Genomic DNA, 144,179 nt, shown 5'->3' with positions numbered 1-144,179 from the left:
CAGTTTTCATTCATCAATTTGCATGAAGTTCGGCACATTGAGAAGAAGAAATTGAACGATAAGAGAGCCCGAATGCACAGAAAGCACTGGGCAAATTTCCGTTCTGAGCCGCTGGCTATAAGCTCGGGTCTCTGCGAGGCAGGCAAATAGGAAACTAGTGGCATGTTTTCTCTCTTAAATCCTTTGCATGCTCTGTCACCTTTGGCTAAATGGCCTTTGATTCTTTAGCCGTGAGTGCAAAGCTGAAAATGAATGGATGGGACAATGGGTCGAGGCTTAACTCATCAATAAATAAGGTTACTTGGTTCTTACAGCAGAGGTGAAGAATGCTCATTTGTGATGTCACGGCATTGTCCATGATTGATGATCCTTAACGCTTTGGCCGCTGAGAGCGTGTTTGTTATGGGAGCGAGCCCATCTGAATTTCTTGGGAGAGTTTGTTGGAAAAGCAAAGAAAAGTGAAATTGCCAGAGCCTCTCGCAGCTTTCCACCAAATTGACTTCAAAGTTTGGCCCACAGGGATGTGTCTGTGGCAGCCCGAGCATGTAACCGCTCTGAATCGTGTCATGGCGGGGACAAATCCAGATGCTAGTCTATAGTCGTGGACCCTGGATGTGGGGCCATGTGTGTGCGTGGGGGTGACTTTCTCATCATTTCTCCTAATGCAGAGACCCACAGGGTCGGTGGCAGGCCCACAATGTGGCCGTTGTATGGTTCCTGTCACTGAACTCAAGTAAAGCTTCCTGTTCATTAGGCATCTTTTCACCTCGCCACAATACGTCGGCTCAGCTGCTATGCTGCGTTGACGCCCAGCCCCTCAATGCCTCCTGAAAGCCTCTAAATGGTGTTTATGCACGCCATTGTTATTCTTTGTGTGGCCGCTCTTAATGCACAGCGATTCGTCCGCTTTTGTGGCACCAAACGCTACATTATCTGAGTCTGTGTGGCTTCGGATACAGGCCCCTGGCTTTTCAGGGCCACAAAGAGCAGAAATACAAAATGCACAAAGCTTCAGAAATAGATTTGTTGTTTTAGAAATCATATTCTCGCTTTCTTTTGCCTGCTGTGTTACATTAGACATCATCAGACCCCGTGAAATGAAAATGAAATGTCTGTTGGCTTTCAGGTCATTTGTACTCTGTCTTATACTGCACTAAATTCACACGCATCATACATTATAAAAGTCTGAGCTCTTCTTTTATTGGTCTTTAAATCAGCTGCTCTTTATAATTTAAAACGCTTTTTAAAGGCAGTACAGTGATATCTGTCACAATGTATATTTTATACTTTCTGTCACAGAGAACTGGACTGGATTTCTTTTAAATCTCAAAAGCATTTTATTTTCTACAACAGTGAAAATGTCAGAGTTTATACACATGAATCAAACTAATAAAATGAGAGATATGCACACACATTAGGTTATCTACTGTATGTCATGTTAATGCAGATTAAAGTTGACAGACTGACACCTTGCAAACCTACTTCTGGTGAGCTGAGTTTACAGGACTGTAACGGATTCCTCACAACCTTTTCATCTCAAATCTTACCACAATCCTGACTGATCTGATCCGAGTGATTAAATGTGGGTCAAATAAACTCCAGCAGACCGTTTTATTACGCAACGCTCTTTAAAGCTCACATGACAATTGTTGACATCAGTGTTGGGTAAGTTTTTAAATTACTATAGTTAATTACATCTTCAATAATGTAACTTGATTACTCTCTCCAAAATGTATTTAATTACATATTAATAATTACTTTCTAAATCCTATTTAGTAAATGATACAAACGGCTGGAATAAGTAAGAAATAATTGACGACCAGCCATTGAATTATAAGAAAATAATGCACACCCAAGATGGTAATGCGGCACGAGTTACACCCAGGGTGAGCATTATTTTCAATTAATTCAAAGAAACGCAGTGAATTATTCCTCTTACCACGGTTACCACAAACATTGCTCTGGTGGCTTTTTTTAAGACATTTAAAAAGGTGTGCGGTTATGAAAAATAATGCATACAGCATTCAACAGACTTGTGGAATAAATCATATAAAAGTACATCAATTATTCTGCTTACACTTTTTAAGGTCCAATTCTCACTATTAACTAACTATTAACTACTTTTGACTTAATATACTCCTAATATCTGCTTATTAATACTTAGTAAAGTAGCTGTTAAGTTTAAGTATTGGTTGGAATTGGATAGGATTAGGGATGTAGAATGAGGTTTTGCAGAATCAGGCATTAATATGTGCTTTTTAAGTATTAATAAACAGACAATATCTCAGTAATATTAATGCTAATAACCAACAGGAGTAAGAGTGTTATCATTATTCGTATTAACTCACCAAAGTATTTAAAGTGAGAAGGATGCATAAAAAACATGCATTTTAACATTAGACTTTAAATGTTGATGTTAAATCCACTATTGTATTTTATATCATTGATCTTCAGTTCATACAGTATTTAGTTCAAATATATCAGAAGTTATATCATTAAATTATTTAATAATTCCCTACTTTTTCAAGGGAAAGTAATTAAATTACAGTAATAATTGCTTAGTAACTAGTTACACCCAACACTGGTTGACATACTGTAATAATATGATAAACAAATCATGTGATTTTAAAGATTATACTCTGTGAAGTGTCATAAACAATCATTTTGGATGTATGTGCTGCATTTTAAATAAAATTTAATTTGTGCTTCTCTGTGTAAAAAAAATAAGGATAAGTTATAAATTATTTTTAATAATATTATTTTTTAATTATTATTATTATTATTATTATTATTATTATTTAATAATTATTATTTAATATAATTATTATTATTATTATTATTATTATATTAAATAATATGTATTAAATAATAAGTATTAAATAATAATAATAATAATAATAATAATAATAATAATAATAATAATAATAATAATAATAATGATAATAATAATAATAATAATAATAATAATAATAATAATAATAATAATAATAATAATAATAATAATTATAATAATAATAATAATAATAATTATTATTATTATTATTATTATTATTATTTAATAATTATTATTTAATATAATAATTATTATTTAATAATAATTGTTTAATATAGTAATAATAATTATGATCAATAATGAATGTTGTTTATAATGAATGTCTTTATGTTCTGTGTTTATTCTGACACAGATTTTCATTCTTACAGTTCAGAGCTGAAGAGATTTTACTTCTGGTGTCTCCACTTGAAATGATGTCCATTAAGAGATTTATTTAATGAACATACTATAGTGCTATGATTCTCTCTCTCTCTCTCTCTCTCTCTCTCTCTCTCTCTCTCTCTCTCTCGCCTGTAAGGATTTTGAAATCAAGTGTTGGCATGTTTAGCTTCTGGCTGATATTTTCATTAAGTGCAATCGAATAACTTCTTATCAAATAATGAAACCAGGAATCCCAAATGCCATTTACCTCACCAATGAAAAGGTTTCCAAAGTAATATCTTGTTTTTTACACCGGCTAATTTGAGGCCGATTGCTATGCCAGTCTCACCAGATTTTAGTGTATTCATGCACTCTGTTATTTCATTTCTGTTACTTGAATGTCTTTTCACAAAATGATTTAGTGCAGCCTGATTTCACAGAAATTCATATGGATTTCTAATATGAATTCTTACTAAATTTGTACTAAAACACTCATAGAATCGCACAGGTAACCTGAACGTCACAGGGACAAAAGCAAAAAAGCATGAATGTGGTTCATATAAATTAGCATGAAAAACAGCATAAGAGAAAACAAAGGACAGATTTCTAGATATTTAGACTATATTGAAATATTATAGTTAATATTGGCATACAGTCAAACTTAAAGATGGAAAAATGTGTGATAGCTGCGTCATGTCATATTTAGATGTTTATAGAGATGAGATGAAAAAAGGAAATCATCCCTAATTAATCTTTAATGAATTCATATTAAATGGCTTGTTAAAAACAACAAAAGTGATTCATGTACTAAACTGCAACAATCAAGCTAGCAAAGAAAACAAAGAAAAACAAACCTGTGCATCACCTTTGTGAATAAGATAAATCCTTTGTATATCTCCAGATAATACATGCAGGTCATTGATAGAGTTATAGTGAGATATTAATATTCAGTGTTGTGCAGATGATCACTGCATGTGATTTGTGTTCATTGATTAAATGACAGGCGCTGTCTCCACCCTAACGCATCATTATTAATTATTTTTCTATTGATATCATAACTGAATCAACAATGACTTCAGCAAGTAAAGAGGATTTCTCATCAGGAACAACACAAAGCTTGAGATTTTAATCAGCGTGACAGCGTGTAAAATCTTTAAGAGTTTAATCATTCTTTAATCTTTACAGACAGCCCACTTTAAATCTTTTATTTATAAGTCTAATTGATTAGAGCAGTTTGTTTCTTTGCACAAACACTAAACACTTTGCTTTACTTGTATTCAAGAGTATATAGTATATGGTTGAGTGACAGAATCTTGATTTAACAAATAAAAGTTTCAAACATGGTCTTTATCAGACTCAAAAGATAAAAAAGTGTTATTTTTTTAAAAACATTTGACATAAAGAGCACATATTTTCCGATTCATGATTTTACATTTCTTTTGGTGTGTAAGTGTGTATTAGTTCATGTTAACGATATGCAAAAGATACAAACCCCAAAGTAAACGATGACACGAGTTATCGTCTCCAACGTAAATCTCTTTTCTTGAACTACAACAAACACACGGATTGTATGCAACAGTTTACTTCCTGGGATTGTGATGTAGACAAGACCGACATTATCATAATTCCTCACGCTTCAGACTCACAGCCTGTAAGTTAACTTCTATCAGCATTGCATTGTTAGCGAATCTTTCAAACATGGTAAAGAGCGTAACATTTTCGCTGACGTCAGAGGTATTCAGGCCAATCACAACATACAGATTAGCTGGCCAATCAGGGACACAGAGCTTTTCAAATCAGTGCGTTTCAGGAAGAGGGTGAAAGCTGAAGCTACAAAAATGTACGGTATGTGGAAAATAATGTGTTTTTTAAACCATAAACCACGCAAACACATTGTATTATACTAAATACACAAAAAACATTGTTTTTAACAATGAAATAGGTGCTTTTTGGTAAACCAAATCTGGTTGTTTTATGTCTATGGCATTACTGCAAAAAACCCCATCTAGAAATGTATAGATGCTTTCAGCAGCAACAACATAAACAAACGGCCATTGTGGACCAAACTTAACTTCCGATAGAGTCAATAACAACATTTTAGAGTAGATTTTTTCTGATAACAACCTAAATAAATGACAAGTGAATTACTTAAGGATTACTCCACTTACTTTAAAAAATCCTGATAATTTACTCACCCCCATGTGTCATCCAACATGTCCATGTCCTTCCCCGTTCAGTCGAGAAGAAATTAAGTTTTTTGAGGAAAACATATAGAGGACTTCAGTGGACCTCAAAAGTTTACAGTTTCAATGCAAAGGACTCTAAATAATCCCAACTGAGGCACAAAGGTCTTATTTAACAAAACCGTCCTCATTTTCACCAAAAAATGCACTTTTAAACCACAACCTCTTGTCTTGTACTAGCTGTGTGACGCGCCAGAGCGACCTTACGTATTACGTAATCACATCAAAAGGTCATGTGCTACATATGTGAAATGCACACTTGCTGACCATTTTTAAACAATAAACTGACACAAAGACATTAATTAGTATCATTGCACACACAACAACGTCTGGACGCTCCTCTTTCTACACACTTGTAAACACTGGAGCGATAGTTTCACATACGTCACAACCCATTCTCACTTCCCAAGGCGTCAAAATCTGAAGCATGTCCAAACGCCATCAGCGTCAGTATGAAGACGCGAAGGGTGCCCCTATGCGTCACTATATCGACAAAATGGGAATTCCGTTGCTTTCATGCTAATCCCTCAGCGTCGGATATAGACAAAAGGGAATCCCGGAAGGTGATGCCGTCACGTTATGCGACGATCGGCAGGATCATGCCGCTTCTGGACGGTAACTACTCAATTTTTTTTAATTTTTAAACCATTGTCGCTTGGGGTTGGGGTTAGACTTGAGGTTTGGATGTCAGTTTGTTTATACTTTTTGTCTTCTGATTTTTAAGCCACTGTTGCTTGGGGTTAGAGTTAGAGTTCGGGTTTGGGTTAGGATGTCTGTATTGGTTTATACTTTTTGTCTTCAGATTTTTAAACCATTGTCGCTTGGGGTTAGGGTTAGAGTTGGGTTTGGGTTAGGATGTAATTTTATGTAACAAAACCCCAACCCCAAGCGACAATGGTAAAAAATTTGGAACAAAAATTGAGTAGTAGTTACCGTCCAGAAGCGGCATGATCCTGGTGATCGTTGCATAACGTGACGGCATCACCTTCCGGGATTCCCTTTCGTCTATATCCGACGCTGAGGGATTAGCATGAAAGCAACGGAGTTCCCATTTCGTCGATATAGTGACGCATAGGGGCACCCTTCGCATCTTCATACTGACGCTGAAGGCGTTTGGACATGCTTCAGATTTTGACGCCTTGGGAAGTGAGAATGGGTTGCACGTCATGTGTGACCTTTCCACGTGATTACGTAATATGTAAGGTCGCACTGGAGCATCAGATGGCTTATATAGCCGTGTGACAATTGAAAGTACATATTTTTTAGAGTCCTTTGAAGCTCTGTTGAAACTGTAAACTGTTGAGGTCCACTTAAGTCTATTAAATTGAGAAAAATCCTAGAATGTTTTCCTCAGAAATCTTGGATGACACGGGGGTGAGTGAATTATCAGTTTTTATATATCTATAAGAGTTTAATGAAGCTTGTTAGATTATTTGCTTTCATACTTCATCTGACTCCTGCATTTATCAATGACATTTAACATGTGAACTCATACTGGGTTATTCTAGGTCAGGTCAGGAATTTCTTGGTTCTTTTAAAGTAGAAAAGATGTCATCAATAAAGCATAAGGTGAACATATACTAAACATTCTCAAAATCTAAGATAAGCATTTTATTATTAATGAGAAATAATAACACAGTTCACAAATAAATGCACTAGTTCAGTGTTGGTCTTCTAACACACAAAAAAGCACAAAGCTGTCACTGGGGCCATACCCTTTGGAAAAAGTACACCTCTACTTAAAGAGATAATATCAGTATAACTCAAAGGTACCATATACTTAAATGGTAAGTCTTAGGACCTTTAAAACAATTACTGCCTCACTGACGGTTTTCTCTAGGTGCAGACACTGCTTTTATCATTTTGTAAACTTGTTTCTTATATTTCTTCCTGGCTGCTTTTATCTCATTTACTTGCACTGAAACATTTAAAGCCCAGTGTTTCTCTGTTGTCTCGCATACAAGGACTGATGGTCCTGTGTGGCTGTCTGTGATAACTCAGACCCTTGGTTGTGTCTTAAGAGGATTTGTAGTGTTACCTGTGTCACAAGGTTATCGTCCCAGATAGCTTCTGCCGTGTACAGCCGAGAGGTTCAGGTAATCACACTGACCTCCAAACCACAGGAGCTTCTTATCACCGGTCAGTGTGCATAGAGATAACCACACAACTTCTGCCAATGACTACTGCATACAAACACTTTCAATAACCGCATACATTTTATATTCTTACGCTGTTACAAGAGCACAAAGAGTTAATTCTCAACAAGACATATTCATATGTTTCTCATCATACACCACAGATTATAAACTCACTTTACACATCATCATGATGATATTCATGATGCAGACAGGGATGTTTCCATGGAAATTATTTAGATATCGTTTATCGTGGTAATATTAGCAGCCCAGTGACTAATATAAGAAAATCCGGACCCACCTGTAATCCAATAATATAGAGATTTTATACTCTTAATTATAATCTCAGATATAGGATACTGGCTATATGTAGTTTATGTTTTTTTTTTAAATCACTTACAAGTGTAAACATCTAAAAGTTTATTGGGTCCAGCCTTTTATTAAAAGTGCTACACACAAACAACAACAAAACAGTGTAATATTTCTATTGATAATAAGATCTGTTACAGATGTTGTGTCAGATCTGTGTGTTTGGTATATCCGTGTTTATTTGTAGGGGTTTGTGACGTTACGGTCGGCTGCGAGGATGAGCTTAGCAATCTTTCAATCTTCCACCTAAAGTTTTTCCTATTTTTTAGCATTGATCATCAGGGCATAACCAATATGGAGGATTATCCAATTCTGCGCTGCTTACAGAAGCATTTTTACTAAAAGCAGCCATGCAAATTATTACTTATTGCCCTGTAAGCTGATAACACAAATTAGATGCCTATTAAATCTGAACAATGTATAGAGAATTAAACAGGGAGAAAGATTAGAAACGATACCTGGATGCTTACGTGATCTCATGAGAATATGTATGTACTACACATTTACTTACGTTTTCATAAACACTGTATTAATATTGAGGTGTTGACAATGGGTTAATTATTACTTACATATTAACATCTTAACAGATGTACAGAATTGTCCGTATTCTAATTCATAAATATTAAAATCACTGGCATTGGCATTTCTTACTCATATTAATCTTTTGTGGTCGTATTTTGTGACTTATTTTTGTAAGACAGTTTACTTATTTACCTGCATGAAATGTTCATGATTTTAAGAGAATTACACAATATTACACAAGCATACACTTTAAAACCTCAACATTTCTGTAATCCGGTAACCTTTTGTAATATTTAGTTTGTTTGCCATGACACACAAAAAGGTGTTTTCTCCTATGCAACAATAATTACATCAAAACACAACATAAATTCACAAAAGATGTTCATTTAGATGTTTTCATTGGATTTGAATTCAAATATTGCGCCTTAAGAAATTTAACGACACATTGCTTTACGGCAGTGATATCAAACGCTCATTGGCTCACAGATTTTTGACATTGCGATCTTTCAGTTGACGTACTTTTGAAATTTGAAATGCGTGCCTTGACAGAGAGAAACTGGATTAACGTTATCGTGGATTAATAACTTTAATATTTCTTTGTACTTCATAAACTCCAGAGAGGAGGACATCAGCATTTTAACTACATTTTCTTTTGAAATTTCACAATAAATAAATTATTGTGATTACACTTCTGTCTGTTATGCTTTTTATTTCTAACTCTACACACTGAAAAAATTATTCATTCAATTTACTCAATTTTTTAAGGTAAGTGGTCGCAATTAACTTATTTAAGCTACCATATTTTTCGGACTATAAGTCGCACTGGAGTATAAGCCGCATCATTCAAAAATGCGTCATTAAGACTAAATAACATATATTAGTCGCAGTGGACTATACGTATTTATTTAGAAAACTATTTCACAAAATCCAAGTCGAAGAACAGACATTTAATCTGGAATGGCAAGTTATTCAACTAAACAATAGCAGACAGAACAGCAGGCTGAATAGATGTCTGTACTTTAAAGTAATATTATCAGTTATTTAAATGATAAACCATAGCATACAGAACTTAACTGGAAGGTTGAATAGTCTAAATTAACTGAACAAGCCAACTAGCGTGAAGTTCGCAGACTCGTCATTCCACATTACTGAATCCATTGAATAACATAAATACATGACTCTGGTGGCTGTAGACGGTAATGATGTCTCTTGCCTCATAAATGTCAAAATTAATTCATGCTGACTTACAAGGCGCACCTGACTGTAAGATGCAGCACCAGCCAAATTATGAAAAAAAGCACGGCTTATAGTCCGAAAAATACAGTACATTTAAACAATAAAACAAAAAACTTTTGTTTAAATGTAGCTTAAATAAATTGATTGCAACCACTTACCTTAAAACAATTGAGTAAATTGAATTTATCTTTTTTTTCAGTGCATGATTTTAATAAATTGTTTTGGGTATGAGTCTATTAGTGGCTTATTGTTTACTATTGTTCCTAAAATGTTCCTACATATTTTTATTAGTTATGTTGCATAATATAAAAAGAATACATTAAGAATTTTTTAAATTTTTGTATTAAAGGGTTTGGGTTTAGGGTAAGGTTTGGGGGGTAACATTATGGATAAAATGGTTAAAGAGAAATTATACATCAATCTTTATGGCATGAAAGATTTGTAAATGTTTTACGTTTGTAGTTGTAAATACATAATGATGCTACGATAAATGTTGCAAATATGTCTACATTGTACGCTTCAGCATCTATTTAAACAGACATAAAAGTAAGTTTTGTGTTTTTGAAAGTTACGTATAATATTACATATTAACACTGAATAATGACACACCAGTAATGTGGTAGTTTGGAACATATCGTTTTCATGAAAAAGTGACAGAAGAGTACTACAGTATATAAAATGTTATGGGTGATTCTCACGAAACCATTGAAACATCACGGCACTAATGATTTTAGCTTTAAAATGTGTAATATAGTAACATTAAAAAGCATCAGAATTAACACAATACTGTGTTCTACCTTGGACAATGTGTGATTTCAACATAAGAATTTATAATTGTAAATTTTATCTCATTTTCTGCTGAAATTCTCATTACCGCAATGTGTCCGGCTGTGTTTGAACATGCGTTATGTTGTAATTTAATCAAATTAACACAAAAATATTAAGAAAAAAAATAAATGGATGTTTTGCTAGACTACTTTAGATATTTACTGAATATTCATGTATAATAATAATGAAGAAAGTTAGGAAAATGATGTGTCCATGCCTGATGTTCTCATCCTCCGCAACACTTTTTGAGAACAGTTTAAGCACACATACAGAATTTTAATAAAGTTTGATTTTGAGTGACCAAGCACATGGACCAGTTACTTCAAGATGGCTACCAGGTAAGATCATTTTTTAACAGTTAATTTGAAATATTGTCTTGTCAGAATGCTCACACGACATTTTGATTATCATTACCGCAACAGATGCTTATTAAATGTTAATTTAATTAATAGAAGCATAATACTTTGATTTTAAATGCATGTGCAGAATCTCCAAATTATGTTCTTTCAGGTTTGTCATGTCATTTTGAAAATATGTAAGTGTTGATGTTTTCTAACTGTTGCGGTAATGAGATTTTTTAGGACTAATTTTTTAAATTATGTTACAAAAAGTGTTAAATGATAAGTAAAAGTTTTTAAATTAATGTTCCCATTTACTCCAGACTTTGTTTTTCAATGTCTGGTGGGAAAAAAAAGTAAATTTAAACAATTTTTACATTTTCATGCTTGACATTTTTAAACCAAGTTTTCGTGATAATCACCCTTATACTTTTCAAACTTTCTTATCTCTTCTTTAAGAAATGAATCTATTTCTTCTATGATAAATTTGGATGCTGAAGTTTTAAAGTGATATTATTGAAACCAGTTTTCTTCTCTTTCTGTCTGGGTGACTGTGATTCATCTTAAAGTACAGTCGGTGTAGTCAGCACTTTCTGTCTGATTGAAGCTTACATAAAGTTAAATTAGGAGACAAAACCTCCCAGTGATTGTCTTGTTGTTGTTGGTCACAAACACACTGCAAAAAGCCACACAGTCAGGACAAAATGAATTAATTTCTGTGTTGCCATCACCAAACCCTCTCCACCTTCCCGTCGTCTCTTTTTATATTCATTAGATTCATTATGAGAAGAGGCGGCTAAACAGCTTGTGGTTTTTAGTTGATTTCATCCTTCCCTTGTAAGGCCAGTGGGGAAATTAAAGGAGACGTCTTCTGCCAGAAGAGAAGCTCTGTGACATTGGCCAAAGTGTTTCCAGAATACACAAGAGTTCACCCAAACCAGATTGTTGTGTTTTGGTGTAATGATTAGTTTGCTAATGAAGCGAGGAGTAGATTGGGTGGGCACTCCTTTGGGAACTTCTCTTATTTGGGCTGAATCTCTGAGATGTGATCCTGTGATGTTGCAGTACATGAACTGTCTGGTCATAGTCGGCTATGGATATTATATTGTGTGGTATCAGCTCTGAATTTAACTAACAGGCCTTATTCAAATGACAGTTCATTTGTTTGTGATTTAATGGAAATGTGACAAAGACAAAGAAAACATATTTAGTGTTTAATATGCTGCTAAGTGTAAATTTTTTGACATTGCTCACACAACCTTACAGCTGAACTGATAAGAACATAATATATTAATCTTTAAAATATAGCTCTGATTTAATATAGTGATTTAAAATATGGCATATCATAATAAAGGTTAAAAATGGTGTATTACCTTCTGGAGGAGTCAGCTACATATTACTGATAAGTTCTAGTGTAGTTTACTGGGCCATTGCACCGAATCGGTGCCATTTTCAGGGTGTATCTCATCAAATTTGAAATTGATTTTTTATCTTTTTTAACAGTAAATCTAATAACACACATTTTACTTTTCAAAATGAGTAATCTGAGGTAACTTGTTTATTTTTAACAGGTTTTCTTAATGAGGATAGAGACATTTTGGTAGCAGGACTGAAAGTAACAGTACTGAGTTTTTAGCATTTAGCAAATGCATGAAATATAGCTGCATGAAATATGTGCTAAAAGCATGAAGACACAGAGTAAATTCTATTGCTTTACCTATTTATTAATTTTAAAATAATCTGATAACATCAAAGAAATAAAATAGGTAACAGGACTGAACATTAAAATTGTCAAAGAGCATCAATATACAGAAAACAAAATGAGAAAAGTGACTTTTGATCTTCACATGGCCTTCAGAAGATACAGATTATGTCACTTCCTTTTGAAAATGTGACTTGTGGGATATTTCTAGATTTTCAGGGAGGGGGCTGTTTGGGTAACAGGACTGAATGAAATTCCACAGACCTGACTAAAATATGCGTTTATCTAAAATATTATTACTTTCAATGGTTAAAATATTTAAAGGTGACATGGAATGGTCACCAGTGCTTCCATCAACCTAGAAAATGTGAAAAAGATCAACCCAGTAACTTAGTTTTGGTAAACCATTCACTTAGAGCACTTGGTAATTGAAATTTGTCTCCCCTTGTGATGTCAGAAGGGGATCTTGTTATAATAATATTGCCCTTTAATCTGCACCAGTGTTGGGGGAATGCATTACAAGTAATGTGCATAATGTTACTTTTCTGAAGTAACAAGTAAAGCTTTACTTTATAAATGTACATATTAATATTTGAGTTACTTTTTTAAAAAAGTAATGCGAGTTACTTTTCAGTTGAATTAATTTGATGTAAAAAAAACAATGTACTGCATTAAACTAAACGTATTAACGTAGATTTACGTAGTCTATGCGTGCACGCCTGAGCGGTAACCCAATCAGTCAGAAAGGAAGATGGCAGGCCAGCGCTTGACAATTTTGTGATTGTAATATGCAATTTCTGAATGCAGAACTTCTCAGACATAAAAGCCACCTGCAAGACCTGAAAGAGATCAAACCCTAGCCAAGTAAGAAAAAGTAACGCAAAAGTAACTTAAATGTAACGTAAGCATTACTTTCCATGAAAAGTAACTAAGTAACGCAATTAGTTACTTTTTTGGGGGAGTAACTTAATATTGTATTACTTTTAAAAGTAACTTTCCGAACACTGATCTGCACTATCCAACCATAGTGCAGAGATCAGCTCATTTGCATTTTAAAGGACACACACAAAAAGAGCTAATTTTTGCTCACACCTAAAAAAATTGTTATTTTAACATGTTATAATAAATTATCTATGGGGTATTTTGAGCTACAACTTCACATTTGTACTCTGTGGACACCAAAGATTTAGTTAACATCTTTAAAAAGTGTTGGGGAATTTCCCTCACTATAAAAAAAAGTCTGTAGAAATTACAGTATTACTGGCCACTAGCTGTCAGTAAGTTACTGTAGATTTTACATTTATGTTATTTACTGGCAACAGTTTGTTCAAAGTTAAATGAACATGAAACATTTTCAGTCTTTATCTTCTACAGTAAGTTAAGCAACAAGCTGCATAATTACAGCACATTTTAAAGCAAAGATGAGATATGGACCCAGACAAAAATGAAAAAAAAAAAGATATGAATTTTCTGCTTTATATTTAAAGGTAATGTATAGAGATAAAGATTAGGGATGGGTAAAAAAAGCTGTTTTTAATGTAGTTTTTATTAATTTTTTAAATTATATAGTTTATATTTGGTGTTAGATTAACATGCAAGACACCTTGCTTAATAATAAAATGTCTTTTAGAGTTAGTTTTCCTGCATTTTTAATGTCCTGGGGACAGAAATGGCACCAATTCAGTGGAATGGCCAAACTACATTTCTACAAGAAAACCTTAATGGCAGTTGAAGTTGTTAACAGATGCTCTTTAGTGAAGTTAAAGCTCAATAAAATGAGTTGTAACAGGAATGTTTTCCCTTCTGGCGATGGCGCAAAGAAAAAGGAAAAGAATCTGGCACACCTGTTAAACAAATGTACTGAAGGCAGAAGAGTAATGCAGCGGGCAAATTGAGATTGGCTGTAAAATCTTCATTTAGACAACACCTCCAGGGATCCGTTCATTACGTGAGATTTATATAGCATTAGTTCTGCTCTGCAAATACACAACGATCACCCGCTTCCCTGAAATATGAAGTGCTTTGATAAAGAGTTACGGCAGATGTTTTCTTTCTCGTTTCAAAAGTTTAAGCAATTTTATGAATTCATTAATTGAACTTGTGAAGTGCGGAGGTGACTGCAGAACTGATGGAGGCTTTATTATAGAGGATTATATGCGGTTCAAGCTCAAATCAGCCATTGTGTTACAGTGTCTTGTGAATGATATTCTTTAAAATCTTTGTTATATTTACTCTTATTTACTCTCCAACAGTTGTTGAAACATCAGATATCTCATGTGTTTTCAACCTGATTCCCCCAAGAATTTGTAAATGTTTTTGAGTTGGCTTATTCTAGACCATTGATTTTTACTTATCATTTTAGTCTGATTTTAGGGTTCAGTTATGGTTATGGTTGGGATTTGGGTTGAGTTTAGGTTTTATTTACAAAAATGTGTCAAAACAATATGTTGCCCTGAGGACATCTCTCAATTGGCAAAATTTGGTCAAGCTAACATCACAGGGATGAAAACAAATCATAAAAAACATACAAATGTGGTCATATACCAATTTGCCACCTTATAAAATATGTACAAATTGCCATGAGATTGTGTGGTTTGTGACTAAGGGACAGATTTACTAACAGCTTGCGCCAGCACAAACCATCATTTTGGGCGTTAAGTAACGACTGTCGGGATTTACTAAAGCCGTGCAGTAAATAATTAGCGCTGAAAAGGCGTGGTTTAGTTATCTTTGCGACTGACCTTATTGCATATGCATTTCTAGGTGTTTCCCTTTCAGACGCAAAATTTATGGGAGAATATTTTAATAATTCACGCAATGCGATTAACTAATGTTTGTGAGTGTGTTATGATTGGTATCTGCACAATTATTTAACTCCAGAAAAAATGCATGTCTTAAATCATATTGTGCTTAAAATGGCAGCAATTGTTGCTGATAGGAGAGGCATTACATAGATCAGAGAGTGAGTGATAAAATGCAGAGGATTGTTTTAACACGTAACAGTTTATTTGGAATTTGGCCAGAGGAACATATTGTTCAAAAATATTGTTTTTCCAAGCTACCGGTATGTTATTTTTTATTTGCTGAAGTAAATAAAAGAAGAGTCACTAGGATAGCAGTCACACAAGTCATTAAATCACACAATAGCAGGTGTTTCAAAACTTCTTGTATATCTTCATTTTTTGTTTTCTGGTTCTTTTCAGTGTACTATGGATTTGTTAGCTGGGATTTCACACTGCAAATTTTCATCTGTGATGTCCGTGGTGCTGAACTCAAGCACATCAGGTGTTAGTAAATCACCCGCACCTCATCAGCTCTGCTTATTTGTGACCCTGAACTAATTTGCGCTGCTCTTAGTAGATTGTGTTGGTCATTATGGAAATCAGCTGTTGCGCCTGTGTAATTTTTTTTTTGCACATTTTTAGTAAATAACCCGCAGATATTACAACTCCCATCTGTGCTTTCTAGGAATTGCGCTCTTGCATTAATTTGCCCCATTTAGTAAATAAAAAAGTTTCTTACAATGAGATGAAATGGAGAGCAAATGGAGACTTTTGCTTCCTGCATCTCATATGTTTCTCAGAGGAACGATAATGTGTTAACTTAAGTTAGAAAAAATAAAAAAAAAACATTTTCTATAAATTTTTCAATTAAAGACTTTTAAAAGAGTCTCAATATGCTCCTACAAAAAAAATTGTCAAAAATTGTCTCATTTGTGTTGTTTTCTCAGGTTTCCTGAGCTATGGCAGCCCAATTTCACGAAATTTCGTTATATAGTCACATATTTTTTATTCTTTTTTCATGATATTATCACGAATTTCCGTGTTTTTCGTGATCGTATAATGAGTTCCTGTTTTCGTGTGATTATCACATATTGTTACTCAACTGCTTTTTCCTACTTTCTTACCATTGTCGCTTCGGTTTAGGGTTAGATTTACATAAAATGACATCCCTACCCAAACCCAACTCTAATCCCAACACCAGGCAACATATTAAAAATTAATCAGAAAAAATAGTATAAACCAATATTTAAAGTAACATTCTAATGCAAGCACCAAATCTAACCCTAAACCGAAGCGACAATGGTTTAAAAATAGGAAAAACCAGTTGAGTAACCAATACGTGATAATCACACGAAAACAGGAATTTGTTATACGGTCACGAAAAAACATGGAAATTTGTGATAATATCATGAAAACAAATCCAAAAAATATGTGACTATATCACGAAACCTTGTGAGACTGGGTACGCTATGGATGAGCAAGTTTTACTCTGAATACTCTTTTAATGAGTTGTGGCACAATATCGTCCACATATATCTTTTTTTAAACCAGTTACACACCTATTAAATATACTGTATGAGAAAAAATTTACTGGTAACACATAGCACAAATTTGATCTCATATGTGCAGTGGTTAAAAATAAGAGTTTATTGATTCAAATCCTTTGAATGGCTTTGAATTAAACATACATATGCTAAAGACAGAGTCATCAGTGTCATCAGTGTCGACAGGAGAACAGAATTAGTATTAAATTTGACTCTTAGATAGTATTGGATCTGCACAAGTTTTTGGATTCTTTTCACTTCTTAATGTATTCCATATTTGTGTCCGCCGTCTGCCTGAGATGATAAATAGTTTCACAGAAATGCCCTGAAATCAAATTTTAAATGAAGGTGGGTGGGTGAAGTCATAGAAGAGCCATTTAGGATGAATATGAAATGCCATTGTGAAAATACTCCTTAATGTATTTACTTTATTTCAGCATGAAGATAAATAGTTTTGCCACAAATATATCGAGGCCCTCGGTCTGAACCGAAACGGTAACGTGTCCGATACCACACCTATTGTGATCTATTGAAAGAAATCCCTCCCCGTAGCGACTATTTTGCTGCTTTCAAGTAGATAAATGTTTTCGGCAAGGCATAAGAATGCAGGGCTACGAAACGGCTGCATTAAACTGTAACGTTTGTCAAGAAGTGCGATAAAAACTTCACAGTGCCGGTTCTCTTTAGTGTCGGATATAATGCATGGCTAAAGTCAGAAAGCTGATTGGTCCTGGGAGGCTTCTTACAAGTTAGCAGGTCTCATTTCCAATCTCTGACAGCAATATGTGTCACCCTGACGCCACATCCCAATCGCTCGTGTTCGACACAAACCCCGCTCACTCTATATATGGAAATCACTGTCTTCGGGGCGAGAAAAAAATGTAAAAAGGTAAGATTGGCACTTTAACCTCGCTGGCCCCCTGAAAATATGTTTTAGTCTGATACATTATACTGCAAGGAATTATTTATCAAGATGATACAAGCCTGATATTTCCAAAAATAATGAGATGTTGGGTGGCAGCTGGAAGGTTTCGGTCCAGTGAGCAGCGTCTATGAATCAGGGGAAATAGAGTAAATACTGAAGCAACACGACTGGCCAATCACAGTCAAGAGATGCTATTCTCACCCCCCCTCCCAAAAAAACCTTTTAATGTCTTTAACAGTGAACTTTTTGCTTTTTATTCAGTAAAAGAGAAAACAAATGACAGCTATTCAACCAGCTGACTGCTGTTCCTAGATGGTGAAATGTAATAAAAACACTGCACTGTCCTGTTCAGTAATACTAACACAATCTGTCATCATTTCATGACAATCATACGTATTTTACAAGTAAGTTATTTTATATGGCCTTATTTGTAGGTTTTTGTATGATTTGCATTCATCCCTTTTTTACATTCATCCGATTCATGATTTTACATTTCTTTTGTGTTTTAGTCTACCTATCTCACGGCAAGTCGTGTTATAGTCGTGCCCCTGGAGCAAAAATGTCTTTTTTTGTGCACATAGCACGAATTTCTAGTAACAGTTTTTCATGCCTCTGGCATGACTTTCTACAGAGCCCCTAAGGGGACATGGAGCAAAAATTAATTATAAATAAAGTTTAGTTTCACGTGAGCATGCGATAGTTTCGTAGTTTCGCGTGCGCTCGTGGTAGTTTCGCGTGCGCTCGTGGTAGTTTCGCGTGCGCCCGCGATAGTTTCGCGTCACCACGCGATAGTTTCGCGTCACCACGCGATAGTTTCGCGTCACCACATGAAACTAAACTTTAGATTTTTTACTCCAATGTCACCTCCAATGTCAATTGGGGTTAGGGTTAGATTCGGGGTTTGTGTTAGGATGTAATTTATGTATTGGTTTCTACATGTTTTTCATCCGCTTTTAAAACGAATCTTACCTAGAGTTGGGGTTATTTTTTTAACAAGCGACAATGGTAAAAAAATAGGACAAAACAATGAGACAACAAAAATAAAATGACACGATACAGAACAAAAGAAATTCGTGCTGTGTGCACGACAAAGACATTCGTGCTCCAGGGGCACGAAAAACAGCAGAAATTTGTGTCAATACATTATTCAAAAATTTTGTGACTATAACACAAATTTCCGTGAGATTGGGTTGGTATTAGTATGTTAACGATATGTAAAGGTACAAATTCCAAAGTAAATGATGACACGAGTTATCGTATCCAACTTAAATCTTTTTTCTTGGACACACAAGGCCTATGTTTTCATATTTAAAGACATTACTACTGACTAAACCATGATTTAAACGCAAGTATTAAACAGTGCAGTTTTTGTTGTTTGTCGTTTTTACGATCGCAGTTTTAGGTTTTAGTATCCTTACCTTACCAATCTGTTACGTTTTGCTCAAACCACGCTGGTAAAGTTGATCGATCAGCTTGGTCATCTGCATTTTCTGGATCAGATTCGGCTAAAAACTCTTGTCAGTATTCAGGCCAATCACAACGTACAAATTAGCTGGCCAATCAGATGACACTGTGCTTTTTAGAACGATGAGCTTTGTTTCAGGGAGGCAGGGCATAGAGGAGCAAAAATAATGAACAGTATGTGGAAAATAATGTGTTTTGGAACCATAAACCATGCAAATTCATTGCATTACACCAAATTACACAAAATTGAGCAAAATCATCTTTAATATTTTTTCTCAAAATTGTGCATTTTTGCTTAAATAGATTTCATACGAACTTGTGAAATATGTACGAATTGCAGCGAGATCAGGTTCAAACCCAGACAGTAGACGACTCTGAGCCAGATCTGTACCGGAGCTGATGACTTCTGCACGGATCCGGCCCAGAGTCGTCAGCTGTCTGGGAAACCACTCAAAGCCCCATTGGACACATTTTATCAATTATAAATCTATTAAACAGATGTTTCCCCAAAAATGCATCTGATCTACTGATGGGGAAGAAAGCACAGAGCAGGTGTAAGACACACAACAATAGCAGGACTTAAACCAAAAGCTCTTCTCAAGCATTTGTGCCTCTATTACTGTGTGTGCACTGAAAAAAAAACCTGATTCATTCAATTTACATTTTTTTAAGGTAAGTGGTTGCAATCAATTTATTTCAGCTATAATTAAACAAAAAAAGTAGAAAAATAAAATAAAAAACTTTTGTTTAAATGTAGCTTAAATAAATTGATTGCAACCACTTAAACCCTTAAAAATTTGATTAAATTTAATTATTTTTTTCACTGTGATCAATGGAGTTTTATGGTAAAGCAGCGCTACACAAGCTAAGAAGAAAGCTGAAGTACTGAAGGACACAATGGTAGCAATGCAGTTCTTCTTCGGTCCTAAACCTGCAACCTCGATCACCAGATGAGATCCATTGGGCTTCGGGCACCCCGAGAGCTCCGTAAACTTCAACCCACAGTCTGATTTATTTCAACATCTCCTCGAGTCGCGTCACATTCACAGGACTGCTATTGTTGTCTCTGAAAAGAGGCTTTTATTTTGCTTGAGAAATCTTCCATCCAGTCAGTCGCTGGTGATTCTGTAGATCGTCATTAATCTCCACGGCCAGCCCGAACCCGGCTCGCTCGCTTTTTTTGAATCCAGTTCTTTCTTTTTGATGGGAATTGAATTTGATACCGCATTGTTAGCTATATGGGTTCCTGACAAAGGCCTGAAATCCTTTCTGTGTGAGCACACAATCAGAGAGACCCAATTAAATAATTTGGTGCAATAAAGGAGAACAAAAGCTTACGAGAGTCTAAAGTGAGCGAGGCTTCGCTCTGCCATTTGCATTCTTACCTTTTTCTCTTTCTCTTGTTAATTAATTTGCTTGGAAACCGTCGGGAGGTTTTGGGGGGCGGAGGGGCGGCTCGGATACAATAGACTACCGGAGTCGCTCATTTCAAGTGTTGCTGGAGATGCTTTATATTCTGACGACGTGCTAAATCAACATTATACAATAGGAATATTCTTTGTAATATCTCGGTAGCGCTGATAATGACGCCCGTGGCAGGTTATGAGGGAATTCAAATAACGCTGCTGTTTATTGCGTCTCGAAAACAGTCAGTGACTTAGACCTTCACGCCAGTCAGTTTCTCATTGTGCGTGTAGAGCATTAAAAGACACAATAGGTTTTCATTACACATAACAATTGAGGTGAATGAGGGCTTTCTCGCCGGCATAATGCTCGATTCTTCTTGATAATCTGCTTGGGTTTGATTTCAAACAAACACTCGGGGATGTCAGGTTTCTAATGTGAAAAGGCAGAAAGGCTAAATGTTTTTTTGAGATGGTGTCACGATTAAATGCGATGACCTGTTTATGTACAGATGGTTGTGTGGTAAAGCTGTGCAGTTATAGCGGGTGTAATGTATGGTGGTGGGGAGGTGCATGAGCTCTTTACACATATGGCCCTAACACTGCTGGGCTTTTCCACGCTCAACCGTGGTAATTGAAAGAAATGAGCCATTCAGCCAAACAATTAGGCTAACACTTCCCCAAGAGATTGATAGACACACGCACACACACACACACACACACACACACACACGCACACACAAAGATGAATTTCTTTTGAATTTGACGTTTAATTCTCTTTTTATAAAGATTATAAATACATAGTGTACAAAAAGCGTGACGTTTTCACAAACCCCTGTTTTTGGCAGCTTGATTTCATGGGAATTTGTGCATATTTTACAAGTTGGCCAATTCGTATGAATTTGTGTGAAGTGAATCGTAAAAAAATGAATGATTATAAAAAACAATTATGAAAGCCCACCTCTAAACCTAACAAGCTAAATCGTACAACAATGTGGCTGTACGAATTATATGATTTAGCCACCTTGAAATACATATAAATTGTCATTGTGTTGTTTTGGCATGAAGTCTGCTTCAGTTTTCAACTTTCTCTGGTCAAGATAAATAAATGAAAGTTGAATAAATAAGCTTTTCATTGATGTATACGGATGCATCTATTTAAAAATCTGGAATCTGAGGGTGCAAACAAGTCAAACTATTGAGAAAATCAACTGCATCCACTCACAAAAATAAAGTTTTGAGATATTTATGGTAGGAAATTGACAAAATATCTTAATGAAACATGATCTTTACTTAATATCTTTATGATTTTTGGCATTAATAAAATCTATGACCCATACAATGTATTGTTGTTTATTGCTACAAATGCGACTTATGACTGATTTTGTGATTTTATACACATTGATTAGAACAATTACTAAAAATCATCAGCACAAATATACCCTGAATTTATTTCTGATTTACTCTTTTCTACAAAACTAGATACATAAAATCTACATAATGTAAAAGACATTCAGTGAAAATATTACCTTTTGAGTAAGATTTTATTACAGATTGAAATCATAGTGAAATCAAACTTTAATGCTCTTAATCTCAGGTTATGAGTCAGGTTATGAGTCTTTGTCTATCCAACAGTAACAGGTACACATATTATCATTTTTTCTTGTGTTTTCCCCAAGAAAATAAAAAATTTTATTGCAAATGTCATTTATTATTGACTATCAGTATATACTTTAATCATGTTGTGAGCGTATGTGTTGTATAAAGCAGTTTGTATCAAACCGTTCACAGTGCAAACAGATTCAAACATCTACAGGTTTGTGTCTCTTCTAGCAAGTCAATCAGTTCATTTCTCAATGCTTATTCATTGCAGGTTGATTTCTCATTTTGTGTCCCAGAGGGTCTCGGCTGTCAGCCTGAGTTCCCCCGGGGGTCTTCTGTCTCTCTGATTTAACTCCACTAAACACGACTTCAACGCTTGATTAAACCGGACACTGATCAAACCTTATTTGCACTCCAATTACACAAACAGATCATCTGCACTGACCCGACCGAACCTTCACCTCCTCCTACCATCGTACGAACACTGTTAAACATCATCGACTCTCCGTGCGTCCGGCCTGATCCGCAGAAAGAAACTGACAACCAGAGTGGATTTTCTCAAGGCTGAGCTGTGCATTGTAAGAGATTTTGATGTGAAAAAGATTCAATGTAGAGTCAGATTCAGGGTCTTAAAAACTGTTAGATGTATGATAGGAGTGCTGAATGATTCTTTCACTACATAAGAATCATATAACTTACATAACTTTATATATAACGTTATTTTTTTACTTTAAATGCTACAATTTAAAGGCACACCGTAGAACATTTTGGCCACTAGGGGCTGCTAGACATGTATTTTTCACGTCTAGCTCCCCTAGAGGCCACAAGCGCCGCAGCACTGTCGCTAAGGAAAAGAAGACAACTCTTTAGGTCACAAAGTGTGGCTTCCAGCATGTCATATGAATATCGTTTCATGGGTTTTATATTATTTAAAACGTCAAAAGATCGCGTAGCTCACGTTTTCAAGCCAGTTGTAACGGTGGTCGCTTGGTTAAAGTTTATATAAAAAAATAGCCTTAAAGGGTAATCGAACCCGGCTCGCCCGGATCGTAGGTCCATGATGCTACCACAGCGCCACAGTGTTACACAATTTAAGTCTCTCTCTACACTCCACAAGTAGCCTCCAGGAAAATTCATGTAAAAAACTGTTCAGGACAGGACTTAAGTTATGCAAGCAATATAACATACTTACAATATTTACTAGTCCAAAGGCATGATGGCCAAGTCAGCATCGGTCAGGAACCCCTCCTCCTCCTTTAGTTCATGCCAGCCAGCAAACGCTGGCCTAATATAATTGATCCTCATCCTTCTTTTTAATCTGTCACTCTCCCCTTTTCTCTTTCTGGTCTCCTCCGACAATACCTCGAGTTTCTTTTTCTTAGTTGTTGCTTCGGCCATGAAAAAAATATCAAGAAAATAAATAGTTGCGCTCTCACGTCCGAATTTGAGGAAGTGGAGGAAGTGATGAGTGCAGTAAAGCAGATTTTTGTAGTTTTCTTTTTGTGCTCGGGTTACTACCCGAAACCCCAAGTTTAAACGTACGAGTAAAAGCAATACAGACCCCATCAGGCTACAGTACACATGTCATTTAAACTATCACAATGGGCTTGAAAAATATATGATGAAGGTTGAAAAACTACAAAGTGTCACTTTAAATGGAGGGTGGGATCGTGATTTCAGTGCTAGTAGGCTAAAGTTAGCATGTTTCAAAATCAGATACCATGCCTTTAACATTACACGTTTTATAAAACTGTTAAAAGACGACGTGTGAAATAAAGTTTCTCATATTGTAAACTGACCATTTGTGAATCAAAAAAACGTTTCATTAATCTAAGGCCATGTTTACCGTCGCGTTCCCTTCTTCAGGGTAAAATCGCAAAAGTCTGCTCGCGGTGGCTCTTGTCACGTATGCGTTTGGACGAGACCTGGGAGAACAAGGAAGATGAATATCTAGTTTTTAGACCAAAAATATCAAATTTAAGTGATTTTGTGCATAAAACAAGCAAAAAAATCTGCCAGTGGGGTAAGCTAAAAATCTTGAAAATTTTTCTTAAACACCAAATTCAAGAAAAATTCATTAGCAGATTTTTTGGCTTGTTTTATGCACAAAATCACTTAATTTTGATATGTTTGGTCTAAAAACTAGACTTGGGTAGTTTTGTTCATTATGAAAAAGCATCTTAATTTAAGAATTTTTAGATATTTTTACTAAAAACAAAACAAAAATAGCCTACAAATAATTTTTTTTCCTTGAAATCATTTTTTGCAGTGTACATGGCATATTAATAATGCCCTATTCCCCTAAACATGATGTATGCTCATGAATAAGCCAACCAATGTGTATTTTGAACATTCAATGAATTGACAGATGAACTTCCACTTACGATTTACTTTAGCTATTTAATTTCATTACCATTTATTCACTTTAAATAAATTATAATATAAAATTATAGGATTAACACGAATTGTAGTTGCTCAATAACACTGGAACAGGTAAAAAAGTCTTAACTCACAACTCCAGAGGTTCACGGAACGAGAAGGGGGAGGAAGGATGGTGAACTTGCATGTTAGTAAAGGCAGGCGCAGGAAAAACATGTTCAGTGTTCTGGGGACATCTTATGGACTTTATTTTCCCAGTCTTTCTTGTACCTACACCTTCTCTTTATAATTGATTATGGCGGTGCAGAGTCAGACTCAGTCTCTTTTTTCAAATTGGAAAGTGCGCATCTAAAAGTTATGCACTTGCTTGGCTCCGTGCGCACTGCGCTGTCATGACAACAACGAAAAAGTTGACAACAACCTTACCTAGTCAGCAGTTCAACTGGCGTGCGAGTGGCGAGCGAGCCTGAACTGTCCAGTAATGTTCGTTTGGCTGCCTGGGGCTCGAGGATATAGAGCGACCAACTTTTTTTGAGCAAGCATTGATTATGCGTGACACGGTCTCAACTTGCGGGACGCATGAATTGTGCTTCAAACGCTGTGCGCGCACGCGCTACGCATGACGGGTGGTCACCCTATGTGTCAGTGCTTCAAATTGCACCCTATCCGCCTGGAGTGCATCCTACATCGAATATCACACACTTTTGCGTCACCATATGCATGCAGATTTCCCCCCCAAAACACTCGTAAAAATGCGGGAAAAAAGTGATACTGCAATGCCAGTTTTGCGGTTTCTCTTCAGAACGTTTCCGTGTAAACGTAGCCTAACAAGAATATATTGCTGGAATGAGACATTTTACGTTGCAAATTTTTATTTACAAATTTAAATAGTCTGTTCAGCAATCTTAAGTAGATTTAACTTAAAGTTACTTGTTTGACATTTTTAGGGTGTCATGTTTTTTAATTTGAATCAACTTGTCTGGGCTTACCAACGCTCCAACAGAAATCCTACATGTATATTGGTCTTCAGTACAACTGAGGTCAAATCAAATGTGAACGCAAGCTCTTCAGAATTCACATTGTCATCTCAGAGAAAGGCCGTCTCTCCTCTCGCCCGAGCATCAGGCCACCTTAAATATTTACACAATGGACGGCGGCCTGAATGGCTCTTTAGCGCACGGGCAAGGTCTCTTTGCACTCACCTGCATTTCAGTGCGATCGCATTTTTTTCCGCTCTCGCATTTTTTATCCATTCGCTTTACCTTGATCTTCTGGTGAATGCGGCAGAGGTTCTGTACAGCATCTTGTGTTTGCAATCTCTGCCCCCCTCGATACAAGGCCCATTTCAAACAAGAGGACAAGGAAGATACTACAGCGGGCTGCATTATTCTGCAGAACATGTATAAACAGTGGGAAAGAATAGGAGCGCTATGTTCATAATGGAATCTGAAAAGCTTTTGGGTTTTTTGTTCTCATTGTCTATCCTTCCTTTTCTAAACAACCTTCCCTTTTTGCCGGCTATCAATGCAAAGTTCTTTGAGAGAAAATGAAGGGCATTCATGTCGTCTGAAAGGGGCTTTTAAAGTTGAGTACAGCCCTGACAAAAGGGAAGGTACAGCTTGCAAAGGCCATGAGAATGACTCAGTGTTTATAACCTTGCCATGCACACCCCCAAAGAAGTTTGAGAAGCAGAGAAAAGAATCTAATGAAAAAAACCGAGCTGCGTCTCCATCCACAAATAACGCCATCGTCTCAGCGTTTCTTCATTATTCCACAACATCTATTAGTGTTCGGATCTCCGCTTCATCATTTGTTGTCGGTTATGGGGAGATCCTTTATGATGAAATGGCATTTATTATCATTGCCGCAAATGTGAATTATGATTACTGTGAGGAGGGCCGGAGCCCAGCAAGCAATAGCCGTCATTTAGACCCCTTGAGTAACCCACTTTTATCCAAAATAAACTTGAATTTGGTTATAACTTGGTGTCGTTTTTGCCAAAATAAGACATCTGATATCCCGTCATGTAAACAAAGTCAACAGTGATTGCAAGCTGTTTGCTTTCATTTATTTATTTAATTGTATGCATTTTTGGTCTATGGTTAGACATCCATCAGATTTTTACGTCTTTTACTACAGTAACATGGCTTTTTGATTTTAACTCTAGTAAAACCATGGTTACCGACTGCCCAAATTTTGGCCTCGCTTTGGCCTAGATGTCTGGGCTGTGTTTGTACGGCTTTTAGACGTCTTTTAAATGCAAAATTGCTTGCTAGGACGAAATCTGCAATGAAAATACTGAATAACAACAGCAGTGAGCACATCTGTCAAAAGAGACACATGTGCATCTCCTGTATCTTCTCTCTCTGTCTTCTTCCGAACGCCTCTGGCCTCGCTCTGGTTCATAAACGTCTTTGAATTGATGGCAGATGAAAGGAGATGATCACATAATGTGGACACAGTTTTAATTTCTTGTCACCCAATTAAACTGTAATTATATTAAGTGGATGACCAGAGAAAACAACAGAAGAAGAATGAGAGATGCTAGCGCTGTGGGACTCTTTCTCAGAGACACATTAGTCCAGATTTCAACTCAGCTTGATGAAAGAAAAACTCAGCGGTGCACAGCAAGATGTCAACCAGCTGTGACAGGGGGTTTAAGACTGAATGCCTGTCCAACTCTTCTCATTCATTTTCTCCATGCTGTAAAGATGAGTAAAGCAAAGTAAAAGTGGATAAGACACACAAGTGTATACAGGTTCTGTCAAAGCAATGTGCCGTTTGGAAATAAGGTCTCTTTGGTTTTGCTTGGAAGAGAACGTTGAGTTTAAAAAAAAGATATTTATGTACCCAAAATGTATCATCTTTTCGGTTTATAGTGACCACATCTTAAAGGCTCAATAAATACCACAGGAGTAGATGAAATTAATGTCAAAATAGTTCAGGGTGTTCTGCATTTCAAATTTACGGTTTAAGAAATTAATAATAAATTAAAGAGTGCATTTGTACAAAACATTTGACGACAAGCCGCTAAATTATTTGAAAATAATGCAAATCCAAAGTGATCATGCGGCACTGCGGTTGTGCATTATTTTCAAATAATTCAAGGACCGGAGCCAATTATTCCACTTATACTATGCACACAAACATTGCTCTGGTGGTTGTATTAAGACATAAGGACAGGTTAGGTGTGCATTTATCGAAAAATAATCAACACCCTTGGAATATTTCAACCAATCAGAATAAAGTATTTAACAGCCCATAAAAAATGATAATCCATTTAAAGAATATATGTTTATACCTTTAAAGCGGACTTTTTAAAGATGTCAAATAAATCTTTGGTGTCCTCAGCGTACACATGTGAAGTTTTAGCTCAAAATACCCCACAGATAATTTATTATAACGTTAAAATTGACACTTTGTAGGTGTGAGCAAAAATGTGCCGTTTTGGGTGTGTCATTTAAAATGAAAATGAGCTGATGAAATTCAAACATTGATCACAATGATGGTGGTTTGTTGCAATTGAAACTCAATTGTGCTGTGAATTATTTTCTTTCTCTCTGCAGTAAATGTCAGTGCTGTGGTTGGATAGTGCAGATTTAGGGGCGGTATTATTATAATAAGATCCCCTTCTGACATCACAAGGGGAGCCAAATTTCAATGACCTATATTTTCACTTGCTTGCAGAGAATAGTTTACCGAAACTAAGTTACTGGGTTAATCTTTTTTACATTTTCTAGGTTGATAGAAGCACTGGGGACACAATTAAAGCATTTAAACATAGAAAAAAGTATTTAAGAGTTTGATATTAGGTCACTATAAACTGAACTGAAAATCATTTTCTAGCCCAAGCTTTACTGGCATGATGCCTTATCCAGAAGATAAATATTTTATCTCAATTCAGTTTTATACACTGTAAACCCTGACAAGTAGAATTTACTTTTTTTTTTATGAAGTAATGTGAACTAAAACAAGAGTAGATTTAACTTAAAATTTCTAGTAATTCCAATATAATTCAGCAAGTTCAGTAAACTTAATTTTTTAAGTTGATTCAACTTTAAATAATTTGTAATATCAATCGCCACATAACTTAAAAGTTTTTCTGTTATAAATGTCATTATAACAGAATTCATGACTGTCAGTCATTGAAAACCCTTGATTCTCCATAGAAACACACAAAACATCAGTACTGTGGAGAGAAATACAATAAAATGTGCTGAACATGTACGTAAGCGCTGATCACCTGAATCGTTACTTCACAAAATTATAATTTAAAACAAAACAACATTAACAGCTTAAACCTCTATGTCATTTTATTAACAAATATTTAAGTTCTTATCAGTTTTTATTCTGTAAAAAAGCTTAAATAATCAAAATATTCAGGCACAAATGATTATGGGTATTCCTAACAACATGTACTGATAATTTTAAGTTCATTTCACTTGAATGATTTATTTTAATAAACTTTATACGCCTAAAAGTTAATTAAACTAAGATTTTTAAGTATATCTCCAAAACTCAAAATATTAAGTGATGTTAATGTCATTGTTCAAGTAAAGAAAATATCTGGGTTAACATTTCAATGAGCACTGCTGCAACACAACTGTACAGTAAACATTTTAAAATGTTTTTATAAATTGTGTGAAGACCTCAAAACACAGGCATCATGTTACTTACTGTTGTAGCGTTGGCTTAATGACTAAATAAAGATTTTTACCATCCAAAAATTATGAGTATAAAATTCACAAGTGGAAAACTGAGGATAGCGCGGATATTACGTCATTGATAGGCAACAATGACAAACGACAAACTATTTTTTTAAATTTGAAATTCTCTGGATTTACAAATCCTTGGGAACGTTTTGAATAATGTAAGTATACTGTATAACAGGTTTTGGAGATTTTATAAAAAAATCTTACATATTGTGCCTTTAATTATAGTGTTGTTATTGTAGTTTCTTAAAGCTGCAAGTTTGTTTAGACGAATAATGTATAAATTAAAATTAATAAAGGAAACGAATGCTTGTATAACACATTTAACTAGCTTTTATACGGAGTATGATGCTTTCCTCATCTTTTGTGGCTGACGTCATTGACCGTGTGTCAATCAAATAGAAATTCTGCAGTATTGTGGCCTGAATCCATCTGTAACCTGACAGAAGCTGGAGAAATCTGACAAACGTCAGCATGGACAGACTGTCTGATGGATGATTTACTATAGCATCACAACACAAACCAGACGGCTGTATTATGTTACTTTGTGTCATGATGTGATGTCAGGCTGCTTCACATTTGCTTCTAGAGACAGTGTATAAAGAACGACATGCATTGTGATGTGATAATAGCAGAAAAGAGTGAATGTGAGAAGTATTGTTGAGTTTAAACAGATTCCAGCTGAAAATGCTATCATTATATCTTGCTCTCTATCTCTCTCTTTTTCTGTTTGAAACGGAGAGGCAATGATGATGATGATGATGGTGCTGATAGAGGCGGCGGCTATCAGGTGGCAGTCTGGGTAATTACAACTCTCTGTTTGGACCGGGCTGCGATGCACCAGCGATAAGATGCACGGATGAAGAAAAAGGAACTGGGCGATAATGCACCAGCTAAATGCTTTAAAACAGTGTCATCACTAAGTCATCACAATACCTGAGGGGGGAAAAGAGTCCAATTTCTAAACCGCAGGGGTACACACATAAAAAGATGAATACTTTCCCTGGCCCCCTTTATTTTTACTTGAGTTGAACGTGTAGCTCTCGGGAGATGCCGGTGAGCTTTGAAAGGCAAATTTGATTGTGCAAACGGCTCAGAAGGTCACACGGTAAATGATTGAGATTGTTATGGCAAGCAGCATCATTTCTAAGATGCCTGGAGGAGCACAGATACTGTCAGGTGGATGCCAAACACTTTGAGATGTGTCGTATTGGACCTCCTCTCGCCTCTTTCTCAGATGTACTTTAAAGCACAGTGTGTGTCTGTTCAGTCTGAGAGGGATAAACATGAATTCATTCATTTCATTGTGATAAACAGAGAGTAACAATGAACAAATCATCTTGTCATATTTGCATTTTATTAATAAAGAATAAATGAAAAATAGTAAAAGGTTTATTTTTATATCGTTTTTCTTCTGGGGCACTCAAATGAGAATGTAAATCCATAAACACAACTTATAGTAAACACACCAGAAGAAAAAAAACAACATAAATTAAGTTTTGTGTTAACTTTATTTTACAATTTGTTTTCATACAAACACTTTATACTGTAAGTTAGAAGAATATGTGTGGATCTTTAATTTTTTTGCCTGAAAGTAATTAAAATGCATAAATGACTTTTTACCATAATTTTTACTTTTAGTTTATTTAGTTAATTTGATTTTTTTTGTTTAGTTTCTTGGTTGATATGAACTGGTTAGTCTGAACACACCACACAGCGGACCGCCTTTCATAGATTCATTTTGCTCATTCGGGTCATTTAGTTAAACATCTCAAACTTTTTCTTAGAGGAAGGAAGGGCAGCTATAGAGATACTGATAAAGGTCTGGTTATATTCTCCATGACAACACTTTCATCAGCTAGTGAATAGTCTACACACCCTGGTTTTAGTTTAAAGGTCTACTGCAATTCACCAAGCGATAACACGATAACCAAAAGTGCAAAACATCTACAAAGAAATGTCCAACTCCTTATGAGACCAGTTTCCTTCCTATAAATTACTTCCTCTATTGTGCACGCTAAAGTTTTACTCAAGATCACAAGAAGTTCATGCGGTCAGAATTTATTAATTCAGTACACCAGATGGACCTCGGTGACACCTGAAAAATCTTCTAATTATGATTGACTATCAGTATTTAATTATCCTGCAATTCCCCTAATAATGTATGTAAATGTTAGATTTTATTGGTGACACCATTTCATTTCATTATTTATTTACTAACAATAAACTATTTTTACCTCATTTGCTACAGTATGTCTTGAAACAGTGCAGTGGACAGTGGCTTTGCATAACAAATTGAAATCTGAGTTAAGACATTTCTAGGCTTTATATTAGTGGACCTCCCCTTTTTGTGGACCCCCTGTTAAAAACCCTGAAATTACTTTTTTCACCCTACAGGTTATTGTTGTCATTATCAGCCTAGTTTTTGAACAGCCATTATTTTCTCTTTCAATTTGATTGCTATACTACTGAAAATCAAACTGGGTCACAACACTGAAACAAATCCGACTCTGAACATCAACATCAAAGCAGAAACTGCAGGAGGACGTGTGTTTAAATGATTAAATAGTTGATTAAATGGGTTTTTAACACGGACTGTTTTTAGTCCTTTCAGGTTATATCTCTGACATATTCCGCCCGCAGGGTGTGACACTGAACAGCTGTCAATCATCTAAGCATCACCTCAGCATCAGCATCACTATAACCTCACCTTCAGCTCATCCCGCTGGACTTCAGTCTGAACAATACACATGCATATTAAGGCCGAGGGCAGTGACAGAACAGGCACATTAATCTCATTCGATAGGCGTAATTAAATTTCAGAAGGCACGTTTGGCCGAATAATGGAGAGGAAACGAGGCTTACTGCAAACAATAGATTTCAAGCGCTTGTGTCTCACATTCAGCGATGCTTCTGTCGTTCAAATACGCAGATGACTTGCTTCCCGATAGATGTTCATATGTTTTTTAATTATCTGCATCGTCATTGTTTCTTCACAACCCCCCCCCCCCCCTCTCTCTCTTTCTTTCAATGTATATGATTATTAATCATGTTGCCATCTTCACTGATAAGAGCTCTTGAAATGAATTACATGCTATGAGAGTCGATTTGGATATTATGAATAATAATAATGAATCATTGCAATCGAATTATTATGCCAGTATTATTGATTACACACTTAGCAATTGTTATATTGTAAATCTTGTATTTTTAAACAGAAACGCTACTAATAACAGGTTTAATAATAATAACACTTTGCAATTATTTTTTTTTAGGCTACTTCAGTTTTCTTTACACATTATTTTAATAATAAGAAAAGTGAAGGTGGAGGCAGGTCTGATAGCTGTAATTGCAGAATGAAGTTTCTCATTCTCATTTGCGCGGAAAATCCTTTGAAGTCGGAGAGAATTCTAAATAATGAAAAGTTTTCTTAGTGTGATAAATACCTTGTGCTTTATCCGGTTAAGCTCATTAATGTCTTCATGCTTTAGTAACATATTAAAATCAATTAAAGAAGACTAACGTTCAATTTTGTCCAGAGAGAAGCCCGTGGTTTTGTAATAGAATGTAAGTCACATGTTTGTGAGAGAGAGAGAGATGAGCTGTGAAGGTGTGTTTGTGCGCGCGCGCGTTTGCTTTAGACGCGGAAGAGCAAAGGGATTATAAGAGGGTTATTTGCATTAACATTTAGTAGCCTATCTTATAAATGTTATTAACTATTATTATTATTATTTAAAATAAGTATATTTTGAATCATACATTAATTATATCATTTTTACTTTAAAATGTTTAGGAAGGTGTTTTAAAAAAATTGTTGCAGTTAACAGGTTGTATTTTGACTCGTATCTTAACTTAAAAGTCCGTGAAAAGACATGTTCATCTGATGAAGTAACCATAGCAACGGTAAGAACTTTCATGATAGATCATTATTGCATGTAACATGTATACAAATATAAATCCTTTAATTAAAGTTTCAAATTAAACAGTCACACATTGTGTATAGGACACAGTCATTGTGATATAGCTCGATAAACACAGTCTGGTTTGCCTACGACGAACTTCAGGTTTCTATAGAAATTCCTTTGAATGGTCAAATGTGAGAAGTTATTGTATAAATCCCATGCGCATTGATAAGAAAAATAACAATTATTATAAGCCTATATTCATGTGATGTGTACTGAACCGTACCTTGACTTGTTTGGGTTTGAGCAAACAGACTTCATTATTTCACTCTTGTCTGCTCGCTGGGTAGGATTCTGGAGCGCACGGGGTTTGACAGGCGCAGCGCGCATGCGCCAAAGGCCCTTTCAGTACCTGCCAGTGCGCTCTTTACTTCACATGTTGCCGCTCTCGGTTGACAGTCACTCGCGCAGTTTAAACTATCAGCAGCTGTTAACTTCACCATGGTGAGGAGGAAAACAAGAAGCGACCACAGCTGAGGAGGAAAGTTTCTTGCTCTTGCCTTCGACCTCGTTTACTTTTGCAAAAGGATACTATAATGTTTCAGGGAACCTCGTTGTCGTGAAAGTTTTACGCAGGAAAATCAAATTGCGCACGAGCAGACTAGTTTGATTCCCACGGAGACGCGCGGCACGATGAAGCACTGAAAGTAGCGAAGACTGGAGACATTGCTCACTTTCAGTGATAAATTACGCAGTATTTTCGAACACTTTACTGACTGCCCTGTGGGTAAGTGTGAGGATTTTTACCTGAACAGGTGAAACGCACATTCGCGCCATCATGTCCAAACCCATGGATCACGTAAAGCGTCCTATGAATGCGTTTATGGTGTGGTCCAGAGCCCAACGGCGGAAGATGGCCCAGGAGAACCCGAAAATGCACAATTCCGAGATCAGCAAGAGACTCGGGGCGGAGTGGAAACTTCTGACGGAGTCCGAAAAGAGGCCGTTCATAGACGAGGCGAAGCGACTGCGGGCGATGCACATGAAGGAACACCCCGACTACAAATACAGACCCAGGAGAAAGCCCAAGACTTTAATGAAGAAAGACAAATTCGCCTTCCCCATGGCATATAACTTAGGAGAACACGAAGCGCTGAAAGTGGGCGGCTTACCGAGCGGTGCGTTTTCTGAGTCTTTGCTGAACAACCCCGACAAGGCGGCGGCAGCGGCGGCGGCGGCCGCGGCACGGGTCTTCTTCAACCCGTCCATGTCCACCAACCCCTATTCGTTTTTTGACCTCGGGTCGAAAATGAGCGAGCTTTCTCCACCGTCATTTCCATACGCATCACCGCTGGGTTACCCGTCAGCGGCGTTCTCTGGAGCGGGCACGGTTGGCACCGGGACGCATACCCATACGCATTCGCACCCGTCACCGGGTAACCCGGGCTACATGATTCCGTGTAACTGTGCGGCGTGGCCGTCTGCGGGGCTTCAGCCCCCACTTGCCTATATTTTACTACCCGGAATGGGCAAACCACAACTCGAACCCTATCCCGCGTACGCAGCGGCGTTATGAGACTCTGGACCAGTGAGATATTTGAAATAGATTACATGCAATACATATGGCGCATGCACAGAACTTAACGTGTGATATGATGATAATCTTATCATGCATCACACGTGTTTGTCTAATGATTAATGCCTTGATGTAAGGTACATTATATGTTCAGCTTGGAGTGGAAGGCTTTTAATGTCAAATATGCTGAACAGGTCGAGTGAGATCCACGAAACCAGTTTGCCCTCATTAATGTGAATAATGTTTTGAAAAGATGCCACATGCAGTGTCACGTCAGTGGTTGGTGCACTAACCTGTTGACGCTGTAACTAGTTTACTGTGTCCTGACACATTTCGCAGATATAGATGCTTTTAACGTGGTTACATTTGCGTATTGAATATAATAAAAAGGTGCAGCATTATTATTATTATAATAATTTTTTTTAATTATACATTTTGGATTTATAGAACAGCACCCCAAATCAAACAGCATATTCCTGTAAATGTGTACAGTTTTATTGAAGCGTTTAGTGCTCTGTGCCGGAGCTGTTGGACTAGAAATCAGGTGTATATTTTGAGTTTTAAATACTATTTCATGGATGTATGTAATATTTATTGTTCAGTGAAGCATTGCCCTGTTTGTTGATTCGTGGGACATGCAGTGTCCTTAGATATTTGCACAAAAGGGAGACCATTGAGCACTTACAGTGTAATTTATTGATAAAGAAAAACACGTGAAATACTAACATGCCCAAGTTTCAGAAAATCTCAAGGGTGCTGCTGGTCCGTCGACATCCACCACAGACGACTGTCAGATGCGTCCGTGCGTTTTTTACTAACTACAAGTGAAATTGTATGTTATATGTTTTGCATAATTCCACTTATACATGTACCTAAATGCCTATTGTTCATTTATTGAACAGAGGGGATATAATAAAGAGAATGCGGTAAAAAAGGAAATTGCTCTGTAGTTCTTGATGAATGGAGAACAAGATTTGTATCTTGAATGCCTTGAGTTGGTGGGAGCAGGTGAAGTGTAAAGTTTCCTCTAAAGGACGCTTTTGTTCAGGCTTTGAATAGAATTACTCAGAAATCTAAAGCAAGTCTTTGTAATCAAGAGCCATAATCCTGATTTATCACAACTCGCATCATGAATAGGAAGGAAGATAAAAACGGTGGAGTCTACTTTTAAGCCCTACAAGCGGAAAAACGAAACCGTTTAGGCAAGAACCAAATAAGGCGCAGACAATAAAACATTCGGTTGTATATTATTTGTTTTATTTTTAAAAAAAAATATATGATGAAAAAAATCACTTTCTTAATGTCCTATAGTATTACTTTATAAATACACACAGATTTGGAGAGATATTTCTATTAGGAATGTATACTAAAAAAAATCACATGTCCATACAGGAAACTGTCCTGTTAGATGACATTAAAAAGTTAATTCATTTCCCTCAGACCAATTATGGAAAACTAATTTGGATTGTCCAGGGATAATCACCTCCGACACGCTTAATTGAATCTTTTGACTGCTCTGTATTCTCTATTGTAAGCCTCCACAGAACTGACCTTGTTTCACTTGTTATGATCCAGAAGAAACATGGGCCCATGCATTATGTTTACTAGAAATGAACCTACAATTTAAAATTCTTTAAGGTTTTTGTCCTGTATGCATGCATAAAATCATTATTTTATTTTAAACAGCAGTTACAGAGAAAAAAAATATTAGAATTGGCTGAATGAAATATTTAGACTTAAGCCTTAATGGTCCTTATGGATAATGTTTTATTTTTAAATGTAATATTTTAGCAACAGTAGTAATATAAGGTGTAGAGTAACACTGTAAGCTGTTATAAACATGAAAAAACTTTTATGATGATGATGCTATTAAATAAAACTCTTTTTTAAGTTGAATAAAAGCATATTAGCATATTTTTAGGTAATAGAGCAAAATGGTTTTTATTTCCAAAACAATGCATGAATTTGTCCCTAAAACAGTTTGCACACCAAATCGGTCATCAGCTCTACAGCAGAAGAATGCACATTGGTGAGCGTTCCCCTTTATGCGCTCTTTTCTCCCTCAGCTTCACTCCCGAAGAAAAAAGCAGGCTGTATGTGAAAGAACTTTGTCTTCCTTCAGGAGCAGCATTTAGACAGTCGAGGAGGTTTTGTCTAGGAACAAAACACGAGTCGGGAGGCCTTTGTGAGCCCGTTGTTTGTTGAAGTGGAGCTCAGCTAAAAGCGCCTGCTTTCTCTCATTGTGCTTAAAGCAATCAGTGGTATTTGGAAAACTGTTAGCATTGTGCACTTCTTCTGTGTTCATTGTTAAAGATTTCTTTTCACAAGCTTTTTTTCTTACCCCCTTTTTTTCAGGCCATCCAGCTGGCCGGGGTGAATAGCGCTGCAATGTGTACACGCTTTGTCCCTCTCGGTCCTTCAAGTAGCCCACGTTGAATAGAGTGAGTTGACACTGGATGACAGTAAAACAACATAATAAAAAATACATGAGGACATGAATGGAGCCAGGCGCATAAATAAATAAAATGGGTGACCAAAACTGGATAAACTGAATGACAAAACGCTGAAAGGGGAACAAAAAGATATTTAACACGGCAGATTAGCATTAGAAAGCCATCTACAAAAGCAGAACAATTGATGAATACGTTTACAGGCCAAGAAAAGGAACGAACTAAATGGCTTTTGAATAGATATGCTTTTCCCTCTTCTTTTCGGCTTTTGGAAAGTGGATCCAATGGGAAAGGTAGAGATGCAACTATTCAAATAACCACATGAGAAAGTCTTTTGATGGACTAATGCATAAATTTGTCCCTTTGTACCAAAGAATCGAAAACCGGCCAAAAAGTTTGTGGCGAGTCAAATAAGAATTCAAAATGGTAAGTGTAGACATCTCCATATGTTTTGTTTCGATTGTGTTGTTCCAGTTCTCAGATTGTTATCGTTGTGTGTTGGGTAAGGTATTGCTCAGCACCACAAAAGGTCAAGGGTTTGAACCCAAGCAACACACATCTGATAACAATGTAATGCACTAGAAAAAAGCGTCTACCAAATGCATAAATGTAAACCTGCAGATATCAGCTCAAGAACATCAGCCGTGTTTTACTGTAACCTCAGACACACTGAATCATCTTTCTGCTTCACTGAGATTTTTTGTCACAAAATATATTACACAAAACTTGACAAATATCACACAAGATTAAGAAAGATATCTTAACCACAACAGGCAAAAGAGCTAAAACAGAATAATGTCCACTGACAAGATAAAAAACACATTTATCCAAGCTAACAATCCTTTAAGGATGATTGGTCAACACACACAGATTCACTGTCTTTTTAGCGCTCATTGATTTTTAGTCATTTGATCCCTTTCAGACTCACTTCACTGAACACAACAGCCGTGATAATAGAAGTTTCCACCTATGACTCAAATATCATCCGTGTTGCTTCAACACACAAAAGATTTTTCACCGAGCGTGTCAAAGTGTCTCCTCTGTACTGTATCAGCTCCAGTATGAGCAATGTCTGACTGGAACAAAAACCACACTTATAACAAAAACAAGGCCACACAGATCACAACCAAAAACATTGATGTTTCACCTCAGATTGGAGTATTTATGGTGAAACATAGGGTAAATAATTGTTCTTTAAAAAAAAGTAATAATAATCCTATTGCATTTTAGAGAAAATTCCTTTAGAATAATACAGCATTTAAAATAAATCACGCAAATATTATCAACTCAACTATTGGACTGAGTCAGTTTTTATCTGGCAATTTGTTACTATTATTATTTTAGCCATTTATCTACTACAATCTACTACAACATGAAATACAATAAATGCGGCCCATTTTACAGACACTGGAGAGGAAACATATTGCATATCAAATGATATTTATGCTTAAACACATCTTGGTGATTTTAAGCATTTTAAACTCATTCAAATTAGGATTAACAGTTTAGTAAATTTATAGTCAAAATAAAAAATAAATTTAAATACAAACACATCATCACAAACAAGCATCACACAATAATTCTAAATCTCCATAAATTTTCATACTGATGGTAAATTATTTGAGTTTTGAATATGTGCAAAAATGGGCTTTAAAGATTTATGATCTCTGTAAGTGCCGAGTGTAAGTTAACACACACCAGCTATGATAAAAAATAACCAAATGTTTAAAGGTTGCAGTTACATGATTTATAACACAAAGATTTTATATCTCTGTGTCTTAATTTGTTATTGTTTCTTTGTTTTATGAAAACTTTGATTTGCCCCAATTTAATCTCTTTTGGTTGTGTCCAATCCTAGATGAAGTATAAATCAACTTAAAATGAGGACTGCATGCATATATGGACCTGATGTAATTTGATGTCATTTTTCAGGACTCTGGAGATCTAGTTTATACACCGACCTCTCTTACTTGCGAGCTCTCAAAGCCCTGCCTGACTTCTCCAGCTCATTTAAGGCAAATTAAAGTGTGAAAAAGTCTCTCCTGGAGCAATCGCTCCATCACGGGGGCCTTGTGTCAAGCATGTTTATGGGAGCAATGAACTGTATTACCTGTAATCTCTGCAGAAGGACTCTGCCACATTTCCTAACCTCGGTTCCCTCCAAGGAGGTAAAAGCCCCCAAAATTATCTCTCATTCCACCTTTAGCACAACATCTTGACGTGTCAAATCGGAGCTTCAGAACTCGCCCGTGTCGCTGTGCCCAAGGTCACTAACAGAAATGAGATCCACGCTCACATAAACAGCACACGTCCTCTGAACTCTTCACTTAAAAGAGGAAGTTTGTGTCAGGGTATTGGATACAATGAGCAACTGCCTACAGGAGAGCAAAATATCACATCATAGAAATTGGAAAGACACACTTACAGAATGAATTAGCAGAGATAGGTGACAGAATCACTGTAAACAAACCGGCTGTCATCGTCTTTTCTCCATGAAGGGCCACACGGTTTAAACAAACAGATGATCTTTCTTTATATCACTTCACTGTGTGCTCTTTGTGGTGCGCTGTCAAAATGACAAACATTGTAAAATTAGACAACAAAATAAGATGGAAACAATCACATACATTTTTTATCATAAAAGTGTACAGATTGTTACAACACCTTTGGTTAATGATTTAATCTACATTTACACGGGGCTTTTTACTTCAAGTATGTGTTGCCTTTATACTAACAGGTTTTTTTATTAAAACAAACATCTTTTTTCATTTAAACAAATTATGTTCCAATACATTTTTGGTTATCTGTCTGTTGGGGATTATTATTTTAAGAAGGTCGTCCTGTCATTGTTATTGCTGTGAATTTCACATTTTCATAAAAGTCACATTTGATGATATAAGATAATAAAGTTTTGAAATGCAAAAATAAATGAAGTATACTGTCTGAAGATATGCAAACTTTATGATTATACATCTGACACAGAGCTAAACAGTTAGGCGCGGTTTCCCGGACAGGGCTTAAGTCTACAATAAATGTTTGAGTTGTCATAACTGATGTTAGCTTACGCTGCAATATCTTAAAATATATCAGTGCCATTGTATTTTCTCGAAATGCACATCACTAATGTTTTTATAAGGTCTGTTTGTAAAAACTACATAAATGTACTAATATAACTATGGCATAGGCCTGGATTAATTTAAACCCTGTCTGGGAAACTAGTCCTTACTGTTTAAAATAAAATATAACAAACTCAAACTATCTCATACTTTATAAGAAAAAGCACTTTATAACATGAAACAGTGTTATGCAAAGGATGTCCCTTTATTTATTGTAAAACTAAAAACTTTGAAAAATCCTATCCTTGAATCCACAAATTTTGTTTTGAAAGATTTAAAACATAAAAGCTTTCTGATAAAGGATCATGACTATATAGTGAATATTAGCATCTTTGAAAATGCTTGCAAAATTATTAATTAAAAATTTGCATAAAATAAACAAATAAACATGCATTAATTATAGCGTCTTAGAAATATTTTATCAAGTGATATGATACTTAATGGTATGTGTGCTGGAGGGTATAATGCATTTGTGGGAAATAAAAGCACTAAATCTGAGAATATTTTGCCCCAGGAAAAGTCTAAGTATAATATCATCATGTGAGACACCGCATGGCCAAAACCAGATAAGTACCTGACAGTGGAAACACTTGAACCAACATAATAAAACACATTATTATTATTTTCATGCAGATGTGTTGGGTGGGAACTGAGATTACAGCTTTAATGAGAATTTGATTCTCATTTGCTCAAATAGTCCCACAATACTTCCCTAAAGGATTTATGAGAAAAAATAAAAATTATGAAGCAAAGTACTGACATTTCATACAGCTTTATTTATTCCCATTTTAACAGGTTTAGTTAAGCATGTCCTGGTTTGAACTACTATATATACATATAATCATGTTACATATGGATTTGTAAATGAAATGTGCACACAAATCTTGTGCAGTATATTGTAAGCGGTCTAATATGAATATTCGTGCTTAAAGAGGCTGTTCACTAGCAGGGTCCATATGTGCATGGTTACGCTTTGATATTGGGTGTTTAATTCTTGTCCTGATTCTGTGTAAATATGTCGAATGCTTCAAGCTATATATCAGCTTAAATTTGTGTGTTGTGCCATTTTGTGTTTGTCAGAGCAATAGGATTACTGTCTTTCACAGCTTTCTCTTTTAAGACGAACAACGATGTACAGTCAAATATTTATACTTTGTTATTTAATAAGAGCACATCCAGTTTAATTGTACATCTGAATCTCTACTGCCCTCTTCAGTACTGAGGTTAAATACTGTTAATGCAACATAAGAACATGCCATATATTTCTGGTCCAACAATCACTTCCATTTTATGAAACAGACAGCAACATTTCTAAAATAACAATAAAAACTTTAATGGAGAGGCATGCTGTTTGTTTTCTGAATGAGCAGTACAACTGAACTCAATGGATTGCGTGGCAACACATACAGTATTTAATAAAACAGTATTTAATGTTTACATTATCATGGGTCGGTTATGTGCATAGCTGGAACAAATTGTATTTTAATAACCCATCAATCTTTATAAGGGATGACTGTGAACAGGTTCATCAACATACAAAACTACCAGAAAAATATTGTGGTTCAGTTTATATTGAATAGAAGATTATAAATATGATGTTTACTAATGTAAATAGCTATTAAAATAATTAAATCACTTGTTTATTATTGCATTTTTGACAATGCACAAATATTAAAATTAAATTGGGTGCCATGCACTGCTCATGAATTGCAAAACCGGTTGATATCTTCCCCTTCTCTTCCTGACAAAATGTCAACAGTGAAAACTTTTCTAGGAAGTTTTGGCGTTGTTTGTATTCATCTTCATGCTCTTTTCTAACCCACAAGCATGTTAGAAATCTAGAATAACCCCAGGTCCTTTCTACCGTATGCTTATTGTCTATACTTCAGCGATGCTTTCAAAAAGCAACACATTTTGACTTAAACTTGATCATTAAGAGTAAACTCTGTGCAGAAAATGTCACAACGCAAATTTATGTATGTAGGCCAAAGTGTAAATGCAGTCATTAGACTGTTAATGTCAGAATCATTACAGTCTAATGTCAATCTGTTTAACAAATCTCAAGATATTAGTTTAACAAATGCAGTTTGATCCTGGATAAATACAAGCTTTTGTGGTGTTTCGATATTGAGTTTCTAAGTATCTATGATGTCGCAGTAATTTGATTTACAATCGGAGGTGACAGGCTGGTGGGTTTAAGGATGAGCGAAGTCGACCGACAGACAGACGGTAAGCACAGAGCTCTATTAATACAACCGCTGAAGTATGACACACAGCAGTATCTACTCCAGTACTCTGTCAAAATCATGATTATTTATACATTGCATTTATTTTTTGGCCTATCTGATACATATTTACAATTAATTGAAAGCTCTGAATTATGTGCATGCTGCAAATTATGTGCAACTTTTCATTAAAGTTACTTAAATACTATATTAGAGAGGTCTCCTCAGTGATTGTCTCTTTCAGTGATGCACAGAACAGAAAATGAAAATCCTACATATTACACTGTTGCAAATACGCTCAAATTGATGTTGTTCATCGCAAGCGAATAAGGCAGTAAGAAAAGTATCTCCTTTGAAGCAGGACCTGAAATTCATGTTTTTGGCAAACACGCCTGACCCAAATTTTCTGCCCCCTTCCTCCTCTGTAAGATGCTTTTGCAAGCCTTGTGCCCCCGGGGTGACAATGTATCCTCCAAGGATGTAGTACGCCTGCCAATGCCTTTCCATACAGCACGCTTAATGACAGATCAACCTCGCCAATATAAGTCTTTCTTGTAGCAATAATTAGTAAAGGATACACACTTCAACAAACCGCTTTGCTGCGTTAATACCAAAGGCAGATTATCAGCTGTGCCAAAGAATGTCCTGGCATGTGGCTGACGGTCTCATCCGCACCCCCCCACCATCAGCACCACTACCACCAAAAAAACCCTGACATCACATTAGCACACGGTCAAGGAGTTACATCCTCACACTTTCATAATCTGCTTTCCTGCACAATTAGTTTGCCATAATAAGTTGCTGTAAAGACACGGGGGGAAAAGAGAGACGGGGGCTCACCCACGGCCGTACGGGGCCGCGCTTCTGTTACTTCACTGAAATAGAGAACCTATGATTATTTTCCCCTCAAGAATTCCCTATAAAGCCTTACGGGAAAGGGTCTGATGTCTAATTGAGCCCATTTACCTCATATGATGATGATGAGACCAAAGCAGAAAAACACTTCAATCACAAGCTCTCCTCACGACTGCATTCAATTCCTGAATTTGAATGACGGGAGAAAACGTTTTGGTTGAAGTGAATGTATCTCATCGCTCAAAAACACAACATACTACATACAAACTTTCCCTTTAACTGTTCTTTTTAGTTTTATTCTTAGTAAAAACATGGTTTATTTTCATAAGGAACATGCAATGCTTAATTTCAAGTTTAGAAAATTGTTTTTTTTAAATTAAAGTTCATTTATGAAATATATTTAAATGTGTATTTATTTACAATATATATATTTGAATATATATAAATTAAAATCTAGGAAATATATACTTTAAATAAATACACATTTAAATATATTTCATAAATGAACTTTCATTTTATTGGACCTTAAAAGAACATTTTTCTAAACTTGAAATTAAGCATTGCATGCCCCTTATGAAAATAAGCCATGTTTTTTTGTCATGATTTTCTGACTCTGTGTTGTTACAAACATGTGTCAATTTCTTTGTTTTGATGAAAACAGATGAAGATTTTTTAGGAATGTTTGTAACCAAATCAATCATGAGCCCCATTTACTTACATAGTAGGATAAAATAATACTATGGAAGTGAATGGGGCTCATGAATAGTTTGATTACAAACATTTCTCATAATATCTTCAGTCATGTTCATTGGAATATACAAATTTTTAACAACATGAGAGTGAGTAAATAATTTTTATTTTTGGGTGAACTGTGCTTAAACCATAGTAACCAGATATTAACCTTGGTTTTGATACAGTAAACATAGTTTAACCATGTTTTTGTAGTACTATCATAAACATGATTACTGCACGTTTACTATAATAAAACCATCACTATCATAAGGGGGCGTGGCCAATTCCATTCCAAAAATGAAAATTAGGCAGCCAATTTTTTTTTTATTCGGCGCCCCGAAACAGTCAACGATTTCAAATCGAACAAAAAGCTCTAACGTAAACTTGAGAAAAAGTCAGAGGAAAAGAATGAAGCGGTGACGGGAACGAGACAAATTCGACGGCGAGGTAGAGGAGCAGAGAGGGAAAAAAAAGCCCGGTGACACACGGTTCCATTCTTCTGCTCTTTGCCTGGCAGCACGGAGAGGCTAAGCTGGGAGCTGTAATGTCATTAAATTGCAAATGCTTTTTTCCCTCCTTGCCGACACACACTGTTTACTTATCTGGCGAAAACATATGTTGGAAGGAATCCGTTAAATTCTGCCCATTGCCTTGGGTGAAAGTGCAATAGAAACGGACCCACTGAGCACCTTCAGTTGTCTCTTTTTAGCACTTTGCCTTATCTACAAGGCCGCTTAGCAGCAAACTGGCGAGTTCAATGAAAAATGAAGATACAGCGGGAGATTAGGGCCGAGAACAGTGAGAGGTAGACGGCTCGAGGAGAGGGTCATCCTGTCGCAAATGATTTCGACTCCCTCCTTTTCCATCTGCATAAATGACTATTTTTAAGGCATCTCCCGCGCCTGTATATTTTTCCCACTCTGTCACACATTTAATTTCACGCCCCGTGTTCTGAATATGCTTAAATGCATATCTCCGATGCACCTTTAAGCCTACGGAAAGAGGACTTCTGGGGGAGGGTGAGACGGGACGTGCCGTAGAGATGCAGAGAGGATGCCGGGAAGGGATGGCTCGGCAAAATTAAAGATAAAATGATGTGATTCGCACTACAAGTCTATTACTTTATGGAATTTACATACAGTTTACCTCCGCATTTCCATGAGTTTTTTCCTCTCGCAGACCACCTTCTCTTCTATCGGAAGCCTGGGCTTGTATAAATATGTATAAATCTTTGTTTGGAAAGGAAATAGATTTGCGCTATTGGGAAGTTTGAAGGGGGCACTTCGCTCGCTTTCCTTAACTTCTGTCGTCGGGGTGGGCGGAGATGAGCAGACGAGTCTCTGACGGGTGACGCGAAAAGCCCCTGCCATGATACTGCATTGTGGCTCCTTAATCTTCCCACAATGCACTGGGAGAAGGGACGAGTGACCTGGACCTTCCTGTGGGGAAAAAACATTACAAATCAGATTAGATATAAGATAAACATGTAATATAGGATTTATATGTTTCTGCTAGAGAGCAAAAAGATTAAAATGGAGCAAAGACACAATTTTACTTCACTGTAAGTAAAGACTGTCACTGGAATAATCTAGATTAATCACATGATTGTTATTAGTTAATTTGTGATTAAATCGCAACTTAATCACACATTATATCAGTTCTAGATTTACCTTGATTTAACACCTCAGTTAAAGATTTTCAAATCATAAAACACAAAGTCAGGTAGTTGCCCGCAAGCATTTTTTTTCTTGATTTTCACAAAATGCCTTCCAGGACAATTTCTTCTAAAAATATATAAACATACAAATAAACAAATGAAAGAACAGACCCCCAAACAATAAACAAACAAACAGGAAAAAAATCCTATCTTTTTCCTGTTATAGATCAGATTCAGAACGATTGTCAAAACATACACGGAGTGTAAAATTAATAAAAAAATTGCTTCAGTTTTTTCCAAATTGGGTAATACGCCTTCTAGTGGATAATTGCAGTATTACAGATTAACATAAAAACTCATCAGGAACACGTTTTTTTCAGGCAAATGATTTCTCTTAATTGACGAGATAACTCGTGAATGGTAAGGAAAGAGTTAAAATGAATTAAAACTAATATATTTGGCAGAAAAACAATATTAATATCTTACATACTTTTATACTTTTTTCTTTGTTTTATTGTTTGATTGACATTGAGACGGACAGTTTTAAGATCTACTGTAATGCAAGGATCTAATCTTACACATCAGATATTTTTCCTCAACAGTTCACTTAAGACATAACAAATTATATTTGCGTGAATTCTTGTCAAAACAGATATTTTTAAAACTGTAATTCTGTCTACACTCTCAGAAATAAAGGTACAAAAGTTGTCACTGGGACAGTACCCTTTCAAAAAGGTACACCTTTGTACCCAAAAAGTGCATATTAGTACTTTGAACTGCCAAAATGTACCTTTAAAGGAACATATTTGTACCTAAATGGTACATATTAGGACCTTTTTTAAAGGGTACTGCCCCAGTGACAGCTTCGAACCTTTATTTTTGACAGTGTATGTGTGAATATATATATATGCGGGTGATTTACATGTTAAGTCAATGCAAAGACGCGATTAGGCATCCTGCGGCGCGGAACGTTGCCGCGAGGAACGCGCGAGTTGAAAAATCAGAACTTTGCCGCGTTAACCAATCAGGACCTTTCTGTAGTAGTGACGTGATTACAGGAAGCGAGCGGAGTCTCTGCAGTCTCGCAGAAGCCCCTCCCATGACGCGAATTTCCACGTGAATGTCTCGAATGACTATAATTTCATGCGCGAATGAAGCAATTAAACCCAAATGTTCAAGTGTCCAACTACCCGCGAATAGTGCGTTTTTGCCGCCTCTACAGCGGCGGGTTTAAACGCAGCATAGGGCTAAATCTCAATTTATCCAACAACGTGCTAGGCCAAGGGTCAAATAGAAATTGCGCGTTGCGTTAATTGCACGTTAATACATTTTGTGTCGTTAAAATGAATTTAGGTTAATGCGTTATTTACTTTGACAGCCCTACTCATAAAGCTTCTTAAGAGAAAAAAATATTATTAAATGATACTTCTTGAGCTATGAAAGAGTAATACAATCTTCCTCTAGGGTGATGGACCCTTAAAAAAATAAAGGGTTAATCCGACTGAATTCATATACTTTAAAAAGATTGTAAAGTTAGATCTGAAAAACACAAAGACTGAAGGGTTTGAATACACTTGAGACTTTTGAGGTAGATCCACTCCTGTTTCCTCATGGAGGGAAGACGGTGGATTGGCCTGGGCCGGTATGAGCGAGAGATTGGGCTATTCAGAGCACGGCAATGTCTTTTTATTTTCCGGCCTGTTCCACGTTTGAATACTCTCTCTCTCTCTTTTTCTTTCTCTTTCTCTCTTTCTCTCTCATGCTTCCAAACAGATGAGAAAGGCTTAGGAGCCACGCGGCTTTCTCTCAGTCCTTTTTATTTGCAATTAAATGCATTTCAAATGGAACAACTCTACAGAAAGCAATTTCGATAAGAGAGGAAAGCCATTGCTTTTCACACCACTATTGTTGAAATTTCTGCATTTCACCAGCATTCTGTTATGTGGAATTGCACAATCAAAAACATATCTCGACAGCGGATGTGCCTCAAACATTTAATAGTCCCATATTGAAAATTAAATTGCATCTTAGAAATCATTTAAGCCTTTTTCTCGTTTTCTTTCTCCAATGCTTTTGTCCTTTTCTGCACAATGTTTCCCTTTTTACTTTTGCCTATAGTAACAAAGGGTCATAATTGTATTTCACTAAAACTGAAACGTTATATTTCCTGGTTATTTTCTGGCTTTGCTGGATCGATAAAATGAGGATATTTGAATTAGTGTCATCTGGTCACGTCTAGGCCGATACACTCTTTTCGTATTGTGCTACTGTATGTGCAAAACATGCACTGCTGGGAACGATCTCCTCCCCAATTGGCGCATCTTTGAAGGATTTTTGAAGCACCGTAAATAACTCCAAAACCTCTCTTACAAGGTTTACCCCCCGAGCACTTTGTAACTTATCGGCCTTGCCTTGTGCCTCCTCTATGGCTGGCATTATGCTAAAATGTAAATCGCTAAGCTGCCAGAGATGTGGGTGGGAATCACCATGGAGCGCAAGCAAGCAAATATTGTGCAGATTTTTTGGAGCCGTCGAAAAAGGTCCCCCCCAAACCCCATGTCCAAGAAATGTGATTTTAGTGATGCTGATTTTGCATTTGGCTTTCAGGGCTAAAAACACACAGGCAGACCATTTGCCCTAAAACTCACACACAGATATACATGTATGCATTTAAAAGCAATTTTTTATGCCTATGCCAAGTTTGGGATGCATAATTCTTTTGTAATGTAACATACATATGAGCAGATATTCTAATACACACACATCTATTTGGGAAACTAGGACTAGTTAGCAAAAAGTCAAATTATAGAAAGATGTTTTCTAGTGCAGTGATTTTATATCTTTATAACGCCTAGTAAAAAAACATCTTAAATTAGAATGTAATTCTATCCCAAATGAATTTTGCTATAGTTGTTGGGTGAACAACGGAACACAATAAAATAACACAAACATACTGTACATTTAATCAAGAGTAAACCAAATGAAAGCAGAATTAAACAAAGTAAACCAAATTGTGAAAATAGGACATGTCACGTGTCAGATGTTATCTGAGTATAATGCATTTATTTATTATTTGTTGGCCAAAACCATTTTTAATTTTTGATTGTGTTTGACATTTAAGGGCAGTTACACAGACAGGGATTATCTTAAGACAGGACTGGACCATTTTGAGGCAAAACAAAGGGTGTTGATTTATTTTAAGATATGTCAGTGTACGTTGTTTTCAGTTTGGACAGCTCTTACATTTATTTTAGTCTAATCCCTGTCCAGGAAACCGGCCCATAATCTATTTAAGGAAATATTCTGCACTTTATAACTGTTTTACTATCTACATTCTGCAGAAAAACCTAAAATAGCCTGTTAAAGTGACAACTAACCTCAACATGCACATGCACCATACTAATGGAAAAAGGTTATCGAAAAATTAGCTTTCAGTGAGCTTTATCCTGGTCAATAACACAATACAATGTCTAGTAGCTGGTTACAGAAATATTATTCAAAGTTTAACTTGTAAAGTGTGAATAGCAGGTAAAACCAGATAAAACACAACTAGGGTGCGTTCCACTTAGACACACACTCGCGAACTTCCCTAAGCACTTCCCCTCGGGGGAATCCCTGTCGCCATTTTGAAGTGCGTTCCACTTCGTCAAGTGGACGAGGGAAGTTTGTATGGACAGACCCTCATAGCGAGGAGCGAGTCTGCTTCATATGTACACTTCATGCAGCTTCATATCCCACAATGCAACACGATTGTGACGTCACTTCAGCAACTCGCGTTTTGCACATGGAGGGGGCGATCTCCACTTTCCATGTGATCAAGGGCTTAGGGCGATCCATTTGAACCCACTTCAAGTGTTCTAGCAGTTGTGGGCACTTGTACAACCTAAGCAATGACGTACATCCGAGTGAACGAGACTGAGGGAAGTTAGCGAGGGAAGTTCATAAAAAAAAGAACTGGAACGCAGGGCTAGAGTTCCAGACCCGATGTGACTCACTGTTCATTTAATATGTAACAGCACTATGTTGCCCTCTACAGGTTATAAATATAATGGACGTTTCTGAGTGGTAAGTGTTATTTTCAATATGGACCTGAAAAACGTAACTGTAACGCCAATAGTAGAACTTCAGCCCGTTAGCATATAGCATTAACTAGCATATAGTGCTAACTCAGCAGTCACAACTTTGTTTTTTACATTGTAACAACATTGCAATTAATGTATAATTTAATGTTGGGCTACATCACGACTCTGACGTCACAGTTGGTGTTATGCTGATATTGGTCTGTTTTCCATCTCTATGCACAAGGTTTACACAAGGAGGAGGAAACAATTGTGTTTGAGGCTCATGATATGTCATTACCATGTACACAACTCATATTATTCATCTATACCTTAATAAATAGAGTTTTACATTCTATGGCACCTTTAATAAATGTGATCGTTAGATCTGTGTAATCTGCTGCATTTGACAACATTTACAACCACACTGATAAATATACTGTATCTCACATTCGTTGTTGTTTTTATCTCTTTGTTTTTGATTGTTGTTTGGAAGAATAGACTGTAAAAATATGGACGTAGTGTCGGGGACGTCACCCATAGGTTTGTGAAGAGCTTTTTTGAAGCCAATAGTTGGCGGAGCCTCCCGTCGCCATCTTGGCAGCACTTCACCGCAATTATTCCCGGATAAAGATCATATGGGGGTCCCATACATAGACTCACCCTGGGCCCACAAATTTTCTAAAATCATCAACTATATGTAATACACTTAACCAGCAATAGTAAGCCTGTCCGGAACCGAGCTGACTTAAACCACATCACTGTGTGACACTTGCTTTACATGTGAACGGCCCCTACGCTAATAAGATTTTGTTTCTCTCTCTTGACTCGTCCTTAATCCCGAGGACAATGAGACAAACAGATCCAGTTCTCATAAATGTGAAAGTCAGCACACATCTGATCTACTGGCTGTTCTTCAACGTGATGCCCAGCTGATGCCTGACCAATGACCACCGGCAGAACCGCTTAATCTCCTTATCTGTTTCAATGTATATATGAAGAGTTTGGTTCCAAAACGCAATAAACGCCATTTTTGAAAAAAAAACGAGTTACTGCCAAAATCAATATTATATCAGGTCAGTAGTTAAAAGTAAATTCTTAATTTTACGCAAAATCCAATATCCGCCGTGTTATTCTGTCATCTTTTCTCCCTTTTTTCCCAAAATGCGATAAACGCCACTGCTCATTTTTTACAGAACGCAATAAATCCATTTCTGATATTACAGCCCACCAGTCACGCAATGTAAACAAACAATGGCGGACGCGCTGAGTACACGGAGTCCTAGTTTTCCTCATCTACTTTGTACTTCGTGATCAACAAACAAAACAAAATAATACTTTAATTGCATCGATAAACCTGTGATGGTTTTCTGTGACGGGAAAGAAACGTAAGCCATCAACATCTAATAATTTACGCGAAGCACTCGGGAGGCGGGTGCTTGTTCTCCCGACAGCATCAAGCTTCTCATGCTAACACATTGACCCCAGAGGATCTTATGAAAAACTTTACATTATTTTACTCAAAGTCAACAAAAATTGAGCAGGACCAAAAACATTTTACAGCTGATCTCTGTGAAAGACGTTAAGCGAGGACGTCAAGTAACCGCAATGAATGACAGTGATCTTAATATGACAAAGTAAGTGTTTTGATTAATGACATTAATGTTTATATTTTTAATTAGTGTGTACAACTAGTCAACTAAATGAATATAACATGGCAAAGATGAATGCACATTTATATAGGCTATTGATTCAATAGATTTATAGCATTTTGAATAAAAACTTGTCATGGATTTATTGCATTTTGTGGAAAAAATAATCCGTTTTTATAATAAATCTTTGAAAATCAACTTATGGATTTGAATTTTTTATGTTTTTATAACCTAAAGATGCTATGTGAAAGTTTGTAACAGAAAATAGTTGTTTTCATCTTGTCACTTTCTTGGTATAGAAAACACGTTTTTACAGAAATTTGTCAAAATGGATTTATTGCGTTTTGGAACCAAACTCTTCATATATATGTATATATATATGTATATATGTATATATATATTAGGGATGCACCGAATCCAGATTTTTTAGGTTCGGCCGAATCCCGAATCCACCGTTTAAGATTCGGCCGAATCCGAAACCGAATACCGAATCCTACTCGCATCCTTATTCCAACACAGTAAAACACATTAATGAAGTAAAAAACGTCCACAGCAGTGTATTTTTCATTTTATTTAATTTTAACTGTACATTATGCCAGGATGACAAGTTGGAAAAACTATTTTGACAATTACCATAAGCCTATGCATAATGAAAGCGATGCGTTGCGACACGCTCGTTTTTCCAATAAGCAAGCAGCTCCGCGCTGAAAACTATATTTAACTTTGAGTCAGAAGCTCCGCTCGTCAATGTCAGTCTTCACACGGCCGTCCAATTACAGTGGAGGAGGGGCGGGACATTACCACAGCAACCAACCGGCTCACAGCTGAAGCATCACACCTACCAAGCGCTCGGCTGAAAAACAGCTGGCATTTGGGGTCCTCAAGGCGTTTTCAGCGGTGTTTAAAAGTTTTGGTGTGTCCAGCTGACCGAAAGAAAAAGCTCATCTCCACGTCAGCACCCGATGTGTGTAATCAACGGCTGCGTGACGTCGACCAGCGTAGCGCAAGCCTAGGGTTCGGTTCGGTGAAAAAAAAATCTAGGATTCGGCCGAACCCGAACCCCGCCAAAAAGCCCAGTATTCGGCCGAATCCGAAACCGAATCCTGGATTCGGTGCATCCCTAATATATATATGTATATATATATATATATATATATATATCCCTAGGGTTTTCCCTCCTGGGACTTTTTTTACTTCCCCGGCTAAAAAGTCCGGGTTTTTTTTCTCCTAGGGGGTTTTTCAACCCAGGGAGGCAGCCTTCTTGGGCTTAACTTCTATACGTTACATTAGTAATACATTCGCTTTAATGTTGATTTATAGCCGCAGCAAATTTAGCTGCTTGTGCTATTGTGTATTATGTTGTGCTATCTGTAGATTTTCTGTGCTTTTCACTGCTTCTATTAATGTAAAGCTGCTTTGATACAATTACCAAATTGTGAAAAGCGCTAGTTAAATAAAATTGAATTGAATTGAATTGAATAACCGAAAATGGGTAAAGAGGCAGAACGTGGGTGAAGTTTAAGTGGCTGAAAGCTGAAACCACGCCCACCTAGTTCAATGGCAGTGACAGCAGTGGCAGTTCACCAATCACTCAAGTGGCCACGCTCTTAATTATGCAGAACTTTAATGTGCGAGCGCGAGTGATTTCAATGTTAAGTCAACGTGAAGACACGTGGATGCGTGTCTGGAGGTCTCGCGGTGCCAATGAGGCGTTTAACGCGGCATGGTAGACACGATTCCGCCTTATTCGCGCATCTAGTTCGTGCGAATGGCGCAAATTGAGAGTTGTCGCGGCAAACGCGCGAGTTGAAAAATGTAAACTTTGGCGGAAAAACGCGCCGCATTATCCAATCAGGAGCTGCTTTAGTAATGACGTGATTACAGAAAGTGAGTGGAGTCGCTCGCAAAATAGTTTTTAGGTATTTTTTAAAGTAATGGAAATCGTATAACTGAATATTGTAAAACGTTTATCAAATGGAAATGTATTAATGAAGTGAGTAGTGCATGTAAGTGTTGAAGTAAATGACGCTCTTCGTGTCTGTGGCACGACTTTCTTTATCGCGTCATTTTATATTTTGTTTTCTCATCGTTGTTTTCTATTTTTTGACCATTGTCGCTTGGGGTTTGGGCCAGAATCACTTTCTGCGACTTCCTAGCCCAAACCCCAGCTCTAACCCCAACTCCAGGCGAGAATAGTTTTAAAAGTGGACGAAAAACATGTAGAAACCAATGCAAAAAATAACATCCTAACGCAAACCCCGGATCTAACCCTAACCCCAAGCGACAATGATTTAAAAATAGGAAACAACGATGAGAAAACAAAATACAAAATGACGCGATAAAGAAAGTCGTGCCACAGACACGAACAGCCACCGATAGAAACTCGCGCTGGGAAGGACGAAAAAGACACTCGTCTCCAGAGACACGAAAAACAGCGGAAATTCGTGTCATCAAACACGAATAAATTAATCAAAATTTTTCGTTACTATAACACGACTTCCCATGAGACTGTGTTGAAGTAAATGACGCTCTTATATTTTCTTTTTACAGCAACTAAACCTAAATGGTAACACAACATTTAATACTGTCAGTTAATCATCTGTGTCTTGGTCGTAATGGGGTATTATACTGGTGGCCACGAGAAATTAAGGTGAAACCAGTTTAAGACCAGCAAACTATCTGGTTTACTGGTTTTCAGTTTTTGTAATTCCATCTAGCTCAATGTAATTTCAGGTTGGCCTTATAGCAACTTTCCTTCAACTGCTTTATGCTTTTTTACATTAGATGATGTGCATCTCGCCGACTTCTTTGTCTTTTTAATTGCAAAGTCCTCAAAGAATCAAACCTGGCCACTGCTTTCTCCATATCCATGTAAGTCTGTCAGTATCTTCTTCTGCTCATAATTAGCTGTGTTTATCACTGAATAAAGAACAATGACCATTGCAGATGTGTGAGGAGCCCATTAGTCGAATTGTCTGGGACGCAGTGGAAAATGTGTCATAATGCTGTCAAATGGGCAGACCAATCTTTGCTTCATTTGAAAACATTTTGCATATTCTTCTATAAAGCCTTGTCCTTTTGAAATGAAACTGAAGTGCTCTCAATTACAATCTAAAAAGGCAACCTTTCTCTGAATCGACACATTAGGTTTTCTAAAATGTGTGTGGTATTGAGCTCGCTCTAATAGCCATTAGTGGAACTGATGCATTTTTCCATCAACATAATAAGCTGTTGCCTGTTACACAAAATTAAGCATCACCTTCATCTGAGTCTCCCTTTGAAATGCTATTAATCGAGCATTTCTATTGTCACCACTTCAAAGGATAAACACTATCCTCACAGATTTTATTTACCACTATTTTTTATGTGTAAAACAATACAGTTTTCACGAAGTGCTCTTACTCGCTCAGGCAACATTATATGTGGACAAAAGAGATGAGACACCACACCAAGCACATTTTGCACTAATGCAATTAGATGGCAAAGAATTAACACAAATTAAATGAGTCCATTTAAGTTCAGCATTAGCAGGCTATATCTATGCCACTCCGAAGATACAAACAGATGCAATAATTCAGAAAAGATGCTTCAAAAAGGACAAAATAAAATCAGAAATGCTTTAGAAAAACTTACTAAACAAATGCAATTTTAGTAGAAAGATCACAGTTTTAGTCAATATGTCATTCTATCAATATTTCTTTGTGCTACATTTAAGAAACATTTAAGAGAAAGTTTTAATACAAATTTAAATGTTGAACTAACCAAAAGACAGACATAAAGGTGCAAACACCAGCCAAGCATGAATTTGCACAGCTGACCAGTTAAAGGTATTGTGACCTTACACTACTGACTGACTGCATTTTAAAGAATAAACACACAAAAAAAATGAAACAGAAAAAACATGCAAAATATAACCATTAAGCAGAAAAATAAGAGTTAATTGTAATATATAAAGGAAAGACAAATTTACTCTGGTCTTACATGCTATTATAAAACTCAGATTACATGTAAAAATGAACAAACAAAAACTTACAACATCAACATATACAGAAGGACAATACTAAACTATGTGTGTTGCATAACTGAACGTAAACTAGTCGTCACTGCCCTGATTCTTCAACTGAACATAACCTAAACACTCTATAGCATCTGATCCATTAAAACTTTTACTTAGTGAATTCATTAAAAATCCTTAACTAGTTTTCTTGCTTGTCAGCTGGTTGATGTTGACTAATCTAAATGCAGATGCTTTAATTTGCATGTCGGATTGACAACTGACAACAGGTTGATGATAACCAATAGGCTTAAATAGTGTTTCTGTGCTCCTGTGTTCAAATGTAAACCAGACCTCTGGCGCCACCACGTGTTGATATTGAAAATGTGATATCATACATAAGCAGAACAGTTTACATTTATAATGCTGCTTAGTAAATGTCTTTTTGTTCAGTTAATATATTACACCCTGAATCAGATACAACAATACATAATTACACATCCATCATAATGTAATCATAATCAAAACAATATAAGTACATCCAACCTAATATAGTTTGTTGTAAGTTGTCTTAACACAAAAAAATTTTTTTGTTGTTGAGTCCAAGCAATATGTTTTAGCGTGCATAAAATATATGTTGATTTGACAAAAATCCTGCATTTTTTACAGTGAATCTGACAAAGAAGAATATTTAATCAAAACATGTGTATGTCTCTTAAAGCAGCACACTATACATGCAAACAGACAAATGCACGATGCTAATGTACATCTTTAGATTTTGTTTTGTGTCATTTTACTTATTCAATTAAAGGTTTTATTTACAGTACTTTTTTATTTTTTGTTTTACTTATGTTATTCAGTTGTCTTTATGTCTTTGGGCATCATGTGTAAAGAACGCATGCTATGTGAAATGTATTATATAAATAAAATTCCCTTGCTACAAAAAATGCAACCTATTTATTAAGTTTTACCAAAATATAACATAAATCCTATAGGAATATGAAATAAATATTTTTCTGTATTTAATACATTTTGATCTCCTCACTGAACACAAAAGCTGTTGTCCAGTTAGTTTTACGTCATACGATTAGTGTGGTTTGCAAAAACATTTTTGAAAGACATAGCTTTCTATGATCATAGCAATTTGAATAAAGCATATGGTCTTTGAAGATCATCATGTGGACATCATGTTTTACCCTCAGGTTAGATGTGTGGTCTGTCCCATAAATCTTTAGGCTTTGTTCTATAGGTTATCTCAACATCAGTTTTTTTTTCCAGGAATTATTTTAGTTTCCATTTATTTGGCTAAAATATGAGATTTAACACTCAAGTTACAATAATCACATTTGAAAACTAACATGTTTTGAAGTTTAAGTCTTAGATGAGCTTCAGACACTGATCTCTGCTCAGTGACCCAGTAAGTCACGTGATGACATGGCCGGCAAAAGCAAAGACTGTGAGGAATTTTAAAAATGTCAGATACTTTTCAGAAGCCATAAATAGTGATATACATATTCATTATATTACTAAAGATTAAAAAACTAACAACTAAAATATATATAGGCTATATATGGTGACCAAAATTATTACAACATGAAAATATTGACCTTATTATGTAGCCCCTAAGAGGACATGGAGAAAAAAAAAAGTTTAGTTTCGCGTGCGCGTGAACTAAACTTTAGATTTTTTTTACTCCAGTGTCACCTTAGGGGTTCGGTACCTTTTTGCCTCCAAAACAAGATTTCAATTTATAATGATGGCTGCTATTTTATCCACTTTTAACGTTAATATTTGGTACGTCCACATTTTGCCACAATTACAGCAGCACATCTAATTTTAAATATATTTATGAAAAAACTTCTTGCAAACCTGTAAACATAACTGGTTTGAAAAGGTTTAAATTAAATTTAAACTGCTCAACTGCAAAAATATACTTATATTTTTATACATACTTATACATCTTATATTAGTATTTTATAAATTATGTAAAAAAAATTTATTTTGGCCAGGATAATATTTTTTGCTGTATGGGTTGTAAAATTAGAAACCATACCCATATTTGTTGCCCCAGAAACACATTTTGAAATATATGTTAATATATGAAAACATATATTTATTCAATTCAAACATATATTTAAGCTTTACTTTCTACAAAATGTATTAAGTATAGATTTAAGAGAAATTGTATTTTTGCCTTATGGGTATCTACAAAGTCCTCATTATGCAAACCATAGCCATCCTAAGGAGATTTAGTACATTTTTTGGCCACCACCGAATATAATATATTATGCAACATTTACATAACAAACATTCTCTGAAACGGTTTAAACAATTCTATGATATTAGCATGAACATACTGTCAGAAGCAAAATATAAACACAATTGTGGCATATATACTACTGGAACACATGACATGAAGTGTTCATTCAAGGGAAACTTTGCCTGAGGGTCTTTACTGGTATTAGAGTAACAAAAAGTTTCTTTGTGTCAGGTGACCATCATGGGACCCCAATGTTAATCCCACCATGTTCTTAGCCAGAACGTATAAAACCAGAAGGAGACGGGGGTGAGTTCTGTCTATATCCATGTAATGTGTGGTAAACCCTTACAGAAACTGCATCTAATCTTTAAAAACACAGATTTTTTTATTTGTCAGTAATGTGCCACAGCGTGAGAAATTAAAGTGCACTACATGAGATATGAGGAGATTTGTTGTCTTTGGTTTAATCTGCTGGCTGGGATGGATGTCCAGAACAAATGCTCAGTTTCCACGGGTCTGCTGTACAGTTGAGGGTATTGTGTCCAAACAATGCTGTCCGGCCCTGGGTTCAGACCCAGCAAATGTGTGTGGAATTCTGTCCGGCAGAGGAAACTGCAGCGATATTCCTGTGGACACTAAACCTTGGAGTGGACCATACAGATTAAAGAACGTGGACGATCGGGAAAATTGGCCAACCAAATTCTTCAACCGTACTTGTCGATGCTTTGGTATGATAAAACATTTTCGTTTCTTTAATAAATGTCATATTTGTCATGATCAGTTCAGGTTATTAAAATGTAACTACACAAATGATTTCTCAAATTATGCAATTTGAGATTATGCTATTACTTAAGTAATCAAAAGACGTATCCCAGACGACTCCGGGCCAGATCCGCACCGGAGCTGGTGACCTTTGCGCTGATCCGATGCAGATTCAGCTCGGAGTCGTCTGTTGTCTGGAATACAAAAATTTAAGACAGATCCTTATTTTCTCCATTATTCACACTTCAGGTTTTGTAAAGTCTAAATCTAGGTGTCTTTTAAACAGGTAACTTTGCTGGTTATAACTGCGGCGAGTGTAAATTTGGCTGGACGGGGCCGAACTGTGACCAGCGCAAAGCTCCTGTTGTGAGGAAGGACATCCACTCGCTGAGTCCAGATGAACTCCAGGAGTTCTTGAATGTTCTGGATCTGGCCAAAACCACCATTCACCCAGATTATGTTATTGCCAGACAGCACTGGTTGGGTCTGCTGGGACCAAACGGAACCGAGCCTCAAATCAACAACATTTCAATTTATGATTTCTTTGTTTGGCAACACTACTACTCTGTTCGAGACACATTGTTAGGTGAGGACCTGTGAATATACCACTTTGTTTTTTATTAGTAAACAATATCCATGTCAAAACTATCATAAGAATGTTACGAAGCTGTCACTGTAGAGGCAGTACCCGGTAGTTATTGGGAAATAAGGTCCTAATATGTGACCATTTAGGTACAAATATGTACGCTTTAAGCGGAGGGTACATTGTATGGCAGTTCACTGAAGTACTAATATGTACTACTTTGGCTGCCTCTACAAAGGTGTATCCCGCTTTTTGAAAGGGCTACTGTGCCACAGTAAGACAACTGGACATGAATATGTACCTTTGAAACGTTTCTGAGAGTGTATACAACATTCCATTTTTATCCTTCCAGCGAAACTTGCAACCGATGCATAAGAATGATCGTAATACCTTATTAAGATCCTCTGCTTTATCATCACGGTTGTCTGTCTCCAGGAAAAGATTTTATTCTCTTTTAGCCAGTCTTTGAGAACGGTGCTTTAATAGCACCATTCTGTATTTTTGTGTGCTTTGGCTTCGTAGCTGTCATAGAAGAACTCTATTTTAGTGCCATAGTTCAGTCTCACCGGTGAAGATGTCTGTGTCTTGTCGTGGTTGTCCAGTGTTTGTCACCAAGATGTAGCGCCATAACAGACAGTAGATCTTTATGTGATCTTTATTGGCGCGGAGCGATATGGTTACTCGTACAAGTAGCTTCACTGGCTATGCGTTCACTGGTATTTTGGAGCGGTGCTATTATTTGAAAAGAACGAACCTGCAAATGGTTCTTCAACTGACCAATCAGAATCAAGCATTCCAGAGAGCCGTGTAATAAAGTAAAAGACCATTTGGTGCTTTATCATAGCAAGGTTATGTCAGGAAAATATTTTAGAGTGTGTATTGGATCTGAATGAAGCATAAAGATCAACAAATATAATTTAAATTCAATTTAAATCAATTTTATTTGTATATCACAATTAGTAATTGTGTTAAAGCAGCATTACATTAATAGAGGTGAAGGTGAAGATTGTAACTGCTAAATGACAAAGTGACATCATGAGAAAGACTATATACAGTAATAATGAAAGCCTTAAAAATGTTTTGTGATTTTCAGTATTGTTCATCCTTGAAAGCCATGTAGTCGATATAAAATGAAATAGTATGTATTATTTAGTGCACTTGGCCTGACTTCTGTATTGTTCTTTGCTGGTAGGTCCGGGACGGCCTTTTAAAGCCATCGACTTTTCCCATAAGGGTCCAGCATTTATTACCTGGCACAGATATCATCTGTTGAGTCTGGAGAGAGAACTGCAGGTTAGATGAAAAAATCTCGGATCATGGTCTGATATGAATCACTTACACATCACGTTCATGACAAAAAGTTTTCAAAAGAAAACTGAATTATCAAATTAAGCAAAGAAACTTTTGGATGTGTTGCCCACAATGACAAATTAACAGCTTCTGAATTTCCAAAAACATTTGGGATTTATTGAAAAGCATGGAGATTGTGCCTGTTACCTATGGTTGTGACTAGAAGGGATACAGCTACGGCCAAAATCATGTGAAATCTCACCTGATGCGTGCTGTTTTTATCCTACTCCAACCCCCAAACCTAACCCTCACCCCAAGATCTTGTGAGATTTTGTCATAGCTGTATCCTATCTAGCCAGAACCACTGTTTTTATCCTAATCCTACCCCCAAACCTAACCTTGAATCCAACATCTCATTAGATTTGGCTATAGCTGTATCCCCTCTAATCATTCACCAGTGTGAATGACTGAGATTCACAAAAAATTAATATTTCTAAATATTTTGACAGGTTGAAAATTAATGTTTCCTCTGAGCGTGTCTGAATCTAATGCGTTTCATTTAGAGGCCTAAAAAAATGTAGTTTGTGAAATCGTTTCATAAACATTTTAATACTGGCCTTTTTATAGTGACCCATGTACTGTATGTTGTGTATTGTCTAAACTTCACAAATCTTCTCTTGAACTGAGACCACATGACACTTATAATCAGATTAAATGTTAAGCTGTGTTAGAGACCCTTTACATTATGAAACGGATTTATATGCGCAACAGACCACAAATAACTTTATCCACAGGATTAATTTTTTTCCAGAAATGGCAATTGTGATCATTTCAACTTTTTCTGTGCTTGCAGTGATGTCTGATATTCTCTTCCTGTCTCAGAAACTTACAGGGAATGATAACTTTGCTGTACCGTACTGGAACTTTGCTACAGGTCAGACCGAGTGTGATGTCTGTACGGACTCGATGCTCGGTGGACAGGACCCCGGAGATCCCTCTCGTATCAGCCCACAATCCAGATTTGCACGTTGGGGAGTTGTGTGTGACAGGTACATTGTATTATTAAATCAATTGTGCTGTAAAAGTTCACAACATTGGGGATTTTTTAAATATACAGCAGAGTATCCAGATTTTTATCTCAGTGTAAAGTGCTTCTCACAACATAGCCAGGACTTCGAAAATAAAGAAAGTTGATGAATGATTGGATTGTGAATATAAATCTGTGCTCTTAGCATCAGCGCACACTCATATCACACCTACAAACCTGCTTTTATACTCTCTCACTCAATGCACCTGTCTGCAATAATGTGATTGAGAAGGTGGAGGGGAGTGGCCAAAGTAGAGACCAATCAGATCTCCGCCCACTCATACATATACAAACTGCTACGTATACTGATCCAGAATCAGATCTTTCATAAACAATCTTAGGCCAGAATAAATGACAGATACTATGGGGCAGTTTCCTTGATGGTTTTACTAAAATCCCAGACTAAAATGCATGTTTGACATGCCTTTATTTAAAAACATCTTGCACTGACATACCTTAAGTACCATTCTTTTCTCTTAAAGGGACACTCCACTTTTTTTGAAAATATGCTAATTTTCCAGCTCCCCTAGAGTTAAACATTTGATTTTTACCGTTTTGAAATCCATTCAGCCTATTTGGGTCCCCTAGTAGCTTTACACGGCTCTCTGGAATGCTTGATTCTGATTGGTCAGTTGAGACATTTGCAGGTTCGTTCTTTTCAAATAATAACCGCTCCAAAGTAATAACGCATGCCGGTACTACTTGTACGATTAAAATCGCTCCGCGCCAATAAAGACCAATAAAGATTACTGTTTGGCCCCATCTTGTGACAAATACTGGACAACCACAATTAAGAATGGAACATTTTGACATTAATTTTAACATGTACGGAAAAAACAAAACATTTAAACAGTGGATAGAAGAACGAACAACGACAAGACACAGAGAGCTTACTGAGACTGAACTTGACAAAATAGAGCATGACAGCTACGAAGCCAACACACAAAAAATACAGAATGGGCATTAAAACTTCTCAAAGACTGGCTAAAAAAACAATACATTCATACTCTAGCAATGCTCTCTTATATATTGTGTACGAAACCCGGCAACAATTGCAGTTTTGTTCTCCTTCCGAAACCTAAGATTCCTTTAAGCCTTTATAACTAAAGCCAAATCCTGGCTTTATCTAAACCTTGTCCCGGAAACTGCCCCAAATGATTCACATATACATCTAATACAAACTTTTGCCTGCTGTGATGTGTAAATCAGTGTATGTTGACGTGTTAAATTCAAGTTTAGTTTTGTAAGCTTCAGTGCAGCACTATACAGTAAATAAAAGCTTTTTAGTGTTTATCCTGCATGTATGTGATGACAAGAGTTTCTCTTTCAGTTTAGATGAATATAATCAGCTGGTGACTCTGTGCAACGGGACCAGGGAAGGTTTTCTGCGCAGGGGAATCCTGAACAGAACAGATGTGACTTTACCAACCATGAATGATGTGAGAAACTGCCTGAACCTCAGCGACTTTGACAGTCCACCATACTTCACCAACTCAACATTCAGCTTCAGGTCACAGACACATTCATAACCGCAACATTTGTCTAAATAATAATACATTTACTCCATATTCTTTCATTTCTTTTGCATTCTTTGCATGATTTATTTGACTTTTTCTTACAGGAATGCTTTGGAAGGCTATGACAGACCAGATGGAGAGCTGGACACCAACTCTGTGGCCAACCTGCACAACCTGGTGCACCTGTTTCTCAACGGTACCAGTGCAGCGTCACACTCGGCTGCTAATGACCCCATCTTTCTGGTAAGAGGTTTGTATACAAATAGTTAAAATTCAAGCACTTGTGCAATGGATAGATTATAAATTGGCATTTTAGCCATAGAAACACATCATAGCCCAACACCTGGAAACAAACCCTGCAGATGTAAATGGTCAAGTAGGGACTAAACAGTATTCGAATCATGCATAACAGTAATGTCATCTAGTCTTTGCCGTTTCTGGTTTCAATAATATATTGCTTTGAGTATTGAATACTATTATGATGTGATTATGTTCATGTCGGTATATCTCTCAGTTGCAACATTATGATATCTACAATATAAATTGTAGTTTATAATTTGCAGATGAGCCTTCACAGGACCATAATCTGTCCTTGAGCTATACAGAGCAGTTCATGTTTATCATCTCATCACATCACGACCTGATGCTAAAGACTTCATATTTAACAGGTGCTGCACGCTTTCACCGATGCCATATTTGAAGAATGGATGAGACGTTCCCGTGAAAACTCAAGCTTCCCGGATGAGATGGCTCCCATCGGACACAACCGGCATTACAACATGGTTCCATTTTTCCCGCCTGTGACCAACGAGGAGATTTACATCACATCTGAACAGCTGGGCTACTCCTACGCCATTGAACTGGAAGGTAATTTTATCACACATTATTGTACTGTATTCAATGATTGATTTTCATGTTTTAAATCTTTGATGTGTGTGTGTTTTCAGAAACGGAGAACAGCTCTGTTGTCTTTGTTCTGGGAAGCACACTCGGAGGAATATTTCTTGGCTTACTTCTCTTACTTTTGTTGTCGGTGTTGTACGTGCAGCAGAGGAGAAAACGCGAGTTTGAGCCTCTTCTCAAAGCCCAATTCACTTCTGCGAAATACACAGAGGAGGCATAGTGAAGTTACTGTACTTTATACTGAACTCATATATCAGATTTGGTGCAGTGACTTCTGAATCTACCCTGTTGTCAAGCCGAAATGTAACCTCATAACTCTGGAAACAGCCTGTGAATCAGAAACACACACACTATAAGAAAAAAATGGTACAAAAGTTGTACCTTTTTGTCACTAATGTCCTTATATGTATACTTTAGTGTACGTTTTGAAAACGTGACAACTTTTTCCCTTCATGCACATACGATGCCTTTGGATGTTGACTACTAAGCTCACTAGGTTTGGTGTTTTTTATATGATGATCAGAAAGTTCAGTATATATTTCTGTGTGCTAGCAAATAAAGTTGTAAAATAAGCAAATCAAGAGAAATATTTGACTAAATAGAAACAATGATTGCATTAAGTGTCCACTAATATATGACCTTATTTTCTTCTGTTATGTTTATCATGTTTCTAATAAAAATGTAATGCTGGACTGTAATGATGTATTAGCTATATATGGGTGAAACATTTTGATTGAGGGATTTTTCCTGTTTTTAATTTGTTGAAGTGAAAAGATTCTTAGTTAATTATAGCAGCTAAAAAACTTTATAGCAGCAGACAAACTGAAAAAAATTATTCTGATCTTAATTAAATTTAACATAATTCAAATTTGCTCATTTGATCCATTAAGTGCGTATCACATGTGTTTTAAATCAACCTATGTGAACTTGACTCATTTAAGTTGGGACTACATGAATAATTTGTGTTTCTAAAACTGGGCGGGGATTTCCAGTTTGCAGCATGCTGCATTACATTGGAAATCTTTATGCCATAACCAGTTTGCATTTCTACTAAGTGTTAGTTATGGTAGTAGTATATAATAACTTTTAATAATATAATAACTAATATTTCTAAATTTGAGTAGAACTAACATTTATACTCAGATCAACATAATTTAATTGGGCTAAGGTAACTAAAAACAATTTAGTAAGTTCAACTAAATTGATATATATTAAAGTTTAGATAATTCAATTGCGTGCAACCACTTAACTTAAAAAATTTAGCAAATTCAATTATATTTTTTTTAAGTGCATAAACTTTAAAGGGTTGAAAATTTAAGTCAAAACAAAAAAACTAAAAACTGTAATTGTGAAATATCCAGTTTCATTCAGAAATACGTCAGATTACAAAAGTAAAATGGGTAACATGACTTTAAATGCATTGATTTGTGTTAAAAGATCCAGATAAATGAACATTATTTTATTTTAAAGAGCAGGTAATCAACTGTTATCATACAACACTGTACTGTATAAACTCATCCTGAAATTACACCTGTGCTTAACAAACTTTAATAAATGAGCAAATAATGATAAACATGAGTTTTGGTTCCTTTATAACAACTCAGACTGTAATATAAAAGCTGAAGTTTGAATCTGATATCTGACAAATATCTTTACAAACACAATATTCATTTTTCACGAATGCAATGAGATCTTATTAACATAATGCCTGCATCTTTCTGGTTTCTATTAGACTATAAGTTGATAAACATTTCAATCATTTTTCAAATCGTAAATTGCAAATATCATTTTAGTTGTGCTTCAACAAAACAGGTTTGTGACAAAGTTTCTTAAATGCTGTCTTTTACTGGAATCATTTATTTTCATATGCTGGTATTCAATTTTCATATTTAACCTGCATGTAAAAAACTACAATATCAAAGTGCTTACGTTACATTCTTTTCAACCAAAATGTAATTAAGTGTAAATACTACAAGACAAAAATTGAAAAATAATTGATATTGATACAAAATCCCAAAACGATAGAAAAAACATATGTTATACGTATAAACATATGTTATAAATCTTATGACTCAATATGAAGTGTCATAAGAGATTCAAATATTGATGGATTTTGTTATGAAGGAGTTCAATAATGATCAATAATGTTTTTTATTTTAAAATCACTGTATATTAAAAATGATTACTAATGAACCCTGAATACCAAAGTATTAACATCAGTCCAGTTATGTAGAAATCATATTGAACAAGTTCATAAAGTCTATAATTCTTCCCATGGAATGACATCACAATCATCCATCAACATAACGTACAAGAAACTTTTACACAAACAGCATAAGTGCTTGTGTAGATTAAAGACTATCTGTGCAATTGTTCCTCATATATTACGCATATTTATACAAAAATATGCTAAAATATAACATCTGAAAAACAGATTACATTATTAAGCACTTTCAACTTCACAAGCAAAAAAGAAATTACATTTCATTTTTGATATTTTGGTTCATTCGGATTTGTACCGGTTTGTAACTTGTGTGTGTGTGTGTGGGGGGGGGGTCTTTGGATTTTTAAATAAGTGTTTCTGAATGTGATACCTGTGTAATGTCCATAAATGTTTTGAGCAGGTTTTTATATATTAAAGTGCCAAAAATACACTCTAAAAATGATGTGTTGGATTTACTTAAAATATACATGCACAATTTTTTGCATCACACTTTTTAAGCAATCCCAACCTGGAATAATCTGACCCAAAATTAACAAGAAAATATGTGTTTTATGAACTTAAATACTTGAGTTCATGTAACATTCTTTACTTAAAAATTTAAGTACATAAAACAGAGGTTTTCTTGATAATTTTAAATAAAATTGTCCAAGTTGTGATTACTTAAAAAGTATGATGCAAAAATGGTGCATGTATATTTTAAGTAAATCTAACACATACTTTTTAGAATTATTTCATTCAGTGAACACAAAATAATGAATTGATGCCCTTCAACAAAAAACGTTAAGTTCTTTGTTTACTGTGCATGTGCTTCACAAAATGGTTACGACAGATGTCAGAATTTTTGGCTGAAAAGGCATCATGGGAAATTTGCATATCACGTGGCTCTATAGTTACTTAAAAATGTTATGCTAGATTTACTTTGTTTTGACGCAATTGTTATAGTAGTTGGCATTACTTATGTTTTTTTCATTTTATTTTTGCATACATTTAAGTTCACCTGGTAACTTAAATTTTTGTGTGTTACACATACTAAATATGAATATTGAAAAGTTAGAAATACTAAGTTTTTCGTGTTTAATCTAATTACTTTAATAAGTAATGGTTGTTCAGCCAATGAATCGTTTTTTAGAGTGTATCTTAAAAAATAAAGATGCTTCATGATGTCATAAAAGAACCATTTTTGGCTGAATGGTTTAATAAAGAACCTTTAACATCCGAAGAAGCTTTACGTTTCTAAAAAGGTTCTCTGTAGTGAAAACGTTTCTTTAGATACTAATAATAATAATTCATTACATATCACTTTTCTTTAACTGGATGTTTTTGAGGAACCAAAAATATTTCGTATATGGCATCGCTGTGAAGCACCTTTATTTTTAAGAGTAAACAGTCCAGAAGTGCTTTACGTCATGAGACACCAGTTAAAACATCTTCTAGTGGCAATGAAATGAATTCTGATTCATGACTCAACTTGTATACTTAAATGTTCGGATTTCTTTGTATGAATTCAATATTTGGCTTGATGGCTACATCTGGTGGAAATTTTGTGTCAATAGCCCACTTAGAAACCCCCTTAATGATAAAAATTCTGATGTGTCAAATACTTATTTCCACGCTGTATAGTTATAAAACAATTATGTGTGAAGGAAATCTATAAATGCAAACTGAATTCACATAATTTGAATTATTGAAGAATATCTCACTGAAACGCTTAATAAAATCCAGTCAATAATGTCTTTTCAACAGTATAATCAGATGCTTCAGAATCATTAAACCAAATACTGCATGAGCTTTCAAGTATACATTTATATGAGGATACCAAAATGAGTTAGTTCATAGTTATTTTCTCATCTTCATACAGAAACTGTCTGAGCATCTGTTAATGCTTGCAATTATCCACAGGTTACATTAAAATAGTGTGTGTTCAATTTGACTAAAATGACTTATTTAACCTTTAACGGTTCTCACTTCAAAAAGATGATGATGGTTTAAAACCTGCATTCATTACATTTTAAGGTATGCCTGAATGAAAATATGTGTGAGCATAAAATTATCTTAATTATTTGCTAAATATGATCCATAAATGTGCTGCAGTTAATTACCTAAATCAAAAACATGAACTTTCATACTATTAGATATAAAACTCTTATCGCCCTTTTGAACACTGAGAGAATTTGAACTATGCAAAACTAAGAGGACAACGCATAATACTTCTGTAATGCTTATGTAAGCAAGTGCTCTTTTTCATACAGGAGGAACATCCTCAGATTTACTGAGATCAGAGGTCCAGCACTGCAAACAAGAGTATCAGTCTGTATGAAGTATACAGCAGATCTTATCTCAAGTGTTCATTCAGGAGGAGAGCAGTGAAGAGCAGCAGAAGCGATGGCTGGATGCTGGAGACAGAAGATGCTTCATCAGGTTTCTCTGTATCTTCAAGAGGAGCTTGTGTGATGAAAGAGTCTGATTCTGTGACACACGTCTCACTGCAACCGCTGCCGCTTCCTGAACTACTGCTGTCATCATCTGATCATCACCGGGACAGAGACAACCAGACACAGGACAGACACACGGGATAGAAAGACGGGACAGATGGGATGAGGATAAAAGACCAAAGTCAGATCATGAAGACAAGAAAATAAATGTGCATAAACCTTAAAGTTACATAAAAACATTGTGACATTTTTTTTTTAAATCTGTTTCTGTATTGCACAGAAATGACATAACAAGAATTTATATTTACTCTAATCGGTGAGAATCAAAAGTCAGAATCAGATTAAATTGTTACTACTTTACTGTAAATATAAGGATCAGTCTTTAAATCAGAAGTGCTTAAATGTTTCTTCTGAACATCTACAGTATAACTGAAAACACATCAAACTTTGCAGTAGTCTTCATGTTTTCTGTCAGTTCTGGATGTATAGATGTGTGACTGACTGTCTACCAAGGAGGTAAATATTGCAATACTGAAACATGTTTGTAGGGTGAAAACTTACTTGAGTCTCGAAAGAAGATGTCGTTCCCATCATATGCGTTCTTGAGCTTGTTGGTCATGACTCTTAAAGCCAGGATCTGCTGTCGTATGAGAGTGTCCGGTCTGGTGATGTCAACCCCGACCTCTGGATTATTTACCTGATGAGTCAGTCCATCTTTCAGCACCTCCGGGACGTATCTGACAAATAGATTGTAGCAACTGACCAAATTTTCTCTATTGTTGCAGCTTTTTAACAGTCACTGAGTTAACCACAATCATAGTTAACCTGAATCAGTGTACACAGTGCTCAACATTTCGGCAATATGGCCACCATTCACTTGTGGGACGGCACTTGATGTCTGACCAGCGACCACCGAACCGATATTTAGATGTTGTAATTCCCATAAAATTGTATAAATAGTATCTAATATATAATATATTATCCTCTATAGAATCAGCTACGTCTGGCTTTCTTTCAAGGTTTTTTTTCTCCTAGGAGGTTTTTTCAAGCCCTAGGGCAGGGGTTGGCAAGTAACTGGCCGCGGGCCAATATTTTTTAGCCAGTAGATGGCGGACCAGCTGCTGTTGCCACACTTATTTTGAATTAGCCTAGTATAGGCTATCTGATCTTTTGTCAAGCAACATTGTCTTTATTTCCTTTTTAGAAGACGAAAGATGGCATTAAATATTGCTTTAAAAAATAGTTGTTCTGGTATAGTTTCCGTTTATGTTGGGTAGAAATTTGAGTGATAGGCTTTGTCCTATTTAATTTATTTATATTTCATTATTTTTTCTGTGACTTTTCTCTGCTGACAGAACAATGTTAAAATAATATTTATATTGGCACAAATACATTTTTTGTATAGCATTTATAATTGTTATAGGCTACTTAATCTCTCTCTTTCCGTTAGAGACATTTGAATGTGAGATTCTGGAAACAAGATCTAAATTTTGTGGACCCGTCAGGTCGGAAAATAAAGCAGGTGAACACAGAGTGTATTTTAAGCGGTGGCTGATTAGAACCTTGTGAGAGCTGGACAAAAAAAAACAGTCCAGCGCAGACCTCCTTAAACCTTAGGTTTGTATGTGTGTGTTTCGTATAAATATTTAAAAAAAGAATAAAGTTCAAAAATCGGACTGTAAGAGACAGGAGAGCATGATTGCTATTTACACCTTTATTAAAATGGCTGTAATACGCCCTAGAGAGTCAGCTGACATTGGCTTAACTTTGAACTCTCTTCTATACGTTACATTATTACTCCGCTCGCCAGTGCGGTTTAATTTTAGCAATTGTACTATCCTACTTTAGTTGCTAAATCATGTCATTTTATGTATTGTTTTCTTTTTTCACCTATTTTTAAATCATTGTCGCTTGGGGTTGTTAGATTTGGGATTTGGGTTTGGAAATGGATGTACTTTTATGTATTGGTTTCTACGTGTTTTTTCTTCCGCCTTTAAAACTATTCTCGCCTGGAGTTGGGGTTAGAGTTGGGGTTTGGATTAGGATGTCTAAAAATGTAACAGAAAGTGAATCTAACCCCAAATGACAATGGCAAGAAAATAGAAAAAAAAACAATGAGAAAACAATACATAAAATGACATGAAAAAGAAATTCATATCTAGATAAAGCAACACAGAATTTGATCTTTTCTGATGCTCGATCTCATGCATTAGTGTTGCAGTTTTACCTGCCCTTAGAAGAGCCGTTCCAGCAGTCAACATCATCAACTGATGCCACATTCTCCTCCTGACAAACAGCTTCTGGAATCCAAGACCAAAACTTCCTGAACTGCTTTAGTTTATCCTTGATGTCAGTCACCTGGATGACAGAACAATAATGAGATTTAGTTTTAAAGGAACAGTATGTAGGATTGTGGCCGAAACTGTTAGGATATAGGTAAGAAATAACAAACAGTACACTTTTAAAATGGCTGGGTTATTTTGACCCATATGGGTAAATATTGGACAGAGCACATGCTGGGTTAAAAATCACCCAAAATACAAACACATCAGTACAGACAAATAACACAGAAAACTAAAACAAACATTTCAAGTCCTTTCACAAAGTATTCCATGCAGAAATGCCTTCTTTCCCATTTCCATACGAGTCTTTGGCGCAGAGAGCTTAAAAAAGTCATGAGAACACAAAAGTGTTGCCCATTTCCTTTTTGTATGACATAAACACATTTCTGTGCCGAATGCACTTCGTCAGGGTTTGTAAAAGCTTTTTCGACTACTAAATCAGTTGCGTAAGCAGTGCAGGAAGTACAGTGGAAGTCCTTATATGGGCACTTCATCTGGAATACGCACAACCGGCGCAACGTCATAGAATGTCTCTGAACAGGTTCACGCCCACTTTTGGGGGAAATCGCACTAGACGTTCCATTGACTTCCATTCAAAATAGCGGAACAAAGCAACCTTCATACACAGCCGGCAGGCGTAAATAACTTATGAAATCACTCAGATTAAACACGTTGAGTAATTATCTGTCCACCCTGCCGGCCATAGAGCGCGAAAGATACATTAACACATTTAATTTGGTCAATATAAAAACATGTCTCTTTCATTCTCCCAGCATCAAATTTGTGTAACAACGCTCCCTATTGGCCAGAGGTGTCTTACCGGACATTAAACTCGTACCTCATCAAGTCAACAGGGAAGCTAGTGAATGATTTTACTTCGTATTTGAAAGTTACTTCGTATTTATATATTATGTCTTTATATTTAGAGTACTGAGTGCACTTTTCCTTCCAGCCATACAACTAACTGGCTTAGCGATATATCCAGCAATCACTGGATGGCGTTGTTACACAAATTTGACGCTGTGAGAATGAAAGAGACATGTTTTTATATTGACCAAATTAAATGTGTTAATGTATCTTTCGGGCTCTATGGCAGGCAGGATGGACAGATAAATACTCGACATGTTTAATCTGAGTGATTTCATAAGTTATTTACGCCTGCCGGCTGTGTAAAACCGTTGCTTTGTTCAGCTATTTTGAATGGAAGCCAATGGAGGCGCTGCTTTTTTAACCCCCGAAAAGGGGCGGTGACGAAATTTACAGTCAAGTTCCCGGATGTGCCGGTAGTCCGTATAGCACACATACGAAAGCTGGCACTAAATCAACTTCACCAAAGAAGTGTCTTGTTGTTTGTGAGGGAAGTTTAAGCTTGTTTATCTTCCCAATGAACCCAGCATTATGGCAACAATGGATATAGTTTGCTTATGGGGTATAGCCGCGAAGTTGTGCGTGTGTTTGTTTAGATGAAATGGGGCGGTCCCACACTGTAAAAAATATGTGTTGATTTGACAAAAAGGATGCATATTTTTGTTACTTTAACTTAAAAAATGATGTCAAACTATTTAAACTTGAATTTATAAGTTATGTCAATTTTTTTAGGCCAAAACTTAAAATAGTAGGTTAAATTGACTTGCAAAACCAAGTTTTTTTTACAGTGCAGTAATAAAATAATCGTGTCATGAGTCATAGGCGGTTAGTAAAACTGCATCAAATGTCTGTTGTTGTTTTTTTTTTGCAATTTGTGCATAAGTGCATATAATCTAAACAACATGAACACGCACTAAATCATCTCACATCCAGAGATAGTGAGATAATGTTTTGTGTGTGTTGCTTGCTCGTGACTCGCTCCTCCCGTGTTATGTTTTTCACGTAGGTTTCACAAAATGCATTCCAGGAAACTTTTCTTCCAAAAATAAACATACAAATATATCACATGAAAAACAGACCCTCTGCTTCCAAACAAATAATAAACAAACAAACAAACAAAACGGGGAAATTTTTTTTATCCAATCTATATGTTTTTTTTTAAATGTAATTGTTAATAGTGCACAAATTTAGTTTATCCCACATAATACAAAAATGGAAATTCATTGGTATTTAAAGTATATTTTAACTGTTGCAAAGTAAAGGGACTCCAAAAAAAAGACCTATTAACAAGACAATTCTAAATAACTTTTGCAAATATTTCAGGTCAAATGTGTCGGTAAAAAAACGTGGAAAATCCAAATCTTCATCTATATAGGACTATTGCACTGCTGGAGGTACAGTACTGTTAAGATTATTTCCCAGCTGGTTTGTATGTAAGTGTGATGATGTGTAATAGATGACTGTCTCTATAGTGAAGCAGAGAGGTCAGATCAACTCCTGCTGCTGGTGTCTGATAAGTGACAAGGTGAGTCGGTCAATATGAAACAACTAAAGTCATACAGAAGAGCTCTGACAGAAGCACAAAACACACAGAGCACTGCACACCATTACAACAGTATAGGAGTACTGACTGAGGTCTTTTATTTCAATCAAACACAATACATGTTAGTCTGCATGAGGTCTCATTCACATTGCATTTTTTTTCTGGTTAAAAAACTGCAGAGATTTTCTAACATGAATAACAAGCAATCACAGTCATAAACAAAAAATGACTCTTGATCAAGTTATATTATTTAAAGGTGACATAGAATGATTGAACGGAGTATTTATCCTTGTTCTGTGATGTGACATGTAGACAAAAAAAGTTTTGTTTGGGTCTGTAATGCCTTAGAAGCTTCCTAAAAACCTCTCTCAGATAGCTCTATTAGGGTGGGGAATTTAAACAAGTGGTTTTGCACCTATTTGGCTCCCCCTACTGGCTTAACTTGCAATCTCATTACTGATTGGCTGACTTTGCTGCCACTCAAAAAATGTAGCCAATTATTTTAAAGTGGAGGGGCAGTTAGATGTCTGTGATGTCATAAACATCAGTTTTTCAGATTGGGACGTTTTCTGGCTGACATTTTTAAAAGAGGAATTTCTATGAGACTGAAATGTTTAGCATGTTTAGCACTTTTTGTATGTTTGTGAATGTGGGTAGACTACCATTATTCAACAAAGACAAGGTAAAAATGGTTTTTCATTCTTTGTCCCCTTTAAAGGTCCACTCTGTAGATTTTTAGCAGCCTCTAGCTGTCTAGATTCAGTCCACAGCTCACCCCTCCCTTTCAAAATGCATAAGAAGCTACGGTAGCCACCACAGGACAAACATTTCATCGTCTGAGACAACATAATGATGAAATGCACTCTATAGAGCAGTTTGTCCGTTTATGGCTACTGTAGAAACATGACAGCGACTTCCATGACTTCCATTGTCATTCCAAGATCGTAAAAAATACAGTTCATTATGTCAGGTCTTCATACAACACTGATAACATTGTTTTATTCACTGTTACTGGTCTCACTGTTAATACGATACGTAGTAATAATACGGACATTTTTTAAATGAGTTTATGAAGTATAAGATTATTAATTCACCAGAACGTTAATCCAGCTTCTCTTTGTTAAGGCACGCATTTCAAATGTAAAAGTACAGCGACTGAAAGACCGAAATGTTGCAAATCTGTGATCAGTGCTTTAAGTGGGCCGGAACACGCCGGCACGTATCGCCACTTCCAAATATAGCTCTTGAGCGTACCACCACCTCTCCGTGCGCTCAGAACGTGCTTTTAGCATACCGGAACAGTCATTTGCACATCTATTTATGCCGCTGTCAGTCAGTGTGGTATGGATTCGAGAGGTGTGTGTTTGTGTGTAAAAAATAAAAAACAATGAACACTTAATATGCCCTCCTGGTTTTAGACTCTGAGTAGTAAAAGAACAAGGTCAGAATCAGAGGACTCGCTGGCTGACATCCCACCAAGCCAGAATGATATCGCTGCAGGTCAGACGCAAGCTTTTTCCAATACCCTTTTGTAGGTACTGTACGTGATAATCTCCGCTGTCGTGGCTGTCAGTTTGGTTCCCCTCGACGGATTTCCTCAGGCGATGTGCAGAGTAAAAACATTCTTGAAATTGTAATATACATTTAGTTGAATTGCTAAACTACAAGTGAACGAAATTTCAATGAATTTGAACGCCGTGCACAGGAGTTTTACCACACGCAAAATGGAAAACAATGGGACAAAATAAAGTAATGGCTTTTCTAGTTTCAAATGGCCAGTATTTTGTTATTCTTGAACCCATAGACATGGTCTTGGTGTCATTTTAAAGTTTTTTTTTCAAGCTCTTTCTATCTGAACAACTAGTTTTAGCATTTAACCATGCTGAAAATTTTACTCGCATATCTAGCTTTTGCACATTTTATTTATGTTCAGTAGCTATTTCTAGCTCAAGCAAATCCACAAACTTATAAAAGGATTTATTATTTTTTACAAGGTAGTCTGTTGACTGCTGAATATAAAACCCCTTCAATATAGGAGTCGAGTCAGCAAAAAAAAAAAAAAAAAATCATAGAGTACCGGCACCTCTTTTGGGCCACTTAAAGCACTGCAGTAGACACTTGTGTTTGTAGATCCAAAAGAAAAACAAAATATCTCTTTTATGACTTTTTTCTGTACAAAACTAAACAACATCCCATTTGTGACCATAAACAGCTTTGTCTGTTAACACACTGACTATCGTTGAACACATGACAAACTTTTTCTGTCAGGCTGTAATCAACACAAAATACATCTTAAAGTCTCTATAAACAAATCTCTCTTCACCAGGTTTATTTCTGTGTACTTCATCTTGAGAGTGATCATTACGATCCTGCAGATCTATAATGTATATATGGTTAGTTTGAGCTGAGTAAATAAAAAACTTCACCAGATAAAAAGAAAAAAAGCACTGTTTCAGACCAACAACAAATTATAGCAAAATTATAGCTTTGTATTTATACTATCATATAATTTAGCAGCCATTGTATTCATTAGCAAACAACTAATCCATTTTCAATCAGAGTCTTAAACAGTTTTCAGTTAAAACACAAAAATCTGATTTAAATGTATTTAAATGCCAGAATAACAACACACACCACATTTCTACATTGTAGAAAGTAATCCATTGCAACTGTTTGATATCATTTAATATTAATTTAATAGCATTTTCAGCTGGGCTGCGTAGAAATAGTGCAAATAAAAGTAAAAGTACAAGTACAGTGCCAAATGAATAGTGAAATGGTAAGTTTTAAAAATAATAATTTGAACAAAAATCCAAACAAAACCTCTCTATCTCTGTCTCCCTCTTCTGGTGCTACTGGGAATTGCATAGACTGCTAATGCATTAATTGATGTGGCTGGATGTAATCAGTATCAGCAGGTGTTTCTAATTTACAAAAGCTTTTATAAACTCTCTGTTGGAAGCTCTCTGATGAAAGACAAACTGAGATTGTGTGGCAGAAGAGAATAAGAGAATGGGAAAGAAAGGAAAAGGGAAAAGTAAAGTGAAAAGGGAAGAATGTAATGAAGAAAAAGAGAAGATTGAAAAAGATAAAAAAGGGGGAAAAAAGAGTCATTCATAAAGAAAATGAAAAGAAAAAAAACGGCCATTTAAGAGAATAATTATATTAAGAATGTGCTTATTTTGGAGAGAAGAAAACCATGATGTATAGCTTCCTTAAAACCAACATACAGTATATATGAGCCAACAAAACTAAGGGGATATTATATGAATATTATAAAAAGTTGGGCTACTATGTATGAATGGAAATCTACTAGCAATGTTGAAAATCATCTTATAAGAAAATCTTAGAGCTTCAAACGAATTTTTTTCCTTTTGTCTAAATATCTGAACACATTTGTGCATTCACTAACCTGATGAGATGTTTTTTAAACATTCATGTGAGGGATTTCATAGACAAGAGACATAAGAGCGATGTGTGTGCATATTCGCACTACTAGTATAAAGTCTGAAATCTGTAATCGGTTCCTTAATAAGTCTGGCCTCTATGAACATCAACATGTGCTTGTATGATTTCTCTCTGGAAGTGTGTCATTCATGCCGTTTTGTATCTCAAGCTTTTGTGACATCAGGCACCAAATTAGCAGAAAAGATACAATCAAGCATCATGTTCAGTTCATTTCCACCTCGATAATAGAGTTAACAAGAGCTCATGAGATCATGTCATGCATCCAGCCAGTCGCATCAGGTTGCATAAATCCCCAGCAATTTATCATCCACACGATTAAATCTGTGCAACTGCTCAGGTTTCCTATCGAACAAGCAAGACTCGATATCAAAGAGGATTGAATGTTTATTAACCTGATTGCTAATTTCTAATCTGCAAAAATGGAAAAAGAAAAGGGATAAAAAGAAAACAAAACTAGAGACCTTAGACTAACATTTCCAATAACAGATGCAACAAAAGTGGTGCTGTGCACGAAGGAAAGAGGCTCCTTGTTCAGTATATAACATTACAGTCTAGTCTTCATTTGAAAATATACTTTCAAAGACATAACTGCTTTGGTTAATGTCTTTTAATGTCAGTGTTAAGCATAGAAAGAGTAGCCCAGCTTTCATCCACTTGACTCTGTATGATCATTAATGACTGTGGCCCTTCAGGACCTGAAACCATTAGTAAATGCAGCAGAGAAATCACAGCCATCATCCGGCGTAATGCAGCACCTCCCGAGAGATGCGCTCACATATGTCGGAATATAAAAACACTTTCTCAATCCTCAGTTTCTGAATTCTGTGAATACCGATACAGCAACACAGCTGAGATTTTACAACATCATCCATATGTAATACTAATGCATATTTCAGATATAAGCTAAGCATGACATTAGTGAAAAGATAAATACAGTGATGCATGTTACACCACAATTAACCCTTTAGTGTTGGCTATTAACATAAACAGACTTTGTGAGGGAATCCTCAGATGAGAGAATCCATTAATGCAGATTTACTGGATGAGACATTTCTCTAATGTCAGACCATCATGAGACGTTTCATAAGTTAAACATTTTTAGGTGCACAAAGAAACAAAACGCTTACGCTGTGTTGCATGGCTGTCCATACAATCCTCTGGCAAGCATTTAAAAGGGCGAGAGAGAGAGAAATGTTTTATATACATTTTCAGCTGGAGAAAATAACATCCAGAGCACATCATGTACACACCTGATCTGTGTAAGCAATATATTCAGTCCATCATGCAGTGCACATTTTTAATATCAATGTAAAAATGGCATCTGCCATCAGTTCTGCCCTACAAAGGCAAAAGGCAGTAACTTCATTTTTGGACATTCAAGACCTCCTTTATTATGTGCATAAGGATCTTGAGTCAATTTTGTTGTTTTTTCGAGAAAATAAAAATGAAGAAGAAATGAACATGACAACTGAAACTCACTAAAATGTCTCAACTTTAAAGTCATTATTCTCAGTTTCACACTTTAGCGAGTTAAGGTCTTTTGCATTTTGTAGGGCGGAGTTTTACCTGTCTGCTCCAAACTTGAGCTGTGTGATTTGAAATAATACACATGCACGCATATGAACATATATAAAACAATCACCATCACCACAAGTATACAGTATTTCAAAAGTGTTAATAATGGGAATAAGTGTGTTGATATTAATAAAGATTAAGGCAAGACAATCCTGCATTTGCTGTTGATGTCTTTTGATAGTTACAGTATGTGGGTCAAAAAATAAATAAAGCAGCAGCTGGGAAAAACTCAAAGGTGAAGGAACGAGGGGAGGTTTAACCCCAATAATTAACCCCTATTTCCAGCCAGCCTTTTGTTAAAAAGTTGCCCGCCAGCATTTTTTGTGATTTTCACAAAAGTTTCACCAAATGCCTTTCAGGAATATTTTCTTCTATAAATACATATATCAAATTAAAGAACAGACACTCTGCAAATAAACAAACAAAACAGGAAAAACATTTCATCCTATCTTCATGTTGTTTTCTTTAATCTATTAACTCTTTCCCTGCCTGCATTTTTTTACGTAAGTTGCCAGTCAGCGCCAGCATTTTTTGAATTTCACAATAGTTTAATGCCTTCCAGATAATTTTCTTTGTTAAATATATAAACATACAATACGAAATATGAAAGAACAGACCCTCTGCTTTAAATAAAAAAATTAATCCTCCCTTAATTTCTTCTCTTTTTATCACCTCTCATATATGGGTAGGTTTCTTCAAAAATACAAAATTTTGAGCAAAAGGCTGAGATTATTGCATTTTTGTCAAAGTTTTGATAAGATTAGATTCAGAGCAATCCTCAAAACATACAGAGTTTGATCTGTTTGCCGTAAGGGAATACGTACACGGTTTAAGTTGTGTAAGAGTCCCACCTTCCATTGGCCGGAAAGTGTTTTTTCTTAATTGACAAGTTAACTCATCAACGGGGAATTAAAATTGGTAGGTTTCTTCAAAAATAATAAATAATTGCATTTTTGTAAAGGAATTTTGTTAGATCAAATTCAGAATGTTTATCAAAACATTAAAAGAGTTTTGAATGTTAAAATGTTTTGTTTTTGCTTCAGTGGATAATAGCGGAATTGCAGATTACCATAAAAACTTGTCAGGAAAGCGCTATTGGCAGAGAAATGTTTTCTTCTAATTGAGGCGATAACTTATCAATGGCGGGAAAAGAGTTACAATTAAATATTATACTATGATTAATGAAAACATATGTAGTTGACACTTTGACCACTCCAATGTTTAAACTAAATCTATACAAACAAGGGAAGAACTCAAACAGAATGGATATCTCACTTCGTACAATAATGTTTTTTTCTAAAGTACAGAGTTAAGAAGTTTGAACAGTTCTCGTCACAAATTTTTGTGTGTTAAAAAAATAAATACAACTTCACGTTGCGTCAATCACATTTACACACTGACTCGGAAACTTTGTCATAAAAAATTCATATAGGGTTCAATTATCTGTTTTTTCACATTTGTAGAAAGCATTTTGAGAGGTGTTTTGACAATTTAGAGTCAAGTCTGACGAGTTCACGGCACAACGAACAGAAAACAAAGAGACAGAATATAAAGAGAGATTGTGGCAAATGATTGCCAAACAGCTTGGAAAACAGAACGGTACTGATTTCAAAACAAAGAGTGTACGAGGGATTATACAGTATTGTGCTCGAGTTAACTAAGCTTGTTGCTTTTGTCATTCATATATTTGTAGTGCTAATGTTATGAGTACCCCATTTTGTACTTTTTGCAAATATTTTTTCATATAGATATTACATTAATTCATGCGCACTGGGCTCTATGTGCAAGGTTTCTATGCCTGGCGAATTTTTAGGATGACGAAAGTGTGCAAGGATCTTTAGAGGCCATGTAAAGCCTTTTAAATCAAAGGGTTAGGTTTAGTTCAGCTGATGCTATAACATGTCAGCTCATTAGGTTTTGGAAAGGAGCCTGTGTCTACTGCGAGGTATTTAACAGTCACGGTATATTCCCGTCTTACCAGGCGGTCCAGGCGACTACCGGCAGAAGTGGTCGGAAGTTCCTCAGGGTTGTAGGGGCTGAAGCGTCCGCTGAACGTGTCAGGGACACCGCGGGCAGTTCTGCTCATTCCTGAAGGCTTTGGTTGTCCACAACCTTGAAAAACCTGCAATTACACGGAGAGGATGTGTTCAGAGAGTCCGCTTGCGTACAGCTGTGAGGGTATTGAGTTACTTTGAGGAACAGAAAGAAATCTGTATGATGGGAACCTGCTATTCTCAGTGACCATAAATATCCCCAATAAAGTAATGAATTAAACAAAATGGACACGTCTATGTTAGCTGGACTTATAATGTCCATAATTAGATTTATTCTTGAACACGATATTTTCTTGCTGAGTAATCAGGACGGTAACATCACAGACCCCCCCAAAACTCAATTTAATCCTTTTTTTGAACATTTCCACCACCTAAATAATCCTAAATACTGGGTTACATCTCTCTTTTATGGGCTGTTAAACTGTGAATCCCTTTGGGCATTGTTGTACTTTATTTAAAGTAAGCTGAAGGTCATAAAAACTGCAAGCATAAAAAGCAAAATAATAGTAAAATAGTAAATCTTTGTGAATGTATCAAACAAAGACAAATCATCAAATGTTGTCTATAAAAATGCCAAAACTTTTCATTTCATGCCAGTTAACTGCATTAAGATATTTTGTGTTTAAATCGACACACTGTGACCGAGTCAGAATGCAGAGATGTACGATATGCGCTTACTGGCCTCGGCTGCGCATTTCTGACCGTCCGCAAATATGTTGTTAAAAATAAGACTGGAATTGGCATGACGGGCTTTGGGTTTTGGACCTAACTCCGGTAAAACCCACAGATGGCTAAATTCTAGGCTTGTTTGCTTCTATAGGACATGATATCACCATGTGATCATTATGGACAAAACGCAGAGGGGGTAAAAAATACAGGACATACTTGATAGGAGAGCTGCATGCTGTTCTCCTGCATATTCATGATCGCTTCTGATATCTTTACATCTATTGGCTCCATGACCGACTCGATGTTGAAAGGTCCCTCTAGTCTTTCTGTCACGAGTAACATGGCATCTGTCAAAACACAACATGGAAAGGAAAATGAGAAGGTTACAAGACGATGAAATCTTGTGTTGGGTAAATGCCTCCTGATAGTCTACCTGTAGGAAACTGGACCAAAACCTTATCGTGGATAAAAACATGTCTATGTCATATTATTATATAAACCATATCACAAAATTCTGCTGAAGAAAGTACATTTTTATGCGCTATTGGAAAGAGATACAAAATGCGACACTGGGGCGAGAGCCTTTTAAAAAATAGACATTTGTACCCAATGAGTGCATATTAGTGACTATTAAAAAGGGTATTGTGAAAGCGTTTGTACAGTTTTTCTGAAAGTGTATTGTGACATTTAATTTTATTACAGTGTAGCCTACACAATCATTTATTAGAGATGGGCCGATATATATTGTCCAATAATCTGTATTGGTCGATAAAAGCAATTTTTCACACTTTCAGCCGATATAGATCCTGTCAATCAAAAGAAAACGGGAAAATGCAATAAATTTGAGCTCTGTGAATAGTTTTGTTCAATATTAACTCATTCTGCACCAGTCATTTTCAAAAAAAAGTTGCCCGCCAGCATTTTTTGTTTTTTTTTCACAAAAGTTTCAATGCCTTCCAGGAAAAAAAATCTTAAAAATATATATAAATACAAATATATCAAATGAAAGCACAGACTCTCTGCTTTCAAACTAACAATAAACAAACAAAACAGGAAGAAATGTTTCATCCTATTTATATATTTTTTCTCTGCTTATAAACTCTTAAAGGTGCAGTGTGTACATTTTAGCGGCATCTAGTGGTGAGGTGGTGAATTGCAACCAACGGCTCAGTCCACTGCTCACCTCTCGCTTTTGAAACACATTGAGAAGCTACGGTAGCCACCACCGGACAAACATGTCATTGTCGGAGACAACTTATAGTAAAAAAGTTTGTCAGTTAAGGGCTTCTGTAGAAACATGGCAGCACAAAATGGCGAAAGCATTAGACACGTAAGGGCACCCTCGGTGTATATAGATAAAAATGTCTCATTCTAAGTTAATAAACACAAAACGGTTCATTATAAAAGATATTTATACACCCCTGATAATATAGTTTTGTATATTATTTTGCATTTCTGTCAAAAGATCCTTCTAAAAATTACACACTGCACCTTAAAATGGGTATTTTTCTTAAAGCTGCAATAATTGCATTTTTGTGAAGGAATTATGTTAGAGATCAAATTCAAAAAGATTATCAAAACATACAGAGATTAAAATTAGTAAATGTTTTTTGCTTCAGTTTTTTATAAATTGGGTAGATAATCGCAGTATTGCAGATTAAAATAAAACCTCATCAGGAACAAATTTTTTATGCAAATGTTTTTATGCAAATAACTCGTCAATGGCGGGGAAATAGTTAATAGTCTTATATGAATCAGAATATGGTTAATGCAAGTCAGTATAACCACCAAACTATCGGCATCGGAAGATATCAGTCTGAATAATTGGTATCAGTGGAAACTAATCCATCAGTGGTATTGGTGGAAAATTGGTGCATCTCTATCATTCATATTTGGGATGACATGTTGTTATACCCTGACCTGCGTCTGAGATTTTGAGATTCGCTCTTTAACAAGTGAAAAATTGGAAAATAGAGAGATATATTTGGGGATGGATGGGAAGATAAAGCGATGATGTCTAATGCTTTCAGAGGCCCTCTTAATTCCAGCCAACATGACGGGTGTGGCAAGAGATTGTCCGCAAATATGAGAGAAGAAAACATTCATTTTTGTCAACATCTATTTTCTTAGCCATGGACTCCGTGTTTAAAGATCCAAACGCCACAAAAACCTCCAAACACGATCTGGAGAGACTCAACAGCTGGGCACGGAGACGCTGAGTGAGTTGGCATCATACAGTTTTAATAATACACTGGCTAGACAGCATGACTCCAGTGAGGTGAAGTAAACATCAATCTTAAACACATTATAGATTTCAGTCAACTATACAAAAGATAAGAATTAGAACAGGTGTCCTGTTAAAATAAGAAAAATACATTATGAACATAAATCAAATCTATATGATCGATGCTCAAGAATGAAAACTGCACAGACAGTGATATGAGTCGGTTTCTCTTGTCCAACATTATCCAGACAACATCTGCGAGCTATTAAGCATTTCTGGGTGACACTTGGATCGGTGGCCACATTCAGCCGCTCTGTCATTACTAAATTTGTGTTTGTTTAACCCCATGATCTCCAGTGAGGCTTAAAGAGATCAAACTGCTCTCTCAATGAGTTCTGAAGGTGTGATCATGATTTATGAAAATCACTTAATCAAGCTGCTTGTTTAAGGAACTGAAAACAATCTAACTATTAACCTGTTGCACTGCTTGACCACATGTTTAGTTTTATGATCACCTACTGCAACACGTGCAGAAAAAAAATCAATAATTTAATAAATAATATATTTTTTTTAATTTACCATATTAGCAATAAATAAATTTTACGTTGTATATTTATGATATTGTGAGCTAACACAAAGAAAGTTCTCTTTGTAAATGATGACACTTGGTGTTTTTGGGCAAGTTAAGGTCATTTTTTTCAGAATCATCCTCATTTTCCATCATTAGGGCTCTTAATCTCTTTGGGTCGGACCTCTGCAATAAAGGAGTCGCTTTCTATCATCTCTCATCTCTTATTCATGAGGAGGTCTTTTCAGGGCACAGGAAATGTTACGGGCTTGAATTTTCATGAATTGTGAAGTTGTGGCTGGATCCTGTTACCTAATGAAACAAATCATGCAATTAAAAAGAAATGAGCAAATAAAATCAATAAGGATCTGTTTACACTTTGGTAACAAAGGACTGGAGAAAGGGCAAGACTAATTTGTGTGTTTGTCAAATGGTAACGCAGATAAATCTAAATGTATATTATGACAAAAACAAATGGACAGAAGCTTATTAATTGAAATTCAGAGAGATGAGAAAGTAGAGAGAAATATTTAGGATTTGGATTAAAACACTGATTAATGTTAATGATGTACTTAAATAAAAAGTATGTCTACATGCATTTATATGTAATACAGCTGCATTAAAAACATATTGTAATGAATTAATTTAACCCTTTACGAGGCAGTAAAAAATTGCACAATGAAGGTAAATATATAGCAAAACATGTATTTTTTTTTTACTAACTAAAGTTTGAAAAACAATATTTAGATAAACACGATTCAAATGAAACTAGTTAATGAAACAAAACTACTAGTCAAACGTTTAGATTAATTTTCTTTCTTACACTTTAATTGCCATTCGTAGACAAATCTAGAAATTATGCATATGTATGAATTTTCTTTATATGTAAAAAACAGAGTTCAGATATGTATTTTTTTAATAAAGCTGTTTAACATAGACAAGTTGAATTTACTTAAAAAATTAGAGGAAAGTTGTAATGTAAAAATGTAATGTGAACTAAAACAAGAGTATATTTTTAATTCTAATATAATTCAGCAAGTTCATCAAACTTGTTAAGTTGAAATAATTTGTAGTAATTTTGACAATTAATTTATAATTTTGACATGCAGTACTGTGGAGAGAAATATAATAAAATGTGCTGACCAGGATTCATGAAAGTAAAACTGATCACCTGAACGGGGACTTCACAAAATTATTATTTACAACAAAACAACATTTATAACTATAAGAGCTTAAAGCTCAATTACATTTTATTAACAAATATTTAAGTAGGTAAGAATTTTATAATTTCTTCTGTGAAAAACCTAAAATCAAAATATTCAGGCACAGATGATTATGTGTATTCCTTATAACATGTACTGATAATTTTAAGTTAATTTCACTTGAAAGTTCTAGTTGAATTAATTTTATACGCTTAAGTTAAATGAACTTAGATTTTTTAAAGTATGTCCAAAAAGCAAAATATTAAGCATTGTTTGGCTTTAATTAAAAACAATGATACGCTTTAAAAGCTGGACAGTCAAACATTTTACACTGAAAAAAAAATATTCATTCAATTTACTCAATTTTTTAAGATAATTGGTTGCAATCATTTTATTTAAGCTACATTTAAACAAAAAAGATAAGTTAAATAAAAAAACTTTGTTTAAATGCAGCTAAAATAAATTGATTGCAACCACTTACCTTAAAAAATTGAGTAAATTGAATGAATCGTTTTTTCAGTGGTCAATGGTTTCCTACAGTACACATTTTATGTGAAAATGTGTAAAGACACTGAGTACTGTAAGGACTTTTATCTGAATTGTCTGACATGCAAAACCTCAGTAATGTGCACGTGTGTCCCAAGTTTTGATTTGTTGTTTATGTAATGAATGTAGAGTAATATAAACTTGTACTGCATATACTTATTGCTCACTGAGTTTGGAAAGTTTTGTAACAGTTTTCTGCCTTCCAGTAATCGCAACAGAGAATCGTTTGAGAAAAATATTTGCATGATGCTGGAGGTCTGTGAATGGACTGAAGCTCAGCATCTATTTCTGTCACTCAGAGGAAAACTCTCTCTCTATACCGCGGTAAATACAAAGCAGAGCTGAGATCTGTTCACATGTAAAACATTTTGTAAATATAAAATATCACAAACCAAACGTGACCCTTACATCCCGCCTGACCCTTGTTAAATCCTCAAATTTAGCTTGGCAACCATAAAACCCCAAATGCTTTAAAATGAGCCTTTCCTGCTATTTAAGGTATTTTAATTCTGTTTAAACATCTCAGTCATGTTCAGCATAAACATGGAAATAAACTCAACATGTTTCTCTCTTTTGGTCTCATCATGAAGTCCGTGTGAATGAGTTTTAGGAATCTGATGTTTCAGAAATAAAGACAAAGAGTAATCCCCAATCAGACAGATTCAAGGTTTGTGGAGAACTTTTGCTGTGTTTCTCTCAACAAGGGTCACCCTAGGCAACCGGTCAACGTTTTTGAGGCAAGTCATCTCCACATGCACAGACCACTTTATGGAAACAATTCGAGAAATGTCCCACAATGCCCAAGTAAACCAAACATGATGCCCAAAATCTGCCAGGAATAAATTGCAAGAGAAATTCTTTGTTTTTGCTTTGAGATCAGAATCTCTGTGTCTAGAGGATCTCCTCGATTTCTACATTCATAATACTCAGCAATCAAAACATGATGTTAAATAAAATTTATAATGCTTTCATACTGAATAGTTTTTGATTTTTGCCGTTCTTTGCATAGTGAACTTTGAATTGATCCTATGGTCTTTGTGTATGGACACAGCACAGTGACGATGTATTGATCATATCCGACTGAAAATAAAACACCTGCTGATTGTCATGGCAACAGCAATCTGCTCTAATGCATGGCTTCATCACTGATCTATATAAATGACTGGATTGCGCATAGAACGCTTAACGTAACAGCGTGAGGTGAAGTCAGCGCAGAGTTCGAGCCGCCATCTTGGTATACCCACCCGGCAGACGGCGTCATTGACTTCCATTCAAAATCATGTTTTAAATTCACCCGCTTTACAGCGTATCAGTCACGCAAGATTATTTTTAGGATATGTGTACATAAATTAACTGTTAATTCTGGTGTTATTTACAATGTTTATGTTTTAATCGGGCAGGGAAATGGATTTATAAAAAACCGTTAAGGTGAGTGTGTCTGCTGCGTTCTGTTAATGACACGGGTATAAATAAAGTTTTTTTTGACATTCAGCTACACGGTCATAGCCTGACTACGTCAGACTTCGTACTTCCGCTAAATTTCATTACGCTTCTGTACTCAGTCTGAGATACCTCCCATTCAAACAGTTTTCCACCGGTCTCAAAACGACCGTCCAATCAACGAACAGAGGGCGGGCTGAGAGCCGTGACGTAGACGCTAAACGCCGAATCACGGTTGTAGTTTGTTGTGGACATGGAGACACAGGAAGCTCTGTTGTGGAGAACCGGCACTTGCCAACTTAAACCCGAACAAGAAAAGTGTTTGTTAAACATTTGAATGGAGATTATGTTGTTGCCCTACTCCCGACACGTTTTTGGAAAAGTTTAATTTATCAACTTTACCGATCGTCAGCGAGAAACTGTGTGCAGCACAGCTTGATGTGCACAACGATCGAGAAATCATGGAAGGGAATTATATTGTTCACAGTTAATGGTGGAGGACGCGTGGGCAAGCATTCTTTGGTGACATTCCTGATTAACCAGAAAATAAGGTAGGGAGATTTAATTTACATATGGTTATGGTTGTCTGGTGAAAGAGTTTGAGAGGAGAGAGGGGCTTTCCTCCCGTTAGACGTGAGTGGAAAGCCACCATAAGGATAGTGTTCAACTAGCTCTGGCCCGATTTACTTTACATAATCTGCAAAAGTCGTTCATAGCCATGTTAACTCTGGTATTTCGCTCGATGGGTTTGTTTTCACATCATACGTGTATTTTACAGCAGAGATTCGATGCGGCTGATCCGGCGCATAAAGCACATCATATCCAAATGTTATGTGTGATTGGCTTACGTTTAGACCAATGATTTTAAACTTCAGACAAGCCCCTCCCACGAGAAGGAAAACGATTGTCAATTATGCCCAGCCAGACTCTGTCTATGAAGCGAAGCAAAATAGCAGAGGATGGTATTACCAGGCTAACACGGTCAGCGTTATTTCTCTAAATAAGTTTAGGTAACTTCTAAGTTTAAAAAACATAAACCCAGCAAATTATTGCATGCACATACGGTACAAAGTATGATTATTTATTTAGATTTCAGAATGAGCACGTTTGTCATTAATACTAAATATGCTGCGGTTTGTCTGCTGATCTGATACTGTAATGAAGATGAATGTATAATAACTGATTAAAAACTAAAATGTACAACTTTCAGTAAATAACTATGTACATGCTTAGGACGTTTGTGTTGTAATAATGTACAGGGTAACTTCAGATATAAAAACCAAGACTACTTAAGTGATGTTTTATCATTAAAATCTGATCGCGTCCATTGATTTAATGGAATGTTTGGGTATACCAACATGGCGGCGCTGTGGCTTCACAGTTGTGACATCATGCGCAATCCAGTCATTTATATAGATCAGTGGGCTTCATTAACACCTAAAACTAAAACCAGTTTCAAAAAATGCCTTCAAGGAAAATTTTCTTCTAAAAAATATAAACATACAAATATATATTAAATGAAAGAACAGACCCCTTGCTTTCAAACAATCAATCATTCAAACAAACAAAACTTGAAAACTTTCATCCCATCTATATATGAAGAGTTTCGTTGCAAAACAAGATAAATCCATTTTTTAACATTTTTGTCAAAACATGTTTATTATTATGTTATCATGTTGTTGTTATTTTGTTTTATGGTGCTACTTGGCTGTATTTTTTAAGTTATGAAGGTTTAAATCAAAACAAAACAACTTAAGTTGCATTGAAATTAATTGGAATGCACAACCAAAAAAACGTGATTTCTGAACAATTAACAAAACGGTGGATATCTCGTTTTGCAACGAAACTCTTCATTTTTTCTCTGCTTATAAACTCTCAAATATGTTTTTTTTTCTTATTTTAGCTGAAATAATTGCATTTTTGTGGAGAAATTTTGAAATGGGTCAGATTCAGAATGATTATCAATCATTTGTAAAATGTGATAATCATGTGAGTTTAAAATTAGTAAATAACTTTTTGGCTTTTTCAGTTTTTTTTATAAAATGGGCCGTCTAGTGGATAAACGTGTATAGTGCAAATTAACATAAACATTAATCAGGAATTTTTTTAATGCAAATGTTTTCTCTTAATTGACAAGATAACTTGTCAATGGCAGGGAAAGAGTTAATAGAATGTGCTTTGGCACCACGTTGGAGACCCTTGTTCTATACAGATGAATACAAACACTGCTTTGTAAATGTTGAAAATGTGTATCATTATGTTGTTATTAATATGACCATGTTGGTTATGGGTCATAAGTGTATGTTGTTGGCGATGTAATCTAATGGCTGTTTCCAAGCACTTGTAGGCTGAAATAAAGCCTGTTTCACTTACATTACAATGCCTAGTATGTCTATATTTAATGGTTGTGGGTGGTATAAATGGATGCAGTGGTGTGGGGCAGCCCAAATAATTTAATAAAAGTGGGACCCGTGGGTTGAAAAAAACTAGTATGATGCACTCTCAGATAAGATTAAAAAACAAGCCATCTCTCTGTATCTGTAAATCACCACCAGACATTAACTCTTTCCCCGCCATTGACGAGTTATCTTGTCAATTAAGAGAAAACTCTTCCCTGCAAATGATGAGTTTTTATGGCAATCCATATTTCCACTTTTATCCACAAGGTGGTGCTCTTAACCAACTTATAAAACACTGAAGCATTCACTGATCTAAAAACAGTAAAACTCAATCCCTCAGAATTTGATCTCTAAAAAAAGTCCTTTATAAAAATGCAATTATCTCGCTTTTTGCTCAATTTACCCATATTTGAGAGGTGATAAAAAGAGAACAAATGAAGGTAGGATGAAAGGTGTTTTGAATGCAGAGCAACTGTTCTTTCATTTAATATATTTTGTTTATATATTTCTAGAAGGCATTAAACTTTTGTGAAAATCATGGCAACTTTTTTTTTAATGCTGGTGTGGAAAGAGTTAACACATGCCTTTAAATATTTGGGTTCCTCTTAAGAGAAACAAAGCTTAAAATCTTTCATTACTTTCAAACTGTGTATGATTCTCTGTTGTGTGTTGTAAGTTCATATTTCAGATTTTTTGAGTTTTTTTTTCAAGGTTTTTCTTGAAAGATGATCTTACCAATATACTTGCTCCATTCTGGGTCCAGATCAGCGTGGTTGGCCATGCAGCCCTTCATAACATTTAAACAGTAGTTCTTACAGGGCTTCAATGTCGACAGGCCATTACAGTAAGGACAGTACAGCATTTTAGTGAAGCCGTTGATACACGTGGAGCTCATGGTAACCTTTGAAGAGATGGTTGAACATATTATTCACTTAATGCTTAAGCCATTCAGAACATTGAGACATTGCTGTCTGAAACATACAGAAAGATGTCCATTAAAGAAATAATTCTGAATTTAAAGCAGAGACCTTCAGTTGTGTCAAAAATACAAACAAGTCGGTCCATTTAAAAACTGCTTTTCTTTTGCCTGAACAAGTTTTTTTGCTTTAAATTTATTTTTTATTCACACTGGATTGCTATCTGTTTAAGGGTAAAAGAAATCTTTCCTTTTCACTCATAAAATCCAACCCATAAATCTGTTTGACAGAACCGTTAACACCTTTTAGTTTATGAGCTCACCTTTGAAACTCTGTTAGCGACTTCCCGGCCGACCATCAGGCCCTGAACGAAGGTACGAGCTGTGACGAATGCTCGTGTAATCTGATACTTTAGCTTCTTGGGAACGTCTCCAAAGGGCTTGAGCTCTTCTATGTACTTACTGATACACTCCAGATAGTCCTCAGTGATGATATACTGGGAATTAAGTAACTGGAACATGCGCTCCAGAAGATGAGTCCAGAAATCATTTAGCATCTCTTCTAGATTGACGTTGCCACCTGTGTAGTATCGCTTCAGCTCTGTGAACAAACTCTGAAAGACCTCGGCGTTCTGCATGTAGGGTTTGCCGTATGTACGTATGAACATCTCATTTAGAGATTGCTCCGTGTTCTCAAGCAAATCCAGGAAGAAACCTGACAAAACAAAAGAGACGCAAACTGTTAGTGTGAAGCATTTAACGATAAAAACATGGACCCACTTTTAGTTTCTGTGTCTATTATACTTCAAAAATAAAATTCATGAACATCTGAAGCTTGAAGTGAAGGATCACCAGCAGTGTCCTGAGATGATGGACATCACTTCTCATTTAAAGCCATTTACCAAAACACAACAATTTTGAATTTTTATTGTCATCATAAACGGGGTAAAGATGTAGAGAGTCTATTCTGTTAGCAAAAACTAAATCCCTCAACATTTCTGAATAAAGATGGGTTACAGTTATACTTCTCATAGTTGTTTTAAATTTCATATAATTTATATGTAACAAATTATGCATAGTCAGCATGATCTTTAAAATAGGTTGTTGCAGTCAGGTGCATCATGCACCAGTTTTTTTGAAGGGGGCACAGCATACAAAAATTAGTGCATACATCAAACAAAATATTATAGAGCTTTCAGTCTTTTCCATGGAACTTACATTTCTAACAATCTGAACACCCCTGCTTTCATGCAAATACCTCCAAAACAAAAGTGTTGACTAAGTTTTATATTAAATACTATTTAATCGGAATAATGACGTTGGTATCTTATTTACATCTGAAACGGCATGTTTTGTTTATTTACGTTTTAATAAATGACTTGTACAGCTACAACAACTGCATTATCCTATGAAATTAATGTAATTTTAAATCCATAAAGTACATAAACAACGACAATGACATAAGCTATAGCCACGTAATTGATTTTAATGTTCAAAAATGATTTTAAAAAATTATAGAAAAAATTATTAGAGGAACACATTATTGAATCAAATTTTACCTCATGTGAGCATGTGTGATTCTGCGCCCCCGTGAAATATGGCAAACTTTGGCGTTGTACGAAGATGAATCTAGAAATCTACTAATATAACGTTGAGACGGTCACATTTTAAGCCATACATTTTCTACACGGAGTTTAACTGCACATTATCGTACAGGGTTTTGGAAATGTTGTAAGCATTTCTTACATTTTTTTTTTATTTCCTCAGATATCAAAATGCAGCAGCAACAGCAAAGAGTCTGTGAGATCGCTCAGACGCTGATGATGTTTGAGACTGCGCTGTCTGCAGCGCCTGCCACCAGAATAAAGTAATGCAACACGATCAAAATGGTGAAAATCTCTGAAAAGTGACAAGGATGCAGCGCAGAATTTATAATATTGTGCATATTAAACAGATTAAAAGACAAATAACAGATTAATGGACGCTTCTTTGAATTTGAAGTTGCATGCAAAATCCATTTGGCTAAAAAAAAACAAGGGTGCACGTGCCCTCTCAGTTTGAATGGGAATACGGATCGGTCAATACATATACAGAAAATAATAACTGTATATTAGTAAACATTCACCTTAGTTTATATTTTAGGGACTACATCTTCTGGTTACTTAAATTGTAGAAATTACATACAAAGTGTAGAAAACAGGCCAGGACACACACACACACAAATCTGTGACCCTGGACCACAAAGTCATATATCGCCCTAAATTTGTAGACAACAATACATTGTATTGTCAAAATTATCGATTTTCCTATGCCAAAAATATTAAGTGAAGATCATGTTCCATAAATTTCCTACCGTAAAGATATATAAAAAATGTATTTATCTTTAGTTATGTGTGTTGCTAAGGACTTCATCTGACTTAAAGGCAATTTTATCAATATTTAGATTTGTTTGCACCCTCAGCTTTTCAAATAGTTGTATCTCAGCCTATCATAACAAAGCATACATCAATAGAAAACGAATTTATTCAGATGATGTATAGCCTACATGTATACATCTCAATTTAATTAAAGACATTTATAAGTGCTTTTGTGGTCCAGGGTCACATATATCCAATTCAACCAGATCCCTGTGTCTATACATAAGTGTCTGCAAAATGCATGTAAAAAAATTATTACTTAAAGGTGCAGTGTGTAACTTTTATAATGATCTCTTGACAGTAATGCAATATAAAATACATAACTATATTATCAGTGGTGTATAAAGACCTTTCATAATGAACCCGTTATGTTTTTATTACCTTAGAATGAGACATTTTTATCTACATACACAGAGAGTCCCCTTACATGGAAGTCGCCATTTTGTTTCTACAGAAGCCCTCAACGAACAAACTTTTTTTTTACTAAGTTGTCTCCAACAATGACATGGCTGTCTGGTGGCGGCTACCGTAGCTTCTCTATGCGTTTCGGTGAACTGAAACGTTGGTTGCAATTTGCAACCTTACCACTAATTGTACTAAAATTTACACACTGCACCTTTAATGCGTGGATTAATTTAAACAAAATCAATAAAACCAAAATAAACCAACAGCAATGTTAATGTAACTGACTGATGGAGTGAAATGAGTTTGAGATAGATGAAATGTCAAACTCAATCTGATTTTCTGTTTCAGTTTGAGTCATATACAGAAACAGTGTGACACATGTCCTTTCTACTGTATCCTTAGCAATAAAATGATGATTTTTTTTCTAGATTGATTTTAAAAATCATTGTCTTAATGTGAAAAGCAACACATAATGAATCCCAAAATGAATGAATATACTGTATCTTCGTCTGTCGCTTCAGGGCACTATTTGTAACAAATCACATTCAATGGACATTGATAAAACATTTACTGTCAATCAGATGTGTACAAGCAATTGCAATGAATCCTCATGGAAAATTACATTGCCATTTAAAAAAAGAAACCAGTGCAGGTGTCTTTATGACTTAGTTATATATAAAATAAAACGACAGAAACAGAAAGTGAGAACATGCTCATGAATGTTAATAAACAAATCGTACCATCAAACCTTTTATGTCTGGTCATAAATGTGTTCCTCAGATCCTCACTCGTGTCATCTATCAGCTTGTCAAAGTCTCGTGTGCTCCTGTTACTGAAGTTCTCCTCCATTACTGTATTACAGCAGGTCCTCCGTGGACCACACACTACCAGATGATCTCCTGTAAACCACAGCAGTCTTACATCAGATCAAATATCTACTGTCAGTACCACACATCAACATTTTTGTAAAAAAAAAAAAGTTTATTCATTTCATTTATTATTCTTTTAAATGTTGTTGTTGCCTCTCGTGTGTCTCGCGGTCACTTGTAATTATCGTTTTTAGTAAATAACAACAGTTGTCACACACAGCATCGTGAGGCTTCTGAAGACTTAACTTTGAATTATAAAGTCACTGTCTATTTTCCCTGTGGTGACATGTATCCGAGTGAAATCGCTTCTGAAATGAAAAAGGTAGGGCAGGACTTGAATTCATCCATTCGAGATTTGATTGGATCATTTGAAGCTGTGTCATGTTGCTGTTTGCTAATCGCGGCGCTTTTTTTGTTTTGAAGATTTTTTTATTAAAGATTATAAGGGCACATGAATTGATAATAATGATAATAATAATAATAATTATCATTATCATTATCATTATCATTATCATTATCATTATAATGATAATATTAAAAAACAATAATAATATTTAAAAAATAATAATAAGAATCATATAAAAAAATGATAATGATATAATAATAATAATAATAAAGCTCACAGATAGCCCAAGTCATTTAAAAAAAAAAAAAATTTACAGAACAAAATAAATTACAGTTTTTCATTTTAATTTCATTACGTCTTAAATCTCCAAAGCTGCTGTGCTGAGTTCAGTGCCATATGCTTCACCACAGGTGAGCTGCTCATCATTTGATAAAGTTGCAAAAGCTATTAAAATGCCATTAATGTGTCATAACTACATCTTTCTATCTCAGTAGTCTTAAACTAAAGATATATTTATATGAATCGATGAGATTTCTAAACGGAGAGTTAAATATTAATTGATTAAAAAGCACCTGTGGTCCAATTCACGATTTTACATTTTCTTTGATGTGTGTGTCCCAAAAAAAATGATGACGTCAGTTATCGTCTCCAACGTAAATCTCTTTTCTTGGACTATTACAAACACACTGATTGTAGGCAACAGTTTACTTCCTGGTATTGGTGATGTAGAGAAGACGTCTCGGTTACTATCGTAACCTCGGTTCCCTGAGAGAACGTGAACGAGACATTGCGTCAGTTAGCTGACGCTATGGGATTGATCCTTCAATCACGATTACCCTGAAGCCTTATTGCACAACGCCAGTGCAGTTGAAACTCGCGCTGGCCAATGACGCTCAAGACGGCAAAAGAGGGCGTGGCCTTCTCACTATAATAGCAGCCGTCCTGAGCAAATATCTTCAGTAAAAACGACTGAACGACCGTACAGCCTACGAAGCCGTGAGCGCGGCAGCTGGCGCGGTGTCTCGTTCGCGTTCTCTCGGGGAGCCGAGGTTACGATAGTAACCGAGACGTTCCCTGTCGAGAACGTTCTCTCGACATTGCGTCAGTTAGCTGACGCTATGGGAGATTGTATAGAACCGCGCCGTGCATACGGCAAGATAGGCCAAGCATAACGAAGCAAACAGCATGCAACAATCTCAATGACCAGCCGATAGCGGCATATCGTACTAAGCACCAGCCAAAACCCATAACAGAGCCAGTGGCGTGCTAGCGTAACACCGCATTAAGCGGGTAAGAAGTAAACGCTAAAGAATTAAACAACATACCTAGCGAGCGGACGGCGTCCGGCGCACAAGTTGTAGAAGAGTTTAGATCATTGGACTGGCGGCAGTGAACACAGCACTCTTGCAGTCATATGTTGACTTACCCAACGGGCGGACGAGATCCGGCGTTGAAGTTGTAAAATATAATCCACATGCAGTATTCATATGACTCAGCATCCAGGGAGCGGGTGATTCCCGGCGTCAGAAATGCAAGTGATAATCCACAAAAACCAATACATGGTGGAATTCTCGTAGTAAATAAATCGAATACTCAGCGGGCGAGCAGCGTCCGGCGCTAAGGTATTCTCAAGTCGGCGTCGCCGTAGCGCCGCCCCTCACACACGACCTGATAGAAACCATCAGGTATGTCAGACACTGGAGGTAGAGGGCGTGTTTACCGAAAGCACTCGGGAAGCCAATGAGGAGACATCCAGATTGTAAAACCTAGCAAAGGTGTTCTGAGACGACCAGCCAGCTGCCAAGCATAAATCCTGAATAGATGCGCCTTTATACCAAGCCCATGACGATGCAATAGCCCTCGTAGAATGGGCTTTAATATCCAAAGGGCAACGCACTCCTTGGCTAGAGTATGCCAGTGAAATAGCATCAACCACCCAGTGCGACAGTCTTTGCTTGGAAACTGGGCGTCCTTTGGCGCTGCCTCCAAAACAAACAAACAGCTGTTCCGCTGTCCGGAACGGCGCCGAGCGATCAATATAAGCTTTTAGCGCTCTTACCGGGCAAAGCTCACTCTGTACGATCGCGTTAGTAGTCGCCGCGTCATCCGAGGAGAAGGCGGGGATAGAAATAATCTGCGCTCTAAATGGCGTGGATAGCGATTTAGGCACATAACCCGCTTTGGGTTTTAACGTGACATTACAGTCCCCTGGTCCAAATTGTAAGCATTCAGCGTTCACAGAGAGTGCATGCAGATCTCCTATGCGCTTAGCTGAAGCCAAAGCCAGCAGAAGCACAGTTTTTAGAGAGAGCTCCTTCAAACCTACCGTTAGAATAGGCTCAAACGGAGGAAGAGTTAGTGCTTTCAGGACCAAGGCCAGGTCCCAAGACGGTACGGTGGGTGGGCGAGAAGGTCTGAGGCGCCGTGCACCCCGTAAAAACTTCGCTATGAGCTCGTGTTTTCCCACCGAGCGCCCCCCAATCTCAGCATGAAAAGCTGCGATGGCAGCAACATATACTTTAAGGGTGGAGGGCATGCTTCCCGTATCCATTCTGTGCTGTAAAAAGGATAGAATAGCTGACACGGAGCAGTTCACCGGGTCAAACTCTTTTTCTTTACACCACCCCGTGAATACCGACCACTTAAGGGCATATAACCGTCTTGTAGCGGGGGCACGCGATTGCATCAGCGTATCGAGCACACTCTGCGGCAGAGCCGCGTCTGTTAGCGGTTCCCACACACCTTCCACGCGTGAAGTTTCCACTTCTCGGGGCTGGGGTGCCAGATTGATCCGTTCGCCTGAGAGAGCAGGTCTCGTCTCAACGGGATCGGCCACGGGGGAGCCGTTGACAGTTCCAACAGGTCGGGAAACCACGGCTGGTTCGGCCAGTACGGGGCGATTAGTGTCACTGATGCTCTTTCCTCTCTGATCTTGTGTAAAACTGACGGCAGCAGTTTTATGGGGGGAAACGCATATTTGCTGGCTCTCGGCCACGGCAACGACAGCGCTTCTCCGCCCAGAGGAGAGCTCGTCAACGAGAAGAACAGCGGGCAGTGTGTGTTTTCCTCGGACGCAAACAGATCCACTTCTGCTTTCCCGAACTGACTCCAGATCAGCTCGATAGATAGGGGGTTCAATCTCCATTCCCCTTGGGGAATGCCGTTCCTCGACAGCATATCCGCTCAGCAGTTCATGCTGCCCGGTACATGCGTCGCTTTTATTGAAAGGAGATGACGATCCGCCCACAACAGTATCGTTTCTGCCTGTCTGAACAGCGGCCTGGAGCGCACTCCTCCCTGGCGATTTATGTATGAAACCACCGTAGTGTTGTCCGTCCGGACAAGAACATGATGGCCCCCGATCAGCGTCGCAAAGCTCTGCAGTGCTAAAAGGACGGCTTTGAGCTCTAGACGGTTTATATGCCATAACCGCTCCGTCTCCGACCAGGAGCCCGAAGCCGGGACGCCATCGCACAGGGCTCCCCAGCCCGTTAACGACGCGTCCGTCGTGACTACTTTCCGTCTCGTAACCAGCCCGAGTGGAGCACCCCCGCTGAACAGGTTGGGATCGAACCAGGGTCTCAGCGCTCGCATACATCCGTTCGTAACTGTAATGCGCGCTCGTCCCGATATCCACGCCCTGTTGGGCACTCTGGATCGTAACCACAGCTGTAACGGGCGCATATACAGCAGACCGAGCGGGCAAACCGGGGAGGCTGCCGCCATCAAGCCTAAAAGTCTCTGAAACCGTTTCAGTGGCACAGTGCATCCGTGGCTGAATACATTCAGAGCAGACGTCAGATCTCGTTTGCGCTCCTCTGATAAGAAAGCCTTCATTGAGACCGAGTCGAGACGTACGCCTAGAAACGCGATCTCCTGCGTTGGAGATAGAGCGCTCTTCTGCAAATTCACACGTAGACCGAGGCTGTCTAAATGCGAAAGTACTGCGTCTCTGTGGCTGATGAGCACCTCTCTGGATTGTGCTAAGATCAGCCAATCGTCCAGATAATTCAGGATGCGAATGCCGCTCGCTCTCAGCGGGGACAGCGCCGTGTCTATACATTTCGTGAATGTGCGCGGGGCGAGCGCTAGACCGAACGGGAGGACCGTGAACTGGTATGCAGCATCCTTGAATGCAAATCTCAGAAAGCGCCTGTGGTGCGGGGCGATCTGAATGTGAAAATAAGCATCCTTTAAGTCCACTGAAATAAACCAGTCCCCGGGCCGAATGTGGGCGAGGATCTGTTTCAGTGTAGTCATTTTGAAAGCACGTTTGTGTAATGCTTTGTTTATTAGTCTCAAATCCAAGATCGGTCTGAGACCGCCGTCTTTTTTCGGGACGACAAAGTACCGGCTGTAAAAACCGCTCTCTCTCTCTTGCATCGGAACTGACTCTATTGCTCGTTTGGCGAGGAGATTGCAGTTTTCCTGATACAATATCGACTCGTCTTGAGCCCGGACCGTTGACGCTATCACGCCGTTGAAATGGGGAGGTCTGCGTCGAAACTGTAGAGAGTATCCTTTCTGAATAATGTTCAGCATAATGTTCAGATATGTTGGGAATGGCACGCCATGCATCTAAGCGCAGTGATAGCGGTTGAATGACAGAATGATCGGACCGCTCGGTGCCGCCGAGCGTCTCGTGCGTGACGGGTAGCTCGGTTCTCGGGGGCTGCGCGTTGCTCGTCGGATCGCTGCTCGGGGGCGAGGGACCCAGCGGGACTAATGGAGACCTCTCCGCTCTGTGCAGCGTTTGTGTTACGGGCACACGAGAGGATGGCCGGGGGGCGGCTGACACCGCGATAGACAACGGGCTTCTGTGCGGCTCGTTGAGACCGTGCATTAACCCTGCCCGTCCCCGCTTTCTCTGCGTTAAAAAAAGCGGGGAGGGTGCGCTGTGCATGTTTATATGAGGGTGGGAGCTGCCCTGGGGCGAGCGACCCGAAACCGAAACCAGATGAGGAGGAAAACGCTCTTTTTGTGAAAAAGTAACATTTTTTATTGCATTTAACACAAAAACATTTAAAGAAACAGTCTCTGCGTCGCCCGCAACAGCCAGGGGGACGCTCGACGAGACTTTGTTCTCTTGGCGGCGGGCTCGCCGCTCGGCGTTCTCTCTCTCACACCACTCACGTCAGGAACGCGGCTTTGCCCCGGACTGCGGTCCCCCTGGACCCGGTTTCTTTCGACGCTTCCTGGTGGATTCGTGCCAGGGGCTCTTATGACGCACCACCGGTTCAGGTCTCACCGTCGGGGGCGGTGCCGCGGGGGGTTGCGCTGCCGGCCGGCGTGGCGCAGACTCGGAGCGGTGTCTCGGCGGCGGCGGTCCCGCCGGCGCATGAGACGTAGGGCGGCGAGGAAGAAAGTGACTCATGGCTTTAGAGCTCTTCACCGCCTCCGAGAATCGCTCCGTGATGGTGCCCACGGCGTCACCGAACAAGCCAGATGGGGAAACGGGAGCGTTAAGCAGCGTCTTCCTGTCGGCTTCCTTGAGATCCGTGAGATTTAACCACAGCTGGCGCTGCATCACCACCATGAAGCCCATGCTGCGTCCGATGGCTTGCGCCGACTTTTTGGTGGCTTTCAGCGCGAAATCCGTTGCCGCCCTCAGATCCCTGAAGGTATTCAGGTCCGTGCTGCCCTCGTCCAGCGCCTTTAGAGCCCTCGCCTGGAAAATCTGGAGGACTGCCATGGTGTGCAGTGAAGACAGAGCCTCTCCTGACGCGGCGTAGGCTTTATCAGCCAGGTGCGCCGTCGTGCGGCATGCCTTAGAGGGTAGTGAAGCCTCACCACCCAAGGAGGAGGACGACGGGCAGAGATGGGCCGCCACGGCTTCCTCGACGGGGGGGATGTGCAGGTATCCACGGGCTTCCGCCCCGTCCACTTTAGAAAATAGCTCAGACCCGCCGGCGCGAGCGCGGACGCCCTGGGGGGTCGCCCACGCCTTGGTGACCTCATCGTGCAGGTCTGGGAGGAAAGGGGCACTTTTCCTCGGAGCGGCGGCGCGGCGGCCCGAGTCAAAGTACCAAGAATCGAGTTTGCTCCTTTGGGGTTCTTGTGGGGAACTCCACTCGATCTCTAGATCCTGCACGGCCTTAGAGAGAATGCGCACCAGCTCTTCGTGAAAGGATGGGGGGTGGGCGTCAGCCTCTGACGCGGCAGGCGGAGATTGGTCCCAATCTCCGTCAGACGCCGTCAGCGACATCTCATCCTCCTCTGCGGGGACCCCAAAGGAGACAGACTCGGCAGCTCCGGGTTCAGGACGCAGGCTCTCGGCGACGAACTGAACCGGAGAGCGACGGGGAGGGGAAGCGCGGCGCTCCGGCACGCGCTCGGTCTCCGTCGGTGGCTGAGCCCCCACCAGCGGCACCTTGGCGGCAGTGGGAGGCTGCAGCGAGGAGCTTTCGAGAGCGATGTTGAGCCGAGTCCTGAGCACCCTCATTGGAAGCTCATCACAATGAGGGCACTCAGACCCAACCAACGCCGTCTCTGCGTGGAGAAGCCCCAGACATACAATACACACTTTGTGCGAATCGGGCGGGTCGATAGGACCTCCGCACCGAGAGCACATTCGCGACATCTGGATCGCTAAGAGGGACGTCCGTCTTATCCGCGTACTCAACAGATGTCTTCGTTGCAGGGTAAAACTTGCTCGTGAAGGAGAAAATACTGAAGATATTCGCTCAAGACGGCTGCTATTATAGTAAGAAGGCCACGCCTCCTTTGCCGTCTTGAGCGTCATTGGCCAGCGCGAGTTTCAACTGCACTGGCGTTGTGCAATAAGGCTTCAGGGTAATCGTGATTGAAGGATCAATCCCATAGCGTCAGCTAACTGACGCAATGTCGAGAGAACGTTCTCGACAGGGAACTGACATTTTCATAATTCCTCCCACTTCGGACTCACAGCCTGTAAGTTAACTCCTGTTAGTAACCAAATCTTTCAAACATGGTAATGAGCGTCACATTACTGGCTGAAGAAGGGCAATCGCTACTTCTGTTTCATGGTGAAATTAAAATCAGGAGGGGATCTTGGATCATTTGTGATTATTTTTGAGTTTGCCCAATTCTTCAACAACCTTTAAAGGAATAGTCTACTCATTTTCAATATTAAAATATGTTATTACCTTAACTAAGAACTGTTGAGTCATCCCTCTGTCATCTGTGTGTGTGCACGTGGGCGCTGGAGCGCGCTGCGACGCTACGATGGCATTTGGCTGGGCCCCATTCATTCAATGGTACCATTTAGAGATAAAGTTAGAAGTGACCAAACACATCAACGTTTTTCCTATTTAAGACGAGTAGTTATACGAGCAAGTTTGGTGGTACAAAATAAAACATAGCGCTTTTCTAAGCGGATTTAAAAGAGTAACTATATTTTATGGCGTAATAGCACTTTTGGGAGTACTTCGACTCGGCGCAGTAACACCCTCCCTCTCCCATTATGAGAGTGAGAAGGGGAGCAGACTTTTCAGGCGAGTCGAAGTACTCCCAAAAGTGCTATTACGCCATAAAATATAGTTACTCTTTTAAATCCGCTTAGAAAAGCGCTATGTTTTATTTTGTACCACCAAACTTGCTCGTATAACTACTCGTCTTAAATAGGAAAAACGTTGATGTGTTTGGTCACTTCTAACTTTATCTCTAAATGGTACCATTGAATGAATGGGGCTAAGCTAAATGCTATCGTAGCGTCGCAGCGCGCTCCGGTGCTTGCGTGCACACGCACAGATGACGGAGGGATGATTCAACAGTTCTTGGTTGGGGTAATAACATATTTTAATATTGAAAATGAGTAGACTATTCCTTTAACAAATGGAGGCTTAAATTTTCACATTTTCAGCTCAATTGTAATGAAGCACAAATCTAAAACCACTCTTATTGGTAAAAAGTCATCAACAGCATTTGATAGTCATTTTATTTAACACTTTCCTCACCATTAACGAGTTATATCGTCAATTAAGAGAAAACACTTGCATGAAAAAACATATTTGTGTTTTTGTTAATCTGTAATATCGCGATTATCCACTAGATGGCTTATCCAATTCATTCAAAACTGAAGCAAAAAAAAAACTACTAATCTTCCATTTACTAATTTTAAACACTGTGAGGTGGTGTCCCGGACAGGGATTAGTTTAAGCCAGGAATAGGCATTAGTTTAATTATGAAATATAACTAGTTTTAACAAACATGTCTTACTAAAAACATCACCTGTGTGCATTTTGGGGCAAATCAAAGGGCACTGATGTATTTTAAGATATGTAAGTGCAAGTTGTTTTCAGTTTGGACAGCTCTTAAATTTATTTTAGGATTAGTCTAATAACTGTCCAGGAAACCGCTGTATGTTTTGATAATCGTTCCAAATCTGAATTCTAACAAAATTCCATCACAAAAATGCAATTATTTCAGCTTTTTGCTAAAAAAATGTGTATTGTTTTGAAGTTTATAAGAAGAGAAAAGATATGATGAATGTTTTTTCCCTGTTTGTTTGTTGGTTTGTTGTTTGTTTGATTGCAGAGGCTCTGTTCTTTCATTTGATATATTTGTATGTTTATATATTTTTAAAAGAAAATGTTCCTGGAAGATATTTTTTGTGAAACTTTTGTGAAAATCACAAAAAATGCTGGTGTGCAACTTTCCAAAAAATAAAGTCTGGCAGGGAATGAGTTAAACACTCCACTGTTACACATTTGCGGCATTTTTGTCAAATCAACACATTTTATTATATCTATTAAACAATTTAAATTGAATTTTTAGTCATGTTAATTTTTTTAAACCAAAACTTAAAGTATGTTGAATTGACGTGCTAAACCAAGTTGTTTTAACTTTGTGCTGCGTTTTTTACAGTGTAACCAAAATAAAGGTTTATTTCATTTTGTTAATTAAGCTTTAAAAGAGTGGAAAAACAACATTCTGTGAACAGAGACTCGTTGAATTAAACCAAATCTGCAGATGTGCAGGACCAGGATTAAATACCACTGAGTTCAAGCACACTTTGTCTGTAACAATCAACCTGATTGTCAATCAATGCACAAAACCTCTCATCATTATTAGAGACCCATCACACACAAAGACAAGCATCTACATTCAGGCAGATTTAAACTGCAGAGCTCCTGTTTATCTCACCATCCTTCTCATTTACTCTCTCTCATGTTGTTTAAATCTTGTGTGATGCACAAAAAAATTACATCCAATCATGTCTGAGCTGCTCTCCTTTATACAAGCAGCATGTGTTTTTGAATCGTGAATAAATAATGGCACTTAACCTATTTCCTTAACAATACTTTTATGTGATCGGTTATGTATTCAGTACTCTTATTGGTCAAAATGATGTCAAGTGATCTTGTTAATAAACGATGCTCCATCTTGTGATTTGTGATGCCGCACACTTCAACCCAAAAACCTCTCACCCGTCAACAACCCTTCTATCTTTGATCATGATGTCAAGGAGGTCACAAAATGTCAACAGTGTTATTTCAGTCTTTTGGTTGACCTCTGAGGCGGGCGAGAAATGGCAGGATTCAGCTGAGAGCAGCACCAGATGACATAAATTCATATGTCACACAATCTTAAAAATAAAGGTGCTTCACGATGTCATAGAAGAACCATTTTATCCCGTACGGTTCCATAAAGAACCTTGATGATCCAAAGAACCATTCTGTTTCAAATACGATTATAAAAAAGGGTATGAAAGAAATGGTTTATAAGCTCCTTTGACTGGTTCTTCTATGGTGAAAAATCTTGTAGGCACTTTATTTTTAATAGTGTATATATTATTATAGTAGATATTTTTGTTAAAAAAACTCTTTCATAGAGCTGAAAGCACACTCACACTTCATCACTCTCAGTAGTTTGTTTCCACACATTCAGCTTTCAGTCAGTCTGGCATGCAATGAAACCCTCGTAACATTGATTTAAATATGGGGGAGAGTTGTTGAGAGCCTCAGGAGGACACATTTAGCACTGTCGACAAACCAGCAGATACTGGAGGTCTGATGTCTGTTGATGTGAACTACAAGGTTTTTGGGTTCAGATGTTGACGCAGTGGCGGCCGGTGACTTCTCTTCCGAGGGGTGCGAAATCAAAATGTGTTCGAAGTGTTGTGTTGCTCGTCATGTCAAAATATGTGTTCATGCATCATGCGTCTTGTCAAAATAAGTGCCTGCTGCACACGCGTCGAAAGGGTTTTATGATAAAGACAGTCAATTAACACTAAACTGTAATTACACATGACGTTAAGTGAGTATCTGGCAAACGTGAGCGTCTCTATCCCTTTGAAACGTCTGCAGCAGACACGTATTTTGACATGGCGCGTCGAACACATTTTGAAATGATGAGCCACACACGTGACAGGCTACATACATGTTTTGACGAGCTTTGCATTACGTGCCCTTGATGAAGTCACTGGCTGCTATTGAGTAACGGTCCCTTAAAATGCAAAAATGAAAGCTATTCACTATCAGTCACTATAACGTAGATGAACACTCTTATAGTTTTTAACTAAGGATTCTTGTCATCAGCAAATCCCAACAAGGTGAATCGCAAAATATGATTTTTTTAAAATGGCTGAAAAGAAAGGGTTTGCATTTACCAACACAACATTACTTAAAAAATTATCCAAAGCGACTTACAGCACATTACTAAACTTGTATCAGTATTTATACTCCCTGAGTTTGAACCCATGACATCTGGCAGCACTAATGCAATGGTCTACCACAGTGATTCAATTATTATTGGAGATCAATATTTCTTGATATATCTTACAGCTTAGTTTAAATGTCTCTCTGTCTCACTTAAGAATGAATGCTTGTTAAACACTGACCAATTATTATACAACAATGAATTACACAGGTTAGTTACTTGTGTGTGAACACTGTTGTTTCTTTTCAGTATTCTTCAGAGATGCACCAAATGGTGCCATTTATCAGCAAAGTCGATATTAATGAACCAATTTAAGTAGAAAGGTGTTGGCTAAATGGGTAAACATGTCAGACTTATTGGTCTGTCTCCATTTTGTTTTCTCTATCACTTGGTTCCTGCTATTTTCACAACTTAAATCCTCCTCAAGGGATTACAAACCACCTGCAGCTGGACAAAAAGTGAAGAAGCAGCACTTAAATGATCAGTTTTAAACTCATACTTTAAGAAATCAAGTCAAAAGATTTTTGTTTGACCTCTGGTTTCTGTTTCCTGCTACGACAGTTCACACTTGTGAAACATGATAAAACTGTTTCTAAAACAACACGAGCGCTAGTATGTAATCAGGGCTACTTGTCAATTTTCAGTCTAGACAGTTTTAATAACACAGACTGTACATGGCAGAGTAATCCGAGCTGCTACAATTATTTTAATTTTTGCACATTTCTGCATATGGCAAAAAAAATAACATTACCTTTAGAAACGATCACACATTTTAAAAAATGTTCTTTAAATTAAATTAGCAGCTTAGATATTTTATACTCAACCTTATACAATGGCATATATCCAAGCCATTATAGGGAAGAGACAGGGAGTAGTTGTCACAATACAGTGAAAATTTTTCACGATAATTCATGCAGGTCAATTTCTGTATTAAACACAAACCTGACTCCAAAACAGCCACTGAACATTGTCATGATTACAGCTCAGGAGAAATGATACAAGTGTGGAGCTCTACTCCGGGGCATGTTGTCACACTATATAAGTGCCATATACAGTCTGAACTGTAATGAATAATTGCAAAAGTCCTTGTAACTTCTCATATAGCTCCAGTTCCTACTATTTTATAATGCATCCACTCTTTAAAAGAAATGTTTTTGTGGAGCTGTTCTGCGCACTGTGAAACGGTTCTTTGGGGACCCCACAACGGTGTGGCATCGATTTAAGGCAAAACAATTAAACTTGGTACCTGGTATTTCCTCGCTTGGCACATCGGCAGAGCTGTAACCCAGAGATGTGTACGCGTCCTTCACCTGACTGCAGTTCACCGCCAGTAAATCCAGCGCAACCGAGAAGCGCAGAACCGAGAGAAAACACACACCGGCAAACACGCGCAACATCTCGGAAATGTGCTGATGCTCGTTGCGCATCCGTATCTTCCACACACCGTTAGACAAAACTCATACCTGCCAGTCTTGAAACGCAAAGCATCGCGTATTCTGACATCTGTTGGACAATCACAAGTCTTCGTGTTGAGCGCGCAGTGATGGCGAGCTGATGGCACGTGAAACCCAGTGCGCAATAACTTCTCCAGAGTTCAGTCACCGTTCGTTCAGTTTAAACTGGAATGTGATATAGCCTAACCAAGAACAACGTGTGTATGACGTCAGCAAAATCAAGCTTTTAAATTTAAGCTTTTAACAATAATTCTATGTACATTGATAAGTCACAGTTTGATATACTACATTGTGACCTTGTCTTTTTATGTACTCAATAAAAAATGTTTTACAAAAAGTACATGCATACAAATGACCTGGTGTAATGCAATTAATCATCATATTAAACCTAGAATGGAAAGTAACAACTTTTAAAGTAATTTCAACATATACACTGTCAAAAAAATAATATTTTGGTACCGTTATGTACCTCTGAAGTACTAATATGAACTCTTTATGTGCAAATGTGTACTTTTGAAAGTGTACCACCCCAGTAACAACTAGGGAGCATTTCTATTATGATTTCATGCTCATCTCAGTTGCACCAGTATTTGTGCATATATTTTAATAACAATAAAACGAATTAAACAACATAATCCCATTAAAACATAATTAGTGTAAATATATTATTATATTAAGGGTCCATTTAAGTTTATGCTATTTTCCATACAATTATTCTGCCAACATCACTCCTACAGACTATGACTGATTCATATTCACAGTTTAATTGATGGCATCTTTGGAAGCAAAGCTGTCAATCACGTACTACAGAAGATTTATTATTTTCAGAGTTTCATTTGTTCATCAAGAAGCAAATGTCAACAAATGTTTAATTGTGTAGACCACCAGTGAAAGTCTATGCCAGGGGTCTCTCAGACTCTGTGCGGGCACCATGTTGGAGACTACTGGTCTATGCAGTTCACATCGAAGCAAATAATGTTAATAATGACTTATAAAGTGTTGGTCTTATGAGGGAGAGCATGATATGTGAAAAGATGAAACATGCTTTGTCTGGTACATAACCTATGAAAAACCCCTACTAAAGGGTCCTTTCATATAAGGCTTGGGAAATATTTCCACTGACACAGTTTGGGTGAATGCCAAACCCTCGCCTCATGATCAGAAATTAACCCTTAGTAATCATAGTTAACCCTTCTTTTGTAATTGCCTAAAACACACTGACATGCTGAAGTCTTTTATCACACTTTTTCTTTTAAAGGAATAGTTCACCCCAAAACAAATATCTGGCCGTTCTTTTACATTCAATGAAATTGAATGGGGACCAGTGCTATTCATTTTTAGAAGTAAAGTATAACCTTTTTGCATTTCACAGAAAAAAACTGATTAGGTGTGAAACAACATGAAAATGAGTACATGATTAAATGTTCATTTCTAAGTGAATATTTTTATTGAAAGAAATTGCTAAATGATACTCCATGGCAACCTTCTCAGTCAAAATCTCAATGGTCACATCTGACTAAAGGAACTGACTGCAAACTATAATGACCTCCATACTTCTCACATGCCTGGAGGACATTATGAAAAACATATTAGTGGTTAAATTATGAGCAGGGACAAAGGGACATGGAGCAGCTGACAGCACATTAGATCAGACGAAACAAGATTGATGATGCTTTCATAGGGAGCTGCAAGAAATGATTCAATGAATGGCAAAAATGAGACCGAGTCTGACACGCAGGAGCGCTACACCCGTGAGAGATCTGCACTAACCTGACATATTGTTGTAAACGCTCAGAAAGTGTGATTTGTCTGAATAATGAGCAAAAAACAGGGAAATACACTGAAGATTATGTTCCAATGGGATTACTTATGTTCCCATCTGATCACTGAGCACCTGATCCATGCACACAATGGCATTAAGCAAGAACTGACACTTTCAGATGAACCACATGTAGGGGTGGTTTCTCAGACAGGGTTTAGGTTAAGCCAGGACATTTAAGTACAAACATACCTAACAAAAACAATACTGGTGTGCATCTTGACAAAAAAATGGCAGAGATATATGTCAAGATATGTTTTTAAATTAAGGCACCTCAAACATGCATTTTAGTCTGGGATTGTCCAGGAAACTGACCCGTAATGAGTTGACACAGTATGATGAACAACTAACAACTACATTTGCTAGATTAGAAGCCGTAAATCTTTAAATCTGGTTTGTCTCACATAAGCAAGTGAATTATCATTGTAAAGGGATATGAGAGGTCTCATGAATACATATAAAGCATGCGTATACATATATTATTGGATGTTTAAGCAAATACCTACGAGATATATGTGCATACTAATGTGAAATTCATACCAATACATTTTAAGTTAGTAATGCATACAGATACACTTGTCAATAACTTGCATATACATGCAAACTTAATGCACACAAACACACATAAACACTCGCATTGGTATGAATTTCAAATTAGTATGCACACATATTTCATAGGTATTTGCTTATACCATTGGATGTTTATGTATATGCATGCTTTTATGTGTGTGTTTATGAGTGAAGTATGATTTATTAGCCACATGGCCGCTCATACATAAGTGCACTATTCAAAAAAGTGGAAATTCTGCATCATATCCGATTAGGTAAATGATGATGATGTAGTAGTTTTCAACAATCATCTCAATGTTAGTTCCAATATAGAAATGCACCCTAGAAATTGCTGGCTGTTTTAAAGACTTGAAAGGGTTAAAGAGGGACCACTATAAATGTAGACATCAGCTGATCTGTAGTCAGATTTTCAAACAAAAGACATTTAGCCCCAGTGCAGCAGGGTGGACAGCAGGAAGACCAACACAAGGTCATATTTAAGGATCATTATACAGCTCAAACCTTATTATAAAGATAATAATAATTATACAGCTAGAAAGAGAAATTAAAGAGAATAGCTGTGGGGCAATAATAGACAAGCAGACATCTTGAAACTAATTTGACTGCATTTTTATCTAATTCTGATTATACTGGGCCAAATTCATCTGTGCACATTATTTTGTGTTAATATGTTAGTTCATTTAAATATGTTAAATGTAATTAAAATATCATTTTATGTTGCCTTTGAGGTGAAATCATGTCCGAATAGATACATTTTTTACTCGTATCCTTTCTATAATACAGTTGCAGTAAAGATAAAAGAAACCAAAAATATAGGCAGTCAAGCGGGATATAATCCAGCACAATGAAATAAAACTTGAATCTATACGGAGCACAACTGAAGTTTTTGGAGATTTGACTAATGATGAGTTAATTACCAGTGAAACTGGGAGCACATTAATGTTTCAATGAACTCTTTACACATGGAGAGATGATCAGGTGTCTCGTACAGAAGAGATGTACACAGCATGACAGTTTCTCACAGCGTGATAGAAGTTCAGCAAGATTAATGACTTACAATCTAAAGTCCATTATAAGCTTCTGTTAAACATTCATTTAGCATTTATATAAATGACTTGTGTTGTACAAAGGTTTTGATTTAAACTTTATGCTGCAGAAAATGGACAAGGAAAATCTTTGACTTGACATGTTGCAAAATAATATCTAATGAAGCCAAACTGTTAGCAAGACATACCTACATCCATAAGAAAACATTAACATGTGAAAAACTCAGAATTGCATCATAAGATCTCTGGATCAATAAACAGGAGTAATATTCATCACGGAAAATAGACAGAACTTAAGTTTTAATTTCACTTTTTAATATTAAAAATCACAAAACAAACACTTAAATTGGGGAAACAAACATTAGATCATAAACTGTAAAAATTGATAAATTCCTGCCCTACATTTTTTTGCTTAATCAACTGATTTAAAGTCATTTTAACTTACTATGTATGCATTTTGATAAGACATGAGTTGCTACTTAGAAAATATAGTAAAAATGTAAGCTTAATTTTCTAAGTTATAATTACTCATCTGTCATCAAGATAAATAATAGGAAGTTAAAATTACTTTGAAATCAGAGTTGATTAAACAAAAAGCATTTTTTTTACGGTGTGGTTTTTATACAAAACATGGTTCACATTTAAAGTGAGTAAAATTACACATCCTACAATCCCCTTTAAAATTCACATTTTCAAATTAATTGTATTATTCGCATTTAATTTCAACGTTATTACAAACATTTGCCCTTAAACAATGAGTTTCAGTTGCCAACAATGGTTCTCAATGCAACAGCTCCATCTTGTGGTCAAACTTTTTGCAGGTTTGACTTAAAAAAAAGAGGGTCCTATATAATGATTCCCAATCATCAATGTCTACAAAAGTAAAAAACAAGTAAAATAAACAAGATTTAATGTAACCCCTTCAGACCTGACTTTTCAGGCGTTTAATCAACGTGCCTCCACTGTAAAAATACTGCCTTAAAATTTTTTGTTAAATCAACTCAGATTTACAAGTCATGCCAACAGAGATGAGTTGTCACAACTTATAGTTGAGAAAAGTCAACTTAAGTTAAAACAACTCACCTGTAGTTATAACAACTCATCTCTAGTCAAGATAAATAGTAAGTTGAAATGACTTGTAAATATGAGTTGATTCAACAAAAAACCCCAAGGCAGCAAAGTATTTCTTACAGTTTTATTTTGATCGGACATCGCATGTTTTGTGTTTGAACCATTCCAATGGAAGCAGGGCCTGAAGGGGTTAATACCTGAAACTAGTTTGATAAATAAAGTAGTTTTAAGTTTAAAACTTAAAACTATGACTTCACGTAATATAAAATCATCCAAGGATGCACCTCATGAATTGTATTTGAGGCTATTACTACAAAATAAGAGCTACACAACAGTCAATGCTTCAGTAAAATTACAGCTTTGAATTTTACACTTTACTAGTCCGGGCTTTCATGCCCACTTTGCATCCACACATTTTTGGATGAGAAAAATACCAACTACAGTTATATAGATTGAAGGAGCTGGAATTATTCACAGTGACATCACAATGTCCAACTTAAACTTTTATTGATGTAAAACAGATTTTTTCTAAGTTACACGTTAATTTCATCCACACAAATGCAGCAGATTCATTTCCCATAGTCTTCACAGGCCGGGACAAGTGCAATACTTGTAGTTCAGAGCATTGCGGCCAATCCCAACCTGCGAAGAAAGGGATGCTGGAAACCAGACGGCAAACTGAGATTCGTCACCGACATGATCAGTTTTGCATGGATTTGCACAGCAACCGTACAAACGCTGACTGCAAACCAGCAAAACTAATCAGAGCAGCGTGCACAAACATCTCCGAAGGTCCTCAGCGCTCACATCTAGAAGTACTTGAAGTGCTCACATTGCAGTAGAGAAGTATTTTAAATTACTACCTGCACTATGAGCACTTTAATACTGCTGGAGTAATACTGCAGAAGCACGGAGGTGGCTGGAGCGACCAGACGGGCACCTAAGATGCGGGTAAAGCAGAAACGGTCAAAGCGAGAAGCACAGAAAAGATGGGCAAGCAGGCCACCATCAGTTTTGCATAGATTTGCACAACTCAATATTTCTTGTAGTGCAACTATGCAAAACTAGCAGAGAACTGCATGGAATGAAAAGAATTGAAGAGTGCAGCCAGTAACAGCAGGGTATGCCAGCCCCTTATGCCAGAAGGGGCACTTAGGGCAGTAGGTGCTAGTCTATGTCACTATCTGCACTAAATGCACCTTAGCATAAGCAGTAGTTTACATCAGTGGTCGGACGCATTCGGGTCAAAGTAGAGCTTGAAGTGCCTCCACTGCAGTAGATTTCACTGAACTACCTGCACTGTATGCACTTTGACCCTACAGTGACATCTCAAGGTGTTGATTGGGGTGAAATGGGACAGATCCAGAAGGGACATTGGGTGGATGCTCTGAAATGAGAGGGACAGGAAAGTTACACATTAAGATTTTCACTCACTTTACACAAAAATTAAAGGCTTTTCAAAGTAAAATTTTAAAGACATTTGCTTGGGGGACGTTGCCTTTTTGAGCTAGTAATCGTGTACATGCTTTATGAACTCATGCATTTTGTTTAAAAAAATAATACAAGTATTACACCAAAACTGCAATCGTCTTTAGTAAAAGCAAGACGGTGATTTATAAACATTACGTTACAACAAGCACTATAAATTCTCGGCTAAACGCGCTCATATGCGCAGTACGCAACCGGCAGTGTACAGTGCGCATGCGCACTCCCGTTCAACGCGCGCTTACCCCTCCCCCATGATTTGCACCAATATGGCGCCGAGGAGTCCGCAATACTGGTGTTGGAGAAACAAACTAAAAACAAGCGCAAAGTCGTGCGTTCACGGTTTTCCCCGTTGTGTAGGGTAGAACCTGCAACGCGATTCGGTGAAACTAAACCGAAACGATAAACAGTTGTCGTCAAACGTGTCGCACGCATGCGTCTGTGTGTTCAACAACAGCACCCCAAGTCGCGTTTACTCGCAGTTCAGCTGATGCTGCTCTTTAACGCGGCATAATTTTCAATTTCACTCGCTATGCGCTTTACTGTGTCCTCAACTGTAGGAGAACAATAACAAACCCCTCTTTATGACGCACAAAATGCGCACCAACTGCCCTCTTTAAACTGACCGGCCTATAACATCACCACCACACATGCGCTTGAACGCATGCTCGTGAACATCAGACTCACGAGTATACGGGAAACCGTGAGTTTGCGTGCGTTATAAATTCTCCGGTTCACGAAACTCCTTGGCAAGGGATATTTCGTAAATATGCAAGCGCACGGTGTTATACAGGCACGCATTGGACGTCAGCTAGCCTAGCATTGTTGCTAACAGCAGTGCGCGGCCTGCAGCCGCCCCATGTGCTACCGCTTTGTTCTGGTTGCACTCGAACCAGACTAGTACTGTTCATAAAACACCACAAATAACTGTTTATAGACTGCACTAGTGATAAAAAGTTCCCGATAAAAAATCTGAACCGAATTAAAGCGCGCGTAAAGAGTGTAGACGCTTATTGAGAGTGAACACTGTTTGGCACTGCAGCACGCTTTTCAAATCTCCCTCATTCTCTCAACTATGGTGGGCTACCATGCGCCTGTTACTACATGCTTTTCACTAAAACCGCGCGTTTACGCACTCGCATAACCATATGAAGCGCCGAAGTTTACGATTTAAACCATCACGCACGTGCATGCTGACTTCGGTAAGTGAATCCCCCCAAAAAGCAACAACAGGTTTCATGTGAATAACGCGCGTAGCTAGATAAGGGTTTGTATAATCCACCATCTTCACTCACTAGTGCACACTTACCGTTTACTGCCAGAGCTCCGTCGAAAGTAAACCGCAAACTTGTGTCGATAATCTTTAAAAATAAATCACCAGCACTCGCGCACGCCGTCCCGGGCAGTGGTACAAACGCGTAGTAAAATTGCGAAAGTGGCGCGAACGCGCTCTGCTTTTAACCATGTGGTGACTGAAGGGCGGCTCCCGATGAACGTAAATAAGCCCAACTCCTTCATTAACATTCACGAACTAGGCTACTTCCGATCCGACACTACAATAAAACATGCGCACAACTGTCTGTAAACAACTAGATGGGTAAACATCTTCAGCAGATCATCTAAAAGTCTTACAATATTTACATCTAGGCTACATTTAAAAACATCAAAAGTAATATGAAAAGTATGACAAAAATAAATGTAATCAGATAAACTATACCCAGCATTTCCTATTTTTTTCCAGCAAATAATTAATCAGATTGTTGTTCATAATAAATATGACTTTTTCCTCTTGTTTTTATAAATTGTAAGAAAAGTTTAAATCTCTATATGCTCTGATAATGATCCTGAAATGTTTTTTTGATGTGTAAAAGGTACAAATCTTTTTGATTATTAATTTATATTTGCTCAGTTTCGGTATTATTGCTTGTCTTTCTGTAGTTTTCCAAAATCTCTTGTGTTATATATAATAATTATTTTTTAAATATTTTTTTTTAAACCATTGTTTTACTGAAGTAAATAAGTTTTTAGTTTTCAAACTGTATTTTGAAGAATTTATGTGACTTAATCATAAAGTTATCATATCAGCCTCCTTATATCAGAACAGAACAAATAAAAGTGTTAGTTTCATTACTGATATTTTCAGTGGTTTTCAAACTGGGGGCGTGAGATGGTGCCAGGGGGCCCCAGTTTTATGACATTTTATGAAATACATTAATTTATCATAAATTCTGTGTAATTGAACCTAAAAAAACAAAAGCCCTACTTTTTTGTGTAATTTAATTTTTTTTTATTATTAAAATGTTGAGTTTTAGAACAGTTTTGTCACAAATTTTCTTTTGGGGGCCGCGAAGGAATTCACCGTACACAAAGGGGGCCGCATGCTGAAAAAGTTTGGGAACCCACTGCCTTATTTTATATTTTGTAATGTTTTTAATGGAATATGTAATGTAATAATTAGAAAAATACTGATAAATGCTTTTTTTGTAAAATCCTTAAAGTATTTTTTACTTTTGTTTGTAATGTAATGTTTATAAATGATTTTATTTGGTATGTAATGATTAAAATATTTTAATTATTATATTTAACTATTTATTAAAGCATTTGTTAAATGCTTTTTGTAAAATCCTCAAAGTATTTTGAGGTCAGTCTGAATCTTTTAAAATCACTTTAAATAGCTTTAGTATCAAATAAATCCTCATATAGGTGAAAGCACATCAAAAACTATTCAAAATAAATTCATAATTCATGATAAGCTTTGAAGGTTCAAATCGTGTTTAAAAGAAGAATCAAAATCTTGTTTTTCCCTCTTATCATTGTCATGTCTTCCTGCATATAACTTGGCCACCAGCTCTTTTTAAAATGGCAGTTACTGGAGCTCCTCCTTCTTTAGGGGCCAGTAGGAGGGTCCACCGTTATAAAAGCCGTGCATGGGATTGTCTTACTGCTGATCTGGGGTCATGTCAGCTCACCTTTCACCTCCATGGCCACTGATGTGTTAAATCTCACATGAGAGGAGTAAACGGCAGTGATGGGAGAAGTGTAGCCTACAGACAGATATAGGAGCTCATTTTAGACAAACTGGCAGAGAAAGAGTTAAGGCTGTAAAACATGTTGAGCAACTACATAAACACAAACTAGATTAATAACAACTTAATGCATGAGATTTCTAATCAAATTAAATAGCATTTGATTGCTACTTTACTATTCATAAACAGATTTTGTGCAGTGAGATTAAAAAACTTTATTCAAAAAGTAAAAATCACATACAGTAGCTTATGACGGCACAAAATTTATTTGGTTTGGTTGTTTATAAAAATAACATCCACTTAAAACTGAAGAGTTTGCTGACTTTCATTGTCCCGCTTTTAATTTCAGTAAATCTTTCTCCGGTTGGGTTTATTGTTAAATGTCAGTTTCTGTATAGACACAAACATTACTGTCTTGACTAAAATAGCTATTAAACATTTCCAATGTTATTGCCCATAAAAATAACTCAGTTTATTTCATAGACACTTAACATTAGTTAATGCAGCATAAACTAACAATGAACAATACTTCAACATTTATTAATCTTAGTTCATGTTTTTGTCAGCATACTAATACATTTTAAAATCAAAAGAGTTAATGCACAATGAACTATAAACAATTATATTAATGTATAACATTAAAAAGATTAATAATTGATAAAAATGTAAAAAAAAATATTATAATGCATTTACTAATGTTAACAAATTAAAACTTATTGTAAAGTGTATTCCAAGATATCTGTTTTTATACTAACAGAAATTATAATCAGTGAATTGGATAAAATTACTATTAGCACATGACAACCTGCCACTTACTCTTGTATAACAATAATGTATAATCTGTTTAAAACTGACCAACATATCTACCCAACACATAAAATAAAACCCTACTGGTTATATTTTGGAGAATTACATAGACAAAAATAATAGTATTTTTAGAAGATTTAGAACGAAGTGTCCAAACAAACCCCAGCTAGAGAACACAAATATTTGTGCAATTGGACCTTTGACTCAAATCCTTACAGTTACTGAAGTACGTCCCTGTTATACAAACCATATGAAGCTAAAAGCTTGTAAACTTTCTATTACAAGTACATTGTAAAAAATGCAGCATTTTTATCAAATCAACATATTTTTTATGTTACTTTAACTTAACAAATTAGGTTAAACAATTTCAACTTGCTTATCACCAGTCAAAACTTGACTTGTTGAATTGACTTGCAAAACCAAATTGTTTTAACTTCATGCTGCATTTGTTTTACAATGTATATTTTAACTATCTCAAAAGGATTCTTGATACTTACTTTATGATAAAATAAAATAAAATAAAATAAAATAAATAGGATCAAAGTCAAGGACATGTAAGCTAATTTCTCACATTTAACTTTTTATATGTTTAAAGCTGACTGGTGTATTAAGTATGGAGGTCAGACACTCCCACGAGACTGTCCCACTTTTTTAGCATGAAATTTATTCTCCGAGCTTCCAGAGAGTGACCAATTCCCACAAAGTCCACTTTAAATCCATCTGTATATTACAGACCCTAAGTTTATTATGTACTATTAAAGACCCTTCATAGCCTAATAACCATAGATGAGAAATAATACAATAAAATATATTTATAAACAACAGTTCATATGTGTTATATGGCCAGCAGATGGCACTGTGGTTCCTCTGATGATTACCGGTGAAATTGTCATAACACTCCCCTCAGTTTCAGTGTTTTCTCATAACCTGTGCCTAAAGCAATAAATATTGTGGGTTGTGCTAGTTTAACAGGGACTGATCAAACCAATAAGATCAGGTTCAAAGAAAGATGGAAAAAAATAAGGCACACAGCATGCTGACAGTTAGAAGTTATCCATTTTAATGAAAATGTTTCCTACGTTTTCAACGACAATAAATCATTCAATGACAATCCAATGAACCATCTATCCACCTACAGATACAATACACGAATGGAGAAAACAAGATTTTAGAAACAAGATATTTAGATATGATGATGTCACATGACCTATATATTTAAAAGATGTCCCCGTATTCATCCATGCATGATTTCTTTAATTTCAGTGAATCTTTGGTTGGGTTTATTATATGTCAGTTTCTGTATAGTCACATACGTTATGGAGTAAAAGCAAGTAAACATTTCCAATGTTACATTTCCAAAAAGCCATAAACATTTCACATGTGGGGATTTTTGGAATCTATCCACCCGCAGACAATACACGAATGGAGAAAGCAAGATTTTGGAAACAATATAGATATCATGATGTCCCACAACCTACTGTAAGATGTGCCTGTATTTATCATTCATGGTCCATTTATTTGAATATTACACAGACACACTTCAAGGAATACGAGAGGAGATGAAAGTGAGTCTTTAGAAAGCTTGCAGGAGTTCAAAATCAAGAAGACCTCACAGTGTCAGCATGAAGCCCCGAGTCATTCAGCTCCTGCTTTCTATAGAGCCAAGCACAGTCGGCCACACATTAAAACTTTAGATTTTTATATCTGCTGTTTCTCTCCTAAGTGCTCGATTTTGAAATTTGGAACCCTCAGCCTACAAAGGAAAACATCAATTTACTTACTGAATGCATATTAGTTGACAATATAGCATTTATTTAAAATCTAGACTTAAAACTTTTCTTTTCAACAAAGCATTCACATAATTGGTCTAGTAGAGGTAGCCTACTTATCTCGCAATAGTTATTTTTTTACGGAACAAAGCACTCACATACCTCATCTGGGTAATCAGAGGCGGTCTAAACATAAAGGCATAGGGGCCCCCAACCAACCTAATAAATAAATAAATAAAAACCTTATCATCGTGAACACTTCAAAATTAATTGTGGTAAATAGTTTGCCACTGAACCTGCATTAAAAGGGACCATGTCACAAGAATTTTTTTAGATGTCAAATAAATCTTTGGTGTCCCCAGAGCACATATGTTGAAGTTTTAGCTCATAATACCATATAAATAATTTATTATAACATGTTAAAATTGCCACTTTGTAGGTGTGTGCAGAAATGTGCCGTTTTGGGTGTGTCCTTTAAAATGCAAATGAGCTGATGAAATTCAAACACTGATCACAATAATGGTGGTTTGTTGAAATTAAAACTCAATTGTGCTTTTCTCTGCACTAAATGTCAGTGCTGTGGTTGGATAGGGGGGCGGTATTATTATATTAAGAGCTCCTTAAGGAGAGCCACATTTCAACAACCTATTTTTTCACGTGCTTGTAGAGAATGGTTTACCAACACTAAGTTACTGAGTTGATCTTTTTCACATTTTCTAGGTTTATAGAAGCACTGGGGACCCAATCATAGCACTTAAACATGAAAAAATCAGATTTTCATGCCATGGCCCCTTTAACAACAACAGTGGGGCCTCTGGCTTTAGTCAAACGGGTTGGCAAGTATAGTTGGGTTGCGATTTTGGCGTTTTCTTGTGGTCTTGTGAATAGTATACCATACAGAACCGTTTGCCACTGAAGTTCACCTAACGTACAAATGGTAAGAGATAGTCTTACTGTATGACTTAGTAAATACTTAATGTTGTGATATAAACAAAATGTTGTAAACATAGTAGGTGTTGATGTACGTTCGCTAACTCAGACTTAGGATAATTACAATGATGTTAGTATCATTGTAGCGAAATTACTACCAGTTCGGTCAGGCTGCTTAAGACGCCATTTCAACATACGTCACACACTCCGTTGCTCTGATTGGTCGTAGGTCTATCCAATTAAGTGGAGAGGCATTTTTCGGTTGAGACACGCCTCATAATTTTAGCTCAATGGAGCGGTATCAGACTCAAATTCTGACTAGAATTGAGTATGACAACGTCAGGCTATACTTCTGCCTCAATATACTCTAATTTACTGCTTATTAATACTTAGTAAAGTAGTTTTTAAGTTTAAGTGGTTGGAATAGGGTAGGACTAAGAAAGTAGAAATAGGTTTTGCTGATTAATATGTGCTCATTAAGTATTAATAAACAGACAATATCTCAATAATATTAACTTATTCGCCACCCGCCAGCCTTTTATTTTGAATAGTTCCCCGCAAGCTTTTTTGTAATTTTTACAAAAGTTTCACAAAATGCATTCCAGAAAAAAATGTATTCGAAAAATATATAAACATACAAATATATCAAATAAAAGAACAGACCATCTGCTTTCAAACAAACAATAAAAAATAAAAAAAGTTTCATACTATCTATATTTTTTTCTCTGCTTATAAACTCTTAAATATGGGTATTTTCTTAAAAAAATTTTTTAGCAAAAAGCTGAAATAATGGCATTTTTGTAATGGAATTTTGTTGAGATTTGTTGGAATTTTAAGATCTGATTCAGAATGATTATCATAACATACACAGAGTTTAAAATTAGTAGGCTAAATACTTTTTTTGCTTCAGTTTTTAATAAATTGGGTAAGTGCGCCATCTAGTCGCAGATTAACACGTTTTTTATGCAAATGTTTGATAACTCGTCAAAAGCGAGGAAAGAGTTAATGCTAATAACCAAGTTAAAAATGTGAATTGTAAACTATAGAGTGTTTTCAAAGTATTTAAAGTGAGAAAGATTAACTCATTCACCGCCATTGACGAGTTATCTCGTCATTTATGAGTTCATATTTAACTAATAAATATGCCTTTTTGGACGAATTTCAAAGTGAAAGTGTAATATCTAACATAAATTCCTTTACAAAAACGCAATTTTTTAAGCTTTTTGCTCAAAATGTTGTATTTTTGAAGAGAAATATCCATATTTCAGTGGTTAAATTAAGTAGAAAAAGTAAATATATAATAAAACGTTTTTTCCCCATTTTGTTTGTTTGTTTGTTTGTTTATTTATTGTTTGTTTGAAAGCAGAGGGTGTGTTCTTTAATTTGATATAATTTGTATGTTTATATATTTATAGAAAATATTTTTTCCTGCAAGGAATTTTGTGAAAATTTTGTTAAAATCACAAAAATGCAGGTGGGCAACTTTTCTCAAAAAGGCTGGCGGTGAATGAGTTAAATAACTGGAGAAATAAGAGTAATCCCTTACTTTACCTTTACAACGGAAAAGTAATTACACCTCAGCAACTTATTAGTTACTAACTAGTTACACCCAACACTGGTTACACCCAACTACTAACTCTGCGTGATAAATTAATATTTCAGGCATTGAAACATTGTCAAAACAATGTCATTTCGGTGCAGAATTTGCATTAGCCATTTCCAAGTTGCAAATGTGCAATTGAGTTAATGAAGGCATCGTTCAAATCATTCATGAAATCCATTTATGTATAATTAAAGTCTATCAGACACCACAGCTATAATGGAAATCAATGCGTTTCAGATTTTATCCATTGAAAGTGAGCATAAAAATGAGCGTTAGTTAAATGTGTCTGACAGAAGCGTGTTGTGATGTAAAAAGGCAGCTTCATGTTGCGAGGAGGAAAACACAGACCTCATTCAGTGCAACACAAGATTTGGCTTCACGGCTGAAGAAAACCACAAGCATTAAAATGCAAATGAGCGGAGGATTATGGGTATATTGCTAATTTAAACTGTTGCTAGTTCTCCAAGCACACAGTTATCAACGGCACATTAAAAATTTCACTGCCTCCTTGTAATTTTTTGTTATATTATATTACAGATTAGAAACACAAAATATTCTTTATATTTCCAAGTCTGAAGTGAATATTTGAGTATACGTTGTCCTTCAAAGTTTTATCTGACTGCACTTCACGTAAGCCTAATTAAAAATCCCAGTTGTATTTATCTAGGAGGCATTTAAAGTTTGTTTGAACTTTTAAAGTGATATGAGCCATTGACTTCAGTCCACAGGCATTAACATTCACTATTATTCTGTGTATTGGGTCATTAAGTGCCTTAATAGTGTCTAAATGTCTCATCCCCGTGTCAATTTCTATGTGATGTTAGGTAGTTTTGTTAAGAGATCTGATGTGATTTATTGACATTATTGCAAGTGTGTAATATCTGAACAGCTCTCAGAAAACACAGCTAGTATTTTCTCTCTTTTTCCCGTTTCCACTGAAATGCCTTCAACTGGATTATAGTGGACTCTTGAGACGTGTCATAAAGTGGCCAGTGCCAGCGAGACATCAGTACAGTTATGTATCTCGCCCTTTGTGTCACGGTCAGCTTCCAGAACAATCCCCGAAAAGCCTCTAAGCGATGACACGCAGTGAGTTCTCGCACCCATCGTCTTCCTTCTGAACGAGCAGGGCGAGGGGTTCGTGTTTGGGGACGAGACTCCGGCGGCCCGCAGCTCTGCTTGTGTCACAGATCTGATGAGGATTGATGTGCTCAGCTGCAGTTATATACACAAGCTATAGGCTTGAACGCTGCAAACTGTAAACAAATCATTTTCCCCTGAAGATTTTCACATTAAGATGGTTTTCTCACACCAGCGCTGCTCTGCCGGAGCCTCCAGGTGCACTGAAATCTAATGAGATATTTCCAATCCGCTGAAATTTCTTTTCTGCTTGTGTTTATGTAATGAATGTGTGCTTCTGGGTTTTCAAATCAGAGCATTTGTATAATTAAATGAAAGAAACGGTGTACAGTACTGGTGTTGGTCATACAGGAATGTTACATCTGGTTTGACTGATCAGGTATGACATCACTTACACTGGTTTCCAGTTGTACTTGCTCAACTATTTATAGGAGTTTTACTTGAAATGATATTAAAAATTCACTTTAAGTGGACAGGTTCTGTTTGAATGCAGGCGTACGTGAAGTTATGTAATTTTGTCTTGTACGCTTTGCCAGTTTCAACTTTCAATTAAAGCACAAATTTGAATTCACTAGAAGAGAATACGACCTGAAGTTAAAACCATTTTAGTGTTCCAGATATGAATAATGTATTCTCATAGCATTTCTGCTCATGTCAGACCGACCAGTGATTCCTGCGTGAGGATTTGAATCCATTTAGGATGTAAATCTCCATGTGTTTGTTCAAGTACTCATTCATCCCAACAAGTAAAACCGTTGTATTTATGTCATCTCTTCTGCAATGAGGCCAATGAAACGGCTCGAGTATCAATCATTCTCAAAGCAGAGAGTCGTCACTAATAAGATCTCTTTCATCTCAAAGGCAATACGATTGAGAGCAAATTTTGCTCAATTCTTCTGTTTCTCAGATGTTCCTCTTGAACGAAACACCTCAGTAATGTCACAGTTAACTCTTCTCATACTTACAGGACAATAAAGCCTCCAATCAGAATCTCAATATGAACTCATGTTGCTTTGAAATAACGTGCAGCTGGATGTCAACATCGGTATTTGTGTCCATTTTATTTTTCCTGTTTAGTGACCAGTGAGAGTTGTAATTTCACATTCTTATGCATTTCATTAAACTCTGCACGGTAATCCAGCTACTTCATTAAAAATCTCACCGGCTGTCAAGAATAATGCTGTATCTGAAATGTTCCTGCAGTGAAAAACATGGCATTAGCGACATGTGGCATAGGCAAATGCATTTAAAAGCAGGGGTCTTGATGGCATGTTGCGATGAAGCAATAAGCAAAAAGCTTTGGAGATTTCCAGCATCAAAACAACTCAATATCATGGCTTCGGTTATAGTAAGGTTAACATTCGGTCTTTATGTGTGTGGTGCAGTGATATACACAGCTGTGCTTTAAAATAGAAGTGTGATTTAATGACAGATGCATTCAGATAATTTGACGTAAGTGTTGTAAATCCTGGTATTCTGAAGGAAAGACTTCTCAGTTGTGTATTATAATGGCTGTCAGTCCTTATTTTCCCTCTTTATATGAGGGGCCGTTCCCTGTTACTATGGTAACTCAGATGGAAAAAAGCCCCCTTTACCCCGTTCTGTTACAAGTTTCCTCGAAGAGGTCAGCCTATGATCTGAATTTGTCACAGCCAGATAAAGAGACACACAAAGAGTCTGAAATCTTTTATATTGGAGGTTGTTTGCGTAAGAATCACAATAATATTTTTAATGAATTTGCAGAAAATTATATCATACAGAAATGTGGAGCAAGCATTAGGTAACAGTTATATAATGAACTGTTTCTGATCTGATATGCAAAAGTTTATTGTGACATTCATTAAGTCAGTATAGATAAGCATTTACAGTATGCATATCTTACTACTTATTAAGTTTGTCATCTAAACACATAAAGAGAATGACATTTGTCCTTATTAGAGCCTTTCAGCTTTTATATGCATCAGGTTCAGAGCCTTGACACGTGCATAAGAACAAACATTCAGTCATTTCATTTCTTTAGCTACAGCAACAATCTTTAAAGTCAACATATAAATACAATCTGAAAGAATTACTTACTTAAAACATGTTCATGACCTTGCTGTTAATTTATAAAATGATTTGGAGTTCTTTAAAGACCAGCTAGTCAAACATGAGTTTATCTATAAGGAATTTATTGAATTGTGGAGTGATTGAAGAGAAGAGGATGAATAGAGTAATCTAAAACTACTGCCCAAAAGGTAAAGCAGATTATTACAAATAATAGTTTATGCACATTTATGCATTTGGCAAACACTTTTATCCAAAGCGACTTACAGTGCATTACAATATATATACATTTTTATCAGTATGTGTGTGACGTTTGCCCCTCAAACACAATGCTTGAGCTATACATTATTGTGCTATACGGCTATTACTGAGTTATATTAATATTAAATTACTATGCACTAATGAATCATATAAATATTGACCTGATATTTGTACAGAAAGTGATGAATCTTTTTAACAGGTTGACTTTAAAGGTGCCATAGAATGCAGGCCCGGATTGGCCATAGGGAGGACCAGGAGAATTCCTGGTGGGCCGGTCTGTTTTTTGTGTCCACGAGGGCCGGTGTTGTTATGCCACTGGGTCGAAGGTTGCTGTCCCTATGCTACCAGCACTCACGGCAGCCCCACTAGCGTAATTTGCGAGTGAGAGATTTCCCCACCGCTTTATGCCCAATTATATTGTGTCCCGACCACTTACTGGAAGAATTCTTGCATTAGGATCCAGTAACATCTTTAAACGCATTGACAATGCAGAACACGCCGCTTTCTTCTGCTTTTCAAAGCGCTAGTTTTGTTTCAGATGTGTCTGTATTTACAACCTGATCTCACAAATTTCCGTGAAATTACGTCACGCATTATTCATTTGTTCAGTTTTGCATGACATTAGCCTCTTTCACACAGTAATTCTGGTAAATTACCATGAATTTACCAGAATGGATTTACCAGTAAATACAAAAATGTGCTGTTCACACATGCAGTGACGTTCCGTCTTTTTACCAGTAAGACATCATTCACACATCAGTATCAAAATACCGGTAAACTCGGAGAGAAAGCGGAAGTTACCTGTGGCGCGCGGCCGGCGAGCTCCGTCTGTGTCGTATTTGTAAACGGCGGGTTATGACTTAATATCCACGGTCCGTATTTTGTTGTTTTCACATCTGTGGCAAGCGGTCGCGAAGTTGCTCGTGACCAAACAACATTGCGTTAGGCGGCGTCAAACGGATGCGCGTTTGCACGTTAGGCTTCACAGATGGTGTGCTAAGGACGTCTGCAATTTGGCAATTAGATGGTAAGCTGTTTTAAACAACTTTGTTGAAGAAATGTGGATGTTAACTTCAGGTGTGCTCGACTTTTAAGCAACATGTGTGTGGAAACGTCCGTAAACAGTCTGGGGGAAACCGCGGCACCTGTATAAAAAACTTTCTGATTGGCCCGCCCGATCTGTCAGCGCGGTCTGACGTCATCTAAATGCCGGTAATGCTATAGTTTTCGTTCACACACAGCGCTTACCGGCAAATTACCGTTAATCTTACAACCTGTCTTACTGGTAAATTGGGAGCACTGATTTACCGGAAAGGTTCTGTTCACACATGACATGTTAACTGCAATTTACCAGTAAATTACCAGTAAAGACTGTATGTGTGAAAGGGACTATTGTCACCTATTTCCACCATTTTACGTGCCCCTGCCAGGACTTTCTTTTCCGTGACAGTTTCACGTATTGGTTACTCAACTGTTTTTTTCCTACTTTTAAACAATTGTCACTTCAGTTTGGGGTTAGATTTGCTGTTTGCGTTAGGATGTGACTTAAAGTATTGGTGTATACTATTTTTTTCATATGCTTTTTAAACCATTGTTGCCTGACGTTAGGGTTAGAGTTGGGTTTGGGTAAAGATGTCAGGTTACACTTTATTTTGATAGTCCACTTTAGACATTCTACTAACTATAAATAACTTTGCAACTACATGTCAACTAACTTTCAATAATTTGCAACTATGGGTCAACTAACTGTCATTAGAGTAGTAGTAGACTGTAAGGGTTAGGGTTAGGGAAGAGGTTTGGGTTAGTGGAATAAGTTGACATGCCCCTGCAAAGATACTTATAGACAGTTGAATGTCTGTTGATATATCATCGCAATAAAGTGTTAGTAGATATTAACCAGACAGTCTACTAATTCTCTAAAGATTGGTAGTTGATAAGTAGTTGCAAAGTTACTTATAATTAGTAAAATGTCTAAAGTGGACTATCGAAATAAAGTGTTACCAGATGTCATTTTATGTATCACAAAGTTGTTCTAACCCCAAACCGAAGCGACAATTGTAAGAAAATGGGAAAAACAGTTGAGTAACCAATACTTGAAACTGACACGGAAAAGAAAGTCGTGTCAGGGGCATGTAAAATGGTGGAAATACGTGATGTCACGCAAAATTGAGCAAAATAATGCGAGACTATTTCATGTATTTTGTGAGATCAGGCTGGTATTTAAGTGCACTTGCCGCGCGTCTAGATTTAACCCTTTAACTGCCAGCTCAACAAAATGGTTGAGCACATTTTGAGTCCCTATATTTTATTGAGAGGTGTACCTAACTTAACTCAAGCTGATTGAGCCATCTCTACTATTTGTTTAAGATATGTTATGCCGAAAAAGAATTAATATAATTAAAAATTATATTAATATATTCATATAATGAAATTAATCGCCTCAGACTCTGACTGTCTTTCAGTTTTGATCCTACTTGATCTCAGTGCCGCTTTTTACACTGTTGATCACTCAATTTTAATTACTCGTCTTGAAACAGTTTTTGGTGTTTCTAACACCGTTCTAAATTGGTTTAAGTCTTACCTTTTTGATCGGAAGCAGTTTGTTGGCTTGGGTGGTTTTAGATCTGAGGTTAATGTTGTGCAGTCTGGTGTCCCTCAGGGGTCAATTTTGGGCCCTCTTCTTTTTAATATTTACGTCTATCCTCTAGGCCAACTTTTGAGATCACTTGGTCTAAAATTTCACTTCTATGCAGATGATACACAGATCTACATTCATTTTAGACCTAATGAAATTGTGCCTGTCAATTTTCTTTCTGAGTGTATTTTTAAGATGAAAGAATGGATGACTGAAAACTCTCTTTGTCTTAACAGTGAAAAGACTGGGATTATGCTTGTTTGTTCACCCCACCAACTACGCAAAGTAGAGCCAAGTACATTAACTCTTGATGGTTCAAATGTGGAGTTTCAGACTAGGTTGAGGAATCTAGGAGTGATTTTTGATGCCAATCTAACGTTTGAACCTCATGTTCTGAATAGTGTAAAAATGTCATTATTTCATCTTAGAAATATTGCCAGGTTGTGTCCTATGCTGTCTTTTAATTCTGCTGAGAAATTGATTAACACTTTTGTGTTTTCTCGTATTGATTACTGTAATGCCTTGTTAGCTGGAGTGTCAAAAGCTACCCTAAACAGAATGCAGGTTTTGCAAAACTTGGCTGTGAGAATCCTGACTAGAACTAATATACGACAACATATTACTCCTGTTTTAGAGTCTTTGCACTGGTTACCCATTACCCATGATGCTTACTTATTAGACATTGCCTGGTTTGGCGCCTCAATACTTGACAGAGCTTTTAATTCCATACACTCCAAAACGTGATCTTCGTTCCTCAGAAACTGGTCTTTTAACTGTTCCCTCAACTCATTAGCTCCTTAACTCTGGAATTCTCTGCCGATTGAGATTAGGCAAGCAAATTCTTTTGGTATTTTTAAATCTCAGCTTAAAACAAATTTTTTATGTTAGCTTTTAATTGATTGATTGCTTTTATCTTTGTTTTACATTGTATAACGTCTCTTTAATCTTAATCTTTATTATGTGTTGTATCTCTGTTGTTTTAATTGTTTTTGTACAGCGCTTTGAGATGTGCACTTTAAAGGCGCTATAGAAAATAAAGTTTATTATTATTATCATAAGGGGATCCAAATTTCAATTACCTATTTTTTTCACATGCTTGCAGATAATGGTTTACCAAAACTAAGTTACTGGGTTGATCTTTTTCACATTTTCTAGGTTGATAGAAGCACTGGGGACCCAATTATAGCACTTGAACATGAAAAATGACAGATTTTCATGCCATGACCCCTTTAATTTATCTAAAAAAAATATATATATGTTGCACTACCACACTTGACAGTGTGCTTCTTAAATCATAAAAGACTAAAATGCCATTGTATTACTATCTTTGGCCTTCTTTTATTTTAGGTTTTAAATGCAGAAACTCCTTATTTTTGTTACTTTTAGTAATTTCTATTGCAAAAAAACATGAAAACATTTCATTTCCTGTGTTAAAACTAAACCTGAAATATTTATATGTGTTATACTTCAATAAATAAAGAAGATTTAATATACAAAACCATTTTATTTTGATTATATTTGTAAAAAATTTGTATAGTGCATATTTTCTAGTTTCCATAGTATGTGTTTGAATTCCTTTAAGTGACATATCAACCGTTTGGTAGAGGCCGATTTAAAAAAAATGATGGGATGTGTTGAAGAAAAATACATTGATTGTGTTAACTAGCGACATAAGGAGATAAGAAATGCAAACACATTTTTTTTTTCAAATGCCTTTTTCTTGGTGTGGGAGTTAAAGGGTTTTTAAAATAAACTTGAGCACGACTTGATACGAACGGCCTCTTAAAGGAAAATCATATTTTTTGTTGAATGGTCTATTGCAAGAGTAACAAAAATCTATTTGATGCAAAACTCAGCATTTTAGGGGAAAAAGTAAGTTATGAATAAAGTAAAACAAAATGTTAGTCCATTATATATATATATATATTTTTTACACAAGGTATCTTACGTTATTTTTCAATATATACGATCTAAGTACTAAAAACTGAAAATAAGGATTTTTTCCCCATTTGTTTCCCCTGTATACTTGATCTTGCTTGTGTATTGTATATCAGGGGTTTCCAAACCTTTTTAACCCAACAATCTCAAGAACCACCATTTTCTAAAAATAGAAATATAGGGGAAACACAAACACATTTGTTCCCTTTCAGTAGTTTTGGAATAAGTTTAATTGAATAATATTATAATAGTCTAGAACTGCACTGCAAAAGTCATAATTGTTTATTTGCACTCAATTGTAAATGATATATTTGAAAAATACAATGAATTGCAAGGCTGCAGAGAACAAAGCACTATTGCAGACGTATGTAGGCTACTGAGGATTTAACAATATTATTAAAATATAGTCAGTCATTGACTAAAGTGGGCCGGTCCAAGGCATAAAACTCCAGGGCTGAAAATGTGTCCCACTCCGGCCCTGATAATGTAAAACTTTATTTATTTGCGCATATATGAATAATAACAGTTCTGTAGTAATGACATATCGTGAGCCTCAAACACGATTGTTTCCTCCTTAGTTTAACCCAGTGGTTTTCAAACTTAGGGCCGTGGTACCAGGGGGGGCCCAGTTTTATGACATTTTATGAAATACATGAATTTATCATAAATTCTGTGTTATTGAACCTAAAAGCCCTACTTTTTTGTGTAATTTAATGTTTTTTTGTTTTTGTTTTTAAATTAAAATGTTGAGTTTTAGAACAGTTTTTTGTCACAAGGAATTCACCATACAGAAGGGGGGGCGCATGCCGAAAAAGTTTGGGAACCACTGTGTTAACCTTATGCATGCAAAGGACAGCTGGAAAACAGACCAATCTCAACATAACACCAACTGATCTACACCCCAAAATTAATTCACACACTAAATTTACACACACACACAGAGCTACTGAAGGAGCTGCTCCGAGAAACAGCCAATCAGAGCAGAGCTCAACATTATTATTCATGACTCTTTCAAATAAGGTCATAATAGACCATTTCATTCAAAGGCAAATCCTATAGGGGTAAAACTGACTCTGGATCATTTTTGCACTTAAAAAAAATATATAATCTATTTAATTGTTCTCTAATCTAGCAGGTATATCAATGCATTCTTTGGCACCTTTAAATCATTTTCATCATACTGCAGATTGATCACTAAAGCTTTTATTTAGTCCTGATGCTGTTTTTATGTTGAACTCTGGAGATCTATCGCTCTGTCGGCATTCGAAAAGCAAAACAAAAGAACATAAATGCAGGTCACGTGATGGTTAATATCTGCTGAGATATTTCGCTCATCATACGGTTCCTGACTGAGATAAACAAATGCCTCTATTCTGCTTAAGTCAAATGAATTTGCGATTTCCCTGGAGTCCTCTGTTTTAATGATCTGTTATGTTGTTGTTGCATGTTGTTAATAACAGCACACAGCATCAAGCTTTTAATACAGCAATGTGTTCGTTTTGTACAGTACAGTTTTGTTTGCCAGTTGAACATCTTCATCTTCTCAAAGATTTTTCTCTGACATTTCGGATTATCTGCAATAATTTCACCTACTGTCTTAAATGTCCTCAGCACAGACTAAAATACACAATGCTCACAAATGCATACAATGTTAACTAAATGACTATGAAAAACATCAACACTCATATAAACATTATTATAGTATTTTGGACATTGCACCAGGATAATACCATGTTTAACACGGCTTTGCACCACGTTAAAGGGCATTCATGATTTTGGTAAAGCAAAGGCCAAAAAATGCTTTTATTCTGTTTACCTCTCGTTGATATCTCTATTTAGACACCATATTCTTTCAGATGTTTGTGTTCTAGTTATATTATAATATTTAATTCATAAATGCTCATCATAATTGTACCAGCTTGCAAGCCAAAAAATTTTCCTATTCCTGTTTATATGTTTCCTCAGTATAATGAAATACCAAACATTTGCTTAATCTGTAGTTTATACACTCATGAAATATTTATTTTCATCAGCATTTAACTCCTATACTTAAAAAATAACTCAACATGCACTAAATAATTTATATACATGCACCTCGCAATGTTACTTAAAACAGTGAATAATGTATTGTGTCCTTGTGATAAAGCAGATCAGAAGATGTTTGGTGCGATGATCATCTGAAGTGTGTGGTGGTGGTGCAGCTCCTCCGCTGTGCTCTCCTGTGTAGATGTGAATCATGTTGCAGAAACGTCTCTGATCTCACAGTACACACATTTAGATGTGTGAAGACGCTTGCTGTGACTCCAGGGCAGCTCCAGATAAATAACAAACAAATCAATTCAATGCAAAATTAAAAATTCGATGCACACGACAGCTGTATTACGTGTTTATCAAGACCTCACACTTGAGCGGATGGGATTTATCTCTTTTAAGCTTGGTTCTTGTACACATAGGATTTTTAAAATTAATTTTTAATGCTGATCAAATCAGTTCTGTCAATCATCCGGTAAGAGATACTTCAGCACCCTTTCTCAGCATTTGATGTTGGGTCTGTGTAATTTCATTGTATTTATAATAAACCAGATTAATTATGCATGCATATCAAATATTACTTTTAGTTAAAGCACTTATTTAATGGTTTTATCATTCTGTTGGAGTTTAGTTGCTGTAATGTGGTTTTGCCACACTTTTTAACTCTGATAATACATATAATATTATTTCCTATTATCTTCTGACAAGCATAGCTATTTTTTATTTATGTTCTATTTAAATATTTTTAATTTCATTTTTATGGGCTTTCTCTTAAACCAGCTATCAGAACAGACCAGCAGCTCATTTCTAGGTCATGATGAGCCATCATTTGACAATCACTCGACTAAACCATTATAAAAAACACCCCAGTGTGCAATATTTGGCTGAATGAAGGCTGGCCAGTGCAGAAAGGCCGTGTGTCCGTCATGCATCGGTCAATCACAGATGCTTTCAGCTGGTGAAGCATAGCGTTGGCATTGCCAAGGTCACGGGTTCGATTACCTGTGTGTTCTGGTAAAATGTTTATTTGAAATTTACTGTGTGCCTAATGCAAACATATAAATGCACATCCTTGCCTGAGACATTAACCTCAATCTGTCAAGGTGCATCATTTAAACTTGAAAAATCACAACAGTTTAGATTTCAGCATCACTGATATGCACAGCAAAAGGTTTGGGGATATTGGCATTTGGAGTCATGGCACTTGCATGAGTTGAATCTGTGAATCAGTTTACTTCATGCAATTTTCAATGAGGATAGTCCAGATGTGCTTTCCAAAATCCAATTTGCCGTATTGCCAATTTTAAACTGGCAGGCATCTGATTTTATCCTCACAAATCTGCATTATGTGTTTAGACTGAGAGCATCTACAGTAACGCACTGCGCACAGACTCTGAAAAACACAACATAAAATGCAATGTGATGTCTGAAATATATGCAGCAGTTTAATGAAGCATAGTCTTAACAGATCAGCTGTAATCTTTATCAAGAGGCGAGGTAGACTTCAGAAGTATGCTATGTTAGGTGTTATGGTCTGCTGATCTGAGGACTGTGTTATTTTAACAGCAGAAAGGCTGAACTGCTTTAGGCATTGAGTAAATAATTTACACACACACACAGACACGTGGACTTAATACAGTCATTCCATAAAGGAAACACAAATTAAAAGGTAGGCCTATCTATGTGTTTCTATGTCTATGTTGCATTTCCTCAAGTGTTGGGAAAGATATTGGAAATAAGAATGTTGGGTAGAAGTGTCTTATATACTAAATGCAGATCTGAGATGTTTCCCCTCCAGTGGACTTTGAGTCACATGTGATTCTCGCCTCTTCAGACTCCTATGACTCCTCAGGCTTATATAATCCAGATCTGGCCTCATTTCGGGCATCTCACCCTGCTTTTAGCCACCTTAACACTTGCAATCTAATCAGTTTGTTTCATAAAGGTGAGTGAATCCTCAATGAAGCAGGACAACCGGGGCAAGTTGTCACAAAGGGATGTTGTCACAGAGGCTACAACAACATACGGTTAAATCAAAGTTATTAAACAAATCAAAATTGTACATATGTTTGTCGATTATATTTATAAGAATGTCCTACATTCAATAAAATGCTGAGTTATTTTTAACCGGCGTTGGGTCAAAAAAGGACGAGTCCTGCCCGCTGGGTTGTTTCAACCCAAAATGCTGGGTTATTTTAACCTGTTGTTGGGTCAAATATAAACATTTTTTTGGGTTAACTGTAACCCATTGGTGGGTTGAAAATAACCCAGCATCATCTGTGCTTCTCGTGTCTTCTACTTTATAAAGAATGACCTTCACTTGAAGTGAGTTGTTCTGCTCAAAAACATGCTTTCAACAAACCTGATTTTTTTAGACGTACGTTTTTAAAGCAAATGTTTCTCCTCCTTGACAGTCTTCAGTAGTACACAAATCTTGTGTTATATTATTATGCAAAGCTGATGCATCACTTCTCAAAACAGCGATGCATCGTACATAATGTGAAATAATCTTCTGTTTCACCTTTATAGTGCACATGAATGGCAAACTGTCCTGAAGCTAAATGAACTCTGTAGTGGATAAAGCCAGAGGAAAGATTTTAATGAGCAACTTACTGAGACATGAAGTGAAAATATCACTGATGATGAGCAAGACTACAACAGTGTTGTGTCCCTGAATCCTTTACAATGATCTACTTCTGCATTACTTTCTGTCTTCATTTACACCTACAACATTCATTGCTTTATTGTTATTTTACAGAATTAGGGCTTTGTGTTTTTAGGGCATGTGAAATGCTATCACTGCTCTGATTCGAATATCAAGCTCATTTCAAGCTCATTTGATGTTCCTGGGGGCATAATTGCTAGAACATTTCGTAAAGGTCACGGTTTCGATTTCCAGAGAATATTGATGATAAAATACTTGGTATACTTTGTAAGTCGCGAGCAACTGAAGCTTTATGCTGAATTTGAAGGAGCCGTTTCTGGATTTGGTTTTGACAGAGTCTACTTCTGCTTTTGACAAGCTCTTCCTGTGTTTTGATTCCACAATATTCAATACAGGTACGGTCAAAACACTGTAAAGCCTTTGTATAAGAGACTGTCAGAAGTGAACGATGCTGGATTGGGTTCACGGCCACAAGATGTTTTTAAAACGCTGTCTAGTTTAGATCTTCACAGGGTTTCACAAATAAACTGCACCACTTGAAATATTTCTCTTAACAGATATGAGATTTTTTTTTTCAAACAGCCACATGCAGGGTTAGGACAAGAATGCCTCAGTTTTAGTTTTTCCCAGTCGCTTTGGAGCATTACTCAGATCAGAAATTATTTTTTACACTTTGTTCAACCTGCACATCATCAAGTCAGTTGTGCACACCATAAAAGCAAATTCTCATTGTTTTGGACAAATTGCAAATACTTTGATACAATAAAGCAGCTACAATAGTCTGCTATTTGCTACATTTTCACTTGCTTGTCATTTTCATTTCATTTGTCTTACAGCTCAAAACATTTAGGAATTAAGAGTTCAAGTCAAGTCATGCAAAATTGTTGATCTTTGTGTCATAATCTGTGTGTGAGCATATTTTTCATAGTTTTTTTTTAGTATTTAGTAAACTGAATTAATAAATAGCTATCAAGTGAATATATATATATATATATATATATATATATATATATATATATATATATATATATATATATATATATATATATATATATATATATATATATATATATATATATATATTATATATATATATATATATATATATATATATATATATATATATATATATATATATATATATATATATATATATATATATATATATATATATATATATATATATATATATATATATATATATATATATATATATATATATATATATATATATATATTTAATAAATAATATATTTAATAAACTAATAAATCTCCATCAACTCCATAATCCTTTAGGTGAGTGTATATATATATATGTATGTGTGTATATATGTATATATATGTATGTATGTATGTATGTATATATGTATTTATTTATTTATTAATAATAATAATAATAATAATAATAATGATAATGATAATAATGATGATGATGATAATGATGATGATTGTTATTATTATTATTATTATTATTATATTTTTTAACAAGCACCGTGTGTGTAATTTGTTTACAGAAAAAATATAAAAATGTGATTTTTTTTTGTGAATATTGACAACATAGCTAAATATTTTTACTTTCTTCCGAGGGTCACAAATTTAAAATACGTGTTGAAAGAGTTGTGTGTTGCTCGTCATTTCAAAATATGTTTGTTGAGTCATGTGAATCATCTGCATCATGTGTCTTGTGCCTGCTGCACACGCATTAAAACCATTTATGATAGAAGAGACGCTTACGTTTACAAAATACTCACAAGACACCCACTTAACACTCTGATTACACATGAGATTAAACAAGTATCTGGCAAACGCAATCTTCTCTTTTATCATAAACTCTTTAGATGTGTGTGCATCAGGCACGTATTTTGAAAAAACGCATGATGCACATGGTTCACATGACGCCCCAAACAAACATTTTGACATGACGAGCCCCCACATGATGGGCTAAATACATGTTGTGACGATCTTCGCACTGTGCGCATCACATCGGCCGCCACTGACTATAAACAATGACACAATTGCCATTTTGAATGGACTGAAATGTTCAAATTTACTTTTGAGAGATGAACTAAGGATTACGGGGACTCCAGTGTCCTCCCACAGGCCAAAAACATACTCCCCTAACCGATGTATGGATTAACTGGTTCTCGCCATGATTATAGCCATTGATGCTGGAATGGCGTGAAGAAGAAAGAAAGAACTAAGGATTTTGAACAAGTTACATGCTTTTGCAGGACATCCATGATGATGTGCAGTTTGTACAAATTGCTCGGAGTAATGCATGCATTATTTCTCAAATTTTAAGAAATGCTATAAAGCAACTGAGAAAACTGTGAGTTAATTTAAGGACATCCTATATACTTTTACAACACATTTCAATGCAACACAAGACATCTTTAGCAATACGTTGTTTTGTCTGTAATTCATTCAATTTGCACAGAAATGAAATTCAATATGACACAGGGACAATGCATTCGTGACAATGACTTGGAAAAGAATGAAATAATTGCTGTTACTTCAACATTAGCTAACAAAACAAGAAGAAACATTTATGCACCGCAGCAACTGTATTGTTTTTGCATAACAGCGTCTCACGTCCGCCTAAAGCACTGCATGAAATTTTCATTGGCATCTGCTCAATAACAACCCCTCGTGTAAAAAGAGGGCTGAATTGTTGTTTCCTTCGCAAGTCACGCATCAGAGACCCAATGGAAAGTGAAAAAGTGAGGAGGAGGAACTTCATTTTTGGCTTACAAGTATCCCTGTAGTTGTCATCTCTCTCTCTCCACGCGTTCATGCCGTTTCTCATTAGCTGACGTGGGTGTTTAAATGCCAGGAACATTTAAAGGGAGTTGACAATATTGCACAGCCGGTGTGACCTGCAGGCTATATACATGTTGCACTTTCATAAGCCTTTTAGATAAAGAACACATTAAAAACCATAAAGATACATAAACCTTCAAATCAGAAAAACACTGCCACTTAAAGTTTATAAAGCCATCTTGATAAGTCTGAACTATTCATATAAATTTAATAAAACATGTTCTTGATTTAATTTAAACAGTTGTGCAAAAGCGCAAAGGTTTACAGAACTGATGCATGATACACATTTATCTTTTATGAAAAACACAGAGGTTTACATATACATTGTTTTTTTTTTAAATGCAGTGAAACAGATTGTCCCTTTTAATAATAAAGTAGGAAAAACATTACAGCATGGCATACATGTGAAAAATCATCACATCTGACATTAGTAAGAGGAGTTTTATCATCTTTTTGAAATACACAACATATGAGAATATTTGATGAACAAAGACAACACGTGTCCCCAAACGAAAAGAAAAAAAATAGGCTTGCTTCTGTAAATGATTTAATGACGCTTCTAGTAATGCACACATAATATTTGGGTAGGCATATGCTTAATGTCAGAAAAAGTACAAAAATAGACTTTATTTTTTGATGCAAAACACAATTTTATTTAGTTTTCTGGGGGAAACATGTCCCAAGCATGTTTTTGATCAATTTACCCCATGATCTCTCAGATAAGAGTTTCCTCTCAACCCAAACTCCAATATTTAAAAAAGTAGGGCATAGGCGTACTTCAAAACTGGGTGAAGGTTGTTCTTTTCTCGTGAACCTCCAGATAGTCTGGTTTAAAATGAAGCTTTGCTTTCAGTTCCCAGTACTCGCTTCGTCCGGGCTCCGTGTAGACGTTGGCTGGCGTAGAGCAGTACGCAGCGGCCTGCTGTATCCCTTCTGGATTTAAGTATTGATGTCTCGCATCGAAGTCTGGCACGCAGTGAGACGATGCATGTGTGCTGTGTTTGCATGCTAAATTACCCCTGTAAGAAGCTTGCGGGTCTCTCGCCAGGATATCTCTGTAAAAGTAGTTGTCATCCAAAAGAGGGGAGTGTCTGTTGAGGGCATCTGGAGTGCAGGCGCTGATCGCATCACTCCTCACCTCTTCATCTGAGCTGGCTGTCAGAACTCTGTTGAGTTCTTCAAAGTCTCTGTAACCCTCGGTTGCGTTTCCCTCACTGGGACTGTATGGGATGTGTTTTGCGAGGCTCTCCGCCGCAGGTGGTATGTACTCGTAGACATGGCCCGCGGACATTCTAGACTTTCCTGTCGCCCCGTCGTCGTAAATCGCATTGAAGGAGCTCGCGTTGGTGGAGAGCGAAGCCAAACGCTCAGACTTTTTGCGGCGTTTCATAATGACAGCAAAGAGACCTGCGGCGACAAAAACAGACAATATAAAAATGAGCAATAAGGCGAGAATAAGAACTGAGAGAGGGACTGCAGGATGCTGCGTGTCATAATCCAAGGCTGTTTCTAAGGTGATGGTACTGCCAGGGAAAGATTCCTCCGAGGGAGGTTCAATGGTAGACTGAACATTTGAGTTTTCTGGGCAGAGATGAGAGGATGGAAGATAGCGCATATCTTCTCCCGAGAGCCCGAGCGGAGATTCGCAAACGATGGTGTTCACCACGGTGCCGGCGCTGAGCTGCTCCAACCAGTTCTTCATGTCCAAAACGATACACGTGCAATCCCACGGGTTCTCGAACAGATCTATTTGCACAAGCGATGTTAGCTCTTCTAAAACGCCGCCGACCGGCAGAGAGCGGAGGTGGTTGCTACGCAGACTAAGTCGAGCGAGATTTAATCCGTCAAAGATTCCCACCGGTAACGTCTTGAGAAGGTTGTTGTTGAGGAAAAGCAGCTGAAGATTCGGCGCTTGCTGAAAGGCACCTGGCGCGATCTCTCGGATGACATTGTATTCCAGATACAGAAACTGGAGACTCTGTAACCCGTACAGCATTTCCTCGGTCAGGCGCTCTAATAGGTTTCCATTCAGGTAAAGCCTCCTCAGATGTATTAGCTGACCAAACGTTCGATCGTGAATGACGGCTATACGGTTGTTGCCTAAGTGAAGCAAATCTAATCCGGTAGCACCGGCGAAGTCTGAACTGCACACAGAAGAGATGTAATTTCCCGTGAGGTACATTTTCTTGGGGTTGTACGGTTTGGGATTGAGATCAGAAACGCTCTCGATTTTCCTTTCTTGACAGTTAACGTTTAAACCCAAGTCTGAGATCTGGAGATTGCAAGTGCACGCGTTGGGGCAATCCAGGGACACGGGAGATTTGGTCTGATAGGCCAACATCGGGCCGTAATTCTGAGGTTTGTTGGAGGATGAGCGAGAAGTGGGTTTGACTCGCAGTTTTCCTGACGAACGGCTGCCTTTCGGCGGTTTCGAAGAGCGTAAGATGGTTGAGGACGCGAAGGCAGCCATCACCGTCGCCGGCGTGGTCCTAAAGAGGACCTCGCTGCTGTGAGCAGGTTCGGCACGCATTTCATATTCGGCGATGGCGCTCCGGGGACAAAGCTCCTGCTTGGAGATCTCATCGAGGTCTCGCCCGTGCAGCCGAAAAGGCGTCTCGCACACAACGTCTCCAACTAATGCCGTGTAGGAGATGCTCTCGAGCCAAGCTTTGAGAGCGATGAGTTGGCAAGAGCAATTCCACAGGTTTTCTTCAAGCTGTAACTCCACGATGTGACTCAAGTGCTCCAGAAGGCCGCTATACGGAAGCACTTTGAGTTGATTTCCTCTTAGGTCGAGATGAGTTAGAGGAACATACTGAAAAATGTTGACCGGCAAAGAAGATAGCAAGTTGTCATTCAAAATAAACACCTCTAACTGTTGTAAACCGCTCAGGGCGTTTGGTTCAATGTTGCTGATGTAATTGTAGTCCATCTGTAGGTACTGCAGGCTCTCCAGTCCAAGAAACGTATCGTCCTGTAATGCTTCAATTTTGTTATTGTTTAGATGCAGTCTCTTTAATCCCTGGAGTCCATTAAACGCCCCGGGTTCGATTTCGGATATATCGTTGTTCCCTAGATGTAAAACGGTGAGTCCCTCATAGTTAACAAAATCATCCAGCGAGATTTTCTTCAGAAGATTACCCGTGAGCAGAAGATGATATGAATTCAACTGTAAAGGCGTGACATTCGACAGATTGTGAATTGCCCTGTTTTCACAGCTGGCTGTCTGAATCCCATCTCTCTCCTCACAGACACACAATCCTCTACATATATCTCCATAAACGTCAAACATCTCAATAAGGCTGAACAACGTTGCAAAAGATGATATGGCCAATATCCACATATGCATGTTTACAATGATGGATTTTTGTCGAGCAGAGATGTGTTCTGTCACCTAAACGGAGACAAAAACATGTTAACGTGATGCTGAATGCAAATAATGTAATGCAACAAACCGTATAATCGTACAAATAAATCGGCCCGTGGACTTTCCATATGTTTTACAAGGCTGTTTGTCCAATCAGAGTCATCAATGAAAACTTCTCTGAGATTATAAATGTATCCTAGACCACATCACAAGTTAATCGGCAAAAAAATAGCTTGTGCAGTCAATTATTGGCTGACAGAAACATGAAGCTATTCAAGCATTTAATAGAGAGACGTTTAGAAACTAAATGGAAAAATCTTCTTATTCAGCATTCTGTATGCCACATCAACATTCATTCTTTTTATATAGTGAGGTCAATGCAGTTCATGGTGATATATTTATATATGACTCTGCTAGGTCATTCAGTGCTCTGTCTTATATTGGGTTTAGTTACTGTATGTTACCTGCTGCATGCTAAAGGCAATAAAAGAAAGAATTATCAAGTAGTGTAATATGAACACAGAAGTCATTGCTTCACCTGTTGAGACTCAACAACATACAAACACATGAGGCATCAGACTGTCACTTAACACACACACACACACACACACGCGCGCTCGCGCGCACACGCACACAAACCACATATACCAACCCGTGTGTGCGCGCACACACACACACACACAATGTCACTATGTGTTCATCTCTATTGAAATCTCTCTCTCTTTCTCTCTCGCTCGCTCTCTTTCTCTCTCTCATCCAATCTCATCCAGTGATAACTTCTGTCAGTTATATTTCACCGATCATGTCAAATAGATGGCAACTCAGCCAACAGTTATGTAAATATGAATGTAGATGTAATCTTACCTGCATGGACCGCAAAGCAAGATGTAAGTCTCATCTGTGAAGATTTTATTTATCGGATGCGCTTTTGGTTTGTTTGACGCGTCTCATCGTGTCGTGTGGTGGTCGCTGATCCACTGATGATGACGATGATGATCCGACAGACATTTACATTCCTCTGAATACAGTAACAGCGCGAGGACAAGCAGATACATCCCACAAATGTGGGAGGAGGGGGAGAGAGAGAGAGAGAGAGAGAGAGAGAGAGAGAGAGAGAGAGAGCTGCCTGATGATGATGATGATGATAATGATGACGAAAAAAACAAAGTTGCGTTTTGAGATTTACGCGTATTGAAAAAGACATCATGTGGACCCTTCTCTATTTATCATGTCCCATGAAGAGATATTTTGATAATTTCATACCATAAACATATCAAAAAAGAATTTATCATAAGTAACATTGCTAATGACTTCATTTGGACAACTTTAAAGGCGATATTCTGAACATTTTGATTTGGCATCATTAGATTTCAAATTGGCCAAAAGTTGTATCTCGGCCAAATCCTATATTTCTAACAAACCATACATCAGTGTCAAGCTTATTTTTACATCTTTCAGATGATGTATACATTTTAAATTTACACTTATGACTGGTTTGTGGTCCAGTGTCACAGTTTGGTTTGATAAATCTTACTAATGAAAAAATTGTTATCAGCTATTCCTGAATGACCATGACGCAGCAAGTATAAATAGTGACTATATGGCTGTATCTGACTGTCACTGCATCAGATCAACAAACATTACATTTTAAGGAAAACACAAGCATGCCTTTCAAGCAAAATAACTAAAAAATAAGAGCACTTCAATGCTAAAAGTCCTTAAAATATGGCAATATAATGCAAAAAAAAAAAGAAATCATAGAGTTGCAAACATGATTAATGTACAAAGTTGATCACAAAATGACATGATCTCCAGAGAAAAATCAAGCTCATAGTGGGAGAACTTTTTGTACAGATAGGTAGCACTTTATTTTACAGATCTGTAATAACTGGGTAATATTATGGTAATATATACACAGAAATTACTGCAATATCCAGACAATTACTGTGCCGTTTCCAGACAATAACAATGTTAATTGCATTGATTTAAAGGTATCATAAAATGTAGTGAATATGCATTATTCAACAATTACAGCATATGGTAGTCAATTTCACATAGCAGATGTTAATAACTAGTAATTGAGTGGAAATAGGTGCTTCTCCATTTTACAGCTCTGATACAGTGTATTTTTTTAAACACTACATAATTTATTTCAATGTAATTACAAAGAAATAGCACTGATCATCACTATTGATACTTTATGGGTATATTAATCCAATTGAGAAATTAAGTAGGCACAGCCAATACTGTGTTTTACAGCCCTGATACCATGTAGTTTCTGTGAAATAACTTAATTTCTTTCAAGGTAGTAACAGATAAAATTTTACATTTACTACAATGACATTTAAAGGTAACCATACCAACATTTTACTCGTTCATATCACCTGGTGTAGTTACAGAAACATTTCTTCACAATAAGTAAATCCATGTATAATAAATTCAATAAATAAATATTCACTACAATTGTTACCATTTTATTATACCTTAAAATCAACACAATTGTTATTGTCTGGAAATGGCAGTGATCACTTTAATATGTGATTTAAAAAATAATATTACAATGAAATTACCCAGTTATTACCGATCTGTAAAGTAAAGTTCTACCAATAACTACATAGAAAAATATATAGGCTAAGTGAATTTCTAAGACTTCCTCGCAATCTCTCAATAGTCAGATAGCGTGGGCTGTTTCATGTAGGCTATACGTATACATGCATATACATGTTGCTGGCACAGATGTGAAAGAGCATATATTTATTTATTTGTTTATCTATAATTTTAGATTTCTTGGCTATAGGGTTGTGTGCTGCAGAAACATATGGGCTCTGTCACATCTGTTCAGTATAACAGCAATCATTCAGTCTCGTGGGGACACCACCTGTAGTCACTGTCACATGGCTCATGTTTTTTCTTTCTTTTCTTTCTCTGTTTGGTCTTACAGCTCTGTCTGTGGCAGAACAACAAATATGACTGCTCCCTTCTTTTAAAAATGACAAGAACTGTGAAACCGGATACTAAATCAATTCATATTTAATTATGTTCACAAGCGCAGTGATGTTAGCTCTGGACACAACCAAATGCAATCCATACTCAAATGTTTGGGCTGATTTGACCCATGTAATGAACCTATACTGGGTATAAATATATAAATAATCTACCCTCACTGTTTTTGTTATCCAGCTATGGGTTGAAACAGCCAAGCATAGGTTTAGTGTAACCAAACCTACCCAAATATTTTTAGGGTGCAATTGTGGAGAAAGAAAACAAACCATTGTAACAATGTTAACATTTAAATAACATTTGTATACCAAAACCGGGTGTATAAAATGAAATGATTGAAGAATAGTGGATTCACTACAATAAACTCACACTTCTGCCTGAATGTGGTGACACTCGAATCTCATGCTCTTGCATCATTCCTTGCATGGAGCGTGACCGGGCAGGGGTATATCCAAATCTGGAAATTTTTCAATCATAAATATGGGCATTATAGAGTTGTTGATTTAAGCTTCTTTCCAAAGATGAGCCATTTAAACCCATCTCTGTCTAAAACATAATGAGCATGTCTATTAGTTGTCTACAAACCATATTTCTAACACTTCCACAAAACATATACTTATTTCTCTAAGTTTAAAGCCACTAAATATTCAACTCCAATCAGCTTCAGAGATGTTGGGGTAAAAAAAAATCTGACAATGAGCTCTAGGCTTGTTTGTCTTTATTGCTGAATAAAAGGTCAGCGATCTGTAACATGTTAGACAATGTGTTTAATGAAAAGTGAACGAAAGGGAACAGCTGTGAGAATTCATAATTATTTTGTTTTTAAATAAAATCTCATGCACATTAGCTCTGATTCATGCATTACTTTGTGCATTATAAAATTTAACAATTGGGCCATTAGTGCTTCTTTATATAATTTAAATCAGCTATAGGCTATTGCCTAATAGTGTTTTTAAGTGCACAATATTCATTAATATTCACGAATACCGGAAACCAAAGTCTGCTATGTTTGTGTTTAAATAAGAGGTAGGCCTACTATCTTTTTAGGCTTTCATAAGGCATACTCTGATATTATTTTGACATGTGTCATCTTTCATCTGTGGTTCCACTGCTGAAATGTTGACTAGGTGTTTCTTTTCCCTTAAATTGGGTCATGCCTGCAAAAACAATGAGACGCACAGCAATGCTTTTACTCCTGTTCACCCAGTCTCTCGTAAATAAATGACAGTAGATGTAAAATAGGGCATCTTGTGTGTTTATTTAGCTGTTTCAGACTGAAGATGATGCATTAATGTTTAGGAAGTCCGCGAGCGCCCTCTGTTGGATTTAGTCATTCATCAATGAAAGCCTCTGAATAATCCAGCTAAGACCACCATAAGCTGGTTTAGGGTGGCAGTAGCTGGTGTAAGATGGTCCTCCCAGCCTGCCAAAGCTGGTCAGCTAAGTCCAGCTTTAAACGTGACCAAAACACAGCTAGACCAGCTTGCAAAACCAACTAATACCACACTGGGAGACCAGCTAAAACCAGCTCACCGGCTTATGCAGATTTTTGCAG

General features: G+C 36.7%; 4 protein-coding genes and 1 long non-coding RNA gene across 5 annotated transcripts; 2 read left to right on the top strand and 3 right to left on the bottom strand.

The window, feature by feature from the left end:
- Positions 1–33,613: 33,613 nt before the first annotated feature.
- sox21b (SRY-box transcription factor 21b) lies at positions 33,614–35,825 on the top strand. The gene has a single exon (XM_055216080.2). The coding sequence runs from the start codon at positions 34,119–34,121 to the stop codon at positions 34,854–34,856; it is 738 nt and encodes a 245-aa protein (XP_055072055.1). The 5' UTR covers positions 33,614–34,118; the 3' UTR covers positions 34,857–35,825.
- A 22,311-nt stretch (positions 35,826–58,136) lies between these two features.
- On the top strand, positions 58,137–65,124 carry dct (dopachrome tautomerase). Its single transcript, XM_073854741.1, has 8 exons — positions 58,137–58,583; positions 58,904–59,203; positions 60,393–60,493; positions 61,373–61,539; positions 62,908–63,087; positions 63,199–63,337; positions 63,763–63,961; positions 64,042–65,124. Exons 1-8 carry the CDS (start codon positions 58,295–58,297, stop codon positions 64,215–64,217), a joined length of 1,551 nt encoding a protein of 516 aa, XP_073710842.1. The 5' UTR covers positions 58,137–58,294; the 3' UTR covers positions 64,218–65,124.
- A 321-nt stretch (positions 65,125–65,445) lies between these two features.
- On the bottom strand, positions 65,446–106,636 carry gpc6b (glypican 6b). The gene is made up of 9 exons (XM_055215485.2): positions 106,388–106,636; positions 94,029–94,187; positions 90,790–91,181; positions 90,286–90,451; positions 81,388–81,518; positions 80,427–80,570; positions 70,881–71,011; positions 69,215–69,390; positions 65,446–68,744 (listed from the first exon to the last, which is right to left on the bottom strand). Exons 1-9 carry the CDS (start codon positions 106,566–106,568, stop codon positions 68,554–68,556), a joined length of 1,671 nt encoding a protein of 556 aa, XP_055071460.2. The 5' UTR covers positions 106,569–106,636; the 3' UTR covers positions 65,446–68,553.
- A 3,672-nt stretch (positions 106,637–110,308) lies between these two features.
- On the bottom strand, positions 110,309–114,287 carry LOC129452532 (uncharacterized). Its single transcript, XR_008647160.2, has 2 exons — positions 113,896–114,287; positions 110,309–112,488 (listed from the first exon to the last, which is right to left on the bottom strand). It is a non-coding gene; the product is annotated as an uncharacterized lncRNA (long non-coding RNA).
- Positions 114,288–136,459: 22,172 nt separating this feature from the next.
- slitrk5b (SLIT and NTRK-like family, member 5b) lies at positions 136,460–140,674 on the bottom strand. The gene is made up of 2 exons (XM_055216288.2): positions 140,489–140,674; positions 136,460–139,651 (listed from the first exon to the last, which is right to left on the bottom strand). Exons 1-2 carry the CDS (start codon positions 140,492–140,494, stop codon positions 137,036–137,038), a joined length of 2,622 nt encoding a protein of 873 aa, XP_055072263.2. The 5' UTR covers positions 140,495–140,674; the 3' UTR covers positions 136,460–137,035.
- Between the last annotated feature and the right edge of the window lie 3,505 nt (positions 140,675–144,179).

The sequence above is a fragment of the Misgurnus anguillicaudatus genome, chromosome 17 (assembly GCF_027580225.2).
Source record: "Misgurnus anguillicaudatus chromosome 17, ASM2758022v2, whole genome shotgun sequence".
In the NCBI taxonomy this organism is placed as follows: Eukaryota; Metazoa; Chordata; class Actinopteri; order Cypriniformes; family Cobitidae; genus Misgurnus; species Misgurnus anguillicaudatus.
The sequence above is the reverse complement of the archived record's forward strand: the minus strand, read 5'-3'. Positions and strand labels throughout refer to the sequence as shown.

Excerpts from the sequence above, each read along its gene's own strand:
- sox21b (XM_055216080.2), top strand. The coding sequence starts at position 34,119 with ATGTCCAAACCCATGGATCACGTAAAGCGTCCTATGAATGCGTTTATG.
- dct (XM_073854741.1), top strand. The coding sequence starts at position 58,295 with ATGAGGAGATTTGTTGTCTTTGGTTTAATCTGCTGGCTGGGATGGATG. Across the intron at positions 61,540-62,907 it reads TGGGGAGTTGTGTGTGACAG|TTTAGATGAATATAATCAGC; the intron begins GTACATTGTATT and ends TTTCTCTTTCAG. Across the intron at positions 63,338-63,762 it reads CTAATGACCCCATCTTTCTG|GTGCTGCACGCTTTCACCGA; the intron begins GTAAGAGGTTTG and ends CATATTTAACAG.
- gpc6b (XM_055215485.2), bottom strand. The coding sequence starts at position 106,568 with ATGCGCAACGAGCATCAGCACATTTCCGAGATGTTGCGCGTGTTTGCC. Across the intron at positions 80,571-81,387 it reads GCATGCAGCTCTCCTATCAA|GTTTTTCAAGGTTGTGGACA; the intron begins GTATGTCCTGTA and ends GTGTAATTGCAG. Across the intron at positions 68,745-69,214 it reads CATCTTCTTTCGAGACTCAA|ATGATGACAGCAGTAGTTCA; the intron begins GTAAGTTTTCAC and ends GGTGATGATCAG.